Source organism: Impatiens glandulifera, chromosome 1, assembly GCF_907164915.1.
Source record: "Impatiens glandulifera chromosome 1, dImpGla2.1, whole genome shotgun sequence".
Lineage (NCBI taxonomy): Eukaryota > Viridiplantae > Streptophyta > Magnoliopsida > Ericales > Balsaminaceae > Impatiens > Impatiens glandulifera.
In genome coordinates, this window is record NC_061862.1 from 62,322,030 (window position 1) to 62,466,208 (window position 144,179).

The 144,179-nt window shown below is 31.4% G+C and overlaps 9 protein-coding genes and 1 pseudogene across 17 annotated transcripts; 6 read left to right on the top strand and 4 right to left on the bottom strand.

Annotated features, from left to right (window-relative positions):
- Positions 1–30,968: 30,968 nt before the first annotated feature.
- On the top strand, positions 30,969–35,089 carry LOC124917851 (probable inactive leucine-rich repeat receptor-like protein kinase At3g03770). Of its 2 annotated transcripts, XM_047458141.1 has the most exons (6): positions 30,970–32,670; positions 32,760–32,893; positions 33,325–33,571; positions 33,648–33,891; positions 34,460–34,571; positions 34,687–35,089. In XM_047458141.1, the coding sequence occupies exons 1-6, from the start codon at positions 31,326–31,328 to the stop codon at positions 34,921–34,923; spliced, it is 2,319 nt and encodes a 772-aa protein (XP_047314097.1). In that variant the 5' UTR covers positions 30,970–31,325; the 3' UTR covers positions 34,924–35,089. The 2 variants fall into 2 exon arrangements, with proteins under 2 accessions (XP_047314094.1, XP_047314097.1); XM_047458138.1 differs by lacking the exon at positions 34,687–35,089 and having other exon boundaries at positions 30,969–32,670; positions 33,648–33,981.
- Positions 35,090–42,212: 7,123 nt separating this feature from the next.
- On the top strand, positions 42,213–50,203 carry LOC124917895. Of its 4 annotated transcripts, none has more exons than XM_047458168.1 (10): positions 42,213–42,364; positions 42,636–43,373; positions 43,463–43,631; positions 43,695–44,205; positions 45,032–45,317; positions 45,947–46,174; positions 46,266–46,439; positions 48,527–48,718; positions 48,807–48,920; positions 49,607–50,203. In XM_047458168.1, the coding sequence occupies exons 2-10, from the start codon at positions 42,681–42,683 to the stop codon at positions 49,964–49,966; spliced, it is 2,727 nt and encodes a 908-aa protein (XP_047314124.1). In that variant the 5' UTR covers positions 42,213–42,364; positions 42,636–42,680; the 3' UTR covers positions 49,967–50,203. The 4 variants fall into 4 exon arrangements, with proteins under 4 accessions (XP_047314124.1, XP_047314130.1, XP_047314134.1 ...); XM_047458174.1 differs by having other exon boundaries at positions 43,716–44,205; XM_047458178.1 differs by having other exon boundaries at positions 43,719–44,205.
- Positions 50,204–50,702: 499 nt separating this feature from the next.
- Positions 50,703–52,120, bottom strand: LOC124917920 (probable adenylate kinase 7, mitochondrial). The gene is made up of 4 exons (XM_047458187.1): positions 51,733–52,120; positions 51,498–51,638; positions 51,253–51,411; positions 50,703–51,179 (listed from the first exon to the last, which is right to left on the bottom strand). The coding sequence occupies exons 1-4, from the start codon at positions 52,057–52,059 to the stop codon at positions 51,006–51,008; spliced, it is 801 nt and encodes a 266-aa protein (XP_047314143.1). The 5' UTR covers positions 52,060–52,120; the 3' UTR covers positions 50,703–51,005.
- Positions 52,121–75,652: 23,532 nt separating this feature from the next.
- Positions 75,653–76,744, bottom strand: LOC124921991 (30S ribosomal protein S21, chloroplastic-like). Its single transcript, XM_047462703.1, has 2 exons — positions 76,231–76,744; positions 75,653–76,004 (listed from the first exon to the last, which is right to left on the bottom strand). Exons 1-2 carry the CDS (start codon positions 76,674–76,676, stop codon positions 75,899–75,901), a joined length of 552 nt encoding a protein of 183 aa, XP_047318659.1. The 5' UTR covers positions 76,677–76,744; the 3' UTR covers positions 75,653–75,898.
- Positions 76,745–79,491: 2,747 nt separating this feature from the next.
- Positions 79,492–81,476, top strand: LOC124918001 (F-box/kelch-repeat protein At3g27150-like). Of its 3 annotated transcripts, none has more exons than XM_047458277.1 (2): positions 79,492–79,973; positions 80,101–81,476. In XM_047458277.1, the coding sequence occupies exon 2, from the start codon at positions 80,128–80,130 to the stop codon at positions 81,358–81,360; it is 1,233 nt and encodes a 410-aa protein (XP_047314233.1). In that variant the 5' UTR covers positions 79,492–79,973; positions 80,101–80,127; the 3' UTR covers positions 81,361–81,476. The 3 variants fall into 3 exon arrangements, with proteins under 3 accessions (XP_047314233.1, XP_047314224.1, XP_047314237.1); XM_047458268.1 differs by having other exon boundaries at positions 79,493–79,973; positions 80,098–81,476; XM_047458281.1 differs by having other exon boundaries at positions 79,508–79,591; positions 79,809–81,476.
- A 3,227-nt stretch (positions 81,477–84,703) lies between these two features.
- On the top strand, positions 84,704–85,596 carry LOC124929767 (annotated as a pseudogene).
- Positions 85,597–86,680: 1,084 nt separating this feature from the next.
- LOC124929778 (cytochrome P450 94B3-like) lies at positions 86,681–88,228 on the bottom strand. The gene has a single exon (XM_047470174.1). The coding sequence runs from the start codon at positions 88,226–88,228 to the stop codon at positions 86,690–86,692; it is 1,539 nt and encodes a 512-aa protein (XP_047326130.1). The 3' UTR covers positions 86,681–86,689.
- A 22,316-nt stretch (positions 88,229–110,544) lies between these two features.
- On the top strand, positions 110,545–115,126 carry LOC124918052. Of its 3 annotated transcripts, none has more exons than XM_047458321.1 (13): positions 110,545–110,859; positions 111,148–111,289; positions 111,386–111,522; positions 111,586–111,790; positions 111,867–112,105; positions 112,189–112,255; positions 112,390–112,534; positions 112,608–112,750; positions 112,820–112,992; positions 113,071–113,337; positions 113,408–113,463; positions 113,544–113,746; positions 113,824–115,126. In XM_047458321.1, exons 1-13 carry the CDS (start codon positions 110,641–110,643, stop codon positions 114,948–114,950), a joined length of 3,123 nt encoding a protein of 1,040 aa, XP_047314277.1. In that variant the 5' UTR covers positions 110,545–110,640; the 3' UTR covers positions 114,951–115,126. The 3 variants fall into 3 exon arrangements, with proteins under 3 accessions (XP_047314277.1, XP_047314268.1, XP_047314280.1); XM_047458312.1 differs by having other exon boundaries at positions 110,546–110,859; positions 112,189–112,297; positions 113,824–115,125; XM_047458324.1 differs by lacking the exon at positions 110,545–110,859 and having other exon boundaries at positions 111,161–111,289; positions 111,366–111,522; positions 112,189–112,297; positions 113,824–115,124.
- Positions 115,127–140,848: 25,722 nt separating this feature from the next.
- On the top strand, positions 140,849–142,309 carry LOC124921127 (peroxidase 55-like). Its single transcript, XM_047461743.1, has 3 exons — positions 140,849–141,073; positions 141,179–141,370; positions 141,722–142,309. Exons 1-3 carry the CDS (start codon positions 140,849–140,851, stop codon positions 142,292–142,294), a joined length of 990 nt encoding a protein of 329 aa, XP_047317699.1. The 3' UTR covers positions 142,295–142,309.
- Positions 142,310–143,199: 890 nt separating this feature from the next.
- LOC124935852 lies at positions 143,200–143,584 on the bottom strand. Its single transcript, XM_047476638.1, has one exon. It carries the CDS (start codon positions 143,450–143,452, stop codon positions 143,243–143,245), a length of 210 nt encoding a protein of 69 aa, XP_047332594.1. The 5' UTR covers positions 143,453–143,584; the 3' UTR covers positions 143,200–143,242.
- Positions 143,585–144,179: the final 595 nt, after the last annotated feature.

The following is a 144,179-nucleotide window of genomic DNA, read 5'->3' on the forward strand; positions in this document are numbered from 1 at the left end:
AAATTACTGACTTTTAATTTCTTAGATAATTGATATAACTTAGTCATGGAAATTTAAAATCAAATTTACATAATATATAATTTTGTTTGACATCCATTAGTTTATTCTGGTTTGCTTCATCCATTAGTTGAAAACAACATGATCTTTTTATTAATTAAGTTTTTTTATTTTGACCCTCTTTTTATAAAAATTTATAAGAGTTGAATGATATAATCAAACATTATTTTTTAAATTTATAATAGAAATACTTTTGTTTTAAAATGAAAGGGTGTGGGGGCCCAGCCATGCATATTTAAATTAACTTTTGTGAGCACTTCAAACACGCATGGTGCGGGACGGGGCAGCGGGACAATATCTTCAAATTTGAAAATATCATCCTTAAAGACTTTGACAAATTTTCTAAAGTGGACATTTTTTTTGTATTTTTTTTTCTTTGATCTCTTTTACATATTATCGTTGTTTGTGATGTTATTGTTGTTTTACTATTTAATATAAAGTTAACTCAATAGTTATGTGACTCAAGTGATGAAAGAAAATTATTTTAATTTTTTTACTTAAAACACATTAAATTATGGTATATAATTACATAGTTATACTACGTTTCTATATTAAAAAATTAATAATAATAATATAAAGTAAAAGCTATAAAAAAATGAATGAAGTAGAAAGGAATGGATGGTGCATTTGTAAAGTGAGTTTAATAATAATTTATTATTAAATTTACTATCACCTTAAATATAATCTACTAAGGAATCACCTTTTTTTTATTTAAATTAAACTTGTTTTCTAGTCATCCATTAATTCAAATGCTTTGGCGCTTCACTAATTGAAAACTTAGTTTCCTTTTTAAGGAAAGGAAAGAAAAAAAGTGGGCCAAAGTGTATGGTTAATTAATGCTTTGATGAATATTGCTTTGTCCTTTTATTTTCATGAATATAAATTTGTAAGTTTCATCATCACTTTCCATTCAATAATGACTTATCCATTAGTTCTAAGTCCATTATTATTATTATTATCGAAAATACTTAAATTTTGAATTAAATCGAAAATAAATTAAGTTTCATTGAACACAATGAAACTTGATAGGGAGAAGTGGGGCATCGTTTAGCTAGGACTTGTGGTCCAATTTGAGCATGTCGAAAAATAACAATGAAATGTACATGTTTTGTATTGATATTTTAGACCAAGTGTGAACGTTAATTTTGTAAGTATCAAATCTTTTAAATACGATTCAACTAAAAATGTTATGAATTGGAGTAGGATGTCATTAATATTAATATAAAGAAGACAACTAAAAGAACATAGACATAATTAAAGTCTCCACAAACATTTAAAACACTAATATAAAATAAAAAATTGATCATAAAGTTATCAAAAGTTTGCTTTGTCGAGTAACTAGATTTATATGTGCGTGTGTTTGAAATTGAAATTATAGACCATAATTAAGAAGCAATGATGGTAGTGATTGAAAATTATTATAATAAAATGGAAAAGAAAAGAAAGGAGAGAAATCTAACTAAATGAACATGACACGTATTATCTATTATCGTAGTTTGTAAGGTAAGATTAGATGTATAGAATCAAAATAATCACATTGGCTTGTTTGGTTTCAAGAATGATTCTAATTGAAATTTAGAAAGTTATTTAATAAGTTATTATTAATTCAAATAAATAGTTTAATGTATAAAATTAATTTATAAATAATAATCTTCAAAATCCATAAACTTTCAAAATAATAATCTTCAAAATCCATAAACTTTCAAAATAATAATCTTCAAAATCCATAAACTTTCAAATGAACATCATCAACTCCATATAGAGAATAAAGTTCTCCACGATAAGCTAAAAAAAATATCAAAATATAGATTTAAATAATATGACAAATAAAATAAATTTATAATATAGAATTTACAATAACAATATCATTTGTTGAAGGTGACTACAAATATAAACTCAGTTGAGTTATATAACAATGAGTGATAAAATAGAGTAAGTCGAACAAACTAATCCGACAGTGTCGAGAGAATTTCTAATAAATATTTTTAACGACAAATAAAAATTATTCTTTGGAGGGTTGAAATGAAATGTCAATTTTTTTTTTTTGTCTAAAGTGATAATTAATATTTACATCCACTTACAAATAATAAGATGATATAGGTGAGATGGTCTGGAGTTGAAAGTTTCGTTTAGATCTGATAATTCCATATTCTTTTATGTTAAGAATGAAGGGATAGAAGTCACGACTTGAGATCACCTCAAGATCACCCTTTAAGACAATTAAAATTCAAGACTAGTTATTAAATGACTAGTTATTAAATGTAAAGTTATATATATATTTTCTGATTTTTCTTTGTAACTCAAATTTGAGTTAATATTATATTTTGTTCGTGCGGCATTTTATTTAATTGGGTCGAATTTTTATAATTCGAATAATACTCTTAACCGTTGACTTGTCGTTTGTTGTTCATACTTTTCGATTGTGTTTGTGATATATTTCAAGTGCGTGTTCATCCCCTTCATAACCACAAAGGCAAAGGGGATAAAATTATCAAAATAGAGTTATTTTTCATTTATTTCAATAATAGTTATTTGATTTACTATCTTTCATATAGAAGCTCAATTAAAGGTATCCTCCATGATTTGTACCAATTTTTTTATTTTTTCAATATATATATATATATATATATATATATATATATATATATAATTATCATTTTGTAGGACATTTTTTTGCTTTCTTTATACATTGGCTAAGTATAATTCAATTCCCGTTGAGAATATTTAGTAGCTAGAGAATTTTTGACTTGTTCTATTTTAACCTTCATAGTTTAGGAACTCATATTAGTTTGTTGATTGATAGTTGAATTTTCTCTATTAACAATTTTAATCTTAATCGTGTAAATTGTTTATACAATTTGATATTTAAATCATGAATTTTGTTTGTACTGTAAGTTTTATTTATTAATTAAATGTAACTTTAATTAAATTAAATAAATTAAATTCTTTATAAAAAATAATAATTCATTCGTTACTCTTTAAAACAAATGTTGGAGTGAATATACAAACACTTACAAATCAGTGGGCATAACTGTCCATTCCTCGTAACTTCCTAAAATTATAGAAAAAATAATTTAAAAACATATAGTTTTGAATGAAGGAAATTATATGTAAATTAATTAGTTCCAAGGATTAATAAAATAAAATAAAATAAAATAAAATAAAGCAAAAGAGCTTCATGTATTAACAAATTAAGTTGGCCTTGTATTTTCAAACAAGGCCCAAGAATAACTCAAAAGTAAAAGGGCCATAAGCCTAGTTTCAAATCTTCTAAACCCACTTCTCCTCAACTTGGATGAGCCACATTGAAGAAAAACTTTAGTGATCTAAATCTAAAAAATAAAAATAAAAAATATTTTATAATATGTCTTTGTTCTGTATTTAAATGACTTCTATCATTTTTCATTATACATTAATTATTTTATAAAAAATACTGATTTTCCAGGTCTATTGATATGATTATTTGTTGTAATTGATTTTCAATTTATTTTACAATGATTTATTGTTGCTTTTGAATTAGTTGTAGATATATAGATTCAGATGGTTTTCTTCTTATCATAAAATGTTGGCACAACCTTATAATTATTGTCATATTTAAAATAAAATAATTCTAATCATTTTATTAATTATTATAATTTTTAAGATGTTAAAAATTAATTAGCATTTAGTAAGTATTTATAAAAATGAACTGAATATTTATTGTATTATATAAAAATAATAATTTAATTGTATAAATATATATATATATATAATATAATTAATTAAATTTAAAATGTATTTAATAATAAATTATAATATTAAATGTTAAATATTAATAAAATATATATGATAATTGAATTTGAATAATAAATTAGGTTAATTTTAAAAAGAAAAAAATTATATTAATTAAAAAATATTGAGTTTCAAACCAGATTAATTTGATATTTACCAAATTAGAAGAATGAATAGTTTTTGCCACATGGGCCGCTTAAGATTGGACAAAGAGGATATGAAGTTAGATTATTTAGGTAATTGATTGACATATTATTTTATTTGATGTTTTAATATCTTAAATAATAAAATTCCATCAAAGGATCCTTTTTTCAATTAATAATATTTTTCTTTAAAAAAACAAAAAAGATTTAAAAGACATGTATATAAGGGACTAGATTAGGGGCATTGGACCACTTACGGTTGTAGTTACACCAGTTGTCAATATTTGTCATATATATATATATATATATACTAAAATGAATTGTTCTTTTGTTTGTCATTGGATTCTCTATATAGTCATTGCATTTTTGTCCCTTCTTTCATTAAATAATCCTCACGCAATAAGTGTTTCCGGGAGGATAAAAGAAGGAATCCTTATATATTAAAATTTTAAGAATTGGATATAATATTATTATATTTTAAATATCAAATCACTTATTTATCAATTACAATAGCAAAATAATAATAATAATAATAATTCAACCAAAATAATTTTAAATATCTCATTTTCTTATTGAACAAAATTTTCAAATAATCTCATAAAAAATTAAACAAGCTTATACAGTTCTCTGAATTCTTAAAGCCTTAATAAAATCTATTCTATTATCATATAATTTTGTTTAGTTTTCATTTATAACTAAAAGAATAATCAAATAATACCTAGATATCTAAATAGAAAATTTATTAGAATTTGTTTAATGTATATATATTATAAAACAATCTATCTCAATATTTTTTTTAAACTTCTTTACAAAATATCCAACACAATCAAGCTCTTAAATCTTAACAAACTGAGAAAAAGAAACTTGGAATGTTTTTAAAAGAAAAAGAAAAAGAAAAAGGAAAAAAAAAAGAAAGAAAAAAAGGGTCAATTCACATGTGTCATGTGTATTAGTTCTGTCACTATTTTTCTTAAATGATATGAAAGGAGACAAGATTCGTGTTGTTTAATGTAGGGTTATGTGACTCTCTTTTTTTATATAAAATCAAAATCATATTTGATAAAGAAAATGGATTACTTTAGTTCAATTATTCAAATAAAATTTTAATATTTAAATTTGATTCAAGATAAATATGAGAATTTAATATTCATCCCATCCCTGAGTAATTTGAGAGTTCTCCCAAATAATTTTGTTTGTTAGAATAAAAGAAAATTGATTATTTAAAATAATTTAAATAAAATGATGTTAAAACTATAAATATAAGATATTTTAATTATTATTATTTATTTAACTTTTAAGATATATAAAAATGAACAAAAATGAGAAAATATTTCAATATTGAATTTTAAAATAAATGTATAATCAGTTAAATTATTATACCTAGAGAGTATAAAGTAGAGAGATCTATCAAGTATGTATATATCTTTTAACCTTTTAAAATAATAATAATTATATTAGATGAATAATAATTAGTTTAATAACATTTTAAAATCACACTAATTCCATTATCTCTTTATTAAAAATAAAGTCAATAAACTAGTTATCATATTTGACTAAAATATTAACTGAATAATGAGTTTATATAAATGATTTAATACGATAAATTATTACAAAATAACATGAATAATTATACATCCTCACTTTACTAAATGCTTTTTGATGAATATTAAAATAACATTAATGTATTTTAAAGTATCTTAAAATGAAATAAAAAAAAGTTAACATACTCAACATTAAAACTATTTAAAAATAAAGTTCTAAAGTACAGTTTCAATATCCTTTGACAACAAAACTAAATTTATTTATTCAATAATTTTAAATCAGTATAATTTTTTTTATAAACAATTTAAAATTTCATAGCATTTGTAAATTATTAGTTAAAAAGTTAAACTGCGTTTTAGTTTACTTAAAAAATTCAATTATATAAAATTAAAATTATTTTAATATTTTAATTAAATAAATTAATTGTTAAAATATAATAATTTTATTGAAGAAAACAAATCAGAATAACTTTTTATAAGTAAAAAAAATCAAAATCAAATGAGCTCCAACGGATAACTAAGGGCACGTGATAGACTCAGCTGGTCTCGTAATCAGCACAGGTTGTATGGTGGGCCCCTTCTTATGTTCCAAAATTTGTGAATCATTCATTGACTTGTAATTTTTGAAGTAAAATAGTTCAATCTTACCCATGAATTTTGCACACTTGTTTATTTGTTATCCTTAAATATTTTATAGCACATTTTGTCATTAAATTTATCATTTAATGTTCATGTCCAATTTAGACATTCATTTCAATTTAAGTTTTTAAGGAATTAATTTTATCACTTAAGATATTTAGTGGGTTTCTCTTCTCCTATAAACTATTTTAGTTATTAGAATATGTATGAGTTCAAGAGTGGTGTATAATTTGTGCGTATATAACTTTTATTTAAATATTTTTAAAATATAAGATATATAATATTTTAATATTAAAATTAATAAAAATAACTTAATTTAATTAATTAATTATCTTATTTATAATTTTAATGATATAAGGGTAGATAATTAAATTGTATCCCTCCAATTTTAAAAAAATAGATAATTAAATTGTATCCCTCCAATTTTAAAAAAATAAAATAAATAAATTCCGAACCCATTATTTTTAAATTTATATAAAGGCTCGTTACATGAATTTTAAATAAATATTTATTTTATAGACAATGTCTCATTGATGTGATTGTGACTATAAAAATAATTAAATTTAAGCTGTAAAATCCAAAATATACCAAATAAATTAATAAGGTAGTAAATATGATAAATTATTAAATGTTTTTTTTTATGGTTGGTAAGTATACTGAAAAAAATAATAATATTTGTAATTGACCCGAAAAGTCGCTGATAGAACCACATGAAGAACCCTACCGAGTGGTCAATGGGCTACCGCTGGAGTCAAAGGGTGCAAGACCTGAACCCAGGCGCAAAACCAGGCTCATGCCCACGTGGAAGGGGGAGCAGGTCTTGGTTCGGTTGTAGTGGTCATGGGACCTAACTGTTGGACCCATGCTTAGGCCAATACATGATCAATCACAGACCCGGACCTGCTGTATAATAAGTGAGGCAATTGCCTCAGGCCCAAATATTTTTGGGACACCAAAATCTTCAAAAATAAATAAATTATAATGATATGTTTATGGGCATATTTTTAAAAAACTCATAAATAATAATTGATAACCTATCAATGATAAGCCCCAACTTAATTTGTATCCAAAAAAATAAAAATTAAAAACACTATCTTACTTGAGAAAAAAATCGCACGATTCCCATTTATCTACAAAATTAAGGAAAAAAAATAAGAACAAGTATTCTGGAAAAAGAAAAGGAAACATTTCCCCAAACCCCAAGCCCGTTGTCGATCCTCCAATTTGCTGGAATCGGAGTAGAAAACTCGGTCGTCTCCTTCCCCGAGCTCTTGGGTCTTTTTCGCTCGTTCCAGCCTTGTTTCTCGGCACTGCGCCACTGTCCATTAGAGTTCTACCTCCGATTTCAGTGAGATTTTGGTTCGGTTTACTTGATTATTTTTGGTTGTTGAGGACTTGTCTGGTGGAATGGTGGATTCACAATCTGTATTTTACATTATTGCATAGCGAAAGTGCAACAATTTGTGGTTAATCATAGATTCATAGAATGCTGGTTAATCTATAAATTTTTAATGCAGGTTAACATTTTGAAAGTTAATGAAATTTCTGGGCTTGAGCTTTTTATAGAGCTTAAAAATATTTTGAGCAATCTCGAACTTGCGATTGACGATATAAGAGGTCAATGATATGACAATGGATCTAATATGAAAGGAAAGCACAAGAGTGTACAAAATAGATTACTTGAAATTAATCCCAGAGCTTTCTACACTCCATATGGATGCCACAGTCTTAATCTCACACTATGTGATATGGTAATTTGTTGTCCTAAAGCGATGTCCTTTTTTGGTGTTATACAACGCATATATTCATTATTCTCTTCTTTTACCAAGCGGTGAAAAATCTTCAAAGATCATGTACAAGGTCTTACGGTCAAGCCATTATCACAAACACGATGGGAAAACCATGTTGAAAGTGTGAAGCCCATAAAAGACCAGACTTCAAAAATACGAGATGCTTTAATTAATTTGGCAAACACTTCTTATGACTCAAAAATAAAGAGTGAACCTGAGGTCTTGGAATCATTTGAACTTGAGAATTTTGAATTTCTAACCGGAATGATAATTTGGTACAAGTTATTATATGAGATTAACATTGTCAGTAAGTTTCTCCAATCAGAAAAAATGGATATTGATGTTGTTATCGGACAGTTAAAAGGACTTATTTCTTTTCTCCAAGAGTTTAGAGAATCTGGATTTGATCAAGCCTTGGTTGAAGCCGAACATATTGCAAGTGAAATGAGAATTGAACCTATTTTCCGAGAAAAATGTATCATTCGGAGAAAGAGTCAATTTGATAATATCAATAGTGAAGAGGTAACTCAATCTTCTAAAGAATCTTTTCGAGTTAATTACTTCTTATTTATAATTGATCAAGCTCTTTCTTCACTTCAAACTCGGTTTGAGTAATTTCAAAAGTACGAAGAAACCTTTGGGTTTTTATTTAGTTTGGAGAAGTTGAAGTCTATTGATGATGATGGTCTTTTGAGCTCATGTGTCAATCTTCAAAATTCTTTAACACATGATGGGCACTCCGATGTTGATGGATTAAATTTATTTCTAGAATTAAAGTTGTTAAGACATTTATTACCCGGAGAAGCAAAAAGAGCGATTGATGTGCTGAATTATTTGAAAACAATGGATGGTTGTTATCCAAATTCCTATATAGCATATCGAGTTTTGCTGACTATACCAGTTACTGTTGCATCTGCTGAAAGGAGTTTTTCCAAATTGAAGTTAATTAAAACTTATTTTCGATCAATTTTGTCGCAAGAAAGACTAAATGGGTTTAGCTATGTTATCTATCGAGAAAAAAATTATTTAGAAAGTTGATTATGCAAACTTGATCAATACTTTCGCTTCAAAAAATGCGAGACGAGTAATATTCAAGTGACTATGTACTAGTTCAGAACATGATTTTTATATTTTGTTTGGATCTTCTTTATTTTTTTAGTATTTACTTATGACATATTGTTTTCATGATATTTTATTTCTAGAATTCATGTTACAAATACTATTATATTTAAATCGATAAAAAAATATATGTATGAATATTAAGTTTTGAGGGCACCAAGTTTTGTGCTCGCCTCAGGCCTCGAAATCTCAGGTCCGGCACTGGTCAATCAACGGAAGACCTAGTCGACCAGGCGCGGATCCTAGACCTAGGCCCATGCGAACACTGCCCAAATGATCAGTCCATGCATCGATGCGGCCTAAAACGCCTTGGCCCATGCAGATCCCCATGTGCGTTCTAGGGTTTCTTCAATGTGTTCTTCAACTGATCTACAAAGTTCTTCACCAGGCAGTAACGACATGACTTCATTTTTCCTTCGATTGGGAAACAACTGATTTCTCACCTGATATTTGGCCAAATCGAGCCCCGAAAAAATCTGCACTGCGAGGGAACACAAGGAATACAACTATGCCAACAATTAAAATTAAATGAGAGCCAATTGAATTTAATTTTTAAAATAAGAAGTCGTCTATAGCCATTTTTGAAAATTATGACCACGAATATAGTTGACAATTGACCGAGTCATCATTCTAGGGTCTTGTTCAGATTAGGGTTATTTGAATAATTTAGATGTAGAAAAAAATAATGATGATTCATAATTTTGATGAGGTAATTATTATTTTTGATAGAAAGATTTAAATGATATTGATATATATAAATAAAATAAAAAATAATAATTTAAAATAGAAGGTATTTTAGTATTTTGGTTATTGTAAAAATTAAATAAAAAATCTAAGAAGAAGAAGGCTTAAATATAAGCTATAGAGCACATTTGTATAGATGAAAGACTAGCTCTCTAAAATTAAACCCGATTTTTTCTTTTATTCTTTAGAAAAATATCAAACTTGTCTCCTTGTTTTCTTTGTTTATTCTAGTTCAGTGATTGTCTTTAGATCATTTGTAAAGGTCCCAGATCCCTTCCATATAAAAGCCCAATTTAATAAATTCATCATATTGTCTTTATTGGATGCTTGTAGTTTTTATTTCTTGAAATTGATTAGATATTTTGAATGTGGGGATGATTTCTAACTTCATGTATTCTCAAAATATTTTCATTCACTCCTATATGAAAATTCCTAAATTAAAAAAGAATGGTTTGATTGGATTTTGTTTTTGGATCGTCTCGTGGATAAGGGTTCAAGGACAATTAACATGTTGTAATGAAACGTTTATAGCCTTAAAAATGGTTTTTAAAAATTAACAAATACTATGATTTTATGTGCAGAACTCCCGGGTTTCTTCAAATCTCTTGAATTTTTATGTTACGGAGGTTCATTTTATTTTGAATTCATGCTTTAAAAATGTTAGGTAACATTCCTATTCAATTAGATTTTAGATTGGGTGGATTTAACTAGTTTCTTCTTGGTGTTCTTGGATAGGATCATCCGACGGTAACTATTCATATAATATATTTATGTTACATTTGGCTACTTTTTTTTAAGAAAAAATGTTAATTTTATCATTGAAATATAACGGAATATTCATTTATATCATTGAACTAATTTTTGTTCGTTCATACTATTGTAGTTGAGTTTAATGTTTATCTATGTCACTAATGGACAAAAACATCCAAATCCGTTAAATTTTCTGTTAAATGATGATACGTGTGATTGACATGTCATTTTTTTAAAAATTAATATATATTTATTTTTATACACTATTTAATTTACATTTTCAAAGGCATTAATTAAACAAATTGAGAAACATTAATAATAATTCATTTTTTTAATTAATATATTTTCAACATTTATTTTTATTAACCTTTCTAAATAATAAAATCCATTAATAAAAATAAATATTAAAAATATATTAATTTAAAAAAAGTAAATTATTGTTAAGTTCTCTCAAAATATCTACATTGTTTGTTTGGTTAATGACTCTGAAAATATAAAAAATTTATTATTTAAAAATTATGAATAAAAATAAAAATATAATATATATTAATTTTACAAAAATGACATGTCAATGACAGATGTCATCATTTAACGGAAAACTTAACGGACTTGGATGTTTTTGTTAACCAGTGATATAACTACGGTGGTATGAACGAACAAAAATTAGTTCAGTGATATACGTGAATATTTTATTATAGTTCGTTGATAAAATTGACATTCTTCCCTTTTTTTTAATACTTTTAATCACTTTATTTATTTAATAATTCTCATTTCAAAATTCTAAAATTGGTTTTGTTATTTTTATTAAACTATTTGGAATCATGAAAATCAATTTTCTGCATTTTAGACAATTATCATGATATTATCTTCATTTTTATTTATGCCTTGTATGAATAATGTATTCTTTGTAGGATTAATATGCCTCCCATAATCATTATGGTCTTTCACCCTTCATGTCTGGTATGATTTCAACTTATATGATTTCATTTGTATACCATGTTATAATAATACTAATAGTAAATTTTGTTAAGTGTTTGCTTGATTATTTTGTATAAATAGTATTTAAAAGTCATATAATTTATACTCTAAACTAGGTACAAACTTGTACCTAGTAAAACCAGTTACAAGACTTTACAAAAAAAAAAAAATTCCATATTTACCCTTAAATTTGTATTCCTTGAAAGCCCAATTTTTATATTTATCCTTATATTTTTGTTATGTTTTTTTCTTCTTCCTAATTGACATGTTATTTACACTTTTTGAATTGTAGTTTGTAGAATCTATATAAGTTAATATATTGCTCATTTACTTTCTCAATTTCATAAATGCTAAAATTATTAAAAATATATATTAAATTTAGATACTATTTAAATATATAATATTAAATATTTAAATAAATTATTGGTGCTATAAAATATATAAGATAATTTAATATATTGTGATAAAATTTAATATATTGTGTTAATCTTATTAATTATGTGATGAGTAATGTGAGTAACTTGTTAATTTGTCATAAGGTCATGATTTAATATAGTGGTAAAAAACTTAATTATTAAATTAGATCTAACATTTAAGTTTTCTCCATAAACAAATAAATAAAACAATTATAAGTGAGAAACAAAGTTTTAATATTAAAAATAAATAAATATTTACATTATTAACAACATTTTATAACATAACATATAATGTGTTTACAAATTACAAGTAATAAAAAAAAAACTTGAATAGAAAGAATAAATAAAAAAATTAAAATTAAATAAATATTAATTTAACAATTAAATTAAATTTATATAAATATAAAAGAAAAAATATCTTTTACATTTTATAAAACATTTTTATACTATCAACCAAACACAAAATTATAAAAATTATAAAATTTATACAATTTATAACCATCTTATACTATCAACCAAATACAAATAACTTATATAATTTATACCTCTTAATACCCATTTACAGCTCATACCCCATATAATTAATACTTATATAATTAATATCATATATCAAACGCTACCTTATTATTATTTATCACAAGTGTAACATTCAAAAATCACTTTCCGACCGAGAATCTTCGATCCTGGGCAAGGCCAAGGACTGAGTATAATTATACACACGACCGAAGAAATAGGACCCCAGGAAATTCATGACCCAAGACCGAGAATTTCAGTTAGGACCGAGGATTTTGCATTAGGACCGATGAATTTGCATTAGGACCGAGATCAATGATCCTTTAAACAAGTTCATTTAATTATTTGACTTCTTCCCATAATTTTGTCATGATTTACCTTGCCAGCTCATAGTTTTATTTAACAGCAGCCATGTGTCAAAATTATAAAGAAACATGTCTTTTAGTTAGTAAGTTCTAAGGACATTCCATTTATCAATATTCAGTAAGTTCTATTGACATTTGTCCTCCAACTGTCAAATATTAGTAAATCCTAATGACACTTGTCTATTCCACCCTACCATGACTTAGGCTATATAATACTCACTATTGCTTTAGGAATATAAGGCAATCAAATTTCTTAAACTATCTTTAGAAACTCACACATGCAATATATAAATTCAATATATAAATTCATGTATTTTCCTTATATAAATTCATGTATTTTCCTATAAATGATGCATGTTGTTTTAAAGCATGATTTAATTGCATGTACATAATTTTTATAATAAAACCATATTAATCAGCATGTTTCTAAACGAATGATGTGTTTTATGAAAAATCCTGGTATGTATTCCAAAAGAATGATATATTCTGCCTTGCATGTTCTAGTTTTAAAAAGGATGATCCGATTTTCCTTGCATGGCTATGTTTTCTAAAGCATGTTCTGTTTTTATATAATCATGGTAAAACCATACCAAGGAATTTGACAAATTGTTATGGGAGGAGGCTAGCCAAGATTAATTCTGGTAGTCCGATCCAAAATTATGGCCATATAATATGGGACTAACTTCTAGAGATGAGCTCTTAGAATATCTACCCACACAGACATGTGTCCAAACATGTTGTGGACTTTAGAGATTGACTCCAAATAGTTCCCTTCTAATCATGTGCTCAAAAGTTATGGATCCTTCCCCTCCAGGATCAGCTTTGGAGGGTTTAAGGTCAATTCATGTGCTCAAGATGTTACAGTACATTCACCATGATGAATTTTTTTTAAAACTCACCTGCATAATTAATTTTATAATCATTTTTATGCATAAGTTACTCTTTGAACATGAAGGAAATCATTTTATAACATTATTTTGAAAGTCTTAAAATGCTTGTTGAGTTATTAGACTCACTATGTTTGTGTGGTGTAAGTACTCATTCTTAAATTTATATGTTAGTTGAAGAGATTCTTGGAATGGAGGCAACATGCAGGAACGAGTGTGGAAAGAGGGACCAGAGTTGAATATCTTTGTATTTTTATGAACTCATTTTGTATGACTGTATTTTGTTAATCAAGACCGAGTATTTTGTAAAAGATGAAAAATGTTGAACCTTTTTTTGTAGTAAATGTTGGGTCAAATTATTTTGACTAAGTGTTGAAATAATTTAATCATTGAGATTTTGATGATGAAATGACTTATGAGTTTTGATGCAGGTGTATTAAAATCATATTTCATAAGACTTGGCTCTAATGAGGGTCATTAGACCGACTTTGACATTAGATGCAAATAATTAGACGTGCAGTCTAATGAATGCAAAGAATTAAACGTACAGTCTAACTCAGCGGAGTTAAACGTGTAGTCTAATGAATGCAAAAAATTAGACGTACAATCTAACTCAGCGGAGTTAGACGTGTAGTCCAATAGATTTTGGAATTAGACGTGCAGTCTAACTCAACGGAGTTAGACATGCAGTCTATTGGAATGAGAAAATTAGACGTGCAGTCTAACTCAGCGGAGTTAGACGTGCAGTCTAATATATTCGGAATTAGACGTGTAGTCTAACTCAGTAGAGTTAGACGTGCAGTCTAATATGTGCAGAATTAGACGTGTAGTCTAATTAAGTGAAAGTTAGACGTAAGTCTAACTCCTTCAGACAAGTCTGAGGTAAAACCGGAATTAGACGTACAATCTAACTCAGTGGAGTTAGACTTGCAGTCTAATGGTTATTGGATAATTAGACGTGTAGTCTAATTAGTGAAAGTTAGACGTGAGTCTAACTCCTTCAGACAAGTCTGAGGTAGAACTGGAATTAGACATGCAGTCTAACTCAGTGGAGTTAGACATGCAGTCTAATGGTTATTGGATAATTAGACGTGTAGTCTAATTAGTGAAAGTTAGACGTGAGTCTAATTCCTTCAGATTAGTCTGAAGTGATTGTAATTAGATGTAAGTCTAATTCTATTAGACCGGGTCTAATGGACTATGTTATTAGACGGAGACGTTTGATTTCATTAGACTGATTTTCACAATCCGTCTAACTGAAATACGTCTAATGCTCAGCTTAAGCAGTATGCTTGAAGCTAGCACCCGCCTACCCACGTGCTATAGTTGTACCCTACTCCTGTTCCACTTTCTAGTGAAGATCAGTACAACATCTATATGCAACCAACCAACGAATGCCACGTAAGAGAATTTTCCTCATATTACTTGTTTTGCAAGTACATCTCTGATGAAATATTCAGCGCACTACTAGTGGTGTACGACCACGATCCTTGTGCTCATAACCTGTTATGTACAATGGAGGCTTTCCTGCTCAGTATTTAACAAATTCCAAGGACAACGGACAATCTGCCTTACGAACTACCATATTTTACAAAGAGTTAATCTACAATTCTGCTTGCTATTCTAGAGATAGAATTCAAGCCTTTGAATATTCATACTGTGAAGCTGCTTTCTGATTGTACTGTGTGTGAATCAAGAGAGAGCTAGAATCAAAAACACCTTTATCTGAGTGATATTATTCATCTTGTAATTGAACAGAGAGTGTTATGTTCAATAGTGAACTAAGTGTGTGTAAACTGTATTTGATTCAAATCATATTATAGTGAATCCTTTCGGTGATTGGAAGAAGGGGTGACGTAGGAGAGTTTCTCCGAACATCCATAAACAAACTACTGTGGTCTTTCATTTCTGTCATCTTTTCATATTTCATCTTGAGCTTCAAACCCAAGTAAACAATTCCGCCTTGAATCTGTTTCAAATGTTTACAAGTGTTTGAGTAGAATAGAAAGTGAATTAAATCCCTAACAGGATTTTTTCAAACCATTTTTCATAAGCCTTCATCCATAGCCAGACTCCCATCTCTATCGATAAAGCCGATCCTATCAATTGGTATCAGAGTCTTGTTTCTATTCTCAAGCCTTTCCTGAAATATGTCGACCATAACCAAAGATGCTAGTGCTACAGCCATTCCAACTTTCTCTCGAAAAAACTACATTGTTTGGAAGAAAAGAGTTCGTGCTCATCTTTCTTCCCTTCATGACGACATGTGGAGCGTTGTCACAGAAGGTCCTATCAAGATTGATAAGGAGAAGACTGACTGGACCGCTGATGAAAAGAGACAGAACAACCTCAACAACATGGCTCTTGATGTCCTGTACAGATCTCTCGATAACAGCATGTTCAACTACATTATCGAATGCTACACTGCCAAAGAGGTCTGGGACAGACTCACCCAACTGTGTGAGGGAAAATAAGATCATGGTTACCACTCAACAGTTTAAAAGCTTCAAGATGCGTCCTGGTGAAACAATGAACGATTTTGACACCAGATTCAGCAAGATCGTCTCCTCTCTGTCTATCCTAGGCAAAACCTATAGCAACCGGGAGCTTGATATCAAGGTCATGCGTGCTCTTCCAAGGGAATGAGACATAAAGACAATGGCGATTAGAGAATCCAAAGATCTTAACAAGATCTCTCTCTTTGATCTCTTTGCTGATCTTAAGGCCTATGAGTTCAAGTTGAACTATAGGATGGAAGAAGATCAACCCACATCCGTTATCATTGCCAAGGCGCTGGTGACTGCTGAAGAGCCACCAACTGCTCCGGATGTGAAGATGGCAGCTCAGCAGCTGAGCAGCGATGCCATGTCTCTCTTTGTGAAGAATTTGCGACTTCATGAAGAAGGGCAACTCTAACTCAAACTCTTCAAATTTTAATGACAATAAAAAATTTAAAGCTAATGTTACTTGTTTTAACTGTGGTATTAAAGGTCATTATGCATCGGAATGCCGGAAGCCGAAACGTGAAGATGCCAAGAATGATGAAAAAAAGATGAAGGCTCTTATGGAAGGTGACGGGAAGAACAGAGGAAACAGCCGTGGTTCCTACTTTTCATCCAGTGAAGCGATGAAGAAGAGGTGGCCTGCTTCATGGTAAGAGAAGATGAAGAAAAAACTCAAGAGACTGAGGTATTTGACTTCTCTTCCGAAAGGTTTTCAAGGGAACAACTGGTAGCTTCACTAGATGACATGGTCATTGAGTACAGAAAGCTAGCAGAATCCCTAAACGAAACTAAATCTTCACCAGATATAAACAAACCAAATTTGTCTCAAGCTGAAGAGTCAAATGTTTTTGAAAAGAAGATTGAAGAGATCTCATCTGAAAATGAGATGCTCAAAGAACAGATTCAAACCTTTTCATCTGAAAACAAAAGGTTAAACTATGTTGTCTGTGCATGGACAAGGTCCGGAGAACCTGTCAAACATCAGATCAGCATGTTGAAACCTGCTGGATCTAGATCCGGATTGGGGTTTGATAGCAATGACCCTAACCTGTCATGCAAAAAGTCCAACTCATCTGACAAACTTAATCCAATAAGTTTTGTCAAAGGGAGTATGACTGACGTTGAATCTGATCCTATTCATGAAGAAGTTGCTTTCAAAAATGAAATAGTTTATGTTCCGCCCACTGTTAGCTAGCTTAAGAATAGGCTAGAAGCAGCTAATAAGTTTGGCAATTTAAAACATGACTCTAAGTCAAAGAGTTTTAAAAGAAAGTCTTCTTCAAAAGCTAAGGGATCAGTGGCTAGCAGGAAGTCATCTGCTAAGTCAAAATCTTATGCATTAATCACAACACAAAACGGGAAATCCATAAGAATATCTCAAATATGGATTCCTAAGGGACTAATTGATCGAGGACCCAATTGAGTATGGGTACCAAAATGTGTAAATAGTTTCTTTTGTAGGTGATGCAGGAGGATTGCAGGAAGGAAGCAAGAAGAATACTATTTTGAGTACACAGTCTGAAAGATCAACAATGGCCTTTGCCATTCTAGTAGATAAATGTTTTTATTTGTTAAAAATGTTTTTGGTCTTTGGACCACAAAAACTATTTATTTTGTTCTTATGATTCATATACATAATGAGAGAAAAAATTACTTTGGAAGCACGGATACCCTCTAGATGAATATTCTTAATCGGTCTATTAAACAAGTGTGTCTAAAAGAAACGGTTTGTACTTAGACGTATTTTTGCTAAAAATCTATACATCTAAGTCTATGAGTTGAGGTGTTAAACCTAGGCGATTAGACGGACACGTCTAATAGACGTTAGACGTTTTTACGTCATGAGCAAGAGGATGCTCACGTCTAATCAAACACACGTCTAATACGTGGTGTTTATGCGGAATTAGACGTACACGTCTAATAGACATTAGATGTACACGTCTAATAGACATTAGACGTATTGCTATACAACACGGAATTAGACGTATGCGTCTAATAAACCCATCCGTCTAATAAACGTTTGGATATATGGATTTTTGTTGTAAGGAAAACGTCTAACTACGTGTCGATTAGACTGATCAAGGACAGCTGTCCCACATGAGGATATATCCGTTTTTCCCGCTCAAAATATTAAACAGTCATCTCTTATTAACATAAAGACACGTGTCTTTCAAGTTTAGAGAAAATGACTGATATACCCTCATTTTTAATGATGTCTCCTTGAAAAATGACGTCTAACATTTATTGATGGGCCATACCCTTAAGAAAAGTGACGGTTATTCTGTGTATTTCTTTTCTGTCTATATAAGGACATTAGTGCATGAGTTTGAAAGTTTTCAATCTCTCGAAATCCTTAAGAACCCTAGTTTTCTTTGCATTTCTCTCTCTAAATCTCTCTGAAATCTCGTGTCGGTTCATATTCTTTCGAAAATGGTGAACAAGAAAATCACTTTGGGTCATTGTACTTTGCAGGTGGATTTTCCATCGGTGTACACTTTCGATCAACCGGAAGTGGTGGATATGTTTAGAACCCTAGAGTATTCTGGGTTGAGGAAGTATCTCAGTGGTCCGTTCGTATTCTATGAGAAAGAAGTTCGCGAGTTCTTCAAATCTTCAACTATGGTGGGTGAATCCATCATAGCAACCGTCAACGGCGTGGAGTTCTCTTTCAATGAATCCGTTTATACGGAGTTCTTTGAACTTCCGATGGAGGGGCACACTTTCGACTTGATCCTTTCATCAGAAGTCATGCAAGAGATGAAGAAGACCTTTTCTGCTGACGGTTCGATGATCCATGTTAATGGAAATAAGAAGGTTCTCAAACCCCCACTTCATTTTGCTGAACGACGTGGTGGCAAAAGCGCTACAAGGGAAATCTGGCTCCTTCCATCTCTATAGTCAAGACCGTTTTGACTATATGTGCGCTATTTCAAAGAGAATCCAGGTAAACTGGGCATCTACCCTTTTCCATAACCTCTACTTTTTGATTTGTCAATCAAACAAGGAAAGCATAACATATGCGGCTCAACTGAGTCGATTGATGGAGCATTTGGGGGTTCCCGTTGGAGAACCAGAGCAGATCAAATCTCCGAGAGTATTCACTGCCCTTCCAGTCGCTAGTACCCTGATAAGGATGAAGAACAACGTAGAATGTGCCTCTGGTGCATCTAGTTATCAAACAGGTGGAAAGCCCTCTACCCAATCCAAGCAACCGTCTGCTTCTGTTATGTCAACAGGGGCAAAAAGATCGAAAACAATAAATGAATCGGAGGCCAGTTCCTCTAGTCTGAAAAGTTCAAACAAGAAGGACTCTGAATCAGTCGATTCAAGGTTAAAGCAAGGTCTAGGCGTACTTGTTGCAACTCCTATGTCCTCTCTATCCACTCCATCAATCATTTTAAGAAAGCCTTCGAGATCCGGTGTCTCAAAGGAAAAGAAGACGAAGGCGCCTCGCGCGTCTAAATCATTGAAGGTAACATATTCTAAATCTTTGGCCGTTGTGCCTAAGTTTGATGTTCCTGTAGTGGAACAAGATGAATCCATTTTTTCTCCCTTAAGAGAATTTGCTGAAGGGCCCGCTATTGAGTCAGCCGGTCCAAATGATGAAAACGCTAACAGGAATGTGTCTCCTATTGTTCAATTTGATCTAGTAGCCGCCAGTGCTACAGAAAGTGCTCAACCAGAACAAGGTGTTGTTCTTACCCTTATTGCTGGTGAATCTGTTGTAAAAGAATCCTTAGTAGCCGGGAAGGTTACTCGTGTAGAGCTCCCTGCCGAGCTATGTAAGAAACCCCAATCTGCATATGAGTTGATGCGGTCCGCAAGGTAGTCATGCGGAATAGTGTTCAGTGAACCCAAACCTGATCCAAAACCTGTAGAGGTTGTTAGAAAAGGTAAGAAGATTGCAACTCCAGTTCCTGAAGAAGTATCGGAGGCAACAGGCATTGTTGACCTCATTTTAGATTAAGTTAAAGTCATTGCGGCTGAAAAATTGGAAATTTTTGAATCATGGTCCCTGGAGAGATTGTCGTCCAAGTACAATGATACTCTGTCAAATTCTACGATAACCCGAGAGTGGAAGAAATGTGTAGTCAATGAGACGAAAGTTCTCAAGTGGACTAAAACTTCATAGGTAGCTGAGGCTCTAAAGAGAAAAGATCTCGTTGAAGCATGCCTATGTGGAAGAGCCCTTTTCCCAATTCTTAAAGCCAGAAAGGCTAATTTCAATCCTGTTGAGAGAGGTTCTGAAATTGAAGTGAAAGTGTTAAAGAGGCTGGATGATATCATGGACAGTTATGTCTCGGTTGCTTCCCGATACGTTCATGGCACTAATTGCTCTAGTGCAAAGTCATTTAATGATGATGAACCGATGGACATCCTTGATGCTGACAATTATGCCGATGAGCTAGACGCTGCTCTTTTCATCGAATTCGGGAATCTTTTTACTAAGAGAGACGTATTCTGGATCAACCAATTCAAGAGAATCCTCATACAAAAGAAGAGGAAGTGATTGTCCAAGAGCCCGAACAAGCTCTTGTAACAAATGAAGAAGAAGTTCTTGAAGAAAATGTTGTTGAGGAGGCTGTTCAAGCTCCTATTGAAGAAAACATTGTGATAACCTCTGTTGTGAGAACAGAGGAAGTTCAAGAGAAAATGGATGAGGTAACTCAGCCAGAGATTATCATATCTGAGGGGGAACCCTCCAAAGATAAGAATGCTGAAGAAGGAAGTTCCTCATCCGAGGAGGAACAGGATCAACAAGCAAGCTATAAAAAGCCCCGTCTATTCCCCGACACCATTGTGGGAAATGTTCATAAAAATATCAACATTCCTCTTCACTACTCTGGAAATATGTTTGAGAGATTTCAGAGAGCTGAAGAAGAACTGTTAGAAGAGGAGCAGAATGAAGCTGCTAAGGTAGATGAGAAGAATCAACCGGAGCAATCCTTGCAGATTCATACAAACTTTGAGCCAATTCAAAGCATGGCAGCAGAGTTTCAAGAGACCTCATCAAATGAAGAATCCTCTGTCGAAGGTAACAAGCTGTTAAAGTCTATGAAGTTTGTGCTCTCATCTCTTCAGAAGAGCATGATAAAGGCCATGAATACGAAGGAAGAAAAAAGAAAGGGATTTGGCGAGATTATCAAGGTCCTTACTGAATTGGATAACACCCTGAAGAAGAACACGTATGAGACTCATGTCTCAAATTTAAACTTCTCAAGTTTGAAAAGAATCTCTTCAGCCGTCAAACTGAATTGTTGGACATTGAAAGACAAATCAATGATGAACGTCATAGGGAGACTTTGGAAGAATTCAGTCTGGTGAAGAATTAGATGGTGGAAATTCAGAGTTGTTTAAGTAGAAATGATAGTGAGCGACATGAATTTGCTGACTCCATTGCAAGGAAGTTTCAAGCAAAGGAGAACGCAAAGACTAATGCTGAAAGAGATCAACCTCGAATCACCCAAGGCGAGTCAAGTAGAAGAAGTGACGGTGTGTCAACCGATATAGATCCAGACGAGCTCCAAGAAACGATGATAATCCTAGGCCAACCAAGAGAGGTGGAGGTCGAAGCGGTGGTGATCGTAGAGGCAGAAGCAGTGGTGATGGTCGTAGTAGGCTATCTGGTGTTGATCAAAGAGGTCCTGCCAGCGGTGGTGATCGTGGTGGTAGATCAAGTGGAAGCGGTCGTGGTGGTCGCAACTTTCCTCCTTTTCTCAACATGCTAACCGGCCAAGACATGAGCCTAACCGATCCTCGAGTTAAAAGGGAAGAACAATAATTTCTTTTCTTCTACTCTATTTAAGTCTTTCAAACAATGTTTCCTTGATGGTTTTCTGAATATTGGTTTTTGGAAGTTTGATGTAAGTGAACAAGGGTTTGTTTTATTTATATGATGAATGCATATTTTGGTATATATATATATGCAGGTTTTCAATTTCTTCATCAAAAGGGGGAAAATTGTTGGGTCAAATTATTTTGACTAAGTGTTGAAATAATTTAACCATTGAGATTTTGATGATGAAATGACTTATGAGTTTTGATGCAGGTGTATTGAAATCATATTTCATAAGACTTGGCTCTAATGAGGGTCATTAGACCGATTTTGGCATTAAATGCAAAGAATTAGACGTGCAGTCTAATGAATGCAAAAAAATAGACGTGTAGTCTAACTCAGCAGAGTTAGACGTGCAGTCTAATGAATACAAAGAATTAGACATACAGTCTAACTCAGCGGAGCTAGACGTGCAGTCTAATAGATTTTGGAATTAGACGTGCAGTTTAACTCAACGGAGTTAGACGTGCAGTCTATTGGAATGAGAAAATTAGACGTGCAGTCTAACTCAGTGGAGTTAGAAGTGCAGTCTAATATATTCGGAATTAGACGTGCAGTCTAACTCAGTGGAGTTAGACGTGCAGTCTAATATGTGCGAAATTAGACGTGTAGTCTAATTAAGTGAAAGTTAGACGTAAGTCTAACTCCTTCAGACAAGTCTAAGGTAGAACCGGAATTAGACGTACAGTCTAACTCAATGGAGTTAGACGTCCAGTCTAATAGTTATTGGATAATTAGACGTGTAATCTAATTAGTGAAAGTTAGACGTGAGTCTAACTCCTTCAGACAAGTCTGAGGTAGAACCGGAATTAGACGTGCAGTCTAACTCAATGTAGTTGGACGTGCAGTCTAATGGTTATTGGATAATTAGACGTGTAGTCTAATTAGTGAAAGTTAGACGTGAGTCTAACTCCTTCAAATTAGTCTGAAGTGATTGTAATTAGACGTAAGTCTAATCCTATTAGACCAGACGGTCTAATGGACTATGTTATTAGACGGAGACGTTTGATTTCATTAGACTGATTTTCACAATCCGTCTAACTGAAATACGTCTAATGCTCAGCTTAAGCAGTATGCTTGAAGCTAGCACCCGCCTACCCACGTGCTATAGTTGTACCCTACTCCTGTTCCACTTTCTAGTGAAGATCAGTACAACAGCTATATGCAACCAACCAACGAATGCCACGTAAGAGAGTTTTCCTCATATTACTTGTTTTGCAGGTACATCTCTGATGGAATATTCGGCGGACTACCAGCGGTGTACGGCCACGATCCTTGTGCTCAGAACCTGCTGTGTACAATGGAGGCTTTCCAATTGAAGAGTGCCACGTATTATTCTAAAAGATTCGCCCGTTAGCTCCTGCTCAGTATTTAACAAATCTCAAGGACAACGGACAATCTGCCTTACAAACTGCTAGATTTTACAAAGAGTTAATCTACAATTCTGCTTGCTATTCAAGAGAGAGAATTCAAGCCTTTGAATAATCATACTGTGAAGCTGCTTTCTGATTGTACTATGTGTGAATCAAGAGAGAACTAGAATCAAAAACATCTTTAGCTGAGTGATATTCTTCATCTTGTAATTGAACAGTGAGTGTTCTGTTCAATAGTGAGCTAAGTGTGTGTAAACTGTATTTGATTCGAATTATATTATAGTGAATCCTTTTGGTGGTTGGAAGAAGGGGTGACGTAGGAGAGTTTCTCCGAACATCCATAAACAAACTACTGTGTTCTTCATTTATGTCATCTTTTCATATTTCATCTTGAGCTTCAAACCCAAGTAAACAATTCCGCCTTGAATCTGTTTCAAGTATTTACAAGTGTTTGAGTAGAATAAAAAGTGAATTAAATCCCTAATAGAATTTTTTTCAAACCGTTTTTCATAAGCCTTCATCCATAGCCAGACCCCCGTCTCTATCGATAAAGCCAATCCTATCAGTAAAGGACCGACTTTTTATATCATCTTTAGGCATCAATTGCCATATGTTTATAATACTTGTCTTTGAATGAAAAATCCATCTTTTAGCTTCCGCTTATGTGACAGTTTTCTAGTATTTTATATGTTCTAGCATGATTACTGATTAGGTTCCACCATCTATATTCTAGACCGGTAATTTAGATTTAGGGATGTTTCAACAAGTGCCACATAAATGAAATCTATTTATCTATCTATTACGAACTAGTTTGTGTCCATAATAAATGACTGGCCGTTTATGTGTGGAAACATATCATCCTTAGATTATGTCTTAGATTATGCTAAGTAGACTTGACAAATATGGTTTTAAAATAGTAATTAGTAGTGCAAGAACACTTCTAAAGTGGCCAACATCATTTCATTTAGTAGAGACCGTCTAATTTGACATAGTGTTAAAACTCTTTTCTACCTATAATCAAATACCAAACCAATTTGAACGAATCTCTAATTATATAATGTTCTTATACTATATTTACTTTTTCAAATTTTGCGAGAAAAATTAAGTGATAATTCTTTTGTCAAAATATTATTTTTAATAAAAAAAAGCTAAAAAATGACTTTAAATAAATTTACCATTTATTTTTAATCTCGACTGAGAGATTGAAGATGAATGTTGGTTATGAGATTTGATTATTCATTTTTTTTTTTATGAATTTCAATTTATCAAAAGAATAATTTCCCAAATTCCGTATGGATTTAATGTATTACAATATTTAAATGATTTAAATCTTGATAGAAATATTTTATTTTTATTTTTATTTTTTATTTACAAGAAAATCTTATGTATTAATTAGCATGTCTATTATTCAATAATAAAAATATATCACATTTATTCAAATAATATTCACATTTAATATATATTTATTAAAATAGCAACTTACAATTTATTTGAAGATATACCAACTATATCTTTCCATCATTATTTAATTAAAATTTTGTTTGAAATTATTATATTTATATATATAGTTAATTTTATTTGATTAATAATAAAATTGATTGTTAGAATCGGTGTTGACTATAGAGGGGGTTCTGAATATAGTTAACAACTTTCGATTCGATGTTAATTATGTGGGGAAATTTGATAAAATGACCCTACTAAAGGGCCTAAATCCAAAAAATGACCCTGCTTGATATAGTTTGCAAAAAGGGCCTTTTTTCCTTACGAAAAGTTTGTAATCCCCCTCGCGCGACCAATTTACCGCTCAATTACGAGAAATATCACTCTCGTGTTTTCATCTAAAATGCGTGAGTTCATAAACGCGTGAGTGGTATTTCTCGTCTTTCCATTTGCGAGAAATACCACTCACGTGTTTCATCTAAAACGCGTTTATGAACTCACGCGTTTTAGATGAAAACGCGAGAGTGATATTTCTCGTTTTTCATCGTATATATAATTTTTTCCCTAATTAAAAAAAACCCCATTCACGAATCTTGACTCTCTCACTTTCCACTCCGACTTCCAACTTTGTCTTTACAACTCTCGACTTTCCATTCCAACTTCCATTCATCGGTCAACTCTCATCATCGTTCGTCGTCCGTCTTTTCGATCATATATTCAGGTGATTTTAGGGATTAGGGTTTAGGTTTAGGTTTAATCTGTAATGTTCTCATTATTCTATCGTTTATATTGATGGATATTGATGTATAATCCTTAACTTTTAGGGTTCATGTATCTTTTAGGGTTTATGTGTGTATATAATATTATTTATCCAATGTTCTTCACTCACGAGTATTATATTAGTGTTCTTATTCTGCATGCACGCATTTCTTGTTTATTCTTTCACGAGTATTGTACCTATATGTTGCTTTCACGAGCATTGTACCTATATGTTGCTTTCACGAGCATTGTACTTTGACGGACGATTTGCTAATGAGATTTGCAAATGAAATCATGATTGTGACAGAGATTGTAACAAATGCTAGTTTCCAAATAAGCTTATGTGATAAAATTTTAAGTGATCAAATATGCTCATAATATAATATCCAGATTATGAAAGGAAAACATATTATACCATCACACACATGCCTGATTAAAGTGAAACAAAGAATGCAAACATATAGAATTTTCGTGTATTCTTTGATGTTGCTTACTTGAGTTGTTATGTTATATAGTTTAGGTAATTATAATGTTCTGGAGTTGCTTACTCCAATGTTGTTCCTTGTTTTGTAGATGGAGTCCACCATAATTCCTGAGTTTGCTGGTAGGGTCTCATAGAAAACCAATATCTCAAACATTGTCACCAAGTTTGCTGCAATGGATCTAATGGAAAGGGTAGAGCAAACTCAATTCTGATTTTTATTCAAAAGATCCACGTTACTGCGGTTCTCAAGAACGATAATACACCAAATGCTCATCAGGAAGAGCAGCTCAAATTCTATGGAGATGAAGTTCCTTGTCAATGGAGAGGAACTGTGCTTCGAGATAAAGGAGTTTGCATTGGTCACATGCCTCAATTTTGGGAGATTCCCTACGGTGGAACCCATTTTCAATGAAGTTGAAGAATGTCCACCTTTGGTTGTCAAATATTTTAAAATTAATCAACTTGTTAGAACAACAGACCTTCATTCAAAATTTGTGTCCTGCTCTGATAAGGAAGATACACGGAAATTGGGGATGGTATACCTGATTTGCCAATATCTCTTCGCCCTTGACCCAAAGAGGATAATAAATATCAAACTCCTCAGCATGGTTGAAGACATCGACACTTTCCTCAAATTTTCATGGGGAAAGTTGTCCTTTAGGGAAACCATAAATGGTTTGAACAGGAACCTTGATCACTACAGGTTGCTATATTTAGAGAAGAAGAAAGCCATGGGGAAGAAGAACAAAGACAAGAATGTCGATGTTTTCCTAGACCTCCAAGCCTTATTATAACTCATCTTTATTCTATAACTTCTATGCATGTCTTCCATTATTCTCTTAAGCATGTGGTCATGATGATGGTCCATGTACTTGTTCTTCATGCATTCCCCAATAACCCATGATGGTGTTTGCCTTTCATTCTATTGCATTTTCATAATTGAACATGTATGATCTTTTACAAATTTCCAATCTCAAACATTTCCGGAGATTTTTATTTCACAACACGCAATCTCCACTTGCAATTCTGATCCAAACATTTCACCACCAAAATATCTTTTTTTGACTTCGCCACTTTGAATTCAAAATGATTAGCCATCGCATATTTATGTAACCTCAGTTGAAGTTCTCTTTTATTCTCAAACAACGAACTGACTTCAATTTCGCAAGTTAATGCCTCAAGTATCGGATTTTCAATGTTTGGTATGTTACTAGCAACCCAATCACTGCATCTTGTTTGGAACCCAATCCTAGGATCCCAAGCATTGCTTGGATTGGTACTAGCAACCCAAGAAGCACTAGTAGGTTGGGTAATATGAACCCAATCATCATCCCCCTCATTTAGACGCAAACATGGTTCATCTTCAATGTCATTTTCAGTTTCAAAGACAGCATCCTACTGCTTCGGAAATACGTCAGGATCATCAATATCTAGAACCACTACACTTTCTTGAGTTGGATTTGTTGAATTTCTAGGTAGTGAATTCTCTACTAAGGATACACACAATGGAGTGCGGTTGTGGACTGAAACTACTTTATGTAAAAAGAACTCCACATCCACATCTTTTTTTATATCAGTTATATAAGAAAATTTGACATTCATGCCTGGAGTATTATACTTGGATTGAAGCAATAAATCATATTTAGATTTGTCAACATCAGTAGTAGAATAAATTAGATCAACTAATTGGGCATAAGTAGAATTTCTTGGAACATTCAAACCGCTGTTTGACTTTGAATAAAAATGAGTAACATCATCAGTAATTTTCCACTCTCCATCAAAGTAAAGAATTACTTGAGCTACAATTGAAAATAGTTCAACAACATTACAAGAATTACGCGTATTGTAATGTTCTGTTGTTGCCTCACTCACGATTTTTACTTACTTTGGTTGTTGCTTTTTGAAGATGGCGTGAACCATAACCGAGGAGGAGTTTGCTGGTAGATTTTCAGGAAATCCAATGCAACAACTTTTCCAGAAGTTTGCTGCAATGGATTTAATGGGATAGGAGCCCCTTATCCAATAGGTCCATTGAAGAAAACTTGTGTACAATTCTTGGCACATTGTATTTCCATGAAACATACCAGCAAATTCCTCCTTAGTGAGTATTTCGCGTGAGTGAGCAAAATACGCGTGAGTGAGAAAAATACGTGTAACATCTGTCTTTGTTCATATAACATAGTATTGATTCACATTCATTCCGGAGTTATCGAATACAACCTAGCTATACTATAATATAACCAACCTAGTGTTCATAATCACTAAAGAACATGAAATAAACATACTCATTTTGAGAACGAATAGTAGTGGGTCACGACTTCAAACGGAGAGGTCGTGGTCGTAGTCGTCAACTACTGCTCGTGGTCGTGGTCTTCAAGGGAGTAGGGTTTGAGAGTAGAGTCGAAGTGGAAAGTGAGAGAGTCGAGATTCGTGAATTGTTTTTTTAAAATTAGGGATTTTTTTTATATATAACTGATATCACTCACGCGTTTTAGATGAAAATGCGAGAGTAATATTTCTCGTAATTGAGTAGTAAATTGGTCGTGCGAGGGGCAATACGGACTTTTCGCAGGGCAAAAATACCCTTTTTATAAAATATATCAAGTAGGGTCTTTTTTTGGATTTAGGCCCTTTAGTAGGATCATTTCATCAAATTTCTCATCTTGTGAGAGATTAAGATATGTTTCTATTCTTCGTAAATCTTCGCAAGCTCTTGAACAAGTTCAAGTGCGGAACTGCTGGCTAGATTTGAAGCGTCGGATGAATGAAAGCAAGGAACAGAAAGGAAATAACATAACGAGTTTTTATGGATGTTCGGAGATAAAAACTCATACTTCACCAAATCTTCTGTTTCCAGAATGATGTTTACTAGAAGGCTTTGATTTATACAACAACTGCACAAACCTAGTCAGAAAACACATGACTTAACAATCGTCTGTTTCTAAACTCCTAGCTAACTCTCTGTTGAATAGAACAACCTCTGTTCAACTTACAACACTAAAATTTTACACAAAAAGAACAGTAGATGAATTATAGAATAATCTCAGGGAGAGTGAGTACAACGCTTAATGATTCTTAATTCGTACAGAGTGTTCAGTGAGCAAGAATTCAAGAACCGAGAAAGAGATACGTCTGTTGTCCTTGGATAGCTATATATACTTAAAATCGCACCAACGTTCGAATCTTCCTTTCGGACACGTGTCAACTATCAGATGGATGGACGCCAATAGTACAAGGTCGTATAGTAGAGGATATGTGTTTGATCGTGGGCGTACAGATTGTACTATAGAATATTTCCAAGAACGTGGTGTACGTGACGATACAGAACGTGAACTAGAATATTTGAATACGTGACACCTGTGCAATATAAGCGTGTTCAGCTATCTGGAAAGACGGCTGATAAGGAGTTGCTGATTGCCAAGCTGATGAGCTGAGTAGATAGTCAGATGCCTCTTCAGACGACTGTTGAAGCACGACATCAGACGCTTTTTTAGACTACACGTCTGAAGTTAGACGACGTCTACTCACGCACTTCTTCAGACCACGTCTGATGAAGTTAGACGACATCTATTTGCGCATTACTTCAGACCACGTCTGATGTAATTTAGACGACGTATACTCGCGCATTACTTTAGACCACGTCTGATGTAATTTAGACGACGTCTACTCGCGCATTACTTCAGACCACGTCTGATGTAATTTAGACGACGCATACTCGCGCATTACTTCATACCACGTCTGATGTAATTTAGACGACGTCTACTCGCGCATTACTTCAGACCACGTTTGTTGTAATTTAGACGACGTCTACTCGCGCATTACTTCAGACCACGTCTGATGTAATTTAGACGACGTCTACTCGCGCATTACTTCAGACCACGTCTGATGTAATTTAGACGACGTCTACTCGCGCATTACTTCAGACCACGTCTGATGTAATTTAGACGACGTCTACTCGCGCATTACTTCAGACCACGTCTGATGTAATTTAGACGACGTCTACTCGCGCATTACTTTAGACCACGTCTGATATAATTTAGGCGACGTCTACTTGTGCATTACTTCAAACCACGTCCGATGTAATTTAGACGATGTCTATATGCGCTTGCTTCAGACTGCGTCCGAAGATACATACTTTTTTAGATTTGTACCTGCAACGAAGACAAATTATCCAACTTAGTTTTGTTCAGACCACATCATCAAATTATGTCGTATTGATTTAATCTTATTCTCTTAAGATTATTAAATCATTTTTTCTTAATTAATTATTTCTCATTTAATTAATTTTTTTTTCTTTATTTGTAAAATTAGTTTACAATGATTATTTGTATACATGCCAGTTATCCAAAACATTATAAAATCTAATATATTATCTATTATATCGAAACTATTATTCAGGTAGAATTGTGAGAGACAGTATATATGATTTTAGGTCAACTTATTAGATAATTAGAGACTCTATTAACATTAAAAAAAATATAGTATAATCGATTTAATATCATTGAATTTAAATTTATCAAAAAAAATCAACTCAAATTGAATTCGTTATGATTAATAAGAAACAGTCACCAGGTTTAATACTCGTTATCCAATATAAAAACTGTTTATGGAAACTTGCTGCTAATTTTTAACAAAGCTAGTAGCAAAACTTATGAAGAAAACTAATCAAGGTAAAAAATTAACAAAAATGAAAAGTTTAAAGATAAGAATGAACTTTATGTCAATATTAATTATCGGATTTCTACTTTTTCTCATGACTCACGACAAATGCAGCAAAAGGACAACCGTTCGTCAATTACCAATCTCTAATTATTAGGCCTTGTTTGGATGCCAATCCATCTCACATAGTCACATAGACTACACTCTTTATTCTTCCATTTCTGCTTCCACCTTAAGAGAACCGACCCCATTAATGTCAGACACCTGTTTATCTCTTCTTCTTCCTCCTCTCCCATTTCTTCATAAATGCTCATCACCTTCCTTTATCTCTGCTTCAACTACCTCCATTATAGGCTATAACTCAACTTCTTCCCATTCCTGAGCCGGGTTTTTCCTGAAAGGAACAAACAAACTTCCTTAGACTTAGATTCTTATAAACACGGGTCATCGCTGAAGATTTCGGTCCACTAATTCCAGGTTCTCCATCTCTCTGCTCTATCTTCTTTATTTGTTCATCTGGGTCTTTGTTTACTAGTGGGGTCCTGTAAATCCACTCAATGGGTAACATTGTCTGGTTTCTTACACTATTTCTATCATGGGTATCCTTTATTCCCGACATCCACGGATTACAAACGTTCCAAACTCAACTTCTTCTCCAATTAAGGAAACATTTGGAGTATCCATGGCCGTTGGACACTTGGGAAAACGATAATGGAGAAGATGTGTGTAGATTACCGGCAACTCAACATATGAGCATAGTTTGTGATGGAGATTCAGTCACAGAGCTTAAAATAATGGGGGGGAGACTTTCAAATGTAACGGATTTTCATGGATTTGCAATTCCAAACCAGACATTATCACAGAGTTTCTCAATTGATTCATTTGTTACTACATTAACTAGGCTATCTTCTTTAAAGGTTCTTACTTTAGTGTCATTAGGGATCTGGGGTAAATTACCTGATAAAATCCATCGTTTATCGTCGACTCTTGAATTTCTCGACATGAGTTCTAATTTCCTTTATGGGGAAATCCCACCTGAGTTTTCTAGATTGGTGAATCTTCAAAGCTTGACATTTGATAGCAACTTCATTAATGATACAGTTCCAGAATGGTTAAGTTCTTTCTCAAACCTAACTTATTTAAGCTTGAAGAACAATATGTTCAAAGGGGAAATTCCATCTTCATTATGCAAAATGACATCTCTTAATACAATTTCCTTTTCCCACAATCAACTCTCCGGCAAATTACCCGATTTCGCCACGTTAACGAATCTACACCTGTTGGATTTGAGAGAGAATCAGTTCGATTCAGAACTCCCATTGATTCCCACAGGACTAACCACTCTTCTTCTCAGCAAGAACTCCATCTCCGGTGAGATTCCACCATCATTTGGAAAGCTCAATCAGCTTCAACATCTCGATTTATCTTACAATTCTCTAACTGGAACGCCACTTTCAGCTTTATTCTCGTTGCCCAACATCAGTTATCTCAACTTAGCGTCCAATAAGCTATCGGGTTCGTTTCCTGATCGGTTAACCTGTGGAAATGAACTTGGTTTCGTCGATATTTCTTCAAACAGATTGATGGGTTCACTTCCTAATTGCCTTGGAAACAACAAAGTTGTGAAATTTGAATGGAATTGTTTCTCTTTACATACTCAACAACGACAGTATCCAGAATCGCACTGCAAAGTGGCTGATATTGAGAAGAAAAAAGCTTCTAAATGGCGTTTAATTGGCATCATTGGAGGTATTGTTTTGTTAATATTAGTGTTGGCTCCAGCCATTGTTCTTCTTCTGCATAGAAGAAGGTTATGTATTCAGAATCGGTCGAGCCAGCATCAGAATTATATGCAGGAAAACTCTGTTGCTGGGATTTCATCTGAACTACTTGCAAATGCAAGTAAGAATCCATCATATCTGTTGGTTATCCATAAGAAGAAGAGATGAAAGTGTCTAATTAACACATTTTTTGTGCAATTTTTTCTTCAGGATTCATTTCTCAAGCATCAAAACTAGGAGCACAAGGTGCTCCAACTTATAGGTCTTTCTCCTTTGAAGAAATGGAAGAAGCCACCAACAATTTCGATAAGTCCACATTCCTAGGAGAGGGTTCCCTCGGAAAGGTACACAATGTCTTGTTAGTTTCTATTCTTTATTGACCATAATAATTGCTGAAACATACATGGATCAGTAACGAAGGATGGTTCATTAAAACGTTCTTCGGATCTTTGTTTGATCTTGGATCTCTCGGTTCTGAATCTGGATATGTAAAAAAGCGATCTTTCTGGATTGTCTGATGTGAGGATTAGAACCCTCTATCGATAATCCTTGAAGGTTTTTTGAGAGAGCACAAACCTCTGCCTCTACTTTATACTATTTTTTACATACTTATTATAGATGTTCACATAGACATTTAAACTTTATATTTTAATAGATCACTTTAATTTGACTTCATCTTTATTATGTTAACAACCAATATAAAATTAATTTGAACATATTGAACTAGATGTTAACTTAGCATTCCTAATTGTATGACTAATATTGATGACTCCAGGTTTATAAGGGAAGGCTAGAGAATGGAACTTATGTGGCCATTCGAGTCTTAGCTCCAGCCCGAAAATACTCAATTCGCAACCTAAAGGTCCGTTTGGATTTGCTTTCAAAGCTTCGCCATCCAAACCTTGTCAGTCTGTTGGGCCATTGCATAGATGGTTCTAACTCTCAAGATGATTCCATCATCAACAGAATTTTCCTAGTACAAGAATATGTTCCAAACGGAAATTTTCATTCTCATCTTTCAGGTTTGTGCATGTACAAAAAAGAGAAAAAAAAACATGCATTTTCTAGTGCTTAACCATTTTCCAAAAATGTTGACAGAAACCTCTCCTGAGAAGGCACTTATGTGGTCTGATAGATTAGCAATTCTAATTGGAGTGGCAAAGGCTGTGCATTTTCTACATACAGGAGTGCCTGCTTCGGTTAGTAATAGGTTGAAGTCGAATAACATATTGATTGACGAACATAGGATTGCCAAACTCAGTGACTATGGAATGTCGATCATGACAGAAGATTTTGAAAAACTTGAGGTATCATATGATTTAGTACTTTTACTTACTCCTATGTTCTTCTTTACTTTATTTGCTAGGTTAGTTTTAACATACAAATCTCATTGTGTCTTATTGTAGGGAAAAGCAGACATGTCTAAGTCATGGTAAGCATTTTGTCTTAGCCAGATATTTTTTCATTCTCGATGACAAAAGTTATGGACAATTCATTAACATGACTAAAAAATAATAAATCAAAAGTCTCAAGTTCGATTCTCACTTAAAACATCTTAATTTGAAGTGAGGTTATGACATTAGAAAAAAGAAAATAATATGCTTAAAAACAGCTAGACTGGAGTGGATCTGAGTTAGAATGGAAAAACATTATTAAATTTGTATATATATATATATATATATATAATTAAGATATATTCATACCATTATTTGAATTAATATTTGAATGAGATATTTGAAAAATAAATAAATAAATTTAGAATTTTTGGTTTTCAAACCTATATAGAGGTCCGGATTTGGGGTGATAATAAAAAAAGGTTTTATGAGTAGAAGTTCGACATGCATGAAACACTTTTTCTTGTTATTTGGTCTCATTTTCTTTTTGAGAAGATTAATCGTCTATTGTAACAGGCATATGAGTAAGATAGAAGACGATGTATACAAGTTCGGGTTCATATTACTTGAATCGCTGGTCGGGCCAACTGCCAACGCTAAAGGAGAAGCATTTTTGTTAAATGAAATGGTACAATATTCTTATTTAAAAAAACAGTTATTTGTATGAAATAAACTGCTTACTAGTTAACCAATCCAAAACTGTCCCAAGAATTATTTTTAACTTCATTTTCTTTTGGTTACAGACATCGTTTGGCAGCCAAAGCCACGATGGGCGAGGAAAAATAGTGGATCCAATCGTGTTAAGTACAAGCGTGCAAGAGTCACTATCAATAGTGATATCCATCACGAACAAATGCATATCACCTGAATCGTCTGTTCGGCCTTCCTTCGAAGATGTTCTTTGGAATTTGCAGTACGCAGCGCAAGTCCAGGCTAGTGCAGACGCAGATCAAAAGTCTGATACTGCTTCCCAATCATAGCTAACACACAAATTGCAATAATATTTTGTATGTTGTAACATGTGTAAATGACCCATTCTTTCATTACCAATTAGTATTTGTATTAATAGACTATTTCTCATAATACAAACAATATAAATACTGTTATTGAACATGTTATTTATTGAATGATTAGAACAATCAACCACCAAGCCAATAAATTTTGATTTTGATAATGTTGCAATATGCCTAAAAAGTATCTAAAACTCGAAGTTAAAAAAAAAATAGTGAATCAATGTAAACTGTCTTTATATAATAAAAATGATGAACATTGTTCACAAAACCTCAAAATATCCTCGAAGAACAATTCCACAAACATTTGCTATTTACAATGTAACTTGAATCTTCAAAGGTTGACTTTTTTTAAACCTTGGTAGATATCATATGCCTTTCATATATAGTCATGGTAGGTTGTGGGTTAATTTCTCATTATATTATATTATATATTTATTTAATTTTGTTTGCTTAAAATAGAATCCTGATTTTTGTAGGCTTTCTGGTGAAAACTGTTGGTAATGGAAGGGATGGATGGATGGATGAATGAATGATCAACCACTGCATTGGAGGTTTCTTGAAATATACATTCCATATTCAATAACTTTCTTAAATTGGTGTTTGCTTTAGAAAATTAATGTCCTATAATTAAACAAAATCCATAATTTCAACATTTGATGATGTTTTAATAATAATAATATTCCTTATTAAGCACAACCCTACATAATAATCTCATTATTATTAATATTTATATTCTTATTTGTCATCTTTTAAAAATTTCAATTTTGAAATAAGAGTTTATTAAAACATTATCATATTAATAATCTTCACTTCAATTTTAGTAGATTCTTAATTGAAATTGAATGCGAGACAATAGTTCTTATAGATGAGATTATTTTTATTTAAACTATTCTAATAAATTATACATTTTTTTTTAGTTAACACAAATTTAAACAACAAATTATTTTAAAAAATAAAAAGAATGCACCAAAGGAATTTTATTGAATGAATGTTGATTTTTTTTTGTCTGAAAATATTTGTTAGATCTTCTTTTTTCTGAAAATAATTATTTAAATAAAAATAGAATGGGTTCTACTTGCTTATTAATTATTCTGAAAATATTGGCTGAATTAATAATAACATATATATGCATCTATATAATATATAAAGATTAAGTTAATACTAATATTGTTGACTTAAGTACAGTACCTAATCTAACATGAAATATTAAATATAAGTTAATACTATATTTCTCATTCCCTTAATTTATTGTTATTTGTGACAAGTGACAACTGTTAGTTATATATAAACTAATTTTACTTTAATAAAAAAAAATGTTTTTTGATGACAACAAATGGTCTAATTAATTAAGAAAGTTGTATTTAGCATGATAATTAAATTTTTTTAAATAATTTTTTTTCCTTTAAACGTTGAAGGCTAACATGATCTAGACGTTCTAAATATGAATCATACTCGTAATTTTTGTTCTTTTATAAATCACTTTTTACACTTGAATTAACTTACTATGTTAACAAATATATTATATTAATAAAAATAATAATTTGATTTTTTTTTATATTTTTAATTTTGAATTGTCTCGTTTAAAGAGATTTTTTTTTTATAATTTTCAAATAATTGAAATGATAAATATCGAGATGATAAAAAAAAATCGCCCAACTAAAAGGCATGGAAGATGATAAAACTATCCTAATTTTTTTCTAACTTATAAAATATCTCCTTTCTATATCAATCAGACAAGCACTAAACATCACTAATCTGTCACGAGAAGTAACATTTTTCACCTAATTCTTTCCTTATTTTAATTAATTAATTTAAACAGTCCCCAAAACCCCTTTATTTTAATTAACTAATTTATTCATTGTAATCCCCAAAGCCCAAACAACTCACGTGTTATTATTATGCAAAATCACCTTGATTATGATATATTTTTTTATATTATTATACTTGCTAAAAAGCTAAAAATCAAGATTTACAAAAATAATTCAAAAACAAATTAAACCAAAAGATTAGACTAGAATATAATCAACATCTAAAAACCATTTTTAATTTTTGTTCTATTTTCAATTAATTAAAGTAAAAAATTGCATTATAATTGAGATTGTGATTTATACAAATTTTTAAATAAATAGAGAAAATAAATATTTTAATTTGAATATTTTTTAATAAATTTAAATGAGATAGATTAAAATAACATTTTAAAGACTTTTCTTTAGAATATTGTTACATTATTCTTAAAGTGTACACAACCTCAAACAAGTGAATAAAACATGTATCATTTGTTTTGTCCAAAAAAATACAAAAGCTTCCAGCTGTCCAATTTAGACCAATTAATCTTTGTACGGTGGTATGCAAGTTTAGTTTTTTTTTAATATATATTATTATTAAGTTTTCGTTGGATAAGATCATGTTTAATTTTTCTTAGCACGGACCATTTACAACCATAATTATCCCTTAATTCAAGAATTTTTTTAGTACGGTGGTATGCAAGTTTAGTTTTTATATATATATATTATTATTAAGTTTTTGTTGGGTAAGATCATGTTTAATTTTTTTTAACATGACCATTTACAATCATAACTATCCCTTAATTCGAGAGTTTTTAGTAAAATAAATTGAATTTAAGACTTTTGGTTTAGAATGTAAGACTAATTGTCACTCTTCAATGAGTTTGATATGCAAATAAGGCATGTTATTTATGCATTTATCAAATGAAGAATCATTTATGACACTGATTATGAAATTTTGTACAAAATCATTTAAAATACCTTAGTTTGGAGTGAAGTTATGACGATAATGTCAATTTTAACCTCTTACATTAAACAAAAAAAATACATTAAACAATTTATATATATATATATATATATATATAAATATAAATAAATAAACTGCACATATAAGATAAATAAGGTAAATTTACTCTTGTGAAAGAGCTTCTATTTGTCTTGTGAATGAATTTATGAAAGAGGTGGGGGTGAAGTTAGTTTGAATTGAAAAATGTTATTATTTTAAAATATTATTTCACTTAAAATAACATTGAATGAGATACTTAATTTTATTTTTGTAGAGTTGATATTTTTTAATTTTATTTTTGTTAAAGTTGATATTTTGTTTTGTTCAAACCCAAGTTAACTCTAAATTGAATTTCAAAATTAATTTACATTAAATTTTAAGAAGAAAGACCTGTACATTTGAACTCTCATGGAATAAACTTTGGAAGCACCATATTCATGGGAAATCTAAAATTCTCCTAGGAAGGATTATGAAATTCAAATGAAAGTTAGCTAGTTGGCTAGCACACTTATATGGAGATAAAAAATGTTTATTTATTTTTAACATTAGATTATCTTGACCATATTTTTCTAAGGTGTCATTTAGTGCAGGTCCATTTGGTTTTCTCTTAACAAATCAAATGAGATAAGTATTTCATTTTGACAAATTTAAAAGGGTTCATGTAAGTTAATTAAAAAAAAAAAATAGTGAAAATGAAATATGAAAATTTTTTATTTTAAAAAATCTTTTATTACTTTCTTTTCTTAGTGAATTATTTAAAAAAAAAAATATATTAACTAAGTTGGTTTAGGAAAATATATGTATGTCATCATTTATTTTCTTAATTTAAAAAAAATTAGGTGGCGATTGGTAATGGTAAGGTTATTAAAAATTGAAAAAAATTAAATAAGTTTATGATTGACTTCCCATTAAATATCTCAATCTCTCCCAAATTCGACGAGATTGTAAGTTATAAAATCATCGATAAAACCTCGTTTTCAAAAATCTAAATTTTCCGATAAGGGAAAAATTGATTCCCCTCACAATTTCTATATAAAAAAATGCGAATCGACGTAAAAATTTCAAACTTTCGCCGCGAAGTTAAACATCGTGCATTAGTTAAAGATAATAGAGAATTAAAATAAAATTTAATTATATAAAATCTCTAAAAAAGTTGAAAAGTATTTTTTTCCCTCTTATGACCCTTTTTTTTTTAACATTAAAGGGTGTTTCGTTTTTCTGTCCACCATTCAGATTTGTGTAACCATTCATATTTGTGTAACCATTCAGATTTGTGTAAGTGTTGTATTCGATACGCCATTTTGTTTAATCGGATTAAATATTTTATCATAGATTTTTATAATACGAATAATATTTTTAATTGTTGGTAGGTTTCATTGTTGCTCGTACTCTCCAATTATAGTTGATCCTAAAGTGAGACAAACTAGACAAACACATAAGACCCTCCTCCCTGGGCCTCTTAAAAAAAAACACTAAAGTTTGAACCTAAGACCTAAGTAAAATTATTATTATATTTAAGTGTACAAACTAAATTACTTATAATAAATTTGTACAAACTAGATTACTTATATTAAATTTGACCGAAATAACTAATTATGGCTCTTATTGAGGTCAATTGTAATTTGAGTTCTCTTCTTTTAAACTTCACAATTTGTAACTCTTTATTGGGGTAATTATAATTTGAGATATTTTCTTTTTAACCTCACAATTTGGAGCTCTTTATTATGGCCAATTACAATTAGGGATCTCTTCTTTCGAATCTCACAATTTGAGGTTTTACATTATCAAGTATGTACAAAATAGGGTTTTTTCATAACGGACATGGACATCCGTTCAAGAAATGTATTACGTGACCTTTATGTTAGATTCTTTAGTCTAAATCTTTAATCCTTAAGTCTATAATCTATATACTCTATGTCGATAAATTGAGATAAACTGTAATTGCGGAAACGTACCTAGATCTTGAATGAAGAACGGTTCATTAAGCCGTTCTTCGTTCTTCGTTATTCTCTTCTTCTTGATCTTGTATCTGGACCTGAATCTGAATGTGGATCTTCTCGTTCTGGATCTGGACCTGGATCGGAATGTTTGATGTGGGTGGGGTTTAAGTCTTCCAACCCTATATCGATAGTCTTCTTTAATATTCTTGAGAGGTGAATAATCAACCTTATTGTCTGATGAGAGAAACAAATAGGTAGGTTATCTATATGGGTTGGGGACCTAGCCCTAATATACCCATTTATTATTCGGCCCATCAACGAAATAATGAATGGTATTTCTGCTTCTACACAAATATGTCCCCATATTTATTATAGATGTCTAAATAAGCCCATAACCTTTATACTTTAATAGATCACTTTATTTGGGCTTTAATAACAACTAATATACAATTATTAAATAATATATGTACCCAAATATTGGAAATAATTCCAACAATTTTGACCAATTCTTTAAAAAAAAAATAATAATTATTAATTTGAAAATAATAATTCAAACTTGTTAGATTTTTTAGTCTAAATCTTTAATCCTTAAGTCTATAATCTATATACTCTATGTCGATAAATTGAGATAAACTGTAATTGCGGAAACGTACCTGGATCTTGAATGAAGAACGGTTCATTAAGCCGTTCTTCGTTCTTCGTTATTCTCTTCTTCTTGATCTTGGATCTGGACCTAAATCTGAATGTGGATCTTCTCGTTCTGGATCTGGACCTGGATCGGAATGTTTGATGTGGGTGGGGTTTAAGTCTTCCAACCCTATATCGATAGCCCTCTTTAATATTCTTGAGAGATGAATAATCAACCTTATTGTCTGATGAGAGAAACAAATAGGTAGGCTATCTATATGGGTTGGGGACCTAGCCCTAATGTACCTATTTATTATTCGGCCCATCAACGACATAATGAATGGTATTTCTGTTTCTACACAAATATGTCCCCATATTTATTATAGATGTCTAAATAAGCCCATAACCTTTATACTTTAATAGATCACTTTATTTGGACTTTAATCTTTATTATGATAACAACTAATATAAAATTATTAAATAATATATGTACCCAAATATTTGAAATAATTCCAACACTTTATAATTAAAATTTGAATAATGACATGTACTTCTAAATGCTATATTATTTTTTAAATAAATATCAGCTCATTAAAAATAATAAATGAAAAAGAAAACACTATATCTATTTCGACCCAAATTAAACTTCATTCCCGACTCCATCCCTTTCACCCTAGTTTGACTCCGCTACCCTTGACCTAGCTTATCTCCCCTCCTATTCACCTCGCGATGAAATGAAGTTGAGTCGGACTTAGGGCATTTAGAATTACGTGTCACTATTTTTTTCACAATAAAGGCCACATAATACATTTTTTTGACAGACGTCCATATCCGTTAGAGCAAAACCCATTTTGTACAAACCTAACAATACGGAGCTCCAAATTATGAGGTTCAAAAGAAGAGATTCCAAATCGTAATTGGCCCCAATAAGAAGCTCCAAATTATGAGGTTTGAATGAAGATGTCCCAAATTACAATTGGCTTTCAATAAGGAACCTCAATTTATAAGGTTCAAAAGAAGATGTCCTTAATTGCAATTAATACCCAATAAGGAGTCTCAATTTGTTATTTCAGCCCATTAAACTTAATACAAAATTATTGATATTTTTAATATAACAAAAACAATAATAAGAACAAGGGCCCTAAAACTTCAGGTCCGATTCTGTCTCCGATTGTTTTGGTGATTATTTCTTAAGTTCATATCCGTTTTTTTTCTTAACAACAAAGTATATAGAGTTAGTTTATATTTTTCCAATAAAGAGTCGTTGAAACAGATATTTCAGTTGTCGGTTCTCTTATAAGTATTCTTTTTCAATGTAGTTTACCAAACATCGGTCAATGATAATTTCCACTTTCGCTCATAATCTTTTGTAGAGATTGACACCGTTTGATTGCTTTGTTCGACTTGCTCTACTTCATCACTTATCGTTACAAATATTTGAAGTTATCATGAAGAAATTGCAAATTGTTATATCTTCATCCTACCTTATAATTTTAATTATTACAAATTTATCATATTATTTAACATCTAAATTTTAATTTAATTATTTTAACTGTTATATTATTTTACAAAATTTTTATATATAATTTTGATTTGAATTTAAAAAATTGATATGAAAAAACTCTAAATTGACATAAATATTTATTAAAAACAAATGGCTAATTTATGAAATTAGTAAGAAATACAAGGAATCATACATAAATTATGTAAATATACACAAAAGTTTTCTTTCTAAAAGTTATAGAGGACCAACTTATATTGTTTTTTTTTTGTAATATATTTAGATAAATATAGTAATAATCTAAGAAAGCAAAACAAAAACAAAAAACTGTAAATTTGATGATACGTGGAGCCCGCGTTAGAAATAATAGTTCACTGTCGGCTTTGGCTTCTCCTACTTTACTTTACTTGGCTTCTTCTTTCCCTCTTAACCTCCATTGATGAGTTTCTTCTTCTTCTTCTTCTTCTTCTTCAAATCTTCAAATCTTCAATCAACTTCAAGTCGTCTCATCCTTCTTCTTCCTGATCCTATCGTTACTACCATTATCCAGGTCAAGAATCTCATGATTTCTCACTTTTTCATTTATGGTTTCTCTCTTGTAACTGCATTCTACTCATTTCTCTATCATTTTTCCGTTTCATTTAATGCTCTTAATTGATAACGCTGTGTTGTGTTCGATCTGATGTTCATATCTTTCTATCCTTGTTATCTTGCATTTTGAGTTCAATATCTTCTTTCTTACATTTATGCTTTACATAGAAAACACTATTATTACGATGACATTTGATATTGAATTTTCGTACTACCACTACTACTAGCAGGTACATTGGATTTACTCTTGTGATCGTCAGCCCTAGTTTCAAGCCATGGTTATAGGACACAAGAGCAAAAACCGAAGAAGTTCTACCGTGAACGTTGAGTATTTGTTCCGTATTCATGAGATCAAGCCATGGCCTCCGTCTCAGTCACTAAGGAACCTTCGTTCCGTTTTAATCCAGTGGGAACATGGTGAGCGTCATTCAGGTGTTACCAACGCAGTTGTTCCTTCTCTAAGTGATGGGAGAATCGAATTCTCAGAGTCTTTTAGGGTTTCAACAACATTACAAAGAGATATGTCTGTTAAATCTGGAGAAATCGATACTTTTCTCAAGAACTGTTTGGAATTCAATTTGTATGAACCGCGGAGGGATAAGATAGTGAAGGGGCAGATGTTAGCGACTGCCGTACTTGATTTGGCGGAATATGGTGTTATTAAAGAAGGAGTAAACATTAGTATTCCAATGAAATGTACTAGGAGCTTCAGAAATACTCAGCCGTCTCTATTCATTAGTATTCACGCAGTTGAAAAAGGGGGCTCATCTTCTTCAGGGGATATCCTTGCTAAACAAGCATCAATGGAAAGGAAAAATGGTGAATCTGTTTCTGCTTTGATGAATGATGAATACGCTGAAGAAGCTGAAACTGCATCGTCGTTCACTGATGACGATGTTTCCTCTCAGTCATCTTTGGCTACATCTTCTATCCCTTTTGATACTAATTCTTTGCCTGTTTATAGTAAGGTTGGCCTATTTCCATCTTGTAATGTCCATTACGTTATATAATGATGTTTTTTATATGCCTTGTGTTTGTTTTAATTTTGATATGGCAGAATGGATCACAAATAGGGAAGGATGCTGTAAAATCTGCACTATCATTCACAGAACTGTCGGAAAGCTTCCAGAATGGTCATGGTAGTTTGTCTGTTGATTATGAAGATAAAGGAGAAGACCTAAGCACAACAAATGGCGGTGTTTATGAAAAGGACATTACTGAAGGAGGTAAAGTTACAATTGATGTGCCTGAAAGAACTAAGAAATTGAATTTGACAAATTCAAGTACAGACGATGACTTGGATTTTTCAGAAGAACCCGTTGATGAAATTTCAAGAGATGAACACGAAGAGCCATCAAATGGTGACAGTACTACTGAGATGAAGAGCCATGTCAAGTCTGTTCGATCATCCTTGGACATCGGTAGGAGCAATGGTTCAGTCAGGAATAATAAGTTCACTGATGCAAAATACAGTTTAAGTAATGACAGAAAGGATGTTAAGACTTACTTGAAGGAAGCAAGGAACGGACCTTCTAATGGCAAGATCCAGCATATGGAATCCAGAATAAAGATGCTTGAAGGAGAATTAAAAGAAGCTGCTGTTCTTGAGGTGAGTCTTTACTCGGTTGTTGCAGAGCACGGAAGTTCCATGAATAAGGTCCATGCCCCTGCTCGGCGACTTTCTAGATACTATTTTCATGCTTGCAAAGAGAGTTCTCCATCTGTGGGAGGAAGTGCTGCTAAAAGTGCTGTTTCGGGATTGGTTGTTGTTGCTAAAGCATGTGGAAATGATGTCTCGAGGTAGGTACTCTTTAATGCATGCTGATTTTCTGAAGATTAATGTGTGATATTTTCTAGTGCTGTTTGGAGTTTTTTGTTCTATCTTTACTATGAAACTCCTACTCTGAGACATTTTATCACCTTTGCAGGCTGTGAATTAGGGAAATGTTGATATAGGTTATTTTGGTTATAGGACTTTACTTGAAAATAATGTTATGTGATGAGAAAGTGGATTATTTGTGTCACAGGACTAAAATACCCTTAGTATTTAATATTTAAACTTTTTATAAATATTAAACAATAAAGATAGGGGTATTTTGGTATTTAGATTATGGTTTAATGGAAAATTGATTGATTGGGATGTTTTGTTTTATTATTTAAAAAAGATAGATTAATGGGTGTTTTTTTTTTTTTAATTATTTGGGCCTAGTTTGACGTGGGTTACTTGAAATTATTTTCATATAACTCACTATCATCGTTCGAACCATTAACTACAATCCTTTCATTTCTTTTCATTTATTTATTCATTATATATGAATATCCTTAATGTCTTTTTCCTCAAATAATCCCAAAATAACCTGGAAATCTTTTATAATCTCGAAAAACCGAAGTAAGATGAAAATATCCATACTACATCTACACCGCTAAGTATTGTTCTTCCTTGGAAAACACCGTCATCACCAAACTGATAGGACAAGCATCCCCAATTCCCACCAGCTGATTCCACATTAAAACATTAAATCATCCCCATAGATTTCTTTTAGCTTGACACTTACTTGGTTTATGCTTTGAAGGTAGTTATGTAGTTTTGTCTCTTTTAAGCAGCTGTTATATTTCACTCCTACAGGTTGACATTTTGGCTGTCAAACTCTATAGTGTTGAGGGCAATTGTTACTCATGCTTTGATCGAAAAGCGTTCACCATTGTCTATTCAAAGATCTGGCTGTGAGATTGGAAATCATAAGAAGCTATCACCACGTAAAAAGAAAGAGCCTTTTCCAAGCAATGAAATTAGAACTTCTTTAATAACGGAAAGCTTCGAGGACTGGGATGACCCTCGCACATTCATATCAGCGTTGGAAAAGATCGAATCGTGGATATTCTCCCGAATCATTGAATCTATTTGGTGGCAGGTAATAATTTTCAGTATGGTGCTATTTTACACGCTTTTATACTTGTTTCTGAGTTGGTTTTCCATATTTAAGTCCAAGGCCTTGATCTTCGGTGATTTGAATAATCTTGGGGTTATTTGTAAAAACCTTGGGCCTTGTTTGATCTAGGTTTATTTGAATAACCAAGTTTTTTTTTCTAACCGAATAACTAAGTGGTTATTTTCAACCTTGGTTATGTAGGTTATTGGAAGTTAGGTCATATGGGTATAAATTATAATAATTAAATTATATATATTTTGAAAAAAATAGATGATATTTTGGTTGATGATTTGGGTTATTTGAAATTAATTTTAAATAATTCACATCAAACAAGCCCTTGTTTCATATAAAAGTGGATTATTTGGATAAAATGACCAAACTGTCCTTGGTCTTTAATATTGAAAATATTATAAAAATTAAAATAATATTATTTTGGTATTTTGTTGATGATTTGAATGAGGTGATTGATTGGATAGTGGATTATTTAGAAATAATCCCAAACAACCCCTATCAAACAAGGTCCATGTTCTATTTGGCTTCTATTTATTTATACTCTTAACATAGTGTCAAAGATTGCCTTGTGCTGACTCCATTTTCTCTGTTTGATCCAGACTCTAACACCCCATATGCAGCCTGCTGCTGTTAAAGTTGCAAATACAATTCCGGTTTCCGATAAGAAAAAGACATTTGGAAGGAATTCCAAATCAGGAGATGAACAGCAGCAGATTAACTTTTCATTAGAACTCTGGAAGAAGGCTTTCAAGGATGCTTGTGACAGGCTATGTCCTCTCCGAGCAGGAGGCCATGAGTGTGGCTGCTTACCTGTGCTTGGTAAACTTGTAAGTCGTCGAGTGCAGATTTCTTTAAAATCAAAGTGGTGGATTTGTGGAATAAAAAAATTCTCATTTATGCTTGTTACTTGATCACTAGATTATGGAGCAATGCATAGCCAGATTGGATGTTGCAATGTTCAATGCTATTCTCCGCGAATCTGATGATGAGCTTCCAACAGATCCTATCTCGGACCCAATAACTGATACCACTGTTCTCCCTATACCATCGGGAAAGGCTAGCTTCGGTGCTGGTGCACAACTGAAAAATGGGGTAATAATTTCAAGTTTATTTTTTGTTAGTAGTATCTCATTCTCATGTTTTCTCTAAAAAAAGAAAAACTCATGTTCATGTTTCCGTTATTGAACTATATTTTCAACCACCCTGGGTTTAGTAGCAAAGACTTTGACTATAAGGGGATTAGTATTATGAGGTTTCATCTTCGATTTCATTTAAAGCACCAGATTGAAGTGGGAGATCATGGTGGTTGGTTATTTTGTTACCCTCCTTTCTATCCTATCTATAATCCACCACTCCTTTCTATCAAATCACTCAAAATCATGAACTAAAATACCAAAACACCTTTACTTTATTATTTATATTATTTTAAAAATTTAGATACTAGTAGGATAATTTGGTACAAAGGTCCAAATAAATAGTTTTTCTAAAAACTACTTCAAACCAACTTTTTGGCCATAAACTAGTTTTTTTTACAAATGACACTTGATCACACGAGCCCTAAGAGTATGTGTACACCGTAAGGGAGTAGACTAGTGAGCAGGGGATAAAGACAAGTTTGTTCTTTAGTATATAAGGTTAACTAAGAGTTGGTAGGGGTGAATGAATTGTTTAGTGAATTGGCTAGTCTCTCCTCCCTTTTCTAGGTCTCATCCCTTCTAAGTGAATAACCCTAACTGCTATCAGAGTGATTTGGAGTATCAATAATAGTTCATGTTACATGTTTATACTAACAAGAACAAATAAACATTTCATGTAACCTATAGGTTTCCCAAAAAGAAAAAGTTTAATGTTATTGGTGCTGGTCAATATATTTAATCAATTTAATCAAGTCTAATGTTTATTATGTATCTCTTAATATTATTATTATAAGTGCTACATTTCGCTTCACATTCTTAAACAAATACTATAAATGTTTCACTGATAATCTTGTCAAGTGATATTAGTATTGTAAAAGAAAGTAAGCCGTTAATATATTTTGTAACGAATGATTTAACTAATATAATATTATTATCATATGAGATATTAATAACTTTTCTCTTGAAATGTTAAACTAGTGATAGAAAATCATTTTTGAAGTTACTATTTTTAACAAAAAAAATGATTGATAATTGAAAAACATTTAATTGTTTCTTTTATAGTTAATTTATTAAATAAACAAATTTAAGAACAAACAATAAGAAAATGTAGATAGAATTGTGATAGAATGTCTAATCAGAATTATCTTATAATAATGTAAAGTAGTTGTAGTGTCTTGATCTGCTGACCTATAAGCAAGTGAGAAAAGGACACACCAACCCAAGTCCAATACTATGTGTACAAGCTCTCCAATTTCAACTAATGTTGGTTTTGTTCCTTTCCAGCACTAGATTGAGTCCAGATCCCGGTTGGGATTCAAGAGGTTTCCTCGTGGCACTTTGTTTTGTCATTGGGTCAACTCTGAGACCAATTGTAACGTTTTAGACCCACAAACCTATGTGAGGATATAAACCATAAATAATTTAGATAAAGCAATTGGGCCACAACATCTCAATCTCAATAGTACCTTGGTAACTATGTAGAATCCTGCACTTATATATTTTTTGAAAATGTAAAGTTTGTTTAGTATTACCCCTCTACACTTATAAGTTATAAGCCTATTCCTTGCCATTTCAATATCAGATACCACAATGGTAAATTTCAGTTCTTTTTAATAGTAAGTTATAGTTAAGTTAATTCTGTTAGAACCTATAATAAAGGGTACTTTAGAAAATTGCTAGGTTTAATGAAGGTTATTTTGAGCTATTAAAAAAGTCGTTGATCTTTAAAAGTCTTTTATATGTAATTAGGGATGACAACGAGGATAATGCCTTTGGGTATCTTACTACGAGGGTACATAATACCGTTGTTATTGCATGTGCAACTGCGACCAAGTTTGATTGTTTCCTGCTATTCAACAGAATTAATGACAAATTTCTATACTGTTGTTGATGCTACATAATTGTTTTAGTGATGTTTAAATTGGTAGTTAATGTTATAATTTCACATGAGTTTTCTTCCTGTTATTGTTACTGCATGATCCATCTTTTCAACCCAAAATTTAAAATGATTAATCTTTCATCATTATTTTGTCTTGGTAACAGATAGGCAACTGGTCTAGATGGCTCAGCAATTTGTTTGGGATTGATGAAGATGAGGAGCAACTGAAGGACCAGTATTCAGATGATGAAGATGAAAAAGATGCATCTCTAAAACCTTTTCATCTTCTGAATGCACTGAGTGACCTGATGATGCTTCCAAAAGACATGCTCTTAAGCAGGTCAATCAGAAAAGAGGTTTGACCACTCCACCATATTCTATATGGTAAAAAATCATAAATGGTGTGCTTTGTATTCCCTACTAAATTAAATCTTATTTTTAAAGGTATGTCCTACATTTGGTGCACCATTGATCAAAAGGGTCCTTAGCAATTTCGTCCCTGACGAGTTTTGCCCCGATCCAATCCCTGAAGTTGTGTTTGAGGCTCTTGATAACGAGGTTAGTACATTTAAAAATTGTTCTTTAAGAAACAAGGATGGTAAGTGTGATGTTATTAGGCTTATAATCCCATTTGAAACATTTATGTTTTTGTATCCGGATCCGTTTCCATATACAATAACATAAACAAATTTTTGTTTATGCCTCTAATTAACTTTAGTTTCCAAACGTATCTGTATATAAAATTGAATCCTGATAGAACGTCATAAACAATGAGTGTGAGGCTTTGTGATGTCCTATGTTTAAAAATTACTAGAAATATGGATTCCGAGTGTAAAGGCTGTTGGACTCTATAGTTATTGTCATAAATCGATGACAAGTGAAAGAAATAAAACTCATAACTACGAGGAAACCTAAGACACCTAGCTAAAAGAAAGTTGGTTACAATGTAGATTAAAGGACTTAAAGAAACCTAGCTAAGTCCACATATTTATAAAGCTCCTCCAATGCATGCCCTGCAAATTTTAGGTTTGTTTTGTCAAAACCTACTTTCTCATGTACGTGTTAGGCTTGGGCTGTTGTGATGACTCATGAAACCCACTTCAACTTAATGCGTTTTTAGTGTGAATCGAACCTATAATGATCTCTTAGGCAAGACTCTTTCCACTTGAGTTACTCTAGTGGATTATATATCTATCTATGTTTATAATCCTTGATTGCGATTAAATGGTATAATTTATGTCCAGGATCCAGAAGACGAGGAGGAGATTGGAGAGGATTCAATAACAAATTTTCCGTGCTCAGCAAGTCCTATAATGTATCTACCGCCTTCTTCATCTTCCATTGGTGGTATTATAGGGATAACCGGAAGAAGCAAATCGATGTTACTTAGAAGTGGGTCATCGTTGATGAGGAAATCGTATACCAGTGATGATGAGCTCGATGAATTGCATTCTCCCTTGAATGTGATCATAGATAGCCCTCGGTCTTCTCCTTCTCCTTCTCCCCTTCATGGTAAATCTGGCTGGGAAATGAGGCAAGAAAATGGCAGTTCTGGCTATACAAGGTATGAACTGCTGCGGGAGGTTTGGACCCTTGGCAAATAATAATAATAATAATAAATTGAGTTTGTTTTTTTGGCAATATTATTGTGACATTAATAATTTTATGTAGTTGTGAAATATGTATATAGTTGGCTATCTATCACGTAGACAAACTTATCCAACTTTTACTGAATGCTCATATTTTATTTTATTTTATTTTATTTTGTATGTAAAACTGATGGATCAATCAGCTGTTTTAGTTACCATATATATATATGATAAAGAACCATTTTGTTTGTAGTTCATGGTGCTGCTACTGCTTGTGATCTGATTTGGTTATTATATACTTTTTAAATTTTAACCATGATAGAATTCAATTGTTTTTTAAAATTATAATTCAAATTTGTATACTTAATTTAATAAAAAAATATTTTCTAATTATTACTCAAATAATATTGTGTTTTTATTTTACAAGAGAATTTTCTTCAACAATATGTTAATATTGAGCCCTTTTAGAAAGAAAAAAACTTTTTACATTAAGATTTAAACAAGTTTATAATAAAGGGAACATTAAAAACATTAAATATTACTGCAAAACTGTTGATAATAATTTGTTGATAATAATTAAGTTATATTATTTGTTGAAAATAATTTTCTTTTCCATTCAAAACATTAATGTTCTAAAGTAATAAACAACATAATCGAACTCATGATCTTCGATATCTTAGACATCAATTGATTTGTGGGTTAAAAAACATAAATAAAAAGTGGAAGGCTGCCTTCAAAAGCATTGAATTTAGATGCATCCTTATATGGGGATCTAAATTACAACCTCCCTTGGTGATTAAACAAAAACAAGTACATATATAATTTATTAGATTGTAGTATACAACATGTAAATATTACTGCAAAACTGAATGCCCACAAGTTTTTGGCCTCTCCTTGTATAAAATCACTCAACGGCCAAAGTGAATTACACTTGGCAAACAATACAATTACAAGAAAATGATGTATCAAAACTCAAAGCGGGAGAAGGGTAATGTTCTAAACCCTAAACCCTAATCATAGGTAAGTCCGACAACTCTCCAAATCTACTACTACACTATAATATATAGTTCAAATGCCCGGGCTTTGGAGAAGAAGCACTAACAAAAGAACTCACTTGCTGAAGTTGTAAAGCAGCCAAGAGTCCATTCCATGTTTCTCCAGGTGCACCATTCACTTCAAAGTCAAGAAGCTTCTCCTGTTCCATATAGTACTCTTCTAAAGGCTTGCTCTGCAGAAACACATGATCATCAATCATCAAAAGATAAACTTCTATATATATATATATATATGAGAAAGCTTACCAGCTCTGCATAAGCACGAAGCTTCTCTTTCCATGTACATTCCTCCTTTAGATTGTTCAATTTGTAAATCCCACTAGTTGCGCGATTCAAAGACTCTTCATCCTCTTTGCATTTGAAATTCACTACTAGATCGATATCAGCAATCTGATCAAGAATCTCCTGCAATCATAAAGGGAAGAACCCAAAATAAGTTCTTTCTTTCAACCCTACTCGAAACTTAACTAAAAATTTGAAACATTACTTACAGCTTGAACTGTAGTTCGAGGAATTCCATCCAAGATAAACCCATTTTCACCCCTGTAGCGACCTTCCCGTAACCTCTTTGAGAGCAAGCTAAATATTATATCTTCTGGAACAAGCTTTCCTTGGTTCACAGCATTAGCAATCTATATTTGATTGATTGATTGATTGATTGAATGAAAATTAGCAATCTAGCTACACAACTTGATTAAGAAAGATTTGAAGTGACGAGAGTTGAACCTGTTTGTAGAGAGATGAGCTGTGTTGAAGTTCTTGACGAACTAGGGTTCCCATTGAAATGTAAGGAACTTGTAGAAGCTTCGATAGTCTGTCGGCATATAAATGCTTCTTTGCGAGTGGATTACCCATGATCACCCACTGGATTCCCCTTCTTGGCACAGAGCTTTGAGAATTATCCCGAGTAGGATTGAATTCGTTGTTTTGATCCTCGTAATAGTCGTCGTCGTCGTCTTGAAGCTGAAGTGCGGCGGATGATCCATAGGATCGTTTGGGAATAAGGCGAGTCTGGAATAACGCTGCCATTCTAAGGCGGAAGATTCCGGCCATTGCGACGGCGTTGAGAAAAGCAGGATCTCAACGTGACGGCGAGCGAAAAAGGAGTTGACAGAAAACCTTAGGGCATGGGGTTTATAGGAAAAAAAAAGGAGAGATGATGATGATGATTCAGGAAGAATGCCTACGAAACATCTTGTAATTACAGTAATGCCATTATATTTTTTATTTGTTTATTTAGCTAATTCAAATTTCTTTTTTGGAAAAAATGTATTACATTATTTTGGTTCATAATTTAATTGATTGATAATGGAATAAATGAAAAGATGATAAGTTATTTAAAAAATATTAAATTAGGGGTAGAAATAAAAAAATTCAAACCCAAAAATATTTAACCATTGAATATATAAAAACTAAAATATATTATATTTTTGATGTAAATTCTATTCAAATAAATGAACTAATCTTTTCTATACTTAAAATAATAAATTAGTTTTAAATTTTATTTAATAAAAATATTAATATATATTAAATAGTGTGTTTGTGTATGTGATTTTGTTTTTGAGTTTATTTTGTTTAATAATTGTATCAAAACTAGTTTATAAAAAAAAAAAAAAAAGTCTAATATAAATTATTAGAGATATAAGATTGGAAATTAAAAATTATTAAAGTAGTGTAATCCACCTGATATATATATATATATATATATATATATATATATATATATATATATATATATATATATATATATATATATATATATATATATATATATATATATATATATATATATATATAATGATGCTTAATTTTTAAAGTGTCCGGATTGTCGGGTCGAGAGCTGTGGTTAATTTGGATACTTGAATCGGATTGTGAGTTGACCCGCCTTTAAATTTAAAACGGTTAAAAATAAAATAAAAAATGCTAGAGGTATGTTTCGAACTTGCAACCTAACAAAACAAATACAACTCTTTAACCAACTAAGTTACAAAGACTTTATATTTTAAATTCAACACCAAATTTGATAAACGCGGGACGTTTTAATATTAATATAAGTTCAACTTTTTAACTAACTAATCTATATATATAATGATGCTTAATTTTTAAAGTGTCCGGATTGCCGGTTTGAGAACTGTGGTTAATTTGGATACTTGGGTCGGATTGTGGGTTGACCCGCCTTTAAATTTAAAACGGTTAATAATAAAATAAAAAATGCTAGAGGTATGTTTCGAACTTGCAACCTAACAAAAATAGCTACAACTTTTTATCAACTAGGCTACTAAGACTTTATATTTTAAATTCAACATCAAATTTGATGAACGCGGGACGTTGTAACATTAATATAAATTCAATTTTTTAACTAACTAATATATATATATATATATATATATAATGATGTTGAGTAAATGAATACTTGGATTGGATTGTGGGTTGACCAACCTATAAACTTAAAACGATTAAAAATAAAATAAAAAATGTTATCCATAATTTTTTTTCACGGTTTTTTTATATTATTAATCGTGCAAATGCACGGGCTAAATGCTAGTATAATTTAATTTATCAAAGAAAAAATATAAATCAATTCAATGAGAATCACCCTTAATTCAAATAAAACCCAAATTCGTGATGGCCTAAGACGGTATCCAGCCCAACTAAATAAGCAAACCTATTTTGAGTTTGGAAGTTCCAATTCACCGTCAAACATATAAGCATAATGAATTTTTGATATATTTCTATATGCGTTTTTACTATTCATCCACGAAAAGATAATTTTATATAATTAATTGAATTTAAAGTTTTAGGTTGAATTTTATTTTTTTTATATAATTTTTTTTATATTAATCTTGTTTATATAATTTATTTTTAGTAATGTTTAATTTGTTAGGTATAAATTATGGATATATAATTAATTTTATCTTAAATTTAATAAATGAATGAGAAAAGATTAGAGTTAAATATGTAAAATTAATAAATATATAGATAATATTAATAAGGTTAAAAAATTAGTATAAGAAAGAAATATTTTAAATATATTCTTTTTGAATTTAGAAATGAGTTTTTAAGTTGAGAATGAATTACTATTTAAACGAATAGAATTTGTTGTCCTTCTCATTCCAATGATATGATGTAAAATATATATAAAAGATTATCATATTGAGATCAACTAATTTAGGGATCTCAATGTATTAAATTAATTATATTTATTATATTGAGATCCACTAATTAAGGAATCTCTAACATATTAAATTGATTACATTTATTACAACCCGCAATGGAAATATGTGGGCAATGTATGCTAAGATTGGATCGAAATTTTTCAAAAAGAACTCTCGAAAGTCCTTCGTGAAGATATCCGCAAATTGAAAGCGAGATGGGACATGAAGAAATCGAACCTGACCGCGAGAAACCTTCTCACAAACAAAGTGAATGTCCATCTCAATGTGCTTGGTCCGTTGGTGCTGAACGAGATTACTAGAGAGGTAGATTGTATTCATATTGTCATACTAAACAAAAGTAGCAATGGGAACCGGGCAATAAAATTCTAGGAGTAAATTTCGTAGCCAACAAGTTTCTGAAACCACATTCGCAACCGCCCGGTACTCAGCCTCGACACTAGAACGAGACAAAGTGGTTTGGCGCTTAGCCGACCAAAAGATTAGATTATCTTTTAAGAAGACATAGTAGCCAGATGTCGAACGACATGTGTCCGGGCACCCACCCTAGTCAGCATCAGTGTAAGCCAAGAGGGATGTAACTGAGGATGGAGACAAATGAAGGCCAAAATCAAGAGTTCCTTGAATATACCGAATAATTCTCTTTAGAGCCTCCATGTGTACCTCTCAGGGATCATGCATGAAGAGACAAACATGTTACACCGCATACGTGATATCAAGACGAGAAAATGTCAAATATTGTAGAGCACCTACTAGATAGCGGTATAAAGAATAATTTGACACAAGAGACTGAAGCCCCCAGTTTCGGTGTGGTATCAACCGACGTAGTTGACGGCTTACAAGATGACATACATGCACTGTCTATAATCTCAGACGCATACTTTCGTTGAGAGAGGAACATACCATTTGCATGAAGCCTTACCGAAATGCCCAAAAAATAATGCAAGGGACCCAAATCTTTCATAGAAAATTCTACACTCAAGCTAGAGATGAAGAATTAGAGGAGAGAGTCCGAGGATGCCGTCAATATTATATCATCAACATATAATAACAAGTATGCCATGTGTTCACCCTTTCGAAACACAAACAATGAGTGATATGAAATAGTCTGGGAAAAAACAAGTGTGGACACAAAATTCGTAAAGCGTTTGTTCCAAACTCGAGGAGCCTACTTTAAACCATACAATGATTTCTTTAAACGACAGACATGATGAGGGGGAGGGGGAGGTGGAGGTGGAGGTGGAGGTGGAGTTGGAGTTGGAGGTGGAAGGGTGGGGGAAGAGGTGTAGTTGAGGTGGAAGGGGAGGGGAGGAGGTGGAGATTAAAATGTAGATTGATGATGAATCACATATAGTGATGGAGGATCATCGAGAAAATCATACGAGAGTGGAGAGGGCTGAATTTCAACAAAAGGAAAATGAGACTCATCAAAAAGATGACGTGACGACAAATAATAATTTTTATCATTTGATATGTCAAAACACTTATAGCCTCGGTGATTCAATGGGTATCCAAGAAAGACACATTGGGTAGAACGTAGAAGAAGTTTATGAATTGTCGTGGATGGAAATAGAGGGTAACACAAACACCCAAACATGGTCATACGTTGGATTTTTACGATATAAATGTTGTAACGGAGTAACGTATGTAATGTGTTTACGCGGAATAATATTTAGGAGGTACGTGGCCATTTTTAGAGCATGATGCCAAAATGAGGTGGGTAATTTGACATGAGTGAGTAATGTACGAATCATATTATTGATAGTACGAAACTGTCTTTCGACCTTGCCGTTCTGAGACGAAATGTGAGCACATGAGAAGCAAAAAGTCATCCCATGCATGGACGTAAATTCCCTAAACGAATGATTATCAAATTCCCTCCCATTATCACATTGAAAAGATTTTATATTTATCTCAAATTGGATTTTGACGAGTGTCCAAAATTATAAAAAAGCACTAAACACTTGATATTTATGAGATAAAGGGAAAGTCCACAAAAAAGAAGAAAATTCATCGAGAAACAAAACATAATATTTATGGCCCATAGAACTTAACACATACATCACTATGAATAATGTCAAATAGTAATAAAGAAGTTGAAATATAAGTTTTAAACGAAAAACGAACATGTTTTTCTAATGAACACGAAGGACAAATATGATAAACATGTTGTTTATTATAGTGAATTAATTTATTTAATCTAAGAGATTCAAAACTAGAGTTGTGAGAATGACCTAGGCGATTATGCCACAAGGATGACGACAAAGCAGCAAAAACAGTAGACAACACATGTCTCCCAGTTGTGACCGGATATAGATATCCTCGATTGTCACATCTCATTAGATGTGTCCTCGTTCGAAAATCTTTAACAGAAACCCAAAAGGATCAAACTCAATAGACACATAATTATCCATAATAAATTTACGAACATAAACTAGATTTTTAACAAGAGCATGAATATGAAGAACATTATTCAAGGTAAGTTTATGATTCAAAGAAGAAATAGTGGTATGCCCAATACCCAAAACCGGAATCGTATTACCATTACCTATAAGAATAACATGTTTAATTCCTGAATTGAAATAAGATGAGAGATTACCTTGTTGAGATGTCATATGGGACCTCGCACCAGTGTCCATGTACCATGTCGGATCAGGAGACGTAATACCAATGGTATACATGGTTGTTGTAATGTCCATAGGAGTTGGTAGAGACTGATCCATGTATACTTGCGGACGCGGGACACAGAGACCCGATTGTTGGTATAGTGTCGATGAACGAGAGATAAAAGGATGTCTCTTCCATTAAGCCGTTGGATACGTGCATGGAGGAGAAGCTCATGGCCACTTCCAAGACAATGATGGTGGGCCTGAATGACCACCCCATTGTTGCAGCTAGGGAGAAGGAGGCTGAGTTTGAACTTGGTACTAGGACTGTCTCGATCGACCTCCATTACAAGAGCCCTTCTTCTTTGGTTTATGCCGAGATCCACACGATGACATACATTGTGACCCATTCGCCTCAGATGTGGGAGACAAGAGCTACACCCAACGTCGGTGTCGAACCAAAGGTCACTCGCTTCGCCAAGCCATATTCCTCCAAAATCAACATGGAGCGCGCTTGGTAGAATTGAGGAAAATGATCACTAGGGATAGAAATGGGTACCCGTATGCCCAATACCCGTGGATACTCGATAAACGGGTTCGGGGTCGGGCATGGGGAGGGGGAGAAGATACCCAGTCGGGTACGGGGTCAGGAATGAGAGTGTGCAAAACCCAAACCAGATACCTGATACTCGATTATATTAATATTAAAATTAAAATTATTTTTTTAATTAAATTTTAATGTGTGACTTTTCAACTGCTTCATCATTATATCATTTAATTTGATCTTATCCACATCGTCATAAATACACTACACTCCACCTTTAAATTTCTTATATTCCCCAAAAGAATATTTCTTTATATTAATCTTCAACTTCAACAAATAAAAGTTGGTAGTACTTTGTTTTCTTTAACCTCTCTATATTTCTTTGTTTATATCAAATAATTTGTTACAAGTCTTTATAGGTAAAATATTTTCCTCTTCAAATGCCAAAATAAATTATGTTGCCTATTAAATAGGTCTGTCGCCCATACCATATATTTTGGTTATTCCACTCATTCACGCCTAAAACAATTAATATTATTCTAGGAATACTAAGCAAAAAAATAAACTTCTTAATTTATGTTTTTCAATAAAGTTCTCCTTTAAACTTAAATACTCTTCCCATCACTCATTCCAATCAGCCTTTTATAACTCTTCAATAGTGTGGTCGGTAGTGGCTTGATCAACACGTCTGCGTCTTGAGCTCGACTTTTAACATGCTACAACTCGACCTTTTCTTCTCTAACTTGTTCTTGGATGAAATGAAATCGAACGTCGATGTGCTTGCTCCTTCCGTGATTAATCAGGTTCTTTGACAACTCGATCACTAACTTGTTATCAACTCGGATCACTCCCAAATGCCTTAGTAATTTTGAAGCCAACATGACACACGCTCTAAGAGACCACCACATACACAACCTCACAAGTCGACAAAGTTACAATAGATTGCTTCTTTGACATCCAAGTAAAAGTTGTATTCCCGAGTAGGAATAGATAACTCGAAGTACTTTTCCGGTCATCGACATCACCACACTAATCGCTATCCGTGTAACCCACTACTCGGTAGTAATCCAATTTTGAATAGAAAAGACCATGTGATAGGGTTCCTCAAATATATCTTATAATTATCTTGAATGCCTTCTTATGTATGTAGCTTGAATCCTCCATGAATATGCTTGCTATCCACCACTCAACATTAGGTCGAGTCTCGTACTTGTAAGGTACCTTAGGCTTCCGATTAAGCTTCGATATCTAGAAAAATCAGCTCGTTCTCCTCCATCTAACTTTGAGAGTTTAGTGCCAGGTTTCATTGGAGTAGAAACCGGGTTGCAGTTCTCCGTTTTAAATTTCTTTAAAATTTTAAGTGCGTACCTCTTTTGTAATATAAAAATCCCTTCATTCGACAGCTTCACTTCTAGGCTAAGAAAAAATATTTCATCCGGCCTAAGTCTGTCATCTTGAACTCTTTATTCATTACCTCATTGAACTCATTAATCAATGTTGCGTTACTTCTGGTGAATATGAGGTCGTCGACATAGAGAGCGACTACCATCATATCTTTTCTGATTTCTTTGTGTTTAAGGTATGTTCGTACGGACATTGTTCGTACCCATTTTTCTTGAAATACCCGTTAATTTTCTCATTCCAAGCACGAAGAGTCTGCTTCCGCTAGTAAAAGACTTTTTTCAATCTCAACACCTTCTTCTCATCCCCTCTCTTCATGTACTCAAGTGGTTGCTCGACGCACACCTCATTTTTCATCTCTCCATTTATAAAAGACGACTTCACATTCATCTGTAGAATTGGCCATTGGTTTTGAGCAGCTAACGATATCAGAAATTGGATTGACTCCATTCTCGTTATAGGAGCAAATACTTCAACATAGTCGATTCCTTCTTTTGTCTATAGTTGTTAGGATCTAGATCGCCGATAGTAGACCGGGGTCCGGCTAAAGGATAATCTCTGACTACACTCAACGGTTGGCGTTAAGAATTAAAACATGTTTCAATACTACACAAGCTGTCACAAACCCTTGAACCGAGTTCAAGTGCGGAAGTGGTTTGTTTCAGATTGAAGCAACACACACGTGATGAATAGAGATGAGATTCGAAGAGTATTAGTTTGAAGATTAGTGAGGCGGTTAGGATGATATGAGTCGGTTAAGATATGGAGCCGGTAGGAAATAAAGCACGAGACATGTTTTTATGGATGTTCGGAGATAAAACTCCTACGTCACCCCTTCTTCTCAAACAACGAGAAGGATATTCACTAAGGAATACTCAAACACAATACACAATCGAGTCTTATTTACTACTCGATAATCACTCTTACAACTTTCACAGGAATTGTAATACACTTCACAAATACACACTTAAGTTTTTAATCTTTTAGAGAGATAAGGTCTTTTAATCACTTTGTAACTTCGTGATTTATTCTCTCTCACAACTCTGTTGCTTCAGCTTCTTCATCTTCTCCTTTTATAGGTGAAATGTGCCAACGGTCACATTTCTTCATCGGATACCTTCAGGGAAATCCTTGAATCTGATTGGTTGAGCAAAGGATCAACATAGCATTAAATGCGTTTAAGAAATGAATCGGACCGGCTTCATTTATCTTTACTTGATTATAGCAACTGTCGGTTGGACAGTTGCCTGCACCTGGGAAGTTGCTCCTTTGACTTATACCAAAATGGTAACTTTTCTTCAAACAATCTTCTGCAGCCTGCAGCGTATAATCAGACTTGTATGAATATGGCAATGTTACAGTCTGATCCTTTGATATAATCTTCTGCATATACTCAAAGTATCTGTTTGCACCAATTTGTACACTATTCTCAATTTGATATCATTGACTTCTTTCTCTAAATAGTCTTCTCATTGGATTTGGATTGTATTCTTCATTTCAACTGATTATGTTTATAGGTTGTTCAGTTCAACCGGATAGCTTCAGGTTTTAGATATGTCATTTGCTTATTCTAGCCGGCTTGATTTGTTGACCGTTCCTTCCTGCACAATGAGTTTGTTTTGTTAAGTTCTTATTGACCAGTCAAGTTTATCTAACAATAGTCTTTTACCGCAAGTTGAGCCTTATAACGCCTAATCTCTCCATTATCATTCATCTTTTTTTTGTACACCTATTTTACTACAACGGGTCGAGCTCCTTCAAGAAGGTTGGTCAGCTCCCATGTTTTACGTTTTTATTGCCCCAATTTCTTCTTTCATAGATGATCTTCATTTCTCGTCTTTTACAACTTTCTCAAAATTCAAATCTACTAAGTCAGCCAAGAGACATACAATATGAACTTTCATTTGTAATGTTATATATCTCATACAGACTTCTCATTATGGGTTGTTGATGCTCTGATTCATCTTCTAAAAGCTCGGTGGTTGTTGATATCGAAGGTAAAGCAACCTCCAAGCTTGTTTCTTGCTCAACCGGGTTACTCCAATTCCATGACATTGATTACTCCATGCGAACATCTCAGGTCACTACCACTTTCTTGTTAACATGATCAAATAATTTATATGTTTTACATTTTTCATCATACCCAATAAATTTGTACTTCTTTCTTTGATCTTCTAATTTTATCATGTGCTGACTTAATATATGCCCATAGGTCACACTATCAAACACCTTCAAATGAAAGACACTCGGTTTCATACTACTCTAAATTTCTTGAGGCGTCTTCTCTCATAGCTTTACATGAGGACATTTATTTTGCACATAGACTGCGCACTATATCGCCTTTGCCCAAAACCTTTTTAGCTTATTCTTTCCTTTCAACATAGATCGGACCATATCGAGAATAGTTCGATTCTTTTTTCCACTACACCGTTTTGCTGTAGAGAATATGACGCAGTCAAGAAATGTTTGATCCCATGTTCCTCGTAGTATTTGTTGAACTCAACAGAAGTGAACTTGTCTCCTCTATAAGATTGAACTACTTTGATTACTTTGTTTTTTTCTCCATCATCACTTTGAATTTATCGAAGGTTTCAAACACTTCAGACTTCTTCTTTAGAAAATAAATCCATGTCTTCATCGAGAAATTATCGATTAAAGAGATAAAATATTTCTTACCATTGAATAATTCTAGAGTTATCAACCTACACAAATATGGATAAGTCTGTGTTGCTCTTTTGCTCGAAATTCAGAACTGTTTGATAAAAAATGTCCTCACTTACTTTCCGATCACACATTCTTCAACTAATCTCTTTTCAAATTTCATATTAAGTAGTCAAAGATCCTTTCTTTTTCACCACTCCATCAAATTTTGGGATTGTATCACTTATTTGTTAATGGCATAATATTAACCTCAAAACTATACAAATACAATTATTTATTTTATTATTATTATTATTATAATATTTGATAGTACTAAAAAGTAGAAAATAGTTTCATTTTTAAATGGTACATAATCAATATGTTCATATCTCTAATTTATAAAAAGAAACCTCTATGATTTCAACACCAGAATGAAATATCATAATTGATAAAATACTTAATTAAATTTATAAATAATCTATTTTATAAAATTCTCAAAATAAAATATTAGTTATATTTAATTATTAAAATTAAATTACAAAGAATACTTAATATCATTTTTTAATAAATAATATAATATCATAAAACTATATAAAAAAAATTATTTTTGAACAAAACAAAATTATAATTTATTTTAATAAAGAGATAATGATAAAAAAATAACTATAAAAAAAATTATTTTTGAACAAAATAAAATAATAATTTATTTTAATAAAGAGATAATGATAAAAAAGAATAACATAATCTAAATTAAGATTACGTGAATATATTATCATACAAAAATATTTATATTATAATATAATATAAAAATTATTAATAAATAATATCATATCATAAAATTATAAAAAAATAATAATTGATTATGAACAAAAATAAATTATAATTTATTTTAATAAAGAGATAATGATGAAAAAAAATTAACATAATCTAAATTAAGATTAGATGAAAATATTATCATAAAAAAATATATTTATTTTATAGTACTTTTCAACCATATTAGAATGATAATTTCAAGATTTATAAAGTAATAAATTTTTTTAATAATTTTTTTTTTCATAATCATGATTTAAATTATTTAAATAATATGAGAATTTAAAAATTAATAATGGGTAATGATTTTAAATAAGTTATTTGATAAAAAAAAATTAAAATTATTAATATATTATAATAAAATAAATTTTATTTTTTTAAATAAATATATTTTTAATATTTTTATTAACGAATGAAATGATATAAAAAATGACATATGACATGATATTTGATTATGTTAAAACAAACCAAATAAAAAATGTTTTTGTAGAAATATATATGACATTTAAGTCTATATATATAAATTTGGACTGCATTTATATTAAATATTTATAAATTTATTTAAACTATAAATAAACTAACTTATTTACTCTATATCTAAAATAATTTTTTATTTTTGTTATATAATATAATATATATTATTTATATTAACATTTAAAATAAATAAGTAACAACATTTTAATTTTATTAATATATTTAAAATTTGTTTAGTTTATACATATTAAATATAAATTTTCATTTTTTATTAAAATCGTTTTATTTATATTTTTTATTTACAAACATTTACTGAAAGAAGATTTACAGATTATCTGAAATAATATATATATATATATATTGTATTATTAAAATATGTCTCAAACCAGCTTATACAAACTATCTAAACAATAAAAATGAAAATTTAAACTATTAAAAATAAAATTGCCTTTAATAATCAAGAAAAGACTATACAATATTTTGTGTTAACAAATCTAAGAATACAACAACTGGATTTGTACACATGAAATCGGATCTTCCAATATCCGAGAAAAATTATGGTTATTTTCATATGTGAATCCTCGTATGACATTGGTTTTCAATCCTTGTTGAAAACTTGTTTGAAGAGACGGAGGTGCTGATGAAGATTTCTTTCATCCTATATAAAACATCATGGACATGTAGTGGTTGAATTCTGGTATCACTCTCCTCCTTGAGCAGAAATGGATTTCTGCTCTAGATTGAAAACCCTTTTCAATGATCATTTTCTCACCTTTCATCTTCTAATCGTAACTCAGTCTGAGAGAATAAGATAGATAGAGAAAAAAAAGAGATTAAAATTCAAGATTTCTAATTAGTATACAAAAAAAATTCAAAGAAAATATTCTCACCTTCCATCTTCCAATCAGAACTCCATTGATAATCACCCATTGTATCTATGGTTTAGTTGTGCTCTATTACTTGTCATAACAGTTTATTTATAGATTTTGAAAAGAAGCGCCGCGGCTAGCTAGAGAAAATGTTCCTAGGTTAAACTCCGGACATTTCTTAATGGGGCAATATGTATAAATTATATTGAAGTCCTAAATAAATTTAGATTTTAAAATTTAATCGATTATTTGTTGATGGATTAACAGCCGCCTCAAACTTATAATAAACAAAATATACAAATTATATTGGGATTGTCTAACCAAAAACAAGGAAATTATTTTCAACTTTAAATTATTCATTTAGTCAAAAAAACATTTATTTAATATATAAAATAAATATTTACGAATTCAACACCGAATCGAAGCCTTTTATCATCGAAATTATTTATTAAGTGTAGTTAAAGTGAAATCTATAATAAATCAAAAAAAATGATTTGAAAGCTATATATTAATATTATTTTGTCCCATACTAAATGAGAAAAATCAACTTCAACTACAATAGTATTTTTGTTTAAGTCAGCGAAAGTTGTACGGCAAAACACCATTGATATTCCAACAACTTGTACTCAACAAAACAACTATCAAGGCATCCACATCCAAATTAATATTAATCGTAAAAAAAATGATTTTGAAAATGTCATTATAATATAAAATAAATGAAAAGAGATTGAAATTAGTCTTTCCTTATTCATAAAAATATAAAGACTAAAAATTTTAAGGATTGATGTTCTTTCTAAATCAAAAAACATGGGTTGAAGTAGAAACTTGATTTTCAGCTCGAATTAGTTGAAATTTGTAAACACAGAATAAAGATATTCAATTACCGAGCTAAATTTCATTTATTATTCATAAACAGTCAAACACATAAATGTAGCGAATTCACTTTCCACGTATTTAAATCCTCATATTACCCTCGTATCCACCTCGTGTTGAAAATCATTTTGAAATGCAGGGTTGACACCTTAATTGCATCATCTAATCAGAGACTTGATTATATTGTCCACGGATCTACCACGTTATCGAAATCGATCGTTTACACCATCAACTCTCCATCTGCGCTTTGGTTAGCTAGAACGAAGTCAATCCGAGCTTGAATTTGGCCAATGCAATCCCACTACTAACAAATCTACCATTCAAAAGAACACATTCCCTATTTCTAGGCCGAGAATTAAACCTACCATCCTCTTATGACGATTTAGCCAAATGCCCTTGTTTTTCATATCCACCCGAAATGTCAACAGTTTGATTAAGACTATTTGAACACTATAAGGCAAAATATGGTTGTAATATCAAACTCATAATACAAATAATCTTCGATGAGATTTTAGATTGGTTTAAAGAGAAGTTAGATAGTTGTGATTGAGATATATTAAAAAAAAATTAAATGAGATTTCTCAGGTTAAGATCATTATGAATGAGGTCTACCCATTTTATAGTCAAATCTTCCTCTTTAAGGATATATTTGGTTTAATTAAAATTTTAAATTATTTGTTTGTTTAATTACTCATAATAAATAATTGGACTAATAAATTTGATAAACTATACATATAATCTTGTAAAGTTTTAATTATATTTCTTATTTCAAAATTGATATTAAATGATTTTTATAAAAAATATAAGAATTGATTTACAATTTTAATTCAAATTTCGTTTTAGTTCCAATTATACAAATTCAAACATATCATATTAGCCTATAATATGTAACTTTATTAATTATATTACCATTAATTAAGACATAATTGAATAAAGTTTTTAATAATTATTAGTAGGTAGCCCGTGCAAAATATATAAAAATTGAAAGAAAAAAAATTAAAGTGCAAATGGAATAGCATTTTTATTTTATTTTTAACCTTTTATATATTGATTAGTTAATTAAAAAGTTAAACTTATATGATTAAAATGTTTTGCGTTTTAATCAAATTCGGTGTTGAATTTAAAATATAAAGTCTTGCATTGTACTTGTTTTTGTTAGGTTACAAGTTAAAAACATATATATAACATTTTTAATTTTATATTTAACCGTTTTAAGTTTATGGGCAGGTCAACCCACAATTCGACCCAAGTATCCATTTACTTTCACATATATATATATATCCAAATTAACCATAGTTCTCGACCCGACAATACAGACACTTTGAAAATTAAGCATCATTTTATATATATATATATATATATATTAGTTAGTTAAAAAGTTGAATTTATATTGTTAAAACGTCCCGCGTTAATCAAATTTGGTATTGAATTTAAAATATAAAGGTTTATTAGTCTAGTTGGTTAAAGTGTTGTACTTGTTTTTGTTAGGTTGCAAGTTCAAAACATACATATAACATTTTTAATTTTATTTTTAACTGTTTTAAATTTATGGGCGGGTCAACCCATAATCCGACTCAAGTATTCATTTTACTCTCACATATATATATATATATATATATCTAAATTAACTACAGCTCTCGATCTGACAATCCGGACACTTTGAAAATTAAGAATTATATATATATATATATATATATATATATATATATATATATATATATATATATATATATATAATCATGTTCTTATAAATCTCTAATTTTTTTTTTTTAATTTGTATTCTCATTTTTCTCTACTCTAGTTTATCTTCTTCAAGATCTACAAAAATAAATATGTAGGTAAGTAATGTTTTTATTTGTAATTTTAAGATTTCTATATTATTAATTTTAAAATTATTTATTAAAGTTATGTTTCTTTTTTCAATTTTATAATCTTTAATCGGCTAATGAGGTACCAACTATCGGGGATCGAGTACCCGACGAATCAGGGATGGGGATAAAAAGAGAGATACTCGTCGAATTCGGGTTTGGGGTCAGGTAGTGAAATAAAAATTAGGTTCGAGATGGATACTTAACTACCCGTTGGGTAGGGTACCCATTGCCATCCATAATGATCACTCTGTCGGAGTAACATTGTCACCCCGTTGTAAGCCTCCACCAGACCCACGACCATCTACATTACGAGGCGGTCATTCGAGACCAAACTATCGACGCCCTTCAACTGATCGGTTAGGATTTTGAGACGTTGGTAATAAGTCGAGACCCTGGGAAAATCTGCCATGATAGTGGTGAAAAACTCTTACTCGAGGGAAACCGTGTTAAGGAACCAGACAATCTTACTCCACAAAATTTGCAAGTCAAAGATGCAATCAAGTCACAATATATTCCTCCATAATCTTAGTGATTGCACAGCTAATTGTTACCCATATTTAGACTCCACAAAATCTGCAAGTCAAAGATGCAATCAAGTCACAATATATTCCTCCATAATCTTAGTGATTGCACAACTAATTCTTACCCATATTTAGACTTTACATATAACAAATTGTAATATAAATAACCTGTACATTTCTCATTCATATATACAATTATTCCTTTTCAATCATACATCTTCTCTACATGGTATCAGAGGTCTAGATCCTACAATGTCATCAAACGCCTTCTCCGTCCCAAACCCTACCGACCCTAACTATCCCATCTTCTTTGTCAACCTATCGCAATGCAAACCCTTACAAACTACAAACAACACCACCAACTTTACACAATGGTCTTCCCAAATCAAGTCATTCTTATTTGGTTTCGGCCTATTTGACTACCTCACTGGAGAAAAGAAATGTCCACCACCAACAATCACCAAAGACGACAACACTGTCACCCCTAATCCCAGTTACGCCTCATGGTCTTGACAAGACCATCTATTGTTAGGCTCCCTCATCGGCACTCTTGACGCCAAGATCGCACCTCTTGTAGCCTCTGCTGCTACATCTCATGAAGCATGGACTGCTCTCAAATCTCTCTACGCAAATCCTACTCGCAGCCATATCCTCCAAGTCAAGAAACGACTTGACTCAATCAAAAAGACACCCGATCAAACCATCACTGACTATATGCATCAAATAAAACAATGCACCACTGAACTTGCCAATCTAGGCAAAACTCTAGATCCCGAAGACATCATTGCAAAGGTTCTAAATGGGCTCGATCAAACCCAACACCATTCCATCATCGAAACCGTTGAAGCTCGAGATACTCTCATCCCGTTCGATGCTCTCCATGAAAAACTCATACATCATGAGCTCACCAAACTCTATGACAACACCAACTCCACCTCATCAACACCTACCACCGCTTTTGTCGCAACCTACAAACTATCATCCAATACTCGCCAAAATAACAATTACTCCCGACACCAATACTCTAAAGACAACAGTCGACAGTCCTCACCACACTACCCCAACCCCTCCTCCTCATCCAACACCAAATCACCTGATGTCTGCCAATATTGCGGCTACACTGGTCACACCATCTCCGTCTGTCGCCACTTCTCTCGCGCCCATCTTAACTTTACACTCAAACCCTTTGTACGTCAATCTCGCTACACTCGTCCTCAAGCCAACACTGCCTATTCATCTCACGCCCCTCCATGTGACTGGATTATAGATAGCGGTGCTACTCACCATGTCACACATGATCTCAATAATCTATCCCTTCACACTCCTTATACAGGCAACGATGATGTTATTATCGGTGATGGCTCATCTCTTCCAATCTCTCACACAGGTTCATTCACTATCACCTCTCAAAACAAATCTTTACTCTTTCAAAATGTTCTTTATGTTCCAAAAATTGCACAAAACATTATTTCTGTCTCCAAGTTTTGCCTTGATAATAATGCACAAATTGAGTTTACCTCTTCTTCCTTTCGTTTCAAGGCTATCTCCACGAACACCATCCTACTCCAAGGAACTTTTAATCATGGCATGTACACCTGGTCTTCTTCCTACAAATGTGCCCTTCAAACATCTCTCACATCATCTACTTCAAAGCTATCCACCACGTCTGCTCTTCTATGGCATCACCGTCTTGGCCATCCGTCATTTAAATTTTTTTCTTATATTTCAAATTTATGTAATTTAGGTTCAATTTCATCCCTTGATTACTGCAATTCTTGCAAGATTAATAAAGCACACAAACTTCCTTTCTCTCAATTCACTCTTACGTCTACAGCTCCCCTTGAATTATTATTTTCAGATGTTTGGACCTCACCCCACCTCTCACATGACAACTACAAATATTATCTAATCTTTGTGGACCATTACACTAAATATGTATGGTTTTACCCTCTCAAAAATAAATCCGACTCTCTCACAGTCTTTCTTGACTTCAAAAAATTAGTTGAAAACTATTTCAAAAGAACGATCATAACCCTATTCTCTGACAATGGAGGCGAGTTCATCAAATTGGCTCTCACCTTACGCGCTAATGGCATCTCACATCTTACTACACCTCCCCATACCCCTGAACACAACGGCTATGCAGAACGACGTCATCGTCACATTGTCGAAACTGGTCTCTCTCTCCTATCTCATGCCAATCTACCTATCACTTACTGGACACATGCATTCTCCACCGCTGTGTATCTCATAAATCGATTACCTACACCAACCTTACAAAATGACTCTCCCTACTATCGACTCCTAAATGTCAAACCTATCTATTCCCAATTACACTCCTTTGTCTGTCTATGCTACCCATTACTACGACCTTATGCTTCCAATAAACTAGATCCTCGATCTCAACCATGCATTTATCTTGGTCGTTCCCTAACTCAAAGCGCTTTTCTGTGCCTAAATCTTACCACAAACAAAATCTACACTTCTCGTCATGTCACTTTCATTGAGCATGATTTTCCATTCCACCGTCTATCAAACCAACAAAATTCAACTTCGCTTCCCTCACCTCACGAATGGTTTCCCACTCCTCTCATACCTATTTCATCACATAACCCTACAACACCATCCACCACTGCCACACCCCCACAGAACACACCTCCTACGCCACCACATCCATCACATAACCCTACAACACCGTCCACCACTACCACACCCCCACAAAACACACCTCCTATGCCACCACATCCACCCCCCCCCCCTCCGCCCATTCTCCCTCGTCCTATAACTCGTCTCACAAACAACATAACCAAACCTAACCCAAAGTATGCCCAACTTACCACTATCTCCTCACCCACGTCACTACCAACCACCCTCAAACAAGCACTCTCCATCCCTCATTGGCGTGATGCTATGCTTGCTAAATACAATGCTCTACGGAAACACAATACATGGACTCTCGCACCACCTAGTAAAGCTCGAAATGTCATTGGTTGTAAATGGGTCTTCAGAATCAAATATAATCCTGATAACACGATTCACAAATACAAAGCTCGGCTTGTCGCAAAAGGTTTTCATCAACAAGCTGGTCTTGACTACTCTGCCACCTTTAGTCCGGTTATCAAACCAGTCACGATTCGACTCACCCTCTCAATTGCTCTCCAACACAACTGGATATTACGCCAACTTGACATCAACAACGCCTTTCTCCAAGGTGATCTCCAAGAGACAGTCTTCATGTAGCAACCATCCGGCTTCATCGACGCTAACAACCCTTCTTATGTGTGTCGTTTAAACAAAGCCATATACGGATTAAAACAGGCTCCACGCGCATAGTTTACAGCCCTCACCTCCTATCTACTACAATTCGGTTTTACAGCATCTCTCGCTGACCCCTCTCTCTTCATTTACAAAAAAAATGGCGATCTCCTATATGCACTTGTTTATATCGATGACATTATCGTAATTGGTCCTTCACCTGATTTTGTCTCGGTTTTTATTTCCAACTTTGCCAAACGTTTTTCTCTCAAGGACTTGGGGAAATTTTCCTTCTTCTTAGGGGTGGAAGTACAACACAACACTTCTGGTCTCCTTCTCTCCCAAAGAAAGTACATACACGACCTCCTTCAACGTCATTACATGCTTGACTGCAAACCATCAACTACCCCTATGCTTGCTCACCCTCAACTGCTACAAAATACCTTCACACCTCCATGTGATCCTACTACTTATTGTTCTGATGTTGGAAGCCTCCAATACTTATACCTCACACGTCATGACATTGCTTACTCTATCAACAAGTTAGCTCAGTTCATGCAACACCCGCAAGAAGCTCACTGGACAGCTCTCAAGAAGCTCCTCCGCTACCTTCACGGGACTTCTCACCTTGGTTTACAATTACATCGCAATACTCCGTCATCACTACATGCCTTTAGTGACGTGGATTGGGCAAGCGATGTTGATAACTTCATCTCCACTACAGGTTATATCATATATCTCGGCAAAAATGCTATCTCCTGGACATCTCGCAAACAAAAAACGATAGCCCGATCCTCAACCGAAGCTGAATTTCGTGCCATTGCTGACACCACTTCCGAACTCAATTGGATAAAATCCCTTCTACAAGAACTCGACATCCACTTACCTTCTACACCTGTTATATATTGTGATAACTTAAGTGCTACAAATTACTCCGCCAATCCGATTTTTCACTCTCGAATGAAGCATGTTGCTCTCGCTTTTCATTTTGTTCGTGAACAAGTCCAAGCTGGAACACTTCGGGTACAACAAATCAGTGGACATGATCAGCTCGCCGACGGCCTCACCAAACCTCTCCCTCGCCCGCGTTTTGAGTTCCTATTATCCAAGATTGGCCTCTTCAATGGAAGGTCCATCTTGAGGGGGAATGTTAAGGAACCAAACAATCTTACTCCACAAAATCTGCAAGTCAAAGATGCAATCAAGTCACAATATATTCCTCCATAATCTTAGTGATTGCACAGCTAATTGTTACCCATATTTAGACTCCACAAAATCTGCAAGTCAAAGATGCAATCAAGTCACAATATATTCCTCCATAATCTTAGTGATTGCACAGCTAATTCTTACTCATATTTAGAGTTTACATATAACAAATTGTAATATAAATAACCTGTACATTTCTCATTCATATATACAATTATTCCTTTTCAATCATACATCTTCTCTACAAACCGCACGAGAATGACGGTTATCTTGAAAAATTCCACATAGCCGTGTCCAAGCTTGCTCGGATGTAAAGTTTGGTTCCAAGATCGTGTGAAGGAGATCCTGTGAGATTGTGGCATAGATCCACTAAAGGATAGTGACATCGAGAGTTAGCCACATTGATTACCAATAATCAGCAAAACCGGAAAAGGGACCGGCGGGATGATGTGATGAAGGACCCAATGAGAACGAGCATGGATCTTGAACAACTCTGACCATGTCGTATATTGAACGTTTTCCAACTCAAGAATAATAGAGGCATGATTCTTGATGTTGGAAACGGCAAGGGCGGGGTGAAATCCTTGTTTGTTACTCGTCATCGGAAAAGAAGAAAAATGATTGAAGAAAAGATGAACAGAAGATTAACGTAAAACAGAAAATGGACCGTTAGGTTAAGGCGCAGCGGAAGAGAAAAAAAACCCTTAGACTCTAATACCATAAAGGAATACAATCCGTTGTCCTTCTCATTCCAATGATGTAAAATATATATACAAAATTATAATAATAAGATCCACTAATTTAGGGATCTCAATATATTATATTTTGATTATATTTATTATATTGAGATATATTAATTTAGGGATCTCCAATATATTAAATTGATTACATTTATTAGTGACGTTTACTGCATTTTAAGTTTGAAAATGAATTTGTAGGTTGGAAATGGTTTAAGTCAGATTGTTATTTGTAATGTAAAACATTGCAAAATTTTGAATAGGAGACTCAAGTCTATAACGAAAAATCAGGAATCTAATAACCCTAAATTATGCATTTCGAAATGAAATAATTATAAAGAACTGATTTTGTATTGGTTTGTTATATAATTTATTTATTTATTCTATAAATTTGAACATAAATTTTTAAAGAATTAATTTGTTTTATAAATTAACATTTTTAACAAGGATTTGTTTATTTTATAAATTAATTTTATTTAAATAAGATTATAAATATGAACCCAAATAAACATTATGTACATACTATTATATCAACTCACTAATTTATCCTACTTGTTTCTTGATTTTATTTTATAGAAAATAAGATAATAATATTAAAAATATTTTTTTAAAAGATATAAAATAGAATTTTCAAAATTTATCTTATAATCCAAATAAAAAATAAATTAGTCCCTATTTTTTTGGTTATGGTAACTAGACCGATAACCGATACTCGACGCTTGTTTGACAAAAAAATCTGATAATTAGGTCTATCACTAATCTACTCGATCAAAAATCTTACTTACGACAATATTATCTATCTTCAATACTCCAAAATTACCAGAAGTATAATACTTCAAGTAATTTTCTTTCGTGTAACATGTATGGCAGTTTCTGTGTCAAAAATCCAAATAGGTTGACGAGATGATATGTAGTTACTGAAATGCAATCTTCACAATCATCTTTCTTTTCCTTATATATATTCCCTTAATCATATTTCTTTTCCTTATATATGTTCTCTTCATTCTTGAGCTTGTAGTCATTTGGTTCGGCCCTGGGGTAAGCCCAACAAGCCTTTGACATAGGGCGGCTCATTTATTAAAATTAGTTAGATATTTAATTAAATTTATTGTAATTTTTAATATAAGTTGTTTTAGCTTAGTGATTAAAGATAAAATCTTAAATTTTGTATTTGGTTATGGGTTAAAATTCCACTAAAAACCACTTTTTTATTAGTTTTTTAAACTAGTCCTATGGTAAAAAAAAATATTTACTTTTTTTCTATCGAGGGCTGGGGCAGCCCAAAATTCAGGGTCGGCACTAACTATACCACAATTGTAGTATTTAATTAACTTGTGTTTTGACTTAGACTTGTTTCGACTCTTATGTCTCATTCTATTTTTCTGACATCTGATTAAGAACACCCTGAAACTCATTTACGTGATCAACCATTAAAACATTATCGCTATATCTCAAATAAATAATCGTTTGGAGCAAAAATAATTTGTTATTTCTTGTCTTTGAATCATACAAATTCTCAAATTTACTCCACAAAGTATGTGCATGTGTCTCATGTTGTATATGATTATAAACATTCCTTTTAACGAATCGACGAATGAAACTATATACCTGTAATGCTCATAAACTCATTCCTCATCTAATATGGAGATGGGTTTCTCATTACCAAAAATAGGTAAGGGCAAAAAGACTTCACAAATATAATATCTTTTATTTTACCCTTCATATATGATAGTTTGAACCATTTAACAAAATCAATTTGTGTGTTAATCTCCATAAAAAAAACGCTTACATATTATTGTCGTCCTTGTTTGGTTTAATGTCTATCCTGAGAATCTAGGAGGAGAGAATTACTTTTTGTAGAGAGAATTGGTCTTAAGTCTTAACTCTACTACGGATTGATTGTTTTGATTTAATGGGCTGCATTATTAGTTATATATATATATATCTACATTATCAATATCTTTCTTATTTCTTAAGTATGTAATCTGATTTAATTGTCCTTGACAATTGCAAAGAGAGAAATATTTTTTTATTTTTTTAAAATATAGAGGAACTAATGTAGCAATGAAAACTATGTTATGAAAATAAAAATGTATATAAATAAGTAATTCATTTATATTAAATTTATATCCAAACTGATCGGTGAATTTGAATATTTTCAATTGGTCGGTTAATTCAAATATTTTTATAATAATTAAGAAAAAATGATTTAATTTTTTTTAACAATCTAGTTATGAGATTTAATTTAGTTGAAATATAAGAAATGTGATTTATTATTATTATTATGTATGTTATTCCATATTGAAATGAAAATGTAAAAAATATGTTGTATAAAATAACATATTTAAACTAATTAATTTACTCATGAAGACCCATGAACTTCATTTTTTACCTAATGAATTAAACATTATTGTTTTGTTTTGTTTTTTAAATTAACCAATGTTGTTTTGAAGCTAATAAGTTCAATTCACTCCGGTACTAAAATAATTATTATAAATTCGGATTAAGGATTGTTTTTACAAATTAGTCAAACTTTAACTTTGGATAAAATACTCAACTCTAATTGATTTCAATAAATAACATAAATAAATAAATATATACAGTATATAAATAGTTGTCATCAAATTATTATTCTTTGGTATTTGATATATTTAACAAAAAGAAGTATTTAAAGATAATAAAATTATGTATTTGTAACCATAGAGTTTGAATATCTCTCATTTCTTTCCTCTTTCTTCAAGCAAAGCATGTATAAAAACTCATGATTCTCGATCCTTTACTCTTTCCTCAAGCAAAGCATATCTTTTAGTCTCTTATAAAACCTACACACTCATCACTTCACTTCACTCTACAATGAATTCCTCGCAAGTTATTATAATGGCCAGTAAAGTCGAACTTTCCAAGCCCCCAGTCCGTGTTTATTGGCCGTCGCACTTCTCTTATTAACCGTTGCCACGGGCTTGCTCATCTCGTTGCTACCCGGTCAAGTCTTAATTTACTTTGAAAAAACACATGCCTTTGTTTATTACAATGGCGATGTCCTGGCTTCTACTTCTTTAAGCCCATTTTACCAACCTCTTAAGAATGTAACTTGTGTAATTGATTTCGACTTTGTGGGGCAACAAGTTGGGCTTCATAGCAATGTGACCCAAAATTTGAAGTTTGTTCGGGAGGTCGAGGTTGATGTCAAAGTCATTGCTAGGATAAGGTTTAAGGTCGGAGTTTGGATGTCGAGACATAGGATTTTGAATATTACATGCTCCCCTGTGGTCATCAGTCTGTCTTCACCCGAGAAATTTGAAAGAATGAATTGTGACTCAATCATTTCATTTTAGGGTGGGTTAGGCCAGCTCAATTCTTGTTACTCTTTAGCAGATTTCCCCAAGTCCTATGAATAGAGATTATCATATTACTAAATAGTGTATTTGTAATGTTATACACTATGAATTGCATTACTGATATATATGCTTGTAAATCTTATAAAACAATATCAGTCTTAACTTTATGGTTACTCATGCTTCTCTTAATATTTCCTCATTTGGGCAGATTTGTAAGGTAGCCTCTTAATACTAAACTCGGTTTCATGTTCATGTTCGTTCATGTTCGATTCTCACTAAGAAATTCCTAACTTCAATCAAGTGAGGCTATCCGGCTAGCTTCCTAAAACTCAAAAGAAAAAATCATTCAAATTGTTTTCCATTCTTTTCAATCATATCCTATTCCCAGATCTTCACTAACCAAAGTTGCATTATTACAGTCAAAGTTAGACACCATGTTTGAACAAAAGAAAGTTGAATAGTAATCAGTGAAAAACAAGATCCATTCAAGAAGGGAAACTTACACACATATGTATTGCAGGAATCCAAACTAGATAAATCCTGAAACAGTCATCAATATGGGCAGACATTCTCTTCAGGGAAGTTCCCAGTTATCTTCATCCTCTTGCTGTTTCTTCTTACTCTTTGAGGTCTCCTCCTCCTCCTGCTTATCTTGTAATGCAATTCTTTGTTGAGGCCGTCTGCATACACAATTCCATAACCCAATTGTAAAACAAACTTAACTGGACCATTCAGTCTATGTTACAGCTAAATACTTAACAAGAATCAATCAATACCAAAACCAAGAACTTGTTATGATTTCATTGCAAATACAGTTGAAACATGGAACAAGAATCAATTCTTTGCAGATATGGAAACCTTAACAAATCAATTATATCAGACAGACAGAAAGAAAGAAAAGAAAACCTCCGGCGATTGCGTTTAGCAGCATCGCGAGTCCTGCGCTTCCTCTCATCCTGCTTGTTCTCAAAGAACATCCTGCGTTTGCTTTCCTGAATGATCCCAGCCTTCATTACCTCCCTTTTAAACTGACCTACAATCTTCTCTTCCGAATCATTTTCCCTAACTATGATCTGTACGTTATATCCAGACTTGAAAAACATCAAATTGGCATTGGCGAGAGATGGGAACGCGACCGACATGGAATTCACATAATTGGGTTTGTGGGTTACACGCAGGGGGGTTATTAAGTCAGGTTTCTCACTCGATTGAATCGGAGAGAAGAAGGAAAAGTGAGGTAACAGAGGTTTCACGGGCGGCGATGCTAACGAGGTGAAGAGAGAAAAGAAATTGGAGATTGAAGAAGCAGCCATGTATGTATGATTGTCGATCTTGGTTCTTCTTCTGATCATCTCATCATAGTGCTTTTTCAGCGGATTCAGACGCTAATGGCGTCGGCTATGATGATGGCCGCCTAGGGAATCGAAATGGAAGCAAGCAAGCAAGCAGCTTGCTTTGCATGTTTCTGAGTTGGGCTTTTAATTCTTTAGTAATTCTGATTAAGGGTTATTTTTCAATCCAATTTAATTTCTGGCCTCATTGTAATTATAATAGGTCATGCTTTCATTTAAAAAAAATAAATTATTAAAAAAATATTAGTTCAAAATTTTGTAATTGATTTTAAGTTCTAACAACGTAACATTCATTTAAATTTAAGTATTTTTTTTAATCAAAACAACTCCCCTCGTACTGGGTTCTAAATGAGTCAAACTGGGCTTGCGAGTCGCTCGGTCAAAGTTTGGTCAAAGTTTGAATTTGACTAAGTTCGAGTCGGATTTATTTAATATTAAAGTTGAGTTCAAGCTCATATAAATATTTACTACTTTCAGTTATTTTAAAGATTTTTTATAAAATTTTAAAATGATTTTTTTTTAACAATAAAATTGAAATGAGAGGAGAGGAGAGGAGAGGAGAGGAGAGGAGAGAGAGGAGATGTAATAATAAAATGATGTAATATTTTGTTTGATTTGATATATTTGGCTATTTTGCATAAATTTAAGGGTATAAATAGTATTCTTAGAATATGATTAGTGGGGGGCAATACAAAACTCTGAAAATTAATTATTAAAAATATTCTGGCATTAGATTAAAATACTAAATTAAGCATATCACCTTCCTCATTAGAAATCCTAATCTGTGTGCTCAAGGCTGAATTAGGTGCACTAAAATATTGACCCCTCCTCCATTCATCAAATGTACATGGCAAGCTTAGCTTCACAAGTATATATATAAATGAAACTTAATAAATTAATTAATTAATAGTTAAAAAAGCAAACAAAATAAATAATTAAGAAATAAGAAGGTGAAATGCAAATCCACTCCACTAATAGGTGGAAAGACAGCACATCAGGTTTGATTTTTTTAAACAAACAATTTGAAAAGCCAAAGCCAAAGCTATGATTTGATAATTGTAAAAGCTAATTAAAAAGATAGGGGATTAATTAATTATTAATTAATACTAAATCTTTTGGGTGGTGGCCATTAATATTAAATTATTCCATCTTTGATGCCTTTCTTACTTAATCAACTCCATTGATCTCCTTGATTGTCAAACTTTTACTACAAATGAGGTGCCACTGCCCAACTATGGCTTTTTTCCTATTACTATATATTATCTTCTTCTTCTTGGACTACTAATCACTTCTTTCTTTTTACATTATTCTCTTTTTATTATTATATTTTTTTTGATTCTTAGACTTAGTAAGTTGTAATTCTAAATTTTGCGGTGTCTAATCTCTGTGTTTTTATGAAAAATATTATTTTATTTTTTTTGGTGAAGTTTGAATCGGGGTGGTTATGGAGTCAAAATCGATTTGATAAGTTAGACTATTTGTTAGAACAAAATAGTTCAAATGAGCTCTCTTCTTACTTTTTTTAGGTAGATGTTGACATAAATTTTGATGGCATAAAACTGTTATTATTTTATATTTCAAATAATTATAGCTTAATTTTAGAGACACTAAAACAATCAATTATATTCTAAAAAAATAAAAATAACACATTATTTGATAGTATAAGGTCAGTTTTATTAATTTTTTAACTATACAATCTCTAAATTACCATCTATTTTTTTTCAATTTTAAATAAAGTAATAAGAAGTTTGTAGTTGTGATTGACTAACTGAAATCGATCATTTTTCAACCAACCAACTATATTAGTGGGTTTTGTACACAATATATAAAAGAAGAAGATGTTTCCTTCTATATATATAACCTTGTAGCAACCTATATTGAATTATATATTTGGTAGTCTTCAATTTTAGTTAGTATGATTGTGAGGAAAAATAATCTTTAACTTCAAATTAATCATTGAGATAGATTCAAAAATGCCTAAAAAAAAGTTCTTAAACAAATTTATCTAGGTAGATATGATGAGAGAGTTCTAAAGGCAAGAATCCTTAAGGTCGGATCATGTAGGACGATCTAGGGTGAGACGAGCTAAACAGCCGTCTAGGGGCCTCACCTATTAGGCCCTATCTTTTTTCCTTAATCAACTAAAATACTTTTTCTTAATCTAAATATAAAGTTATTATATATTTTTAATATAAAATACAAATTAAATAAAAAAATAAGAATACATTTTTTTTATTATGTTTTAATATGGCACCTTAAACTTTGACTGGGCCATGGGATAATATAGTCAACCTCAAGAAAACCACTAATATTTAAATGCATTATCGATATCAATTTAAAAAGACCATGATAGACTTGAAAATCAAGTTAAAACTCTCTCAATAATCAATATCAGATCTATAGTTGATGAAATTGTTTTACCACACTAATAATGAAACTTTTTAACAGTGTAGCCGTTTTACAATTATGAAAAACTCAATTTACATACTTATAGTCAACAAGTTTTATTAAGTTTTATTGAGAGAAAGTGTAACCAATAACTTGTCTACATGTTATATAGTAACTTAAATGGTAAAAAAGTCACTTATAAATGAGGAGAATCACTAACTTCTTGTGAAGTATTAATAGTTAAAAGACACTATTTCATATAAACTATATATATATTGGGGGATTTTATAACAATACTTATTTCTTGATTGAAATTATATTACCTAATTTAATTAATTTAAAGAGACTTATGAACTTTATTTTCTCCACCAAAAATAAAAATAAAAAGACTTTTGAACTTTAGAAAGAAAAGAAAAAGAAAAAAAAGGGGTATAGTTGAAGAAAAGTAGAATAAGTTGTAGCAAGTCCGCCGTTTCTCTATTATCTCTCTTCCCAACCCTACTTTCCGGAATTCGAAGTTGTTGCTGGTGGCACTTCTCTCTTTCTTCTTTCTTTCTTTCTTTCTTTTCTTTCTTTATAGGAGTAAAATTTTAAATGGGAAATTCCCCCATTAATTTATGCATAAATTCAGCAAATGGGATGCCAAGAATCTCTCCTCTCTTACCCTCACCCTTCGGTGCTTTAATGGCCGCACCTCCTTTTCTCTCTCCTCCTCACACCCTCTCTCTTTCTTGTATTTTTCAGGGAAGATTTTTTGGTTTACCCAATCCTCTGCCTCCAGCTGATAGATAACCCCTTGTTAACCTAAAGAGATTGATTGATTGGGTCGGTCAAATCCATTTTATGGCAGAAGAAGAAGAAGAAGATTAATTTCTGCTCTTCCCTTATAAACTGCACACTTCTAATTTGGTACGCGGACCCTCTTTCTCTTTCTCTTTCTTTTTCTTTTTGTTTCATCCAGTACCCACTTCCCTGTTGGTCTCAAACTTGATTTGTTTGATCTGTTTTCTGGTTTCATTATATGGGTGGGTAGTAGGTACTTTGTTCATCGATCGATCAATCAATGGTTGAAATAGAAATGGAGGGTTTGAGCAAGAGTGGTGGTCTAGTAGGTAGAAGAAGTAAGATCCATAACAGTCCTCCACCAAACAAGATTATTAGGCTTTGTGAGATGGAGAATGGTTGTGTTTTAGACAAAAACTGGCTCAAACTTTCCCCACCTACAGATCAAGAACATGAATCTCAGGATGCAGATTTTCCATCACTTAGCGATGAGATAGAGAACTTGATATTAGCAAGAGTACCCAGATCAGAATATCTTAAATTCCGTTTAGTAAACAAGAGATTCCTAACTCTTTTAAAGAAAGGCGAGATCTTTAAGATCAGAAGGGAGATTGGAGTTGAGGAATCCTCAGTTTTCATGTTAGTTAGCGGCGAAACTAACTGGTGCGTTTTCGATCGCGATTTCAAGACGCGTAAAAACCTCCCCAATTTCGAAACCGATTCCTGTTTCATATCCGGCGATAAAGAAACCTTCTGCGCAGGAACCAATCTCTTCGTTTCTGGAAAGGAGATCGACGGTCTAGTAATATGGCGATACGAATTAGCCACCAATTCATGGTCTAAAGGTCCTTCGATGAAGAACCCCAGGTGTTTATTCGCCTCCGCCACTTTCGGTGAAACCGCCTACGTAGCTGGTGGGATCGGTCTAGACTCGAAAGATGTATTCGATACGGCGGAGAGATACAACAACGAGAGCCAATCATGGGAGGCGCTACCTAGGATGAAGAAAAAGAGACAGCTTTGTTCTGGTTTTTACATGGACAAAAGATTCTACGTAATTGGTGGGAGGAACGAAGAAGGCGAATTGACTTGCGGGGAGTTCTTCGACGAGGGAAGAAACAGATGGGAGATCATACCTGGGATGTTGAGGGATAACCCGGTCTTGACGTCGCAATCTCCTCCTCTGTTAGCGGTTGTGAACAACGAGCTGTATTCGCTTGAGGCGAATAGTAACCAGCTGAAGGTTTATTTGAAAGGGAGTAATGTTTGGAAACAATTGGGACCTGTTCCGGTTAGAGCTGATTCTAATAGTGGATGGGGAGTGGCTTTCAAGTCTTTGGGGAGTGAATTGCTTGTTATTGGTGCTTCTTCTTCTTATCCAGGTGCTAGTACTATGGCAATCTTTACTTGTAGGCCTTGTCTTGAAGAAGATGAACTTTTTTGGAAGCCTCTTGGTAGTGAAAGCCATAAGTTAAGTCATTTCATACATAATTGCTCGGTTATGGTAGCTTGAAATGAAATGATTTTCAAGCCAAGAATGGAATAAGAGTGGTTTGTTAGTGTAATTTGGTGTCAACTTTGTACTTAATTATGGTTATAGAGGCAGCAGCAGGCTTTGAGTTGTTTCAACATTTTGACAAAACACATCAAAATTTCAACTTTTACTTGCACTCAAATCATATCATGAATGTTGAAAGCTTTAGTAAGTATTGTTCAAAGAGAAGAAATCCTTCACACATTCATTTATATATTGTTGCCCATTTCAAAACAAATTTTGCATTTGGATTTGAGTATGAGTTTGAAATATAATAGCTCAATTGATGCTGCTTAATTTTTTTTGGTTTTGTTTACTTAAAAATTTTCTTATCACTGTCTTGTTTCCTTTTTAAACCCATTCATTTTATCTAATCAATATATATTTTATTAAATACAAAATACCATCATTAAACTAATTAATAACTCAAATAAATTATTTATTTTCTTTATCGATATGATTTTTTTTTTATATAAATTTAAATAAATCTCAAATGTTGGGATTGAGTTATATGAATAATTAAGGAGTTAATAAAAAGAAAAAATAATAATTTTTTGTAAAAATAAGAAGGTATTTAAATATTTTGATTAATAGATTGAATAATATGATTTATGTTAGTTTAAATAATAGAGAGTGATTTATTGATAATTTATTGAAATAAATTGAATCAAATAAGATTAGTAGGTTAATAAATCTATAAACATATGTCTCCATGTATATATCATAAAATTATTATTTGAATGAGAATTTCATAAAATAAAGATGTTTTTAAAGAAAATTATTTACCATTTTTCAATGAAATTAGATAATGGTGGAAGTAAATCGATCAAACTGTTCAAATCAAACTGAAACTGACTAAATTGAATTCATTACGGTTTTATTTTTACCAAATCAATCTCAATTATTCGGTTTATCGGTTTCAGTGCCACGAAAGCCACTAAAACCGTTCAAACCAATCAAATATTTAGTTTAAAATGTAATATTTAAATAAGGCGGAAACAAAATTCAAACATTAAATCAATAATTAAATTGATGATGATAAGTAATGTATTATAATTATTAGGTCATAATATACTTTTTAAAATAATAATAATAAAAGAATATCATGAAGGTAAAAATATGTTAATACATTATCAAATATATTATCTATTATGAGTAAGAATAATATTAGGTAATAGACCAATTTAATTTCATTCATTTTTAGTGTAATTTATAATGTTTAATTTAAAAAAAATTATAGAATCCATTTATGTTTTAAAAATAATTTACTGAATCATGAATTATGTTATCATATTTTATTCATATTATTTGTATATGTTAATTTATATACATGAAAATATGTATTTTTAATATATTTTAATAAATTTGTCAATAGATGAACCAGATTAAACCGACCAAATTGACCAAACTGATTTTCTATCCGTTAAAGTCTAACCGATCAAACCTATAAACCGACGGTACATCAACGACCAAACTGATTCTCTAACGGTTAAAGTCTAACCGATAAAACGACGGTACGTCAGTGGTTTAGATATGCATATCGGTCAATAAACCGAGTTTACACTCTTAAAACTATTAAGATATTCACAGAACACTCTATGAAGTCAATATCACTCTATGAATGTATTTTTCTTGAAGAAATGTTGAATTTGACAACCCATTTCAAGCTTGGTGGATCGAATAAGTATCTAGTGTATGCCTTCTAATGATATAATTAGGGATTGTCATAATCCACAACTTTGAAAAAATATTTGGACCAAATTAAGCAAAATTTAAGTTCATTGTGCCATAGAGATGTTGAAATGATTGTGGAGCAAGTAGACATACTACCCAAATTAAGTCTTTTGGTAGAAGAGAAGTTATGGGTAAGGAATAATAAGGTAGAGGAAAGGACATTCGAAACCCAGCTCCCAGCCCATGACAAAGATACAAATTATTTCATTTAAACATCAAAGTTATTAAAGTTTACTAAAAAGGTGAATGCATTGCGGATTGATTGATTGTTTTCTTTACATTTATACATTCTTATAATCCTGATATGAACCCACTCTACGCAATTTTTTTTTATAATTTATAAATATTTAATATTTTAGGGTTGAAATTTATAAAATATAAAAGTAATAATAATAATAATTTATTTAACCAGAGATGGTAATATATCTTTATTTCTATAATCATTCTCGATTCGTCGGTACCGCATTACCCGATTAAGATAAAAAAATAAACCTAACTTAATTCAATAATATATAACTTTAAAATTAGTAATATCGAAATGTTAAAAAAAAATAAAACATTATTTACTTACTTACAAAAAAATAACAATTTTGTTATTAATAGAATGGAAAGAAATGTTAGAATAAAGGTGAAAAAAAAACTAAATATTGAAGATATAAGATTGAGTATGATAGAACTAGAATATATATATATATATATATATATATATATATATATATATATATATATATATATATATATATATATATATATATATATATATATATATATATGTATATATATAAAATAAGATAGAGATTAACTAATGAGATAAAATAACAATTTTAAGAATATTATAAAAAATAAAGTTGGTGGAACTTAGTTAAAGTAAAATAAATTATGTTATTTATTATGATGTTTGTGATATACAATCTGCCTTAGTAAGAAAAATTAATATTAATATAGTCAGACTTTTGAATTTGGGTTTCACACTCTATTCATGTCTAAACTCGACCGAATACACTCCCTTTCCCGACCCCGGCTCTAATGTAATATATTCGAACTCGACCATTGGTACTCACGGTATCGAATAATATGGATACTCATTGTCATCCTAGTTTAATATTTGAACGAGAAAAAATATTGAGAAAAAATTGAATACATTCAATCAAAACATAAATAAGAAATTAATTCTTCAATAAAAAAATATTTTGTAAATTAATAACAAATATTTGGTTATCAGCAGAAACTCTATAAGATAATACACTTGGAACGACCAAAATTAATTAATTAAAAGAGTTATTAATTAATCGATAAATTAATAATCAATAATTTATATATTAATTAATATTTTATTAATTTATAGTAAAATACTTAGTTTACAAACATTTTTAAACTTCCACTTAATTATTGTATACAATGCATGTACTGTATATCAAATGAATCAAATGAATGACCTAAATTGATAGAAACGTTCAATCTCTCACCTTATTATGCTTCTTGTTCAATGTATCACTTTATAGACATTAAAAATATTTTATATATAAACAAGATCAAAATATTGTAAGTTAACACAAACAAATCATACACATAACATGACTTTCATCTTAAATGTGTGAAAAAAACAACAATGACAGACGAGATTCGAAGAGCATTATGCAAGCACAACAAGGATAATCCAAGTCTCACTCAAAAGCAATTGCAAGAATGAGTTCATAGTAACTATGGTTTGCAGGTGAGTCAAGCGACAATATCGAATACAGTTAAGCGTTCTTTAGAGTATCTCTCACTTGCTCCCGAAAGAGACGATGTTAAACGACACAAACCGACAAAATTTCCTGACCTAGAAAAATCTCTCTATGAATGGATTCTTCAATATCAAGAATATGTGAATATGACATGTGAACTAATCATCGAGAAGGCGAAAAAGTTCATGAAAGATATGTATCTAGTGGATGCTCCAGACTTTACTTTTTCTATTGGTTGGCTTGGAAAGTTCAAAGCAAGATATGGAATTAAAAATTTCCGGCGTTTCGGAGAGAGTGGATTTGTTGAAATGGAGGGCATGGAGGACAAATTAAAATCCATAAGAGACAAAGTTAATCAGTTTGAAATGAAAGACATCTTTAATATGGATGAAACAAGTTTGTTTTTTTATTAATGAAATCAGCCTTGTATTTTATTTTATATTTTGTACTTTAGTGATGTAATTATTTACATGTTTTGATCTTAAACATATTTGTTTTTAGACTTTAACCGGATCATTCCCTTGCAACAATGCAGCTTGAAGGGAAAAATCAAGACAAAGAAAGACTAACTGTTGCTATTTGCTGTAATGAGGTCGGTTCGGAAAAACTTCCTTTATAGATTATTGGGAAATATGCTAAACCAAGGTGCTTGAAGAATGTAAACTTGAACAGTCTGAACTGTGAGTACCGTGCTAACAAACGAGCTTGGATGACTGGTGTGTTATTTGAAGAATATGTTCGCCAACTTAATTAAAAAATGGTTGGAAGAAAAATTCTACAATGGAGCCCCCTTCGCGAAACGAAGCTATTAAAGCGACAATCACATTAAATAATTTCTTGTTGAGCTATTAGAAAACAACACCTGAAGTTCTTAGCATGCTAAAGAAAATTAGAGACGACATTTAATGGGAAATTGATTTCAACAAAAAAAACAAAAGACAATTGAGTCATTTTTCAAGAAACCTTCATAAATCATTCATGTAATATGCTATATATAAGGAATTATTAATTTATATTTTATATGGGGTCTAAAAAATTATTAAAAATGTATTATCTTATAATTTAACAAAATATTAATTTAGCACCCTATCTCGAGTCGGGACCCGACCAAAAATATTATCTTTATTAAATAATTGAGTATTGAAAAACTTTTTGTTATTTTACATCTCACAAATTGTTACAGACTTTCATATTAATTTATTTTATATATATATATATATATATATATCTTTTATATTTACACTAATTTTTTCATATAATAATAAAGAAATAATATATAAAAAATTAAATGTTATAAATAATAATTAAATATTATAAATTAGTTTATCTATGAAAAAAATATTATATAAAAAATTAGTTTAAATATAGAACAAGTATGTATATAAATAAATAAAAACTAGTTTAATATATATTTTAAAATATTCCTTTGAAATCATAAAAAAAATTATAATAATTTAAGCACAATATGTAAATAAACAAATTAAAGTTAATGAAAAATAAAGAATTAACTAGTTCAAAAATACTAAAAAGACAAGGAGATCCCAAACTATCTTGTTACATTGTTTGTTCAAACAAATATCAGAAAAGAATATAGATGAATCCGTCGTCCGGTTTTTTCCTGGTTCGACCGGAATGAGACAAGATTAAGTAGAATCAAACACCCAAACCTGATCCGCCCACTGAAATGTCATCCAACATAGGGATGATCGTCATAAAACAAAAACTCAGTAGTGCTGTCCATACCATTACATCTCAGAATAATAAATGTCATATATATGATCATCGATCAATAAAACAACAAAAAATGATTTAAATATTATATTAGTAAAAACTATTTTTTTTTTTTTTTATCTCTTCTTCACATAAACCTGCAAACCACCAGCCATATGAGCTGTCAACAATGGCACAAACAATGGTTCCTCTTCATTCTTCACTGCAATTATCTCAAACCTCCTCAAAATCGAACCCATTACATATTTCATTTGAAGAAACGCCATCTCCTTCCCTAGACAAATTCTCGGCCCCGCCTGAAACACAGGAAACTTATAACCACTAACCTTCTTCAATCCACCACCACCGCCGCCGCCGCCGTTTTCCGGCGCCGCCACCCACCTCTCCGGTTTAAACTCCATCCGATCCTCTCCCCACAAACTCACCATTCTTCCCATCCCATAAGCGGTATAAGTCACCCTATCCCCACCATTCACCGGCGTTCCATCCGGCAACACATCATCCACCGCCGCATGCTTCGAATCCCACGCCACCGGTGGATAAAGTCTCATGCTTTCGCATAAACAAGCTTCTAAGAACTTCATCTCTTTCAACCCATCGTAATGTGAACTCATCTCCATGAACTGTTCAGCTTCTCTTACAATTTCATTCACTGCTTTTGGATGATTTGAAAGAAGCCAGAACAGCCATGTCATCGCCGACGAAGTTGTGTCCCGTCCGGCCATCACGAAACTTATTGCCATATCCCTTAATTCATCTTCTTCCTTACCTGCCATTATCATCTTATGCAGAAGATCATCTTTGTTATTATTATTATTACTCTGTAATTCAATCTTCTCCTTCTTTTCTTTGATTATCTTTTTCATACAAGAATGTATCTCTTCAACTGCTTCTTTCAGCTTTTTCTCTGTTCCAATCCCAAACATCCTCTTCATCTTCCAAACAGCCGCCACCGGTTCAGCTCCTCTAATCGCGCTATAAGCCGACGCCGCATCAAAAGCTCCGGCCAAACCCGAACTAGAATCAGAAACAGACGGATCGAATCCTAGAGAAACTTTACAAACAATATCAAAAGCCAGTTTCTTCAACAGATCTTGCAAATCAACAATCCTTTTCCTTCCATTCTCATAATCATCAGCAACCGAAGATAAAACAGGAAGAAGTTTATTATTAACATCATCTTCAATCACTTTCAAAACATAATCTCTTAACGATCTTGCGCTGAATTCATGACTGGCTAACTTACGCTGAGTGTGCCATAGCTCGCCGTCAACGTTGAATATTCCGATACCGAGAAAATCGCCGAGAATTTCAGTAAATGGATTGCCTTTTGGAAAATTATCAAAGTTGGATTTAAGAATATACTCAACGTTTTCTGGGTTGGCGGTGACGATGGTCCGGCGAGCTCCAAGGCGGCTGATTATGATTGTCTGTGTGGGAGATTCGTTGAGGAGTTGGGTGTACCAGGTTAAAAGACGGCGGCGGTTTTGGTAGAAGGAGATTAGGCATCCGATGATCGGATATGTTGGTGGGCCGCCGTTGGCCGGAGATTTGGAGCGCCGGCGAAGAAAATGAGAGATTAGTGCATGGAGAAAAGAGAGGGAGATAAAGAGAAAGATGAATTGTTGAATGGTGAAGAGAGATAAAGACGACATTTTTCTTTCTTTCATATGAAAATGGTGAAGATGGTGACTATATATATATATTATATAATATATTTTGAGATTTTTTACGGTTTTAAAATGAATTGTATTCGTAAGAACACACGAAGGTCTTGTTTGATCTCTGTTTATTTGAATAAAAAAAAGTAAAAAGTTAGAGAATATTTTAGATGATAATCACATGATCAGATCTCAAATTAAATATTTTAGATAATCTACCTATTCAAGATATATATAGTATTTACTTATAATAACTTTATTAACTGTCAAATTTATGTATGGGTTACAAATATATTTCATTCGGATTACAAAATTGGTAAAAATATAAAATATTTTAATTTTGAGTAGTGAATAGGTGAAGCATTGAAGATTTACAGCCTCACGATTCATGTAATCTCACAATGTATTTAATATTTTCTATAAAATATTTAATAAAATTTCTTTCTATAAGAAAAAACAATTCTTTCTATATTAAATTATTATAAATAAAATTTTAAATTATTTATATATTATTAAAATAATATATATGTTACATATATATATATTTTTTATAATTAAAAAAATAAATATACATTTTCTTTAATTTAATATATATATATATATATAAGTGTTTTTTTTAAAATTATTCATTTCTTGCCATGCTCAATAATTTATTCTCTCAGATTTATTAAATATAAAAAAAATTAATAATAAAAAAATTCAAATTTATAAATAATAATTTATTTTATTATATTTAATTAAAAAAATTCACTCATTAATTTACTATTCTAAATTGATAAATTGCACAATTTAATTATTTACCAAAAAATATATAAATTCAAATGTAATTAAAAATTATATTAATAATTTTTCCAAATCAAACAACATAATCTAATTATAAATTATCATTAATCATCATTTAATATTAAATTATTTTTCATAGTCTTCCATAGTCAACATATTAATATTCTAAAATTTCATATATTTTTTTTAATAGAAAAGAACTACCATTGCACCTCTAGTTATGACCTTAAATAGAAACAAAATATAATTAAAAATAAAAATAATTTAATTTAATATTAAATTAATAATCTAAAATATATTAAATCAAATCCAGTGAGAGATTAAAAAATATCAACCTCCTCATTTTCTCTTCAAACAATTTCAATATAATATTAGGCTATTCATTTTGAAATTGTCTTTTAAGAGGGAACTAGTTATTTACTAGAAGATGAAATTGAAAAAAATGAAATTGAATATTTTTTCCTTTTTAATATTTAAAAAAAACATAATTATATTATTTAAAAAATTATTTATGCTGTTTTATTTGATTTATTCATTTTTACTCTTATTATTCATACAAATATAATATATATTTAATTATTTAATATTATGGTTACTTTCTCAAAATTATATTAAAAAATTAAATTAGCTAAAACATATCTTTTGAATTAATAAGTAAATTAAAGAAATTATTAATGAATCTAAAAAAGATAAATTATTAATATAAATAAATAAATAAATATTTTAAATTAGGCTTAATAAACAAGTTTAAATCACTCTTTAACAATATTATAACACCACAACTTTTTTTTTACTTTATTAGTTTTGATTTTTTATTTTATTTTAAAAAAAAGTTGCCTATATATTAAAAATAAAAATAATTTAAACACAAAACATGACATAAAAATAACAAATAAAAAAAGAAAAAAATAATACTTAAATAATTATCGAACTCGTAAATTTTCGAAAAAAACGATTAACTTTTCAATAGACTCTACTGACTTTCTTGAACGAATCTCAAAAAACGTCATACTAATAGTATTATGAATGATATGCATCAGACGACTACGATCATTGAAAGTTTGACGATTTCTCTTCAACCAAATAGTCCACCAAAAAAAAATTAGGATGATAACCCAAATATGTAGGTCTGTCATTTTAGTCGCATTAATTCAAACTTATCAACAACTACCTAAAAACTCGTGCATCACTCAATGAATCCCAGTAATACTCCATAAAATGCTCCAAATACTAGTCACCCATCGATAATACAAAAGTAAGTAAGTTGCCGATTCAACCTCTTCTTGACACATACGACAACACTTAACCATAATACAATTTTTTTCCATGCACATATCATATGTTAGAACTCCACAATGAATAATGCTCATTCCAAAGAACGAGATATTGGATGGAATCTTTGACTCCCAAAGTTTTTCCTAATAAAAATTATATGGAATCATCTTAGAGAACAACTTGTAGAAATGCCCCACATGGAAACTATCAATATCTTGTCAACGCATAATATCTTGTTCAAACGGTGACACTTATTTGCGTCTTACAAAAAGTAAACTCTATTATGAGACGAAGTCTCCATAATATTTAATCTCCTTCTATTTCTAATTCGGTTAGAGAAACCACTAGACCAATAATCAAACATGTCCATACATGTGACATGTCTAAAGATATCAATGAAATCAAGCTTAGGATACGTTGTAGGTAGACTTTTGACACTACACTAAATGTCGTCCCAAAATCTAATTGAAGAACCATCCCCTATAATGAATCTAGACTACTCACAAAAACTTTTCCACATAGGATAAATTCTCCTCCAAATGCTACACCCCGCTAGATAATTAGACATTTTGGTGAACCAACTAGACCAATCATTACCATAATTATATCTGACTATCGATGCCCAAATACTATTTAACTCCATTACAAATCTACTACACCATTTTGATAGAAGAGCTTTATTAAAAGAAATAAGACCTCGAATATCTAGACCTTCTTGAATTTTGAAATATTTAACCTTATCCCAACTAACTAGATGACAAAACGATGAGTTAGAAGATCCCATAGAAATTTACACATTATTCTCTCCATTTTCACTGCCACACTCTTGGGAAGAATGAATAACGACATCATATATATGGGCATAGATGACAACACACTCTTAATGAGGATTAACCGACCCCCTTTCAAGATTATTTTAATTTTCTATCTAGACAATTTACATTCCATTTTAGTAATAATCGGGTCCCAAAAGACCTTGGATCACAATTTAGCACCTAATGGCATACCAATATACGTTGAAAGAAGTTCACCAATTCTGAACCCAAATACATTTTCCAAACTTATCCTTCTTCTATTCGAAACATAATTTGAAAAAAATATGTATGATTTATTAAAATTAACTCGAAGACCGAAAAATGCACCAAATAACTATAAAATATCTCGAAGGTGTTTAAAATTCCTATAAGTAGCATGAACCATGTAGAGCGTGTCATCAACGAAAAAAAATGTGATATGACGAAAGGATATCTTGTTGACCCACAACTCACTCCATGGACGAGTTCCGAGTTTTCTACGAAAGCCATCATTTTTAGAGAGCTTCCATAACAATGACAAACAAAAAAGGAGAGAGTGGATCACCATGTCTGATCCCTCCGGAGCTCTCGAAAAATCCCTGAGAATTTTCATTAACAATGAAAAAAAACTTAACCGTCGAGAGGAAAAATCTAATCCAACCAATCCATTTCGCACTCATTCTCATTTTGTCCATTGCATCAAATAAAAACTCCCAATTGACACGATCATAAGCTTTTTCGATTTAAAACTTGACAAAATCACATTTTCACCTCTTAAATTAGCTTAGTCAATGCACTCATTGACTATTAATACAGCATCATAGATTTGACGACGTTTGATGAACGCCATATGATTATAGATATGACCGTCTTTAACAACCTCCGCAACTTTATGACCAAAAATTTTTGCGACAATATTATAAAATGACGAAACGAGACTGATAGACCTAAAATTCTTCACATCAATAGTTCCTAGAGCTTTATGAATGAGAAATATCAAAGTAGAGTTTCAACTTTTATCAAATGATGAAAATCGATATAAATGATCAATTGCTTCCATAATTTTAGTTCTAAGGAAATGTCACGCTTTCTTAAAAAAAGAAAAAGTAAACACATCGCATCCTGGCGCTTTATCACTTCCACACCCTTAATGACCTCCTCAACCTCCTCCAACATAAAACGAGCCTCCAACATATCTTTTTGCGTTGTACTAATTGAATTAAAATTTATACCATTCAATTTAGGTCTGACCTTAAATGACGCATTAAACAAACCCCTATAGAATTTGACAACACTCGTAGAGATTTCAAGTTCACTACCATAAACTTTCCCCTCGATCGAGATATAATTTATCACATTATTTCTTACTTGCGCGTTAGAGATCCCATGGAAAAACTTGGTGTTTCTATCTCCGACTCTTAACCATGTAGCTTTACTTCGCTGGCGTGCCCCAATTTCTTCTTTCTTACACATATCGAGTAACTTGCTAACATTTTGAATCCGAGAACTAACCTCCTCAACGGAGAGTTCACGAATCTCATAATTCCTGTCAATGACATTAATTTCATTACATAAGTCATTAATTTTAGCATAAAATAAAGCAAGATCTCTCACGAACCAACTTTCGATAAGTTTATGCAGATTTCCTTAAATTCACAAAGAGATTACTCGACGAAGAATCAACTGATGACTAATTCACCCACTACGATTGCACACACAGTATAAAGTGCTCTTTAATCAACCATTTATTTTCGAATCTAAATGATCGACATGTTCTTTCCATCTTTCGGCGTTCTATTAAGATCGGTCAGTGATCTGAACAACTCCATGGTAGGACCTTTTGAAATATATTAGAAAATCCTCGAAAGATTGATTTACTAATTAGAAATCTGTCGATAAGAGAATGAACGTGACCTTCATTGCCATTACTTCTCCTAAAAATGAATTGACCACCTTCCAAAGGCAAATCGATAAGTTCAAGTTCTTCAATTGTCTTTGAGAACTCGCGCATTAGGCTACTATGCCTATTGGCCCCTTTTCTTTCAGACGGAAATCTTACTTCATTCATGCCACTCGCAAAAAAAATTGGTAATTCCCAGAGACTAGCCACGTTCTTCATCTCATTAAAGAACTCTGTTTTAGATTGTGTAAGAACCGATCCATAGACCACAATAATTACCCATCGTAAATTATCTTCCCAATTTTTTAAATGAACTTTAACCGAGTATCTACCAAAATTAACATCCATTTCTCATACATATCTTCATTCCATGCAACAAGAATTTCACCTGACTCCCCTATAGAATCAAGAGCCTCCTAACCACACAACCTCAAAATTACATAAATCCTTAACGATACATAAATCCTTAACGATCCATTAATCCATCTTCCGAATTTTTGTCTCACTAATACAGTATATGTCACAAGAAATAATTTTTCCAATTATTGATAAAATCTAGTTGGAACCTTTCTCGGCTTCGAGACCCGCTTTTCTACTTGCATATAACCCTGCGGTAGATCATTTTGCTTCTTCAGCTGACAATGTGGGTAATTTTTCGATAAATAAAGACTTGGGTGGAAAATATACGGAATGGGTGGAATCTCGTGCACATTGGGCCACACTTCAGTCTCTAATTCAAGAATCTCCTTTATGGGAGATTTGTTTTCATTTATCGTCATATTATGTGTAAATAATTCTACTTGTATATTCTTGTTGACATCATATTCTGACTTAGAATCTACTAAATCCTCGTCAGACACATCTAAAATGAAAAATGATAATGATAATTCAATAATATTAATCTTAAGATAAAGTGTTCTAATAGTATTAACTTGGATTATATCCTCCACTGAAGACCAAAATTTATTTTCTAAATCTTTAATCGTTTCTTTCTTGAACAATACAAACAAATCCAAAATATGAATCAATCATTTTAAATCTTTTTACTTATAATAATAATAATAATAATAATAATAATAATAATAATAATAATAATAATCTCCATGTCTTCAAAACATCACCTCTCATTACAATTTTCTTCTCTCCAAATAATTAAAAAAAACAAATCCAACAATGACGAGATGTTATTTGGTATTATATATTAATTAAATTTTTATATATAATTTTTAATTAATTTATTGAAAATTAATCATTTATTAAAATAAAAAAATAGTTAATTACTGAAATTAATTAGTTTTTTCATTTCTTTTTATGTTAACTTTTTCTTCTCTTTTCATGTATTTCTCTTCTCATTTAGGATTGACACACAAATATAAGAAATGATTTGTCCGATTCTTATCCTTTGTCGAAAACAATTGAACTTGATATTTTTTTGTTTCAATTTCCAATATTTTAAGAACCAAATCCAAATCGATTAGATCTTGTACAACTTGTTTAGGTTTGAGTTTTTAGAGAGTTAAAAATGAGGAAGAACGAAGAAGATAATTTTTTTTTTAACAAATATCATCTCATTGAAAAATAGAAAAAAAAAAGAGACTAGAACCCAAATTATTTTTCAAATTAACAATACAATTAAGACTTAAGATTTGTAATTTTTTTTAACAAGTTCGTATACTAAACAAAATATTTTTGATATATCCATAAATTTAACATCTACTTCTAGTAATAAATATGTTATTTTTATCCCATAATTAAATTGTTTGAAGTGAAATAATAATATGTATATGGACAATGATTGTGACCCGTTACACCCATGATTTGTCCGTTATTTGTTTATTGCGGGTCCTTAAAATTGTACATTTTTTATTATAAGAATTTGACTATATTATTTGACAAGATTTATTCAAAATTAGTTTCAATAATTTATAAATTAACTTTTTTATTTAAATTATTATGAGCATAATTTTTTATTTATTTTAAAAACTCATTATAGATTTATACTCTAATAGTTTATTTAAATAACCTATTTTTCTAATAATTTAAATAAAACTTAATTATTTAAAAATAATTTCTTTTAAACCTAGGAAGTTATCATGACCCCAAAATTATAACTCTCATTTTCATTTAACGGTTTGAATGGGTAGGAATGGAATTTGTGATTTTTGCTATACAATAACCAACTCTTAAAAAAACTAATCCATGATTTAAATAACATTAAATCAAAGAAAACTAAAGGTATGTAGCACTGGTTAGAGTTTACAATGGGATGGGCATACAAACTATTTCATTTATTTACTATATTACCCCTCTTTTTGTGAGAGACAACATGGATAGCAGACTTATTTGGTAGTAGAGGATCCCTATCCCAAAATTACTGGTTAAAATTATGAGTGAAATTGGTTTGCTTTGGTTAGATTATACTCCAAAATGCACAACAAACTTGTTGAAGTCGGTTTGAGCAGTCAATTTCGATTTATTCGGTTAAAAGATTGCTTCGACCGATTTATTCGGCTTGATCACTTTTATTAGTTCTCCAAATTATTGTTAAGTAATATAATTATACCTATATATTTACTATGTTTATTCATTTTGAAAAACAAATAACTATGTATATTGTTGTTGTAGATTAACAGTTGAAAATAGAAATGTTTAAGTATAAATATAAGTTATAATCAAATTATGTATATAATTTTAAAATTTTAATTAGGGATGGCAACGGGTATCCTACCCGCAAGGTAGTGAAATACCCATCCCTGTCATCGGACCCGATTCTATTATCGACCCCGAACCCGACGGGTATCTATAATTGTATCACATTCCCGATTCGTTGGGTACCTAATCCCTGACGGGTACTCTATTACCCGATTAAAATATGATTTTTTTTATTTTCTAAATATAACTAAATATTAAAAACACAAATAAAAATATTACTTATTTACATAGTTATGTTGCAGAATTTGAAAAAAATAATATTTTGTTATTATTGCATACATGAAGTTCAACACACAAAAAAAAAACTAAAGAAAAGATTAAAGAAAATTGAAAATTGAAGTAAGATGAATAAATGTTGATCTTGAAAATAAAAAATGAATAAAGAGAGAGAAAATACATGAAGTTTAACAACCCAAAAAAATTAGAAAAAAAGTTGAAGTAAAGATGAAGAAATGTTGATCTTGTAAAAAAAAATAAGAGGGAATAGAGAGAGAAAATACATAAAAAAAATGTTAGATCTTTAAAATAAAAAATGAAAAGTGGGGAGAGATAAAATATTTTGTTATTAAAGAAATGAAATATTAAGAGTCATATGAAAGATAAATTAAAATAATGATGTCGTGAATGGAGTAGGTGTGAATATAAGTATGGGTATGAATATGAATATAGGTAATTAAATAATATATTTATTGTAAATTTGTAATTATCATGTGAAATTTAAAAAATTATTTAAAATTTTAACAAATATATATATATATATATATACTAATATTTCAGGTATTAGGTATCGGATTTGGGTTTTACGCACTCTCCATTCCCGACTCCGAACCCGATCAAGTAATTCTTTTCACTCCTCATTCTTGACCCCGAACCCAATTTAAAATATCCAAACCCGATCATTGGGTACCTACGTGTATCAGGTATACGGGTACCTACGAGTATCAGGTATACGGGTACCTACGAGTATCAGGTATACGGGTACCCATTACCATCCCTAATTTTAATCATGATCATTCGGTCGGTTTGACCTTCACTAGACCGACGAATCAAACTATTGGATTCAATTTAGTGATTTCATAAACCGTCGGTCATTTAGTTGATCATTTTAATTAGTTTTCGGTTCAATTTAAGTGTTTTGGTTGGTTTAATCTATCACTAAAACCATAGAATTTTAATTTAACACACAATTTAATCTATTAATCAAGTAAAATGCTCCCCAAAAAATAATATGTTATGGTCCTTTGCCCCCACTTATTAAATGACTCAACAATATATCATCTATATTTAAATCACAAAAAATAATGTAAAAGGTTCTATGTGACAAACTCTTTATTATTATTATTATTATTTATTTTCTCAATCTAAATCAAAGATTAGATAAGATAAGATAGTTAATGAAAACTTTTCTTCTTTGTTGGTCTTTTGTACTGTTTCTATAGCGACATAGGGTGTCTCTTTGTTTAAAGTTAATTTTAATTAACTTAAAGTCTTTAGTGGGTCATTTGTTTTTTTTTTTTTTTTATTAAATCTTAATATCTCTTTACTTTTAAACTAAGTCTTGTTTGATTTATATTTTTAATGTTAATAATTTTTTTTTTTAATTTAGAAAAATAATACAACCTCACAATCAACTCTTATCTCAACTTTAACACGTTTTTAATGAAAATCAAACCTAGTCTCATAATACATCACTATTTCTTCTTGAACTATCCTAATGAGTTAATAATTTTTCTTTTATCAAATAATGGTTTAATATTTTGAAATTTGTATCTCAATTTTGAAAAAAAAGGTTATTATTATTGGAGCACAAGTAACATTTACTAATAACATGGATTCTTTTACATGCCAACTCTTTAATTTATTTAGTTAACAATTTATAGTTTTAAGGAGAATAATTTAATTAAGAGGTGGCCATTTTGACATAATGTAAAATTGAAAGGGACATTTTCACCTTTTCTCCCAACACTTGATGAAAAGCTTTGGCTTCTTTCTAATTTAAGAAGTTATCTTTTTGGGTTCACAATCAATTGGATGGACGTTCAAATATCAAGTCTGTCCTTGAGACTAATAATAAATTGAATATTTTTATTTATATATAGTTGGATTAGATCGGGCAGGGGAATTAATAATGGGGGCATGAGATAGTTGACTTGGAAATCGAAAAGAGAAATCAATACTTGTAAATTACTCCTACTTGCTAATTGTATATCAATTTATAATTTTCTTTGCTTAATAACAACATGTTTAGCCGCCTAAATTGCCTAAGATTTCCGACTTAAAACATAGAAGAAGAAGCTTCCAAAAATGAAAATTTAGAGACATAATCTACATCTTCCAAATGTAATATATATATTTTTAAATATTTCATCAAAATATAAATTTAAGATAATATATCAAGATATTTCAAGTGATAATACTCTTATCTAAATTAAAAGTTTATGTTCAATTTTTACTAAAAAAAATGCTATAAACTAAATAGATGTCTTTTAACTATGAATGTTCATTCTAGTCTTTCCGAAAATAAAATCGAATAAAAAAAATAACTTTATCCAAAATAACTGAGTCTTATTTTCTCAAATTCATAGGAAACAACAAATCCCCTCCCAAAGATTAATATTTATTTTTACTTTGTTTAACAATTTGATATGATAAAGTTCTCTTACATCAAGGAGGTAAAACAGTAGTTTTTCAAAATAAAAATAAAAATACTGTTTTGTCCCTCCATGTAAAGGGAACGTCTGAAACAGGCCATCCCGGTGAAGATAGAGTTCGTTTTTTATTGTACATAATTTTGTTATCTTTCTTTTTACTTTTTTTTTCTGCATTTTTTTTGGGATTGGGCAGGCACAATAATGCTTAGGTCCTACATTGTCTAGAGCTAGCAGGCCATCAACTCAATATTAAACATGATCACCAAACTTGCTAATATGAATACAAATATCTAATTTGTTTATTCTATAATTTTTTCCTTTCTTTTATCAAATTTTATTTAAAGGAAGAGTCATAGAATGCAACACCACTTGGTGGTGCGGGTTCATGTCAATTCATTTGAATTTCATTATTCTAATTAAACTTACTTCCTGTAAAAGACACTTAACGTGTTAGCTAAAACACCACACGTATCGATGTTACAAGTGAAGAAATCTAGCTAGTAGTCCAAACAAATGATATATTGGATTGAGCTAATTACTAGTTAGAAGGTTTTAATTAATAGTTACAAACAAATAAGTTGTCTTCACGCCTAAATGAGTGAAAACGAGTGTTTGGACGTGTCTAGTTAAGTAGCCAAGCCCCCAGGCTAAAGAGAAGGTGGAGTAGTCTTCTTATATTTATATTATTCCTTAAAATGGAAGGTAGAATAATTATAAGTTGACTTTCTTCTTTAGGTTATTTAAATTTATGACATTATTTATTATTACTCTTAAAACTAATTTAATAAAGAAATTGGTCAAAATTAGTTTTTACAACTAGTGGCTTTATTTTGAAACCAAACACAAGACCAGATGCGCATCCAATCTTGACTATGTTTATGCTTGGAATGATCTTTGTTTAAATGTTGTTGTTGCATTTGATTTGTTGTCCATTTTTTTTTATCGCAGTATAATAAAATATTATTTTATTTACCCTTTCATCATTCAAATTTATTTTTATCATTATATATTAATAACTTTTTACTTAAAAAAAATATATTTTTTTTCAAAATCAACATTAATCAAAATATTTTAAATAATTCAAAGTTTATTATTATAAATCTATAACCAACCATACATGCACTAAAAAAAAAAAAAAATTCTTTGAAATTAATGAGTCTAATTGACATATATGATACTATTTGATAATTAAATCTCTTCAAATTACTTTTATTTTTAATTTATTGAGGTTTAATTTTGTTTGAAACTAACTTTTGTCTATAATATATTAAATATTTCAAATTACTTTTATTTTTAATAAATTGAGGTTTAATTTTATTTTATTTGAAACTAATTTTCTTCTAACATGCTATTATATGATTTTTGTTTTTAAACACGTATATTCATCTCAATCTTAGAGATAATGTCAATGACAATATTTTGTTAAAAAAATAAAATAAAATTATGATAAATAAAATATATTAATTATTTAATAGAGTTAGATATAAAAAACATATTTTGTATCGGTCTAACCAATAATTAAAAAATAGTTGAATTGTCATTTAGACTTTTTATTGGAGCCAGTTTGAATTTGAGATTTTTTTTTTTTTTTTAAATCTCACAAGTTGAAGTTTTTTAATTCGTTAAAATTATAAAAAAACGAGATTTTATTTTAACGATTTTTTAACACGATTAACTTATTATTTATTCATTGTACTATATTGACACATGTCAACTATTTATTAATATATATATCAACCGATCAACTCTTTTAACTTAATAAGTTTAAATGGTTAATTTAATGTTTATATTTCAAATTTAGATGTTTGTTTTTCAATTCCATTTAGGATTTTTTTTTTTTGAAATTTAAATAAGAGTTCTATGTTTTTTTAAAACTGAAATTATGGTTTTTTTCCTGATTTTATAAGAAATTATATTTAAGGATTAATTTTTTTTAATAACTATTATCCATAAACAAATAACATATGATAATCATTATACATAAACAAACTAGAAACATAGATTATAAAAAAAAATCATTATTCATAAACTTACTAAAATATATATAATAAACAATAAACTATAAACAAACATAAAAAACTTAAACGATAAAATTCAGGTAAAATAAAAGTCAAAAACATAAAAAGAAACACATTTCATTATTCATGAAGCTTTACTCTTTATTGAGATAGAAATATTGATTTTTTTTTCTTAACAATATCTATTTTCTTCTTTACAACTATCTTTTGTAATTTGTTACTTGTTATTTTACAAGTTTTCAATTAAACATTAATTCAGGTGGATTGATTCTGTGACTGATTGGTGACACTAATCTTCAATACATCAAAATGATGTTGAGTTTGCATCATTATTTGTTATCGATATTGGTTTTTTAGTTAATTAAATTGGATACGGAGGAACACTGGCATTTGGATTCGATAGTGATGTTCGAGGAGGAGGAACGCGATCGGTTAGATTCAATGAGATTCTTCGAGAAGGAGGAGGAACACAGTGAACGAGAATCGATGGTGCTGTCTAAGGAGAAACACGAGTAGTTGAATCCGATAGAGTTGTCCGAGGAGGAGGCGAAACACGAGAAGCGAGATAGTGTTATCTGAGGAAGAACATGAGCAATTGGGCTGTCCGAGAAGGAGGAGAAGGAACATAATGAACATTTAGTTTAGTGCATCATCAATATTAATATTAAGGTAAATAATAAACTCTTGATAACTCTTATAAAGTTGTACAACCTCCAACAAATTATAATCAGTCTTAAGGAACTTAAATTATCATCACTCCATGATACCAAAACCTATTGAGATAATGGTCGGAGAATTGCAAATTACCAAAACTTACCGAGAGAATGGTCGGAGAATCGCAAATTAAAAGAGTTGAGTTGTTGGAGTGTCCGACCCATTGGGCTTGAAATAATATATATATATATATATATATATATATATATATATATTTTATAATAGACATCAATGTTATCAGTATCAATACACAACAAGTTTGAACTAATCAAAACAGATAGAGAAAGACGAAGGCAACCTTCAGTAATAAATTTTCTTCAACTATTTTCTTTTTTTTTTTTTGTCGATAGTTTTTAAAAATTTCTTTGAAGTTGTTATTTTTATTATCCCTTATAAACAATATTATTGTGAATAGTTTAAGCGGCAAAAAGTTTCTTTGTGAATAGTTTAAGTGATAGTAAAGTCGTGTAAATTTTTACTCAAAAAGAGAATAAAAGAATTTTGACTAATTTGCAACCACGCATCTCTTATTGTATGCAACAAAATGACACATGTTGATTGCAATTTCACACATGTTTTTTCTTCTTCTTGATGCTGCATGCCTTACACCACACTAGTACTAGAGTAGAGTGATGCTTTGATTATTACTACATATCTTAATAACCAACATTAATAATTTGAGTTGAGTTAGATAAGTTTAAGTTTAGGTTGAGTTTGTGTTAAATAAGTTTTACCTTTAGATGGCAACTAGGGTTTTGATGTTCAATGTAATCCCACAATAGTAGCATAATAATTTAAATAAAATAATTTGACAGATAAAACAGTCAATTAAAACTATATATATATATATATATATATATATATATATATATATATATATATATATATATATATATATATATATATATATATATATATATATATATATATATATATATATATATATATTAATCTAAATCTAAATTCAATATAATAAGATATTTTGAAACGAAATAAAAAATAAATTAATTTAAAAAAGAAATCATTATTGTATCTGAATTTATATGAAAACTATTTTATTTGGAAAGAACAGATCTAGGAATTCACATTGGGGTGGGCTTAAATATTGTGTAATAAATTATATGAAAATAGACGTTATACTATAATAATTAAATAAGTTAAACTCTACCGAATTTTAAAACATAAAATTCATCTATAATATAATATAATATAATATTATATATATATATATAAATATATATATATATATATAAATATATATATATATATATATATATATATATATATATATATATATATATATATAAATCATGTTCTATATAAAATGTCAAAGAATTGACAAAAATATCATGCTCTATTTTATTACGAAGTTTCATCTTCATATTTTCATTACCGAAAATATTTGCTCCGTAGTATTAAAAGTTATAATGTTAAAACTAAATAAATATTTTATTAGACAGTTATAGTGAAATTATTAAAAAAAATAGAAAAAAATTAAATGATGTTAATTTGAAATATTAATCCAACCAAATAAAATAAAATCAGTTATAAATATAATAACGATTATCAATACATAAATTAAGAAAATAAATATTAGGGAAGAGAATTAAAAAAAAAAAATATTTTATCTCTTTTTGAATTAGAAAAATAAATATAAAATTTTTAAATAAAAATAATTATATGATAAAAGAATTAATAGTATATTAAATTAATAAAATAAAATTTAAGTTTAAACAAATTCCAAATAAAATAGAAAGAATTAATGATATGAAATGAAGTATATATATATATATATATATATATATATATATATATATATATATATATATATATATATATATATATATAATATACCAAAAAAATAATAATTAAGGGGTGGGCTTAAGCCCACCTCAGCTCTTCAGTAAGTCCGTCTCTGTTTGGAAGGTATACACAACCAATTCTTTCACTGAACTTTAACAAACTAATATGTTCCTAACTTTCTACCTTAAAAAATCCAATATAATATGTAAATTAATATTATTAATATATATATATATATTTAATAAATAGTTATAAATATCAAAACATATATATTAAACTTATCAAAATATATAAAGAGATGTACATGAAAAATTTGATCTCATAAATTAATTTTGTCCAAAATAATAAAATTTAATTTGGATTATTTAACCCTTATCTAATTAATGAGTATAATGAGTTGGGTAATAGATTGTGGTAAATTAATTTGAGTTGGGTAACTGATTGTCTAAAATTAATTTAGAGTAGTAATCTATAATATTTGAAAAGAAAGTGATAAGCTATGAATTAGGATTCAGTAATGTTTAGATCTAGGGCAGAACAGTACCTTAGCAAGAGATTGAGATTGGACAAGATGAGAAGAGATAAGGAGAGAATTTGTGATTACAGATTCTGCAATCAGATAGATGAGATTAGAATTGTAGAGGAGAATAGGAATTGTAGAGGAGAATAGAAATTGAGGAGAGAGAGTTATTACTAACCTTAGATTGAAATATTGATTGAATGAATTACATTCTCAGATTGCTGCCTTCTTAATCATTCAAATGATGTAACTTCTTTTCCCTCCAAGTTTTCCCGCCAAAACCAATTACAGCTGTCCAATCAAACTTCTTTTCCCTCCAAAACCAATTACAGCTGTCCAATTCCAACTCCTTTTCCCTCCAAAACCAATTACAGCTGTCCAACTACTAAAATATAAAATATTTACTGATAAAACAGCTTATTTGTAAAATAAATGCTGACAATTATATCCACCAACTTATTCTAGGGCTTACAGCCCTGAGAACTAGGGCTTACAGCCCTAATTCTCAATTCCTTTCGTAACATTAGCCTCTCCATCACATCTTGTTCGACCACGAACAAGCTGAGAATCAGAAGCAGTTTTCCCCACTGATAGCACAAAATCGGGATAATGATCCATCAGCCAAGATTCTTCTTCCCATGTTGCATCATCATCGGAGGAATTATACCATCTAATCAAGAATTGACCCATACTTATTCCTTCTTTCCACACCACTCTTTCATCCAGAATAGCCACTGGTTTTAAAGTATCATTAGTGCACAAGATTGGAATATGAGGAGTAGCCAAGACAGAACCTACTCTTTTCTTCAGCTGTGAAACATGTATAATATTGTGCATTCGTGCAGTTGAAGGAATGTCCAGCCTATATGCAACTTTTCCAATTTTTTCCACCACCAGAAAGGGTCCATAGAACTTTGGACTAAGTTTGTGCATTTTTCCTCGAATTGACAATTGTCGATATGGCTGTAATTTAACAAACACCCAATCCCCTACTTCATACACACAGTCCACCCGTTTTTTGTCAGCTTGTTGTTTCATGCGGTTTTGGGCTCTTTGAAGATGAAATTTCAGCAACTTAAGGGCTTCTTCCCTAGCAGATAGGCTACGATCAACTGCTTCTACTTTTGAATCCCCGGCCAGATAAGGATAATGGATTGGTGGAGGTTGACCATATACAATCTCATACGGTGATGATAAAGCTGCCGAATGAAAGTTGGTATTGTACCACCATTCTGCTAAAGAAAGCCAATTAACCCATGACTTAGGCTTTTGACCAGCCATACAACGTAAATATGTTTCCAAACTCCGGTTGACTACCTCAGTTTGACCATCAGTTTGTGGATGATATGCCGATGACATGGCTTGTTGAATGCCCTGCAGCTTACATAATTCTCTCCAAAATGTACTTACAAAGATCTTGTCTCTATCACTAACAATAGTTAAGGGCATACCATGGAGTTTAAAAATATTGTCAAGGAATACCTGAGCAATTGTACTTGCTGAATATGGATGTCGAAGACTGATAAAATGTGCCATCTTCGAAAGTCTGTCTACTACCACCAAAATTGCCGAGTACCCATTAGATTTAGGCAAACCCTCAATGAAATCCATAGATATGTCTGTCCAGATTGACTTAGGAATAGACAAAGGTTGCAGCAAACCTTTGTAACCTTGAGTTTCCCATTTTTGTTGTTGGCAAACATCACAATTTCTTACAAATTCTCGGACATCCCGTTCCAATCCTCGCCAATGATAAGCTTGTCGAAGTTTTTGATATGTGACCATCACCCCCGAATGTCCACCCACCGCTGAGTTGTGCATTGTAGAAATTACATAGTTTCTCAACCCTTGGTCAGCACCTACTACAATTCTTCCTTCCTTCCTCAATTGTTGATTAATGAAGGTGAAACCTGCCATCCCTGAAGCATCTCTTTCCAATGTGAGTATAATCTTTTTCAAATTCTCATCATTCTCCCATGATTGTATGATTCTCTTCATTAAGACTGATGAAAATTCAGAAATAGCAGAACATGATCCTTCCGACGAAATTCTGGATAAAGCGTCTGGTGCCAGGTTCTCTTTACCCTTCTTGTATTGGACAGAAAATTCAAACCCCACCAGCTTGTATAGCCACTTCTCCTGGCTTGGATGTTTTATCTTCTGTTCTAGCAAATGTTTAAGTGATTCATGGTCTGTCTTAATCACAAATGGTTTGAATTGTAAGTAGCACCTCCACTTTTTAATGGCATGTAGTACAGATAACATTTCTCGTTCATATGCTGATAGAGCTTGTAATTTTGGTCCCAAACCTTTGCTGATGAATGCAATCGGATGTCCTTGTTGTGTCAAAACTGCCCCCATTCCTGTCATACTTGCATCTGTTTCAATTACAAATTCATCTTCAAAATTTGGTAGTTTAAGTACTGGAGGTCTGGTCATCACTTCCTTGAGTCTTTCAAAAGCTACTGTAGCTGCATCATTCCATTCGAACTTTCCCTTTTTTAACAGTTTTGTCAATGGCCCCACAATTGACCCATAATCTCTAATAAACCGTCGGTAGTAACCAGTCAATCCTAGAAAACCTCTTAACTGCTTCAGATTATTCGGTTCTGGCCATTCCTTGATAGCGGTAATTTTGGACATATCTACTGCTACTCCTCTTTGTGATATCACATGCCCCAGATAATCAATTTCCAGACAAGCGAAAGCGCATTTTGAATACTTAAGCACTAGCTGATGTTGTCTTAGTTGACCAAAAACCAATCTTAGATGTTTGATATGATCATTCCAGCTTTTACTATAGATAAGAATGTCATCAAAAAATACTAACACAAATTTTCTAGGATGAGGTTCAAAAATATCGTTCATCATCCTCTGAAATGTCGATGGGGCATTGGTTAGCCCAAAAGGCATCACCACAAACTCATAATGTCCTTCATGCGTTTTGAAAGCTGTTTTACAAATATCTTCTTCATTCATCCGTACTTGATGATAGCCTGAACGCAAATCAAGTTTAGAAAAAATAGAGCTACCATACAGTTCATCCATTAACTCTTCGATCAAAGGAATAGGAAACTTATCTTTAATGGTCTCTTCATTCAGCTTTCTATAGTCAATGCATAATCTCCAGGTTTGATCCTTCTTTTTAACAAGCACGACTGGTGATGAAAAGGGACTATAACTCTTCCTGATTATTCCCGCGTCGAGCATTTCCTTCACCATGTTTTCTATTTCATCCTTTTATAGAACCGGATACCGGTAAGGCCTCAAGCTTACTGTCTTTGCTCCTTCCTTTAAACGTATCTGATGATCATAACTTCTAATTGGAGGTAACGTTGTCGGCTCCTGGAACAAGTCTTCAAATTCCATTAACAGATTTTTCAGCTGGTCCTCCACATCTTTCTCAGGTAAGGAAGCTATGATAGAGTATAATTCTGTTGGATTGATCTCGTCCTCCCTGATAGTAAGAACTGCTACTTCAGCTCCCTTTTTAACTGTCTTTTTCAGCATGTTGCCATCTAACAGTTCTACCTTCCTTGTAGTGTCACCCTTCAGTTTTACCACTTTTCCCAAATACTCAAAACTCATTAACAATTCTTTGAAGTTCCAACTTATACCATTAAGAGTTGATAACCATTCCACTCCCAGAATGATATCATATTTTGGAATTGATAATACTCTGGCATTTATAACGAGCTCAACCCCTTGAGAAGACCATTTAAGACCAACGCATTCACTGTTGCTCATTAACCGATGTCCACTTGCCACTGTTACCATTAGTTGTTCAGCAGCAGTCTTTACAAACTCAGTATTACGAAGTACCCGAGGGTTTACAAAATTATGAGTGCTACCCGAATCTATCAGCATATACACACTGTTTTTTCCCACAGTACCCTTAACCTTCATGGTTTCAAAGTTCTGACATCCTTCTATGTTAAACAAAGGTGTTTCTTCCAGGATTTCTTCATTTCCGTATTCAGCTACCTCCTCCAATTGTACATCCCTTTCACATACATCAATATTCATAATAATTGGGCCAGTTTTACACCTGTGTCCATACTCCCATTTTTCATCACAATTAAAACATTGATTCCGCCTTCTTCGTTCATCCATGGTTTTCTGATCCAAATTAGTCCTCCTAGGATTCTGACCGATTGCTACAGGTTTATGAATTTCACTACTACTGCTCGAAGTACCAGAATATTGCGTACCTGGTCTAAGGGAGACTCCACTGCTGTTATTTCTATTGCCAAATGTAGGTTGTCTCGGTGTAGGCAAAAGTGGATTTCCTTTATTAGATAAGTAGCCTCTTCGCGCCAATGATTCACAGAATGCATCTTGTAATTTCTGATTAGTCCTTTCCTGCAGCTTGGCCATGCCCATAGCTTCTGATAGAGAATTTGGTTTCTGAATTCTAATAGGATTAGCTATTTCTTCTTTTAAACCATTCAGGTAGCCTTTAATAGAGTATTCTTCAGTTAGATGAGGAAGTTTATAGATCACATCCAGATAACTCTTACCATACTCCTTAACTGTTGTTGTTTGCTTGAGATCCTTCCATTCGTCTAAAGGATCATCGAATTCGCTTGGACCAAACTCTTTTAGGACCAACGTTTTTAACTCTGTCCAAGTCATAGCTCGTCCAGGTAGCCGGTGTTGTAGATGCGAGCTAAACCAGCAGCGAGCTCGTCCATACAGGTGTGCACAGGCATACTCCAGTTTAAACTCTTCTAGCGTTCGATCTACTTGGAAAAACATCTCTACTCCATAGATCCAGTCATCTACCTCATCGCCGTTAAGCTTTGGGAAATCCATCTTCGAAAGTCTCGTTGGCGGTTGGTATATATGATCCCGATAGTCCCGATCACCATTCCGATTTCTCGCTTCCTCAGCTCGCCTACGATCTGGAAAATTGTCGCCTCGAAAGTCCCTTTCCTCTGCACCTCCTGGTTCACGGTTATTGCTACCTGATGCTGGAGTTAAACGTCTAATTGCCACATCCATGGAAGCCATCAGTGCTTCAATCCGATCAAAACGAGCATCCTGTGCCGACAATCTTTCATCATGTGCCTGACTACGACTTCGAATTTCATTCAATTCCGTTTCCATACGCGTTTCCACCATAATGCCAAGAAAGGTGCTCTGATACCAGTGATAAGCTATGAATTAGGATTCAGTAATGTTTAGATCTAGGGCAGAACAGTACCTTATCAAGAGATTGAGATTGGACAAGATGAGAAGAGATAATGAGAGAATTTGTGATTACAGATTCTGCAATCAGATAGATGAGATTAGAATTGTAGAGGAGAATAGGAATTGTAGAGGAGAATAGGAATTGAGGAGAGAGAGTTATTACTAACCTTAGATTGAAATATTGATTGAATGAATTACATTCTCAGATTGCTGCCTTCTTAATCATTCAAATGCTGTAACTTCTTTTCCCTCCAAGTTTTCCCGCCAAAACCAATTACAGCTGTCCAATCAAACTTCTTTTCCCTCCAAAACCAATTACAGCTGTCCAATTCCAACTCCTTTTCCCTCCAAAACCAATTACAGCTGTCCAACTACTAAAATATAAAATATTTACTGATAAAACAGCTTATTTGTAAAATAAATGCTGACAATTATATCCGCCAGCTTATTTTAGGGCTTACAGCCCTGAGAACTAGGGCTTACAGCCCTAATTCTCAATTCCTTTCGTAACAGAAAGAAATTCAAGAACTCACAGTGGAAGAAGTAAAATCGCTGAAGATATTTAGAGATATATAACTTCAGATGGAAATGCACTCATTCAATCCTGGAGAGGAATCGAAAGGAATGAAGAGAATAAAAAGCTCTTCCATATATGGGATATTTCGTTTGAGAATGTCACAAGTAGAATAAAAGTAAAAACGTTGTAGGTGTTAATTCATTATTGTTATTGTCTATAATTCAATTATTATTTCATTATCAAATTTAGAAATTGTCTAGATCTGATTTTAAACTTTTGTAATTTCCCCTTTTGAGTTTTTTTAATGAAATGGCACTAAGCTGTTTTCCAAAAAAAAAAAAAAAAAAAAAACTAATTTGGGTTTATATAAATTTAGATTAACATTTTCTGCTATAGTGGAATAATAGTCCACCTTCAATATGGTTTTTTATAAGATCTACATTTTTCCTTATTCTAAGTGAATCTTTATGGTGTACAATCGACAAACCATGATTTCACATGACATTTTCTATAGTTGTTGACTACGATACTCTTCTTTAAAAGAAACTTAAGCTTTATAATTAATTAGGTATCAACTATTAAAATGAATTTTTCGATTAAAAATCCTTTACACTCCCTGCAATGGTCAATTTCAATTCTTTAATTCTCTTAGCATCTTATACTAAAGTTTTTCACTTTAAAATGATTTTACATTTTCTTTAAGAAATAAAAATATATTTGTTTTTACAAAATTGTGCATCATAATCTATCCAAAATTTTATTTGGTAAGTTCATTTTTGTCAAATAAATTGTGATCTCATAACCATATCTTTTCACAAAGTGAAAAAAAAATATGGGCTATAACTTATAACTACAAATCTGAAAAAACGCACATTGGGTAATTAAATCGTCAAAAGTTTTGTCTATGATAAACGCCTTAAATTAATGCAGGAGAACATTACTGTTAAGTCAAAAATAAACTTTCCAGATGCAGGAGACCACCAATTGTTCATGAGCTCCCTTATAAAGAGGACTCTGTAATTGCATTTGCTGTAGAAACTGAGGCTTTGGACTGTAATCAGTTTACTATATATATATAAAAGAAAGAAAAAGAAAAGTCACAATTAACTAATTTATATTTTAAGTAAAAAAATCATCTAAATTTAACAAAAATATATGAACAAGTAACACAAAATCAAATATTAAATTAGTTAAAATAATATTTAAATTCAACATAAGCCTCAAAACATGAAAATAATAATAATATTAAAATTAAACATCTAATATATATAAGTCAAATCTTTATGTGGACAAAAAGAGTGAAAATTAAACTTGAAATGATCAAAGTAGGTCTACTTGTGGCAGGAAGAATTAAATGCCCGGACATGGTAGTTACTTAGATGTGTGAGTTTATTAAATCAAGCAATTATGACATTACCAAATAATGTACATGGTAGTTGCACTTAGCCAAATTTCCTTTTCTCTGTTCTTCCCTCAAAACACTTGATAAAGATTAAAGATTGAAGATTGATGTCTGAAGATTGAAGATGAAGATGCATGAACATCTTCTTCATCTCCACCTCTGTCTCACAGTTATGTTTATAACTGTATCCTCCTCAGATTCAGCTAAATTATCTGTCTTAATTCATTTCGATGAAGTTCCTCCTACCCATTCTAGGTTCACCGATGCTTTCTTTAGATACTCTTTTCTTAGGCCAAATAGTTCAGATGCATGTAAACCTGGTGGCTGTTCAATTCACTGTGAGGTACACTAATTTTTTTTTCTCTTTTATATTCTATAGATTCTTTGGTAAGGGTATAAATTGTTTGCGAATTTGGGTTATTTAAATAACCTTAAATGCGTTATTTAGATGAAAAGACTAAAAAAGTATTATAGAGAATGTTTCGGTTAATGAATTGAATAATGTGATTATTAGAGGATAGACAAATAGAAGGTGGGTTATTTGTATAACTTAGAATTGAGAAGAGAAGGTTTGAAGAACAGAGAAGCAGTAACAACTAGCTTATTGCAGTTCTGTTTGAATATTGAACAGCTTGATGGCCAGCCACTAAGACATTGTCCTCCAGATAACATACAATTCAACAACTTGACAGTGAATCAAAAACACAGTTTTCTTCTCAAAGTCTCAACTTGGGAAGGAAGGAGAAACTCATCGGTCTACACATGGTTCATTGGTAAAAAATCTTGTTTCATTACTATTATTCCGCGTGAAAGATAACAGTATTTTAATCTTACACAATTCAATCAAAGTATTGTGTGACAACCAACAGATACAAAGCCACCAAGTGCAACAATTTCTAGCAAGCGAAATTATACAAATGCTGATAGCATTGAAATAGAAGTCACCTTCACTGAAGCTTGTAGTGGGCCAGCAGGCTTCAATTGTTATAACTCATCCAACTGCGATGTAAGTATGCTCCAATTTAAATGACGAATACAAAACAAACAATGTCATAGTTCTGTTTTGTAGGTTATTGTAAGTGGTCCAGCAAGTGTGGATACATCGTCTCCAATCCGTGTAATCAAACCCAACATTCAATATGCTTTAAATATCATTTTCTCGGAAAGAAGTACTTATGCACGAGTAGTGATAACAATGGCAGAGAGGTTTTGTACAGACCAGGCAGGAAATTACTTTACCAGAACAAATGAATCCAGTTTCATTGTTCACTTAGGTGAGGAAACTTCAAAATCACTTCTTCTTTTTTTTATGTTTTCTTTCATTTATGAACAATTCACTTGTATTCTCAGATAGAAGACCTGTTCAAGTAGACTTATGGATATCTGTTCCATCTTATGAGTTGGAGGTTAATGGACATCCAAGAACTGTTATTGCAACTAATAAATCAGAGGATTTACATGTCTTTTTGGACTTCAGCTCTCCTGTTATGAATTCAACATTGCAGATCATGCATGCCTTACAAGTGAATTCAGGCAATTTTGTTCCTAGCCGCAACAACAATAATGGAAATCATAGATTTGCATATGAAGTATGAGAGAAAGCCCAGTTTCTGAAAAATTCATTTGATTCCAAACTACAAATATTAAATCATTTCAAATTTCACTTTTGTAGATTAAGAATATTTCAACAGGAATAGTTGAAGTTGGATTCAAACCTGATTCAGTAATTGGCTTGTCAGGTGTACTTGTTTCCCCTGTTTCTTCGATAGCCTTCCTATATGGTTGGTTCAATTTTTCTCAGTTGATTCTTTCTGTTTTCTTGAATTTAAAAAAAATCTCAACAAAAAACTCAACATAGAGTCTTGTTTAACAGATTCAGAAAGTCCAAGAGTAGAATTGAGCACAAGCTCTTCCCAAATGACAACAGATTCGAGTATCGATGTAATAGTTAAGTTTACAGAGCCAGTATTTGGGTTTGAGGCATCAAAGGTAGAACTGGAAGGGGGGAATCTTACAAGGCAGGTGAAAACATTGAACTATTTTGCTAATTGAGTTTTCTTTCTTTTTAACATGAGTGCATAATCATTGCAGATTTGAGGAACATTCAAGAGTTTTATACTCATTAACAATCATATTCATGTCTCAATCTATAACCGTCACAGTTCCCAAGGGAAAAGCTTATGATATTTCTGGGAATCAGAATTCTGCGTCGAATGTGCTGAAAATCCAACAATGTATGAAAAACTTCCTTAAATCTTTGTTTCTTATACAGAAATTCATTTCTAAGCGTGAAAAGATTGCAGATTCAACCCCCACTTCAGCGGTTGTAATCCACACTTTCATGACTTCTGGAATATTGGCAACAGCAGCAGCCTCTGCAGTTATATCACTTTCTTCCACAAATCTAGTTGCCATCAGTAGGCTGGATCATGAGGTCCCCAGCTTCTCCTTCAATCATAGATTAATGAATCTGCAGGTAATTGCACTAAAAAGATTATACAATTACAAACTTTCTACAAGATTTTGGTAAAACATTCCCTGAATTTGGTTACAGGGAATGGTGGGACATCTTCAAGTATTTGTCCTTGCTAATTGGATCTCAATTAACCTACCATTAGTTTATGTGGAGACAACAAGGGGTCTTAGATGGATCATCCCCCACAAAAAACTTCCATGGGTAAAGGAGAGATCGAGAACTGTGCTTACCCATTTGAGTGTAATAACAAATGTTCAATCAATGTCAAAACATCAAAGCTCAAATGCTAAGGACATTCCCTATGGCTTACCACTAGGATTTAATGAATATTTCACCTATTTTCTGGTATATGTCAAATTCTTAAAGTTTCTTTCTAATGATTTAGATAAATTTTACTTACCTAATTTATCTATAGCATGTAGATCCATTCTTAACCATGCTGATGATCAAGAAAATGGAGAAACAAAATGGGTACATATCCAAATAAACTTGTTTAAACAAAACATTGGTAGTGAAAAGGACTGATTCTTAACATTTATGGACTTTCACAGATGGGAGGACTTAAAGATGAACTTGTTCTGGTTAGGTGTAGCGGTTGGTAGCTTGGTTTTAATCCAAGCTTTTTGGTTATTCTTCCTACAATTGAGATCTAAAACATCGGTTCGCAGGATACTTTCTGTTCCAAGGTTCTGGATCTTTCTTCTGATAGTTATGCTTCCTTGTATATCACAGTCATCTGCATTTGTTATCACAGGTGAGTAATTATGGTACCCGAAGCATTTGAACTTCAGACAAAAATGAATACTAAAAAGGATTGAATTGACCTTACAGGAGGCACATCAGAGGGAATCCTTGCGGGGGCACTTCTTCTAGCTATCCCTATGGGATTCATACTGTCTGTATTCCTTTTCCACACAATAGTAATCTTCCCTGGAAACCTTACTCAATACAAAGAAGTTAAGTACAGCTATGAAGATGAACAATGGTATAAGAAATTCTGTTTTCTGTTAGTTGGAAGACAGAAAACTGGGAAATGGTTCTACAGAAAAGGAGTAACTTCTTATATCCTACAGCAATTTGATATCCTATTTGAGAATCAGAAAGGCCCTCCATTGTTTGTCTTGTTAGAACGAGACGACTCAATTAGAAGTGGGATTGGAAGAATAAGGACTGAGAATTCAGATTACAGTAATGAAGAGATTAAAGCTACCATATCAGAAAGGCTACTAGGATGTGCTAGATCCTCCTATATCATTCTTGATCTCATAAGAAGGACAGGTTTAGGGATAGTATCAGGAATCCATTCAAAACAAGGCTTAAATAAATCGATTATAGCTTTAGCATTAACTGTGGTCCAATTTTCCTACCTAATCATTTTGAAGCCTTATATAAGCAGAGGAGTTCATATGGCAGAAAGTATTTCTCTTATGTGTGAGATAGGCCTCTTCTCATTAGCTATGAAACAAAGTGGTTCAAGTATAGCTGGTGAGAACATTGTTGGATGGATACTGTTAGGTTTATTGATCTTGACCTACATTGCCAATATCACAAGTCAGTGGTTTGATCTAATAAAATGCATCCTACAGTTTTCATTACCTCAAAAGAAGTCTTTCAGGCTAGGGTTGAAAAATATTTCAAAGGGACTTGTACTGCCTTTCATTCCAAGGAAATATTGGATCAAAGAAGAAGGAATTCCAGAATCTGAAAGAACATTGCCATCAAGTTCTAAAACTGCAACAGTGGTCCCTGTAATCAGTCCTAACTTTTCACCCAACCCAATGAGTAGGGAAGTGATGAGTTCTATGCCTATAAGAACAAAGGAAAAAGATCATCTTAGGGAACTTAAGATTGAGAACAAGAATGAGATGAAGAAACTAAGACAGATGGCAAAAGCTAGTTTTACTGGTGGTTCAAAGTATGAGATGGGCAGTACTAGTTATGATTTACTAACTGAATAGCAGATATCTTTGTCCATTTGTACTCTTCCTATATTATGACATTGTGGAAATGATCTTTTATTTTTTATTTTTTTTTGTCATTAGTTGATATATCCTCTCTTGTATAGTGTTTGTAACTGAAGAAAATTCTCTATTACTAACCCTAACCCTAAACCCTAACTCTACTACTAATGGGTAAACAAAATCCTCCCCTTGAATTTACTTGAAACAATATGAGATTGTTGAGACTTCCTATCCAAAGGGAGAATAATAAAATAGAAAATTAATTAAATAAACATGAGTCTTCATGCATAGAAAATTAGCATGTTCATTTTCAAAAAATTTATATTTCAAATCAAACAAAATTATTTATATATTAATGCTGCATTGTGATTGGTCGTAAACATGTGTACATCATAAAATCGGTCACAGAATATTTCGGCCGGAGGTTGGATAGGTTTTTTTTTTTTTTTTTTTTTTTTTTGAAAAAGGGGTTGGAATGGGTTGATAATGATATAATATTTTTTGGCTCAATACTATCTATATATTATCTATATATGGTGCCTGTCCTAAAATGTGGCTATTCTTGTCAAACACAAACAAACAAAGCTGTTACGTTCCTTATCCTTTATTACCAGTCACCCACCCACCCAGCTCTAATAATTATTATAGCAGTACGAACTACTACAAAGTTGAAGATTCTGTCTGGACTTTGCAACTTTTATTTATACCTCCTCAAACCCTATGAACTCAGATCGATCTCCCCACGACGCTAGAGCCCATTTGATAAGATGAAGAAGAAAGGGGGCTGACCAGTCAATCCATAATGGGATGGGAGAGACAAGTTTTAGGCCGAATCCGAAGCAGCTCGATCGATCCACTACCACTGTAAATTCGATTCTTATATGCATTTATCTGGTTGGTTCATAATAATAATTCTTTGTAGGATTCTTCCACTTCTTTTTGCCAAACTGATGTTACTGTAGCTAGATATCAAAGTTAAGCTCCCCGATTCCTTTGTGGTTGATGGTTCTAGCTAGCTATTCTTGATAGAGCATCAGCGGCCAGGTTCGATAGATCGTCTTTTCTCTTTAATTTGTACATTAATATCGTATAGTTAAACCCCCAAGTAACTTTGATAACCACCTTAATTTTGCTGCTGCAAATGCAATACAGAAGTAATCTTTTGCTACATTAATAAAAACTTTAAACTATGATGGTCTGTTCGGATAATAAAATGTCTCCACTTGTTTTGACACCTAATAATAACAAGGCTAGAAGCTCTCTTTTTCATAATTAGTAGAGAACCCCCAAATGTATTTACTTAAATATGCAATACGTCTTTCCTTTCTGCATTAAAACTGCCCCCAATACCATAATAATAACTAGCATTTGCTTATACTTAAATGACTAAAACAAGGAGTTGTGATTAAAGCTTCCTTGAATGACTTTTCTGCTTCATTTGAAATTTCCTTTCTTAAGTAACCCATGTAATGATGACTTACTAATAGTACCAAAATTGCAAACGAACCTAGATCTAATTTTTAAGCCATTGAGTCTTGCCTTAATGTATCTTTCTGGGTAGCATTTTGTTTGATTGGATTTTGTTTGGTGTTCCATCTAGGTTTCAGCTCTCTACATCAACATACCTAAGACTCTCCAACAAGCATGTAATTTCTCCCCTAAACTTTTCTTTCCCTTTTCATTTATGTAATACTCTCCAACAAGTATGTGGGATATTATTTATTGAATATTATATATATATATATATATATATATATATATATATATATATATATATATATATATATATATATATATATATATATATATATATATTAAAAGTAATTGAACCTCCAAATAATCAAAGGATCAAACAATACATAAGTTTAAATCCGACATCTACGACTTTTCGTATTGTTGAGACAAAAATTTTCCCAACCCTCGAGAAATTCCGAGGGATCATGATAATACTAAAGAGAAACATGATCCACCTTAATGAGACCGCCGTGTCTCTATATTTGAAGAACATTGTGCCAAAAAGAAATTGGGTGCGCAAAAACGACCTAGAGAACTTAATGTGAAGAATGTATTCATTCACTTTCAAAGGTGGCACAACGTAGTGATCAAGGAAGACATAATACCCAAATTTGAGAAAGAGCGTGTGTAGTAGACGATACCAATCCTCTTAGTCCACTCCTTTTTGGCTCTCAATGATGACAAACCATTGACCAAGGTCTTTGAAGTGAGTTGTGTACTTGAGAAAACCAAAAATCATTTCGTGTATTATATTAGCGGAAGGTTTCTGCTAGTATAAAATTCCCGAAATATTTTTTGGTTCTTTTTAATGATATAACCCACTTTAAGAACCTTGCTCAATGGTTTGCCATCATTCGGAGCCAAGAAGAAATGAGCTAAGAGGGTCGTTATTGTCAGGACACGCTTTTCTCAAATATGAGTATGTTTCCTTCCTTGATTACTAAGTCGTGCCACATTTAAAAGTCACTAAGTTCTCTGAGGTCGTCTTCGTGTACCCAATACCATAATAATATCTAGCATTTGCTTATACTTGAATGACTAAAACAAGGAGTTGTTATTAAAGCTTCCTTGAATGACTTTTCTGCTTCATTTGAAATTTCCTTTCTTAAGTAACTCATGTAATGATGACTTACTAATAGTACCAAAATTGCAAACGAACCTAAATCTATTTTTTAAGCCATTGAGTCTTACCTTAACCTATCTTTCTAGGTAGCATTTTCTTTGATTGGATTTTGTTTGGTGTTCCAGCTAGGTTTCAACTCTCTACATCAACATACCCAAGACTCTCCAACAAGTATGTAATTTCTCCCCTAAACTTTCCTTTCACTTTTCATTTATGTAATACTCTCCAATAAGTATGTGGGATATTATTTATTAAATATATTATATTTATATATATATATTTTTTAAAACTAATTGAACCTCAAAATAATCAAAAGATCAAACAAGACATAAGTTTAAATCCGACATCTACGACTTATCGTATTGTTGAGACGAAAATTTTCCCAACCCTCGAGAAATTCCGAGGGATCATGATAATACTAAAGAGAAACATGATCCACCTCAATGAGACCGCCGTGTCTCTATATTTGAAGAAGATTGTGCCAAAAAAAAATTAGGTGCGTGAAAACGACCTAGAGAACTTAGTGTGAAGAATGTATTCATTCACTTTCAAATGTGGCACAATGTAGTGATCAAGGAAGACATAATACCCAAATTTGAGAAAGAGCGTGTGTAGACGATATCAATCCTCTTAGCCCACTCCTTTTTGGTTCTCAATGATGACAAATCATTGACCAAGGTTTTTGAAGTGAGTTGTGTCCTTGAGAAAAACCAAAAATCATTTCGTGTATTATATTAGCGGAAGGTTTCTGCTAGTATAAAATTCCCGAAATATTTTTTGGTTCTTTTCAATGATATAACCCACTTCAAGAACCTTGCTCAATGGTTTGCCATCATTCAGAGCCAAGAAGAAATGAGCTAAGAGGGTCGCTATTGTCAGTACACGCTCTTTCTCAAATATGGGTATGTTTCCTTCCTTGATTACTAAGTCGTGCCACCTTTGAAAGTCATTGAATCCATTCTTCACTAAGTTCTCTGAGGTCGTTTTCGTGTATCCAATTTCTTCTTGCACAACAATATTCATAGATGGGGACATGTCAGTCTCATTAATACAAATTCACCTATCTCCGAACTTGTTTTAGTATGGATCTAACTATCTAACAAATTGGTATCCAAAGTCTCCTAGTGTATTATAATAATAAAAAAAATTGTTGTTCAAAACATTGTAAGGTGTTTTCCATCCCAAAATTTTAGTAGGTAATTGATTTAAAAAAAAAACTAGCTAACAATAATGCAAATGACTAAAAAATTTAAATTATCTTTTTCTCTTAACAATAAGTAAGAATGTAGTAACTTAAGTAAGATTCTTAACATTTCACCGCATTTTTTGATAAATTTTGAGTCCTTACCTGTTCTAAATATTTTGACATATGTATATGTTGTATTATGTATTAATCATAAATTTTTTTGAACGAAGACAATCGTTCTTGTTGTTAACTGGTCTGTTGATTTAATCGCGTAATGTAGATGGGTTCTATGTGAATGCTACGTCTGATAAATTAATGTTCTCTTTGGTATCTGAAATAAATTAAAGATTGGTTTTGAAAGAATGCTAAGGTCTTGGTTGTGCAGTTTTGAGTTTTTTTCTAAGTGTTTGATGCTTTCCAATAAATCTGAATAATGTGGATATATTGTTGTCTAGTAATAAGAATATGTGTATTGTTTAGGAGATAGTTTGAGCTGTTATTTTTGAAATGCAGTGATGGGCTCATCTAAAAACTTAGGTTATATGTTTAAGGCTTTGTTTTAGTTTAATGTTCTATATTTGTCATGTGTGTGGGTTAGTATATAATCAATCAGGTTTGTTATGGGATATTGGCAAAAGCAAGAAAAAATTGTTGAAATTGTGCATGTTGGTTTAGCTGTAAAATGTCATTTGCTATTGTTGGTTCCCAGGAATCAAACATGGGGAATACTCCTGTCCATCTCGCATCCAGCCCCCTGTGGCGTGTCTAGTTAAATAAATAACATACCTAGCACATAAGCATTACCTCACTTCCGAGTAAACATATAAAATACGTGTTTCTTAGGTTTCAAACCTGGAATCTCCTGCCCCCTTCAGTCAGCGCCCTTTGCCCCCCAACCGCCACGCTCCCACATGCGTCTAAATCCGCCAGCCCATCAGTCGACCTGCTCTCACAACCATGGTCCAAGCATGTATACCAGGGTAGAGTCAGAATTTAAAATTTACTCGGGTTAAAATTTTTTTCAAAAAATTATATAACACAATAATATAAACCTTAATACGATTTAAAATACCCGGGATTTACTATGATTTACGATTTTTACAAATATAATATTCATTAATAATAGAATTTGATTATACATTTGAAGTAATTCTCTCTTAATGTAGTTGATCATAGAATTTTTAAGAAAGTCTTTTCCCATTACAATAATTATTTTTATATTTGTTGAAACATATATATTTAAAATTAAATGGATCAATTTATCACTCAAATTATAAATTATAATAAAAATTATATTGAATTATATAAATTTGGTGAGAGATTGAATTTCAAGTCATTTTAACCCTACAAATTATAGGAATCTATTAATTAATAAGAAAAAAATTCAAATTTTCAAATTAAGATTTAAGGATATATATTTTTTTAATTAAGTTGAATAAATTATATAAAGAAGGATCAGTTGTTCGTAGCATGTTCTTCCCTTTACTATTTACAAAAGAAGGTTTATAAAATATAATAAATATAAATATTTAATTATAAAACTCCATTTTTTATGTTTTTATTTCAAATGGTACATGTAGGGACAACCATTTAAGTAGGAAGGACTAAATTAAATATCTTTCGTTATAAATGTATTGATTATTTATTATATATTATTGAGTTTTACAATTTATTTAAGAATTAATAAATTAGTATGTTATTTAATTAAGAATAAATATATTATATTAGTATTAGGGGTTGAGATTTTTTTTATTGTTTGCTTAGAACTAATAAATTAAGATTTTATTTAATTATGAATAAATATATTATATATTATATTAGGAGGGATTTGAGAAATTATTTCCTAATTAATAAGTTTAGAAAATTATTTAACTATATATATATTAGTATAGGTCCGCTGATAACGTTAAGGGTGGTTTTGCCCCCTGTTGAATACCCACGCCTAACGCTATTTTTATTTTTTATTTTTTTTATATTTGTTGAATTGTTTTAATCAATTTTTAAAAAATCAAAAAAGAAATATAAAACAATATAATTTTTAACAAAAAAAAATATTTTTGTTTTAGAATCCATTTGGTTTATTTCTTTATTTTCTATTATATTTATACTTAATAATTATGTTTTAAAAATAAAATAAATATATAAATTACATCTCAAATTTGAATAAAATTTTAAGTATATGTTCTAAAATTGGATAAATAATTAAGATGTAAAATAATATTTTTTTAAATAATAAAAAAAATTAAAATAGAGACTATCAATTGATGGACACGTGAGACATAATGTTGATGTCATTTCTCACCTGTAACCAAACACCGAACCAAGAACATAATCTCTAAAATACGTTTAAACACGTAAAATATTTTATTTACTAATTTTTTAGGATTAAATTAGGTAACGATTCTAAAAAAATAAAAATAGTCAAAATCGAAAATTTTAAATGCACCCTAATCAAGCCTAACATTTTAGTTTATCGTTTCACTCCAGAATCGAGAAGAAAATTAGTTATGAGCACGTCAATCGATTATCGAAAAATAAATGGTCGATTTTACCATCTAAGTAAACTTTATCTATACCAGAAACATGACCGCCTATTCCTTAAGCCGGGTCATAATCATAATTTTTATTTTAAATGTGAAAAATAAATAAGACATTGATCCTTATTTAAAAAAAAAAACAAAAAAAAATATCTATTTCAAGACTAATGGCATTTTTCGAAAATGAGAACAAAATATCTAATCTTAAAAATGATTAAAAAAAACTTTAAAAAATAAAAAAAATAACGAGAAAGAAAATTGGTTTGAGATCTCTCATGCTAACTAATCCCTAGGTTTATTTTTGGACAAAGAATATATATTTCGTATACCAAAGGTTTTATACTCATGGAGATTCACTCTCATCTTTCTAACTTCAAGCGAGAATGTTGCTATAAAAGATTCCTTATATCCAATTGCTAGAGTCCATGTCCGATTAAAATACTACTAATGGTTGAATTTGTGATAAGTCTAGCATGCTAAACAAAATGAATGATTTCACACTTAATCCACAGTATTTTAGTTAAAATTAAACTTACAAATTTTAAATTATTAAATATTTTTTTAATTGAACTACTCTATTTAATTAAATAAATAAATAAAATAGAACAATACTTAGGCATGTCTTAAGTTGACACTATATATTCTTATAAAGTTTTTGCCTCCTAAACAAATTATGATGATTTTTATTTTCAAGATCACTCAACTTTTTATTGTTAACATCACATTAAAATAAATAATGTCATTAAATAACTAATATATATATATATATATATATATATATAATGATGCTTAATTTTTAAAGTGTCCGAATTTTCGGGTCTAGAGCTGTGGTTAATTTGGATATATATGTGAGAGTAAATAGATACTTGGGTTGGATTGTGGGTTGACCCGCCCATAAACTTAAAACGGTTAAAAATAAAATTAAAAATACTATTTGCATATTTCGAACTTGCAACCTAACAAAATAAGTACAACACTTTAACCAATTATGCTTACAACACTTTATATTTAATATTCAACACCAAATTTGATGAACGCGAGACATTTTAACATTAAAAGTTCAAATTTATATATATAATGATGCTTAATTTTTAAAGTATCCGGATTGTCAGGTTGAGAGTTGTGGTTAATTTGGATATATAGGTGAGAGTAAATGGATACTTGGATCGGATTATGGGTTGACCCGCCCATAAATCTAAAACGATTAAAAATAAAATTAAAAATTCTATTTATATGTTTCGAATTTGCAACATAACAAAACAAATACAACTCTTTAACCAACTAGGCTAACAACACTTTATATTTAAGATTCAACACCAAATTTGATGAACGCAAGACATTTTAACAATAAAAGTTCAAATTTTTAACTAACTAATATATATATATATATATATATAATGATGCTTAGTTTTTAAAGTGTCCGGATTATCGGTCGAGAGCTTTGGTTAATTTGAATATATATGTGAGAGTAAATGAATACTTAGGTCGGATTGTGGGTTGATCCGCCCATAAACTTAAAACGGTTAAAAATAAAATTAATAATACTATTTGTATATTTCGAACTTGCAACCTAACAAAACAAGTACAACCCTTTAACCAACTAGGCTAAGAACACTTTATATTTAAGATTCAACACCAAATTTGATGAACGCGAGAGACATTTTAACAATAAAAGTTCAAATTTTTAACTAACTAATCTATATATATATAATGATGCTTAATTTTTAAAATGTCCGAATTTCCGGGTCGAGAGTTGTGGTTAATTTTGATATATATGTGAGAGTAAATGGATACTTGAGTCGGATTGTGGGTTGACCCGCCCATAAACTTAAAACGGTTAAAAATAAAATTAAAAATGTTATTTGTATGTTTCAAATTTAGAACGTAACCAAAAAAGTATAACCCTTTAACCAACTAGGCTAACAACCCTTTATATTTAAGATTCAACGCCAAATTTGATTAACGCGAGACATTTTAACAACAAAAATTCAACTTTTTAACTAATTAATCTCTATATATAATGATGCTTAATTTTTAAAGTGTCCAGATTGTCGGGTCGAGAGCTGTGGTTAATATGGATATTTATGTGAGAGTAAATGGATACTTGGGTCGTATTGTGGGTTGACCCGCCCATAAATTTAAAACGGTTAAAAATAAAATTAAAAATGCTATTTGTATGTTTCGATCTTACAACCTAACAAAACAAGTACAACCTTTTACCAAGTGTGATTGAGATGTGGTTTACCAAGGGATAATAGACCGGTATCATTTGAAAGTGGTTAAACAAATATGAATCAAATATTTAATTGACCAAAGTGTGAGGTCACGATGCTAATTATTAAAAAATATGAATCAAATATTTGATTGACAAAATGAAAATGTAAAGTCACGAGATGAGAGATTCATTCAGAAAAAAATATGTGATGAAACATGTGAGAAAATAAGATGTTTTACCAAAGTGAATATTATGTGGAATGAGAGCGTTATATTTTTATTTTAATATATTATTCGTGATTTATTAAGAATTTTAAACATTGAATAAATATTATTATAATTTTTTAAATTTATTTTCTTTTTATTCTTATCCATGTGCATCGCACGAAAATTTTCCTAATTTATATAAATTTATGCTCAAATAGTATATCTAATTACCCGACATAAAGATCTTGTTTGAGGAAAGGGTTAATAGGGTAATATCTGGGTTTGTACCAAAAAACTTATGTTTGATCAAATTAGGAAAAAACCTAAGTTTTTAATTTTCTTTCCAATTTTACCCTGTTCAATCCAGATCTTTTGCTACCGAATTGGGTGTTCCCCTGTTGCGGACCAATGAAATTGAAGGAGCATTATTTTAATAATAAATGAAAGTTGAGTTGAAGGGAGGGAGAGAGTATCCGGAACCCGGATTTCGATCCGGGTTCACCCTAAACGACGTTAACAGAATGTCTAGTTAACGTATTGAGTGAAGCTCCCTTCCCCTAGGATCCATGTGAAAAGGAATGCAAATATAAGTTTAGTGCGAAGCTCATTTCGCTCCAAGAGCCATGTAATCACTGTGTATATAGATATGAGGTACGGAGCGAAGCATATTGCGCCCAGGAGCCATGTAAAATGGAATGAGGAGACGCCTTTCAGGGCGAACCATACTTAGCTTCAAGTATTTTGTTACCCTGACACTCATGTAAAAAACCCCCCAACACATTCATGAAAAGATAGTTTACCTATCATGTAAAAACATTTACTCATGTATGTAAATACAAAAATTCAAAAAAAAAAATTATTGTTATATTAGAAAAAAATTAAAAATTATACTAATCAAAAGACGGGATCAAAGCATACTTCGCTTCGTTTATTTTTTGAATATGAAACAACGTTTATAAATTTTATTTTCGAAGAGACGCTTTGCAGTGAAGCATGCTTCACTTGAAATTTTTTTATGTATAGAGAATTGAGCGAAGCATATTGCGCTCAGGAGCCATGTAAAACGGAATGAGGAGACGCCTTTCAGGGCGAACCATACTTAGCTTCAAGTATTTTGTTACCCTAACACTCATATAAAACTCCCAACACATTCATGAAAAGACAGTTTACGTATCATGTAAAAACATTTATTCATGTATGTAAATATAAAAATTTAACAAAATCATTTATTTTCATATCAGAATTTTTTTTTAGAAATTATACTAATCAAGAGACGGGATCGAAGCATACTTCGCTTCGTTTACTTTTTTGAATATGAAACAACGTTTATAAATTTTATTTTCGAAGAGACGCTTTATAGTGAAGCATGCTTCGCTTGAATTAGTTTTTATGTCTAGAGAATCAAGCGAAGCATATTGTGCCCAGGAGCCATGTAAAACGGAATGAGGAGACGCCTTTCAGGGCGAACCATACTTATCATATTGATGGCCTTAATGGTTGTTATCAATATATAAATGTAATAAATGTGCAAATAGTCTTTTTTGAATACCCAATGCTAACAAGCTTCAAAAAGTCTCACGTTGATGCATAAAGTCATAACTTGACTCAAATAAACCAAGGAAATAGAATGGTTATCAACTACTCTTATAGCATTAACAATGACCATCATGACAAGTTTAGGTCATGATAAGTTATGTTTATGTTGTTTCTTGTGTATACTCTTATTCGTGTCATAACTATACTCGTATTATGTCTGTATCAACTCGTGACCTTGTTACGATCGTATAAACTCATAATCATGTTGTGATCGTGTCGTTTTGTATTTGTGTTGTGTCCAATCACAATTTGAGTGAGATATTATTGTATCATGTCGTTCCGTACTAATATCGTATTATATCGTGTTAGTTCGTATTGATCTTGCCTATTGTCAAGCTCTAGACTGGACACACAAATAAATGATCATATTGATAGCTTCTTTGACTGTTATCAATAGATAAAAGTAATATATGTGGTGGGAGTCTTTTCCTGATACCCAATGCTAGAAAACTTCAAGAAGTCCCATAGTGATGCATAAGGCCACAGCTTGACTTATATAAACTAAGGAGATAGAACGACTAACTACGCTCTTTGGGCATTCTTGATAGAAAAAATTAATTTGCATTACTACTCTTATAACATTAGCAATGACCATCATGATAATCTTATGTCTTGTGATTAGTTGTGTTTATGTCGTTTCGTGTGTATACTCGTATTGTGTCGTGACTATACTCGTGTTGTGTATGTATCGACTCGTGACTTTGTTATGATCGTATAAACTCATAATCGTGTTGTCTCATGCTTGTGTCTTGTTCATCCACGACCTGAATAAGATAATATTTTATCATGTCATTCCGTACTAATATCGTGTTGAATCGTGTCAGTTCATAATTATCCAGCCCATTCCTTAGATCTAGACTGGACACGCCAAATAAATTATCATATTGATGGCCTTTATGGCTAATATCAATATATAAATTTAATAGATGTGCAAAGAGTCTTTTTTGAATACCCAATGCTAACAAGATTCAAAAAGTCTCACGTTGATGCATAAAGTCACAACTTGACTCAAATAAACCAAGGAAAAATAATGGTTATTAAATACTCTTATAGCATTAACAATGACCATCATGACAAGTTTAGGTCATGATTAGTTATGTTTATATTGTTTCTTGTGTATACTCGTATTCGTGTCGTCAGTGGCGGACCTACAAGGGGGGCCTTGGGGGACCCGGGCCTCCCCCAACCATAAAAGTTTTAAGATATTTTATATATATATTTATCAAATAAGTTTTTGTCCTGCTGATTTTGGAGTTGACCTTCCATAATGGAGGTCAGGTGATGCCTCTCACATTTTCGTATTCTAATTTCAAATATAATTTTATTAAAGTAATTATTATTTTTATTTTATACCAATAATATTTTCTAAGATACAATATTTATAATAATAATACATAAATTTTAGTTAATATATAAATAAGATTTACTTATATAATTTAAAATATAAAGAATTATATATAAAATAATGAAAATCATATAAGATTATTATTTATTTTAAAACTACATTTATATTATAATTATATATATATATATATATATTTTATTAATTTCAATATAATTAATTAATAATACAAATTACTCATAAAAAAAAGATTAAAATAATAATTTATATAAATATAAGGGTAAAATAATAGTTTATATAAATATAAAGGTAAAATATTATTTTATATTTCTTAATTTTAAATTAGTTTTAAACTATTACAACAAATAAATGTATTTGTTAGATTTTATTTAGGGGCCTAGGTTATGACACATACCTATTTTTAGTTATTTATTTTATGTAGGATATAGAATAATGGAGATGTTCTATAAACGGATTTTTACTTCTACATCACATGAGCAGTCTGAGCATTCTCAATCAATTAATGAGCATACTAATGAGTCTAATATTACTGATCAAATATACATGGTTAGAACATAGCATATCAAAAGATACATCATTTTGTTTTTAGTGTTATCTTTTTAAGCCTTTAAATAGAGAAAACGTAGATGTTACCTTTATAGGAGATGGATACAAAAATTAGAAAAGGGCATTAGAAAGATTCAATCGACATATGAGAACTTCAAATAGTTGTCATAATGAAGCTAGAAATCAATTTGAATCATTTCAAGATCAAAGACATAACATGAGAAACGTTTTACGTACACATGGTCGTGATATAGAAATAAATTATCGCACCCGTTTAACGACAATGTTTGATGTAACACGCTTTCTATTGAGGCAAGGATTACCTTTTCGAGGACATGATGAGTCAAGTAGTTCATCAAATAAAAGTAATTTTCTTGAATTGATTGATTGGTATAGTCAACGTAATGAAGATATTTTGTCTTCTTTTTTGTACCGACTCATGGACAAGAATAATTTAGTAATTGTGTTTGTTAGTATTTTGTAATTGTGCTTGTTAGTATTTTTATGTAATTACCGAGTAAAATTTTAATTAAAAAATGCATTTATTTGATCGCCAAAAAAATGCTACGTTACTATGTATTTGGCCCCCCCGAGCAAATATTTTTGGGTCCGCCACTGCGTGTCGTGATTATACTCGTATTATGTCTATATCAACTCGTGACCTTGTTACAATCGTATAAACTCATAATTGTGTTATGATCGTATCGTTTTGTGTTTGTGTCGTGTCCTACCACAACCCGAGTGAGATATTATTGTATCATGTCGTTCCATACTAATATCGTATTGTATCGTATCAATTTGTATTGATCTAGCCTATTGTCAAGCTCTAGACTAGACACGCATAAATAAATGATCATATTGATAGCCTCTATGACTACTATCAATAGATAAAAGTAATATATATGGTGGTAGTCTTTTTCTGATACCCAAGGCTGACAAACTTCAAGAAGTCCCACAGTGATGCATAAGGTCACAGCTTGACTTAGATAAACTAAGGAGATGGAATGGCTACCTACGCTCTCTGGGCATTCTTGCTAAAAAAAATTAATTTGTCCAACAACTCTTATAGCATTTGCAATGACCATCATGATAAGCTTATTTCTTATGATTAGTTGTGTTTATGTCGTTTCATGTGTATACTCGTATTTGTGTCGTGACTATACTCATGTTGTGTATGTATCGACTTGTGACTTTGTTATGATCATATAAACTCATAATCGGGTCGTCTCGTGTTTGTGTTGTGTCCATCTACGACCTGAATAAGTTAATATTTTATCATGTCATTCTGTACTAATATCATGTTAGATCGTGTCAGTTCGTAATTATCCAGCCCATTACCTAGTTCTAAACTAGACACGCCCAAATAAATTATCATACTGATGGCCTTTATGGCTGATATCAATATATAAATTTATAGATATGCAAAGAGTCTTTTTGGATTTTCAATGCTAACAAGCTTCAAAAAGTCCCACGTTGATGTATAAAGTCACATCTTGACTCAAATAAACCAAAAAAATAGAATGGTTACCCATGCTCTCTAGGGCATTCTTGATGAAAAAAATTAATCTCCCCAACTACTCCTATAGAATTAACAATGATCATTATGACAACTTTAGGTCATGTGATTAGTTGTATTTATATCGTTTTTTGTATATATTATGTTCGTGTCGTGTCTATACGCGTGTTGTGTATATATCGACTCATGATCATGTTATGATCGTATAAACTTATAATTGTGTCGTGATCGTTTAGTTTCGTGCTTGTGTCGTGTTCAACCACCACCTTAGTGAGATAATATTGTATCATATCGTTACATACTAATATCGTGTTAAATCGTGTCGGTTCGTATTGATTCAACTCATTACCAATTTCTAGACTAGACACGCCTAAATAAATTATCATATTGATGGCCTTAATGGCTATTATCAATATATAAATGTAATAGATGTGCAAATAGTCTTTTTTGAATACCCAATGCTAACAAGCTTCAAAAAGTCTCACGATGATGCATAAAGTCACACCTTGACTCAAATAAACTAAGGTAATAGAATGGTTATCAACTACTCTTATAGCATTAACAATGACCATCATGACAAGTTTAGGTCATGATTAGTTATGTTTATGTTGTTTCTTGTGTATACTCTTATTCGTGTCGTGACTATACTCGTGTTATGTATGTATCAACTCGTGACCTTGTTATGATCGTATAAACTCATAATCATGTCGTGATCATGTCGTTTTGTGTTTCTGTCGTGTCCAACCACAACCCGAGTGAGATATTATTATATAATGTCGTTCCGTACTAATATCGTATTATATTATGTTAGTTCGTATTGATCTAGCCTATTATCAAGCTTTAGACTGAACACACGCAAATAAATGATCATATTGATAGCCTTTTTGACTGTTATCAATAGATAAAAGTAATAGATGTGGTGGGAGTCTTTTCTTGATACCCAAGGCTGGAAAACTTCAAGAAGTCCTACAGTGATGCATAAGGCCACAACTTGACTTAGATAAACTAAGGAGATAGAATGGCTACCTACGCTCTTTGGGCATTCTTGATAAAAAAAAAAAAAATTCCCAACTACTCTTATAGCATTGGCAATGACCATAATGATAAGCTTATGTCTTGTGATTAGTTGTGTTTATGTCGTTTCATGTGTATACTCGTATTCCTGTCGTGACTATACTCGTGTTGTGTATGTATCGACTCGTGACTTTGTTATAATCGTATAAACTCATAATCGTGTCGTCTCGTGCTTGTGTCGTGTTCATCCACGAACTAAATAAGATAATATTTTATCATGTCATTCCGTACTAATATTGTGTTGAATCGTGTCAGTTCGTAATTATCCAGCCCATTGCCTAGTTCTAGACTGGACACGCCTAAATAAATTATCATATTGATGGCTTTTATGGCTGATATCAATATATAAATTTAATAGATGTGCAAAGAGTCTTTTTTGAATACCCAATGCTAACAAGATTCAAAAAGTCTTACGTTGATGCATAAAGTTACAACTTGACTCAAATAAACCAAGGAAATAGAATGGTTATTAACTACTCCTATAGCATTAACAATGACCATCATGACAAGTTTAGGTCATGATTAGTTATGTTTATGTTGTTTCTTGTGTATACTCGTATTTGTGTCGTGACTATACTCGTGTTATGTCTATATCAACTCGTGACCTTTTTACGATCGTATAAACTTATAATCATGTCGTGATCGTGTCATTTTGTGTTTGTGTTTGTGTTTGTGTCGTGTCCTACCACAACCCAAGTGAGATATTATTGTATTATGTTGTTCCATTCTAATATCGTATTGCATCGTGTCAATTTGTATTGATCTAGCCTATTGTCAAGCTCTAAACTAGACACGCACAAATAAATGATCATATTGATAGCCTCTATGACTGCTATCAATAGATAAAAGTAATAGATATGGTGGTAGTCTATTTTTGATACCCAAGGCTGGAAAACTTCTAGAAGTCCCATAGTGATGCATAAGGTTACAGCTTGACTTAGATAAACTAAGGAGGTAGAATGGCTACCTAAGCTCTTTGGGCATTCTAGATAAAAAAAAATTAATTTGTCCAACTACTCTTATAGCATTAGAAATGACCATCATGATAAGCTTATATTTTGTGATTAGTTGTGTTTATGTCGTTTCATGTGTATACTTATATTCGTGTCGTGACTATACTCATGTTGTGTATGTATCGACTCGTGACTTTGTTATGATCGTATAAACTCATAATCGTGTCGTCTCGTGCTTTTGTCGTGTCCATCTACGACCCGAATAAGATAATATTTTATCATGTCATTCTATACTAATATCGTGTTCATTTGTGTCAGTTCGTAATTATCCAGCCCATTCCTCAGTTCTAGACTAGACACGCCCAAATAAATTATCATACTGATGGCCTTTATGGCTGATATCAACATATAAATTTAATAGATATGCAAAGAGTCTTTTTGGATTCTCAATGCTAACAAGCTTCAAAATGTCCCACGTTGATGCATAAAGTCACATCTTGACTCAAATAAACCAAAAAAATAGAATGGTTACCCATGCTCTCTAGGGCATTCTTGATGAAAAAAATCAATCTCCCCCAACTACTCCTATAGAATTATTAATGATCATTATTACAAGTTTAGGTCATGTGATTAGTTGTATTTATATCGTTTTGTGTATATATTAATGCTCGTGTTGTGTATATATAGACTCGTGATCGTGTTATGATCGTATAAACTTATAATTGTGTCGTGATCGTGTAGTTTGGTACTTGTGTCGTGTTCAACCACAACCTAAGTGATATAATATTGTATCATGTCGTTCCATACTAATATTTGCATATTGAATCATGTTGGTTCGTATTGATTCAACTCATTACCCAATTCTAGACTAGACACGCCCAAATAAATTATCATATTGATGGCCTTAATGGCTATTATCAATATATAAATGTAATAGATGTGCAAATAGTCTTTTTTGAATACCCAATGCTAACAAACTTCAAAAAGTCTCACGTTGATGCATAAAGTCACAACTTGACTCAAATAAACTAAGGTAATAGAATGGTTATCAACTACTCTTATAGCATTAACAATGACCATCATGACAAGTTTAGGTCATTATTATTTATGTTTTTGTTGTTTCTTGTGTATACTCTTATTCGTGTCGTGACTATACTCGTGTTATGTTTGTATCAACTCTTGACCTTGTAATGATCGTATAAATTCATAATCATGTCGTGATCGTGTTATTTTGTGTTTGTGTCGTGTCTAACCACAACTCGAGTGAGATATTATTGTATAATGTCGTTCCGTACTAATATCGTATTATATCATGTCAGTTCGTATTGATCTAGCCTATTGTCATGCTCTAGACTGAACACACACAAATAAATGATCATATTGATAACCTCTTTGACAGTTATCAATAGATAAAAGTAATAGATGTGGTGGGAGTCTTTTCTTGATACCCAAGGCTGGAAAACTTCAAGAAGTCCCACAGTGATGCATAAGGCCACAGTTGACTTATATAAACTAAGGAGATAGAATGGCTACCTACGCTCTCTGGGCATTCTTGATAAATAAATTAATTAGCCCAACTACTCTTATAGTATTAGTAATGACCATCATGATATGCTTATGTCTTGTGATTCGTTGTGTTTATGTCGTTTCGTGTGTATACTCGTATTCGTGTCGTGACTATACTCGTGTTGTGTATGTATCGACTCGTGACTTTGTTATGATCGTATAAACTCATAATCGTGTCGTCTCGTGATTGTGTCGTGTTCATCCACGACCTGAATAAGATAATATTTTATCATGTCATTCCGTACTAATATTGTGTTGGATCGTCTCAGTTTGTAATTATCCAGCCCATTGCCTAGTTCTAGACTGGACACGCCGAAATAAATTATCATATTGATGGCGTTTATGGTTGATATCAATATATAAATTTAATAGATGTGCATAGAGTCTTTTTTGAATACCCAGTGCTAACAAGATTCAAAAAGTCTCACGTTAATGCATAAAGTCACAACTTGACTAAAATAAACCAAGGAAATAGAATGGTTATTAACTACTATTGTATCATGTCATTCCATACTAATATCGTATTGCATCGTGTCAATTTATATTGATCTAGCCTATTGTCAAGCTCTAAACTAGACACACACAAATAAATGATCATATTGATAGCCTCTATGACTGCTGTCAATAGATAAAAGTAATAAATATGGTGATAGTCTTTTTCTGATACCTAGGGCTGGCAAACTTCAAGAAATCCCATAGTGATGCATAATGGCACATTTTGACTTAGATAAACTAAGGAGATAGAATGGCAACCAACGCTCTCTAGGCTTTCTTGATAAAAAAAAATTAATTTGTCCAACTACTCTTATAGCATTTGCAATGACCATCATGATAAGCTTATATTTTTTGATTAGTTGTGTTTATGTTGTTTCATGTGTATAATCGTATTCGTGTCGTGACTATACTCATGTTGTGTATTTAACGACTCGTGACTTTGTTATGATCGTATAAACTCATAATCGTGTCGTCTCGTGCTTGTGTCGTGTCCATCTACGACCTGAATAAGATAATATTTTATCATGTCATTTTGTACTAATATCGTGTTAGATCTTATCAGTTCGTAATTATCCAGCCCATTTCCCAGTTCTAGACTAGACACACCCAAATAAATTATCATACTGATGGCCTTTATGGCTGATATCAATATATAAATTTAATAAATATGCAAAGAGTCTTTTTGGATTCTAAATGCTAATAAGTTTCAAAAAGTCCCACGTTGATGCATAAAGTCACATCTTGACTCAAATAAACAAAAAAAAATAGAATGGTTACCCATGTTCTCTAGGGCATTCTTGATGAAAAATTTTAATCTGCCCAACTACTCTTATAGAATTAACAATGATCATTATGACAAGTTTAGGTCATATGATTAGTTGTATTTATATCGTTTTGTGTATATATTTATGCCCGTGTCGTGTCTATACGCATGTTATGTATATATCGACTCGTGATCGTGTTATGATCGTATAAACTTATAATTGTGTCGTAATCGTGTAGTTTCGTGCTTGTGTCGTATTCAACCACAACCTAAGTGAGATAATATTGTATAATGTCGTTCCATACTAATATCGTGTTGAATCGTGTCGGTTCATATTGATTCAACTCATTGCCCAATTCTAGATTGGACATGCCCAATTAAATTATCAAATTGATGGCCTTAATGGCTATTATAAATATATAAATATAATAGATGTACAAAGAGTCTTTTTTGAATACCCAATGATAACTAGCTTCAAAAAGTCTCATGTTGATGCATAAAGTCACAACTTGACTCAAATAAACTAATGTAATAGAATGGTTATCAACTACTCTTATAACGTTAACAATGACCATCATGACAAGTTTAGGTCATGATTAGCCTCGTTTATGTTGTTTCTTGTGTATACTCGTATTCGTGTTGTGACTATACTTGTGTTATGTCTGTATCAACTCGTGACCTTGTTACGATCATATAAATTTATAATCATGTCGTGATCGTGTCGTTTTGTGTTTGTGTCGTGTCCTACCACAATCCGAGTGAGATATTATTGTATCATGTCATTTCATACTAATATTGTATTGCATCGTGTCAATACGTATATATCTAGCCTATTGTCAAGCTCTAGACTGGACACGCACAAATAAATGATCATATTGATAGCCTCTATGACTGCTATCAATAGATAAAAGTAATAGATATGGTGGGAGTCTTTTCCTGATACCCAAGACTGGCAAACTTCTAGAAGTCCCACAGTGATGCATAAGGCCACATCTTAACTTAGATAAACTAAGGAGATAGAATGGCTACCTACGCTCTCTGGACATTCTTGATAAAAAAAATTAATTTGTCAAACTACTCTTATAGCATTAGCAATGACCATCATGATAATCTTATGTCTTGTGATTAGTTGTTTTTATGTTGTTTCATGTGTATAGTCGTATTTGTGTTTATGTCGTTTCGTGTGTATACTCGTATTCGTGTCGTGACTATACTCATGTTGTGTATGTATCGACTCGTGACTTTGTTGTGATCGTATAAACTCATAATTGTGTCGTCTCGTGCTTGTGACGTGTCCATCCACGACCCAAATAAGATAATATTTTATCATGTCATTCCGTACTAATATCGTGTTAGATCGTGTTAGTTCGTAAATATCTAACCCATTGCCCAGTTCTAGATTAGGCACGCCCAAATAAATTATCATACTGATGGCCTTTATGGCTGATATCAATATATAAATTAATTAGACATGCAAAGAGTCTTTTTGGATTCTTAATGCTAACAAGCTTCAAAAAGTTTCACGTTGGTGCATAAAGTCACAACTTGACTCAAATAAACTAAGGTAATAGAATGGTTATCAACTACTCTTATAGCATTAACAATGACCATCATGACAAGTTTAGGTCATGATTAGTTATGTTTATGTTGTTTCTTATGTATACTCATGTTCGTGTCGTGACTATACTCATGTTATGTCTGTATCAACTCGTGACCTTGTTACGATCGTATAAACTCATAATCATGTCGTGATCGTGTCGTTTTGTGTTTGTGTTTGTGTCGTGTCCTACCACAACACGGGTGAGATATTATTGTATCATGTCGCTCCAGACTAATATCGAATTGCATCGTGTCAATTCGTATTGATCTAGCCTATTGTCAAGCTCTAGACTGGACATGCACAAATAAATGACCATATTGATAGCCTCTATTACTACTATCAATAGATAAAAGTAATAGATATGGTGGGAGTCTTTTCCTGATACCCAAGGCTAGAAAACTTCAAGAAGTTCCACAGTGATGCATCGTGTTAGTTCGTAAATATCTAACCCATTGCCCAGTTCTAGATTAGGCACGCCCAAATAAATTATCATACTGATGGCCTTTATGGCTGATATCAATATATAAATTAATTAGACATGCAAAGAGTCTTTTTGGATTCTTAATGCTAACAAGCTTTAAAAAGTCTCACGTTGATGCATAAAGTCACAACTTGACTCAAATAAACTAAGGTAATAGAATGGTTATCAACTACTCTTATAGCATTAACAATGACCATCATGACAAGTTTAGGTCATGATTAGTTATGTTTATGTTGTTTCTTATGTATACTCATGTTCGTGTCGTGACTATACTCATGTTATGTCTGTATCAACTCGTGACCTTGTTACGATCGTATAAACTCATAATCATGTCGTGATCGTGTCGTTTTGTGTTTGTGTTTGTGTCGTGTCCTACCACAACACGAGTGAGATATTATTGTATCATGTCGCTCCATACTAATATCGAATTGCATCGTGTCAATTCGTATTGATCTAGCCTATTGTCAAGCTCTAGACTGGACATGCACAAATAAATGACCATATTGATAGCCTCTATTACTACTATCAATAGATAAAAGTAATAGATATTGTGGGAGTCTTTTCCTGATACCCAAGGCTAGAAAACTTCAAGAAGTTCCACAGTGATGCATAAGGCCACAACTTGACTTAGATAAACTAAGGAGATAGAATGGCTACCTACGCTCTCTAGGCATTCTTGATAAAAAATAATAATTTGTCCAACTACTCTTATAGCATTAATAATGACCATCATGATAAGCTTATGTCTTGTGATTAGTTGTGTTTATGTCGTTTCGTGTGTATACTCATATTTGTGTCGTGACTATACTCGTGTTGTGTATGTATCGACTCGTGACTTTGTTATGACTTATGATCGTATAAACTCATAATCGTGTCGTCTCGTGCTTATGTCTTGTTCATCCATGACCTGAATAAGATAATATTTTATCATTTCATTTCGTACTAATATCGTCTTGGATCGTGTCAATTCGTAATTATCCAGCCCATTGCCCAGTTCTAGACTGGACACGCCCAAATAAATTATCATATTGATGGTCTTTATGGCTGATATTAATATATAAATTTAATAGATGTGCAAAGAGTCTTTTTGGATTCTCAATGCTAACAAGCTTCAAAAAGTCTCACGTTGATGCATAAAGTGACATCTTGACTCAAATAAACAAAAGAAATAGAATGGTTACCCATGTTCTCTAGGGCATTCTTGATGAAAAATTTTAATCTGCCCAACTACTCCTATAGCATTAACAATGATCATTATGACAAGTTTAGGTCATGTGATTAGTTGTATTTATATCGTTTTGTGTATATATTCATGCTCATGTCGTGTCTATACGTGTGTTATGTATATATCGACTCGTGATCGTGTTATGATCGTATAAACTTATAATTGTGTCGTGATTTTGTAGTGCCGTGCTTATGTCGTGTTAAACCACGACCTAAGTGAGATAATATTGTATCATGTCGTTTCATACTAATATCGTGTTGAATTGTGTCGGTTCGTATTGATTCAACTCATTGCCCAATTTTAGACTAGACACGCCCAAATAAATTATCATATTGATGGCCTTAATGGTTGTTATCAATATATAAATGTAATAGATGTGAAAATAGTCTTTTTTGAATACTCAATGCTAACAAGCTTCAAAAAGTCTCATGTTGATGCATAAAGTCACAACTTGACTCAAATAAACCTAGGAAATATAATGGTTGTCAACTACTCTTATAGCATTAACAATGACCATCATGACAAGTTTAGGTCATGATTAGTTATGTTTAGGTTGTTTATTGTGTATACTTGTATTTGTGTCGTGACTATACTCGTGTTATGTCTGTATCAACTCGTGACCTTGTTACGATCGTATAAACTCATAATCATGTTGTGATCGTGTCGTTTTGTGTTTGTGTCTTGTTCTACCACAACCCGAGTGAGATATTATTATATCATGTTGTTCCATACTAATATCGTATTGCATCGTATCAATTCGTATTGATCTAGCCTATTGTCAAGCTTTAGACTGGACACGCATAAATAAATGATCTTATTGATAACCTCTATGACTGCTATCAATAGATAAAAGTAATAGATATGGTGGTAGTCTTTTTCTGATACCCAAGGTTGGCAAACTTCAAGAAGTTCCACAGTGATGAATAAGGTCACATTTTGACTTAGATAAACTAAGGAGATAGAATGGCTACCTACGCTCTCTGTGCATTCTTGATAAAAAAAATTAATTTGTCCAACTACTCTTATAGCATTAGCAATGACCATCATGATAAGCTTATGTCTTGTGATTAGTTGTTTTTATGTCGTTTCATGTGTATAGTCGTATTTGTGTCGTGACTAATGTTGTGTATGTATCGACTCGTGACTTTGTTATGATCGTATAAGCTCATAATTGTATCATCTCCTGCTTGTGTCGTGTCCAATCACGACTCAAGTGAGATAATATTATATTGTGTCATTCCGTACTAATATTGTGTCCGTTAGTATCGGTTCAGCTCATTGCCAATACTAATTATACTTTCTCAACAATAATGTTCATGATCCTTAGAACAACAAATTAAACCCACTGTCCAAAATGTTACTCCACTTCATTGGTTAACACTATTTTTTTATCCATTTAAATTAAAATATTTTTTAAGTAAGAATTTAATTGTTAAATTAAATTAATTTATTTAATAGAAGTGGTAATGTTTTTTTCAATAAAGAATAATTTAGTCTTTTTCAAGGCAATTGGCGTGTTGGATTTAACCATTGGCATTGACGAAGAAATATGTTACTCATCAAGACTAATACTAAAATAATGAATAGTCTGATCTCATTTTGCCCATTCATTTTACAAAGGGTCTGTTTCAGTGAAAGGTGTAGCTGAGGCCGGGAGAATTTTGAAGATGTAAGATTATTTTTAAATAAAAATTTACTTTTGACTTTAAATGCAATTGACATTAATTAGAATAATATTATTAAATTAGTTAATATATATATATATATATATATATATTTAAAATATATTTTAGAACATTATTTTATTTAAATTAATATTAAATATATAAAATGATTTTTTCTCTACTTTGGATTTCGGTATTTCCAAATTAGGTGATTATATATCTTGTATTGAAATTACATAAAAACATATATAATATTACAATTAAGGTTAGTTTGAGGCATGCATAGGCGGATCCATTATATAATATTATTATATGTATTTTTGACAATAACGACAAAAAAATATTATTGTTATTGATATTTTTTGTCGCTAAAGAATAATAACGACAGTAACCTTGGTTTATTTTGTTTGTTTACTTGATATTATTATCATGTTAGCCCGAATAGATTTTGTGAAAAAAGTTTAGTCCGGGTAGAGTTTAAAATTCTGACTACCCATCTTTTTATTCATTTTCTCAAACTACCCACATTCTCTCTCTAAAATATTAAATAATCCAATAATTACTCTCATCTCTCTTAATTATTAATTAATCTCTCTCAATTAACTAATTAAATATATTATATAAATATTAAAATAAAATAATACATAAATTTTAAATTTATAAATATAATATATATTCTCTTTTTTTTAAATTATAAATTTTACTTAAATTTATAAATCTTTATTACACATTCATATTCTCTCTTTTTAACATTATTTGAATTTAATCTCAACTAATTCATTTATAATATTATTGATCAATTATATAATTTAATTTATCTTTCGAGATGTTAAAATATTATTTATTTATTTTCAGATTTATTATTATTGTTATAAATTTATTTAATAGGATGTTAATTTAAATCATTTATCTAGTTTTATTATTAAACAAAATCGATATTAAATATAAAAATTACTTAATAATTTAACTTATAGTCCTAAATAATAATAAAAATTCAAACCTTAATTCTTCAAATAACATCTGAATGGAAATAATGTAAGAAAAAAATAGTGAAGGTATAATAAAGATTTAAAATTTAAGTAAATTTTATAATGTAAAAGAAATAGTATATATACTATATTTATAATTTTAAGTAAAATTAAAATATATATATTATTTTATTTTAATATTTATATAATATATTTAATTAGTTAATTAAGATAAAATGAGTTAATTAATAGTTTATAGAAAAAAATATATGAGTTTAATTAATAGTTAAGGGAGAGCGAATTATTTAATGGGTTGAGAGAGAAGAGTTAATTAAAGAGGTGGATAATTTGGAAAAAATAGTTTAAAATATGGGTATAACAAGAAATGGTTCCTTATATGCATGTATTTGACAAAGTAAAATGAAGGTTGATCTGATACTTTAATGACTATCATCTAATTAAAAATACAACCTTCATTTGAAGAGATGAATAAATCAAAATAAGGAACTTGTTTATTGAAAATACAAAAATGGTTTTATTTTTTAATTTTTTAAGAAGGAGAGTGTATTCTTTTCTAAAAATGTGAATTGGTAAAAAATAAACTTGTAACTTTTTGTGACATTTTGAGAAAACTATCAAAGATAGCAATAACAACCCAACCCTATAGTATCAAACAATTTAATTAATTTAATGCAAATGTCAATGCATTTATATAATAATTATATGTTTAGATAATATTATATATAGCAATGAATTTATATACAAAATTGATTTAAGTCTCTATCTAATAATATTATAACTGTATCATTGCATTAATTAAAATCCCTTGAAATAGATTTGATACAATTTTATTATAAAAAGCAAAATATTTATATATATTTTAATGTAGTAAATTAGCTTGCAATCACTCGATCTCTCAAGTATAAACTATTTAATTCTTTAGACATACCCACTTAGATTTAATTAATTATAATAATTTTATTTTGAATTATCATAAATGAAAGTCAATTTTTAATTTGCATAATTTAATAGAAACAAGTTTATTGTTATTATTAAAGAAAATGAAAGATAAACATAGTCTAATATGATTTTATTAGTAAATTTGGGGTAATATTGATTTAAGAGAGGTCAGTTTCAGTGAAAGGTGTAGCTGAGGGCATGATTTCAATAGGAATTTTCTAGGAAGCTTAATAGTTAAGATCAATGGTTAGACTTAGACCAAGCAATTTATAAAGTCTATAAAAGTGATCATGAATCATCATCATCATTCTCGATGATGATTGAACTAAACATAAACATAAACATGAAGTTGAATATGAATATGATGATGATGATAATGGCGGTAGTAATGATTACAATTACTGGGGGAGGAAGAGGAATTAATGGGCAATTGAGTTCTAGTTTTTACAGCACAACATGTCCAAATGTGGAAGCCATTGTTCAACAAGCTGTTTTAACCAAGTTATCCAAAACCTTTACCACCATTCCTGCAACTCTTCGTCTTTTCTTTCACGATTGTTTTGTTCAGGTAATTCAATCTCTATTTGTAATAAGAAGAATTAGCATGACAACCCATAATCATGATCTCGAGTGGTCTCAAAATTAATTAATTTCATCTTAATTAATCAAACAGGGGTGTGATGGGTCGGTGTTGATTGCATCTCCTAATGGGGACGCTGAAAAAGATGCTCCGGATAATTTATCTCTCGCCGGAGACGGCTTTGATACAGTCGCTCAGGCTAAAACCGCCGTCGAAGCTCAATGCGCCGGCGTTGTTTCCTGCGCCGACATTTTGGCTCTTGCCGCACGTGATGTTGTTGTTCTGGTAATTAAATATATATATATTTTTCATTTCCTATCCAGATATAGAAAAACAAAAAATACTATTAATAAAATTATGAAAAACTAACAATTATATATTATGATCCATCATTTAAATAAATGGTCTGATTTAAAGTTTTGATATATAGATTAGAAATGACTTTATAAGATCAAATTTAAATTTATTTAAAAGATCGATATGATAATAGATCACTCAAACTTTATAACTCAAATCAAAATAAAAAAAAATAAAAACTAAATGAACAATTGTAATATTAATAAATGATTAAAAATAATAACAATAAAGCAAAATGAGTTTATTTTATTCCCTTGTTTAAAATTTGACATATCTCAGGCGGGAGGGCCGTCGTTCCCCGTAGAATTAGGTCGGCGAGATGGGTTAATCTCACAAGCATCTCTAGTCGCCGGAAATCTTCCAGGCCCAGATTTCCATCTCACCGACCTAAATTCCATGTTCGAATCCCACGGTCTAACCCAGATCGACATGATCGCTCTATCAGGTGCCCACACCGTCGGATTCTCTCACTGCAACCGTTTCTTCGACCGAATCTACAATTTCTCAGCCACCAATCCGGTGGACCCTTCTCTCGATCCAAACTACGCACAACAGCTAATGCAGGAATGCCCAATAAACGTGGACCCTCAAATTGCAATTAACATGGATCCAACTACTCCGACAACTTTTGATAATGTTTATTACCAGAATTTGTTGGCCGGAAAAGGGTTGTTCACTTCCGATCAGGTGCTTTTTACAGATCCGGCGTCGCAGTCAACGGTTACGGATTTCGCTAATAGTCAAGGGGTTTTTAATGCCGCGTTTGGAACTGCGATGATTAAGCTTGGGAGAGTGGGAGTTAAGATTGGTAGTGAAGGAGAGATAAGAACCCTTTGTTCTTCCTTTAATTAATTAACTACTACTTTCATTAATTAATGAATCTTTTTTTTGGTTTGAATAAATCATGAGGAGAATGTGATTTGTGAATAATATTTAAGGAAATAATGAAACTATGTTAAGGTGAATTAATTTGAACTCTTGATGCATATAATATAAGAGATAGAATTACTTATCTTTGTTTTTGTATTATGTTAGTTTAGTTAATTGTGCAAATATTAATTTGGATCTAAATGAGTGGTTTATTACTATATCTTATTTGTTACAAATTAATTTTTAAAAAAAAATCAAAATCAATTACTTTATTAAAAAAATTAACTTGATCTAAAAATTAATTGAAAAATCAAAATTTTTTTATCTACTTTTTTATTTATAAATATTTTATATAAGTTTTTACAATCTACCACTAAAAGTTGTGTGATTGTGATGATATTTGTAACAAAATATTAATTTTTAAATAACCAATTATAATGTATTGATCTAAAACTTAAAATATTTTAATCGATGATCATATTAAAAGTGCTTTAGAGTAGAGTTGTAAAAATTCAAACAAATAATCTTGAAAACATAACTTTTTACAATCTACAACTAAGTTATAAGTTTCTTCCCTCTATTAGAATGAATTGATTTCTTTCTAAACATAATTATATTTAAATATTCACTCAATTATTATTAGATATGATTTTACCTATTTCATTACTATTATAACTTATAATTGAAACACTTAATTTCTTATAAATCATTAAATTGGTCTTTCTGAGACTTAAGATTCTCAATTCTAGATAATGAGAATACTCTTAAGATTATATATACAAAGTATTCAGTTTTAAAAATATATGGATTAACCATACTTTTTTTTATTTGGATTGAATTTAAATCATCTAACCTAATCCTATATAAAACTATACGAACTAAACAAATTAACTCAAATCCGAATAATCTAATTAACAACAAATATAAGAGTTAATACACATATAGATGAAAGTTGAGAACAACAAGAAATAAAATAAGCAACAAACCATAAAGAAGAGCATGGACTAGAATAGCCCCGATGCTTGTTTTCATATTCAAGAAATCAACAGGTCGGTTCCTCCCCGGTATCTGAAACACCAATCCCGGTGACAAAATCGCAAACAGAGCCGTTGCAACTATAGGCGCCGCCCAATCCTTCATCCTCGTTTTTCTAAGAGATGAGTGCCTAAGAAAATAGTTAGGAAGGAATGAAGAAATAAAGCTATGAGAGAAAGAGAATAGAGCATTATAAACATGAATGGGGGCAAATTGATCAACTTTTTCCTTCCACCATCTTCATGTTTCTTTTAATTATTTACTCCAATAATTCTAGTGCTTCTAATTAGGTCTTGCTTACTCCCACAAGTAGCCAAACTATGAAGGAGGCCATTGCATTTGTCCCTATATTTATTGGCCACTATTATTAATTGTTTATCATTTCTTATTTCACAACTTCTATCTAATAATTGTATCGTAAACAAGGATAAGGGAACAAGACACGAGGCTTTAAAGGAGAATTATTTAGTTAAATAGTTAAAATATTATTTGTATTTAATATATGAAAATGTTATAAAACTTTAAATTTTAATTTATGATTTAGATGAAGAAAGTGATTAATCAATGGGCTAGTGAAAATCATAGACAATTTAAATTATAATTACAAAAAAAAATTAAAATAAAATCATTTCATTTCATATGAAAACTAATAAAAATAATGATCAATACTTATAAAATTAATAAGTAATTAAAATATTAAACAATTCTCCATCAAATATAAGTTAAAAAATATAATATTTTATTAACTACAGTCAAAATTACAATAACTTTAAAATTGTCAAAAGAAAAAGTTAATAATTTTTTATTGACTGGCTTTTTCAGGTAAAAATTA

Bases quoted from the DNA above. Each gene is read 5' to 3' on its own strand.
- LOC124929778 (XM_047470174.1), bottom strand. From the start codon at position 88,228: ATGTCGTCTTTATCTCTCTTCACCATTCAACAATTCATCTTTCTCTTT.
- LOC124935852 (XM_047476638.1), bottom strand. From the start codon at position 143,452: ATGAAGGATTGGGCGGCGCCTATAGTTGCAACGGCTCTGTTTGCGATT.
- LOC124917920 (XM_047458187.1), bottom strand. From the start codon at position 52,059: ATGGCCGGAATCTTCCGCCTTAGAATGGCAGCGTTATTCCAGACTCGC. The intron at 51,412-51,497 runs GTAAGTAATGTT...TTATGATTGCAG, and splicing joins CTCGAACTACAGTTCAAGCT to GAGATTCTTGATCAGATTGC. The intron at 51,180-51,252 runs GTAAGCTTTCTC...GTGTTTCTGCAG, and splicing joins TTCGTGCTTATGCAGAGCTG to AGCAAGCCTTTAGAAGAGTA.
- LOC124921991 (XM_047462703.1), bottom strand. From the start codon at position 76,676: ATGATCAGAAGAAGAACCAAGATCGACAATCATACATACATGGCTGCT. The intron at 76,005-76,230 runs GTTTTCTTTTCT...TTGTGTATGCAG, and splicing joins GCTAAACGCAATCGCCGGAG to ACGGCCTCAACAAAGAATTG.
- LOC124918001 (XM_047458277.1), top strand. From the start codon at position 80,128: ATGGTTGAAATAGAAATGGAGGGTTTGAGCAAGAGTGGTGGTCTAGTA.
- LOC124917851 (XM_047458141.1), top strand. From the start codon at position 31,326: ATGGGTAACATTGTCTGGTTTCTTACACTATTTCTATCATGGGTATCC. The intron at 32,671-32,759 runs GTAAGAATCCAT...TTTTTTCTTCAG, and splicing joins TGAACTACTTGCAAATGCAA to GATTCATTTCTCAAGCATCA. The intron at 33,892-34,459 runs GTTCTTCTTTAC...CTATTGTAACAG, and splicing joins GTACTTTTACTTACTCCTAT to GCATATGAGTAAGATAGAAG.
- LOC124918052 (XM_047458312.1), top strand. From the start codon at position 110,641: ATGAAGATGCATGAACATCTTCTTCATCTCCACCTCTGTCTCACAGTT. The intron at 113,338-113,407 runs GTATATGTCAAA...ATTTATCTATAG, and splicing joins AATATTTCACCTATTTTCTG to CATGTAGATCCATTCTTAAC. The intron at 113,464-113,543 runs GTACATATCCAA...GGACTTTCACAG, and splicing joins AAAATGGAGAAACAAAATGG to ATGGGAGGACTTAAAGATGA.
- LOC124917895 (XM_047458166.1), top strand. From the start codon at position 42,681: ATGGTTATAGGACACAAGAGCAAAAACCGAAGAAGTTCTACCGTGAAC. The intron at 43,374-43,462 runs GTTGGCCTATTT...TTGATATGGCAG, and splicing joins CTTTGCCTGTTTATAGTAAG to AATGGATCACAAATAGGGAA. The intron at 46,175-46,265 runs GTAAGTCGTCGA...CTTGATCACTAG, and splicing joins TACCTGTGCTTGGTAAACTT to ATTATGGAGCAATGCATAGC.
- LOC124921127 (XM_047461743.1), top strand. From the start codon at position 140,849: ATGAAGTTGAATATGAATATGATGATGATGATAATGGCGGTAGTAATG. The intron at 141,074-141,178 runs GTAATTCAATCT...TTAATCAAACAG, and splicing joins TTCACGATTGTTTTGTTCAG to GGGTGTGATGGGTCGGTGTT. The intron at 141,371-141,721 runs GTAATTAAATAT...GACATATCTCAG, and splicing joins CACGTGATGTTGTTGTTCTG to GCGGGAGGGCCGTCGTTCCC.